Consider the following 144,179-nt stretch of genomic DNA (forward strand, 5'->3'; position numbering starts at 1 on the left):
CATTTCCACCAGGGAACTCCATCCAACCATGAGCAAAGATGTATTTTTGGGGGGGGATTCAGATACACATTGAAGTGATCAGACCTTGTTCACCATCCTGCCAGACATACGGGAACTGTCTCTGAAGGGTCCATCTCTAAAGGTGGCAACATAGGACAACCTCCTAACTCCTTCCTTTCAAAGCAGAACATCAGAAGGATGGCAACTCTTTCAGGACAACAGATGCATCTATCAAGCATGCCTTTAACTGATCAAAGCAAAAAGCATTTGCTTTAGACCAATCTTACTTAGTAACATTGTTACTTAGTAACAATGATTTGTTCAGTACCAACCTAGGTTAGAGCTGCACCAAAAGCAATCTGGGCCCATATGGGTAATTCTGAAACTATCATTTCTAGTATCTTCTGGTCCAAAGAACTACAACAGTGTTTTTCTGGATCATCAACAAATTTCATGGAAATTGCAGTTATATCTGCTTTGCTTACCAGAGTGGAGGTCTTGGGAAACGAGCAGTATTTCATTAGCAAGAACTCAGCATCACCACGGTATCCAAGACATATTTCTCTACCTACTGAGATACCTTCTATTTACCAGCATGCATTCACACCTCTTCCTTCCAAAGCTGCCCACTGAAAGTGCTCTTTCAGTTGAACATGCACTCTATGCACACTTTCAATGTAAGCTTTGGGGTGGATATCTAAGAGTCACACATCTGAAATGTATGGCTTTGAATACTTTGAGAGTTTTTTACGTGTTTCAAAATACAAAATATTCAGCTAGAAATTGTTTGCAGCAAAACAAGAGTCAAGGTTGTAGTAAATGACCATGTCCTTCTTGAAAAAAACAAAAGGAAAAAAGACAAACAAAAGGCAGAAAAAAACCAAACCCCCCCCCCAAAAAAAAAAAAAAAAAAAAAAAAAAAAAAAAAAAAACACTAAAACAAATTTGAAGACTACCAGCAATGTGGAAAATTAAATGATTCCATTTGGATAACCTGGAGTAACTTTAAGCTCAGGGGAAACAGAAATAATCTTTTTAGAGGAAAAGGCTTGGTAAGGCAGAGAGAGAAAAAAAATGGACAAATCAAGTCAACGAGACTTCCAACACACTTGGAAGTCAACAGTCCTGCTGTCTTGGCAGTGCTCCAACCTCCTACTTCCTTCCTCACTTAGGACTAAAATTAATCACTCACTTTTTCCCTTCCTCTGTTGCTCCCTGCTTACAGTTTGTTGCCCAGGTCTAGCAGGGTCCAAAAGCTAGGTAGAGCCATACCTCAGCCAAAGATTGCTGAGCTGTGAGGGCTCCTTTCCCCTTCTCTAGTCTGATGGTTGGACCACAGGAGCTGGATAGAAAATCATCTAGTGTAGTTCTCTTAACCAGTAGAGACAGCAACATTTTACAGCTGTGACATGCAAAATTTAATCATTTAATCAAAGTGCCTCAATGGTCCTAAGCGAAATGCAAAGGACCTCTTACCCATTCAGCCTGTTCCTTTTCTTCACTTACACATCTGTATACACAGGGGTCTTCATTCACTTTGCATTTTCCTGCAACTCTGGGCTGCTGCTCCTTTTCTTTTTTTTTTTTTTTTTTTTTTTTTTCTTTAACCAGTCACCAGGACAGGTGAGGACAGGGTTGTTCAGTGTGCAACAGGCACTGGCCATGAAAGAGGGCTGAGTGGCTCTGACAAGACACAACTACTCCCAGCCATCATCTCTCCTAAGGCTCCCACTGCTTTTTTCCTACCATGACAGGAGACCTGCTTGAGTGACAAACAGCCTGCCGCTGAAAAACTAAGGGTGAGAATGAGATGCCACTGTTATAACATTTCATGCAGCTTCATTCCTGGCCAGTAGCAGACAGGGTGAGTACCTGTGCACAAACACCAGCTTAGCAGGCTGCACCTACCGTTGTCTGTACGTGTTTGGGAAACCCAACCGTCTCCGATACCGTATACCACTGATGTGCAGCTAATAGTGACAAAAAGCATCCCTACTGCACACAGTAAGGCCTAAAAGAACTTTTGGTTTCAGCAAAAAAAAAAAATCAGCTTTTGGTGTACAAAAGAAATACTAATCTCTTATATCCATAAATCTTTATAGCTCAAGGAAAGTTAATACCTGCCTAGCAAAAAGATTATATAGTGTTCAGTACGGAGTCAGGAGAGCCCATAGCTTTTTTTTAGTCAGCTCTTTGATGCTTGTGACCTAGGCAAGTCTTAGGGGACTGGCTTGAGGTAGGAAAATAAGAGAAACATTTTTTTAAGCTGGTTTGAAATCTTTAAGCATTTTTTTATGGCAGGAAAACCGGTACCAGGAACGCAGAGGTCACAGCAAACTGCTTGTCAGCACTGGAGGATGCCTCCACTCAAGCCTTGGGTTGAACCAGGGTTCGTGGTATGGAGGATAACAGAGGCGTGCAGGACAAGCATGAAAATATTTTGCCATTAGCATCTAAATACTGGCTTAAAATTGAAGCTGCATGGTCCTCTATTAACTCTTACATGAATCTTTAAAACAAATCTGGAATATGCCAAGGTCCATAACCACCTCTCCATTAGCTGAAATCTAATTTCACTTACAAGCTTTGTTGATGATACTGAGCTGTTCTGGGTGTACTCCAGAGGGAATTGAAGAAAGCTGCAAAATCAGACAACACATTGCCAGATTAAGTATCTGCAATTGAACTGTTTTCAAATGCTGCTAGATTCTGAATCGAGCACATCAATTCAGAAGAGACACCAATGCATTATAATAGACAATTTAGTGGCACTCTCTGGACAATCTGTCAGTAGCTAAAACAAACAAAGAAAAAAAGCAAAAAGGAAACAAAATGTTACCGAATAAGATAGGACAGCGCTCTAGCTCATCATGCAAATTGTTTACTTTCTTGAAAGAAATACAGCTAAGGCAAATTTGAAGGCACTGCAGGAGAACTGACTCCCACAAGATTTTGTGGTGGTTTAGACCGTCTTTTTAAAAGGTCCACCCCAGCAGCCACTATATGTGCCTGTATCAAAGAAAGGCTTCATTGGGGAGGAGTAACTGCCAGATTTTTAAAGCAACCCAATTACATGAGCGACTGCAACTTATGACGTGTCCCCATTCAGCAAATCTCTTAAACACAGGCATTTCTGGGCCTGCAGGGAGCTGCAAAGGACTGATACTGCCTTGAAATATCCTGCTGCTAAGGCCCCCAAACCTTGGCAAGGATGCTGACAAGACAAGGTGTGTGTGGCGTACTCAAAGAGGAGCCTGTTTCATCAGATCTCACCCACAGAAGCAATAGCCTTGGAGAAGGTTCGACCATCTGCTTGGTAAATCAGCCTTCGCTTGCAGCCTTTAGGTCAAGGGAGGTAGAGAGGAAGGCTTAAAGGGAGCGATTTAGGATGAATCTTATTTAACATCTTCATGAATGACCTAGAAAAGATGATTAGTGTGCTCGTGACATTTACAGATGATTATTAATTAGGAAATGAGGTAAAAAGCTAATGCCTAGGTGAAAGATGGTAAGAAAATTAAGCGACAGTATGGCGAGGCATGTGTGTATAGTCAATGCACATGTATGTATGCATGTGTGTCTGCTTCCAAACATAGCAAGAGGAATGTCTGAACTACAGTTTTTATTGACCCTAGGATTACTCAGTTGAAAGGATGAATGAAAATGCTTTTCCATCACACACCCATATAGCATCTTTTACTACTATGGGCAATCCAGTCAGACTATTTATTTATTTGTTTCTGGAGAGGCAATTGCAAAATAATTTTTCCAACAAATTTGTTTCTTCCTATCCTCTGATGGTGCCCTCAGGTATCTGTGGATCGTGAAAGCCTTTCAAGTAAACTTCAAAAGCAAAGATATGAGTAAGTATATTAAAAACAGTTTAGCTTAGGGAACACATGGGCTACTTGTACCTGAGAAAAAACTTCATTTTGAGAAGAGCACTGGAAATGACATTATAGCAAGAGGACAGAGCAATAGAGGGCAATTACTCAGTACGAACACCACTTGCAATAGTAAAAGCCCTGGTAAACTGGAAGCATCTCAGAAACTTAACTGAGGGCAGATTTTTGCCCCCTGAAATATTAAAGCTTAGCCAAGTTGTAGGGCGTTTTTTCCCTCTTTCAGCTGCACCTATCTCCAGCCAAGAGGCTCCCTAGGGGAAGCCAATGACTCGCACACTCGTAAATTCAGAACAGATTCGACAAGTTACTTCATATTTAAACCAGTCTTTATAAATCCAGCCATATGCTCCAGACATTAGGACCCAGCTGCCACAAGCCACCCTTCATTCTGCATGGGGCAGATGAATTGCACGCAGCCACACAGGGACCGCGCTGGAGGCTCCCAGCACTAGGGTGCTATGTGGGTGCTGACCTCCCGCGTCTCCCCGTCCCTCTGCTCTCCCGCCACCCTTGCCATGCCACGTCCCCTGTGTGTGATGGAAAACATGGGAGAAGATGCCACCCAGCAATTAGTTGGAGAGACCAAGGGAAGCGATGCTGGGTTTGGGGCACCCTGGGGTGCCCTGTCTGCAAAGCCAGGGCCACAGGACACGCTGGCTGGCCTGTAGCACAGCCCTTCTCACTTCATAACTCCCTCAGGTTATAAACGCAAAGAAGGATGTGCAATTCCCCTAGCATTGCTGCTGGGGGGGGGGTGAATACCTTGGTCTAATGAAGGCCATTTATCTTCTACTGTACTTTTATTAAGGGAGCACTTGCAGCTTCACAAGCAAGGCTGCCAAGCTGGTTGTAAAAAGCAGGATTTGTGCAACTTTATTGCCCTATTTTCAATGCATCACAACTCCAGGCTAGTGGACAGGCACATCGACGTGGCGCTCTCAGCTTATCGGGTGTCAAAGAGCTTCGAGCGCCTCCGAGAAGCCAGCAAAAAAGCATTAACTGCCCTCTGTTAGCCAAGAAACCTCCGGCAGCATCCATCCCCACCAGCAGCAGCAGACAGCGCGGCAGACGCCGGCCCTAGCTCCAGCCCTGGCAGCAGGCATAGAAAGCCCTCGCATGCGGGCACGTTGGCAAGGTCGCTTTTCAACACGTCTCAAGCAGGACCGCGTGTGCCGTTCGCCACGCAGGCTCTGGCTCTGCAGCCTGGTCGGGCTCCCGCGGCGGCAGCTGGGGCACGTCCGCTGCCAGCCGTGCCTCTTGGCTGCCCTACGGAGCGCGTAGCAACCCGGCGTATCCCCCAGGAGCAGCAGAGAGGGACGTGGAAGGCGGCTTCTTCTCGATTTCTCTGTAGTTAAGAGCAGGCTCACATAAAGCCTGGGACCTGGGTACCTTCCCAGGGACAGATCTATGCCAGCAGCCCACGGACGCAAAGCACACAGGCCTGCGCTGAGGCAAACGCGACGAGCCAGCGCAACAGCGGGCGCGAGGAAAACTGGCATCAAGTCCTGCCTGCCTTAGTGACCCGAGATGCTGCTGTCAGCAGCGAGGAGACCAGCTCCGGTGTACCAGGGCTTCCCGCTGCCGCCCAAGAAAGCGCACGGTCTGCGCTTGCTTAGGGAAACACGCGTGCTTCCCCGCAGCCACGGAGAGCAGCGGGCTTCCCCCGACAAAAAATAGTATTTTTAAACTCTGCTAGGCCAATCCGAAATGCCACGGGTGAAATACACTTTTGGGGTTTGTAACACACCCTGCACCCTGGAGATCGCGGCGCACGCCTCCCTCTCCCTGTCCTGGGAAAGCAAGGTGTTTTACCGGATCGAGCCCCAAGGAAAGCATCAAAATCCAAGGGGGCAGGTGAGGCAGGGTGCAAGAAACCTGTGAAACAGTGCACCGGTTAGCTCTGGCATTGCCGTCTCGAGCCCTTTGCTCGCCTCCTCAGGCCCGAGAGCTACAGCACTCGGTGCTTTACAAGTCCAGAGACAAGGAGCATCTGCCCATGGGGAAACTGAGAGGGAGATAAAGGAGTCTCTGGTGAGCTTAGCTAGCTACATGCCAAGCTTTTTTTTAATATAAAAGCATAGCCTGCAATAAGTAACTACACAGCCCTAAAGGCACACAGAAATTAGGCAGCAAACAGCAATAAGGAAGTTATATAGCTTGCCAGACGGCCAAAAAGCTTAGAAGAACCTGACTTTAGTCACAATTTGGGATTGAAAATAACCTAGTAACTCTCGCTTGCAGTGGAAGTGTTCTGGTGGGATCTGGAGGAGGTGGGAGCCAGCCCAGCCTCCTCGCATGCTCTCCCAGCACCCACACGTTTCATTTCGTCTCACTAGAGGCAGCATTAGTGTGCTTGGCTCCGGTGTCCAGCTGCAGTAAGGTGCCGTAAACAGACCTAAGAGGGCCAGTGTCAGCTGGGGACTGGGAACGTAACCACTGGGGTACCTTCCTCAGTTCCTCCTCTGCTACACCAAGTAAGTCGGTGACTAGGCTGGGTCTGTATAGTCCATGCTGCATGGTATCACTGGTGGGATCACTAGATGGCCCTGTTAGATTGCCTCTTTCTTCTGAGTCAGTTTTTAATCCTCAAAGTAATACTGCATCAACAGGTTTTTTTTGTTTTGTTTTTTTTTCAAATGTAATGTGGTCTTATTTTGAGAGAAATTATGGCATGAAGCTGGGAGATTGCTCTCAGGTTTATTCCTTGAGTTTGGAAAGAAAATCTGTGAAACGACAATGCTGGGGTCTTGCAGGATGAGCTTCCTTTGAGATGGGGTTTCTTTGTGCACTGTTTGAGGTGACCTTTGCTGTGAGGATAGTAAATGTGCATAAATAAAACAAGATGGGCTTTGAACAGCCTGTACTCCAGCCTGCTTTAGTGGAAAGCCTATCCAGAAGTTTGCTATGATTTGACCCACTGCCAGATAGGAAAGTAGAACTTTTTTTCAAGTGGAAAGGCTGGGACATTTGCATGGACCCTTACATTTACTTCAACCTGCAGGAGGAGGACTGCATGCCAGCGCTGGAGTTCTGATATGTGGCATCTTTCCTCTTTTCATCAGAAAGGTTATTTGTGCTTCTGTCATGTGATATTGTAGCAACATTCAGCTTTTCATCATAACCCCTTCCAATTAAAACAAAAACAACAACAACAACAAAAAGCAGGAGTGTTTGTAGAGAGAAGCTTACAGCCTCTGGCACAGACGCAGTGCAACATCACTCGGGAGGGGAAGTTTGCACCTAGAGCAACCCACAGAATCACACTAGCAGCACCCAGAAGCAAGGCCAAGGCGCTGGCTGTTTCCTTCTGCTGGTAGCTGGTTGAATATTTGTTACTGTAAGCTTACGGACAAGCGCTCCTCTGTTACTCAGGAGTGATGGGTGCTGCATAACGAAGGAAAACCCAAAGACTGTTTGGGTTCTTCGGCAGTGAAATGACCTCCTTGCAGTCCCATTAAATGATAACTACTCTAAATAAAAACTATGTGTGCTCCAGGATGCAGCAATACCGGTACAAGCCAAGATGACAAGAAAAACAAAAGAGCAAAGAAACAGCTGCAGCCCACATCTCTCCACATTTTTCACAGAAATACTAAACAGAGCAAGTCTTGGCCCCCAGCTATGCCCCATAAGGCTGGGAGGAAGAGACAGTATGTTTGTACAGTTGTCACAATACTCCTAGAAAAATTAGTTGACTAATACAGGTTAAATGCTCCAGATTTGCCAAAAGGAGAAAATGTCCCAAACATCAAAGGTCTGATATGGGATCTGCTCTTTTACAACAGAGGACTGAGTGAAGAGTACGTGTCCTTCACCTGTACCCAAGCCAGCAAACCCACTAGTAACATCTACTCATGCTAATGGAGGGAGATCAGTCCTGGGGCCTGAAGAACTGCTGACATTTGCTCTATAGTGCAACAACATCAGGCCCGGGAGGAGGGTGAAAGCCCAGCTTCTCAAAGTAGATAATTTCAGCTCTGACTGTCCTAAGAAAAACTTAAAGCTGCTCCTTAAGACCCCAGCAAAAGCTTCCACTTTCCAAACCATATGACTGCTGCAGTGCTGAGATTTCACTGGATACTTTCTGAGAGGCTATTTTGAAGGCTCAGACAGGATCCTACTTTAAAGCTAACCAGTAAAGGAGATTCTGCAGCCCTAGATCCACAAAGCAGCAAGGGCTGCAAACAAGCATGTGCAAAGCCCCAGGTCAGAGCAGGCAACTTCTAAGATCTCTTTCTTCCCTCAAGACCCGGCTTCAAGCCAAAGGAGAGCCAAAGATGACCCCATGCATCACATTTCTGATTAAAACTACCCATGCGCAGGGCTTTTCAGGTGTTACTTTCTCATCCTCACCTGCTTTCCCCTGGAATAAATAAGCTTCAGCTGGGATACCACTGAGCAGTAGGGAAATATGACCCATTTCAACCCCACTTTTTAAAGCAAAGTGTACATCCCTTGTTCAGTACCACGGAACGATACCTGCAGCAGAAATAGCCATTGAAGAACACTTAATGCAAGCGATTCTCCCAACGGGTCTGCATCCCTTCTTCCAGCAGTGGCATCTCTCATCCCAGGAATAAATTATCCACGTATTTTTAAGCATTGAAGCAAACACAAGAAGTTTTTACATCTATCCCTTCTCAGTACAGTAGCTGTTTTTGATTCTAGCCAGTTTTGATGAGCCTTTCTCGCCCTCCCTGCTTGCAGAAATGGATTTGGATCCTGACTTCAAGTTTTCATCTCAGTTGTTTCCTAGGTTTGTGGGGGAGGAGAGGGGAAAGGGAAAAAAAAAAAAAAAACGATGAGTTGGTGAATGAATGTCAAGAAGCTGCCTTAGATAAAGCAGCCAAAGCTTAGAGTGGATAATACTTGGGAATGTAAAACATTTACCCAGCTACTTGCAAGCCCAGGGCTCCACTAGCCTGGGTAGCAGCATGTTGCAGAGAACGACAGAGGCAAAAGCTTTGCATCACTTCTGTTATTAACTGAACTCATTCTCAGTAACCCAATGGACACACACGCTCTGGAAAAGCGAGGAGGGAAAAAAGCCCTTTACGCTTCTGTTCCATCAGAGTAGGGGCTGCCCCACCACGCTGCACAGAAGGCAGGATACTTGTTCCAGGGCTTCAGGGCAGCCGTGGCTGGATGTTAAACCCCCCTGCGCTGCTCATCACCAGGAGGCTGCTCCTGCAGTAATCCACAGTCGCCTACTTTCCGCCTGCCGGTACATCCTGCCTTGGCCGGAGCTCACTGGTGGCCATAGCAACGTCCCCAGCGCTGCTGGAAGCGCTGGCTCTTCCTCCCCCTCTCCATCCTCACCAGCCTCTGCTCCAAGAAACAATCCTTCTGAGTGGCAAATCCCAGCGCTTCACACCTGCTGCCCTTTTAATCCCCCAAACCATTTCAGACCACGTCCATTTCAGATATTTACCAGGCGCAAACAGGCCCAGCACAAGCCCCTCTCCCCCCGACCCCGGCCCCTTGCTGCGCTGATTGCCGCCCGCCCGTTAGCTGCGCAGGGGAGTACTGCCGAGGCAGGCTGGCCTCTTCTTACAGGCGGCTTCACCTGCTGACGGCATTTCTGCTCTCAGGTAGCCCCTTCCCCAGTGCGACACTGCCCCATGTACCGTTTGGAAGTCAATCCAGGTAACGGCGCGTGGGGCTGAAATCGCTGCTCCAAATTAGCTTTGCTCCTTGCATTTCTCTGTGCAAACTGCTGCTTGCAGCAGTGTTCCAACAGTCTCTACTTCCAATGCACTTACCACTGTTTAAAAAATAAAGCTATTGCCTCTAAAGGATCTAGAAGCATATATCTAGCTTGAAAAGATTTTGTTTAGTTTCCAAGCCCTTCAGTGCTTTCCAATCTAAGGCAGTTATGTGGGGAGATAAAAATATTACTTGTACCATACGGTGTATTTCCAGACAAATCTAATCATCATTAGCCTTTTTGATTACTAAGTAAGCAACTTGCTTAAGCATTGATCACAAATCTGTGGTATTGCGTGGATTTACTTGAGCTGTGCACATTAGTACCAGCTGCTGCAAGATGCAAATACAAGAAATTCTCTTTACTGTTGCCTGCCAAAAGATTGTGCATGTGCTACTTCCGCATCCTGGGTCTAGCTATTGCACTCCTCCCTTGGGCACTAACAAATAAGCATTTCAAGAGGCAGAAAACGAATTTCTATCCCCAGGGGAAACATTTGATGAAAAAATTTGCATTGTTAATATTTTTCACAGAAAATGAGATTCAAGGGGGGAAGAAAAATTAATAGCAAATTGGTTTCATCTCAAAAGTGCCACTGAGGGTTGGGGAGGAGCTGTAGCATGACATCTGGGCCCCTGCTCCTTTCTGCATGCTGCGTATTCAGGCGGAGGCCAGGGCTGCCTCCCGGCACACAGGGCAGGAGGGGCGCAGCTGCTTGCCGCGGGCAATGCGGTCCGGCACGCGGGCCTGGCTGCTGGAACCACGTAAACCCCAAAACGGAGTCTAGGAAGCGTTGTGACATCCGGGGCAACTCACAATTACTATTTTTACTAGATACCATTTTTTTCTTAACAATATGTTCTTTACTCCTGTTGACAGGAAAGGCTTTCCATGAGAAGTATGGAAGCCCAATTTTTCCAGGAAAAACGTCAATGGAAATCATCGAGGCCAGCTTCCCTAACACTACCTTTACTTTGAAAACACAAACTGCCTTCCCCAGCAGAGCAAAATAATCTGCTTGTTTTACCAGTAAGCAGTCAATGGCAGTCAGGCCAGGTGCATCTCCGAGTTGCACAGCATGCCAACACAGTGCAGGGATCTGCTGCTTCATCATCAGAAAAGGGAAAAGATGCATCAGTGTGATAAAGGCACTGTATGCACTACCAAATCACCCCAGCACAAATCCATCTTCATGGTTGCTGGGTTTGTTAGCAGTAGCAAATTGATCTGCAGGAGAATCATGTGAAAAGGGAGGGCCGGAGTGAGAGGAGGAGAGGGAGTGCGCAGGGATTCACGCACAAAAGCCAAGCAGACTTCCACCTCCAAAAGATTTCACAGGAGCTCCCGGAGCAGTAGCACGCAGCTGAGGCAACCAGGCTCTCCAGTCTGCTAATTATTTTAATCAGTTTTCAAGGAAGGAGATAAAATATCCCAACAATATATTTTACTTCAGCTAAATCAGTGCTTCAGGCTGAAAATAACACTACTCATAATTCATGATATCCTTTTTTTCAGAGGCTTTTCAGCTTTTATACTAACAGGCTGCAAGAGGATGTCAAAGGCATCTACTCTATGCTTCTCCAAAGGACCCACTTTTTTTTTTTTTTTAATTTTTACTTTTTAAAAATATTTTTAATATGGTCAGAGCTGGGGGTATTCAGGGAGGATGGTCGGTTCCTCTTTCCCTTTCCTCAAATTGCCTACTTACCATCAACTCGACCATGCTTTCTCCATCTTGCTGGCGCATGCAGATGCTCCTCCTAATCCTTTCCTTTGAGCTCTCTCTGTGCTCTGGAGCCTCTACCCTGCAGCTGGCTAGAGGGTAGAAGGAGAGCTAGCACCATCTTTCCTAGAATAAGACTGAACATAAAAAAAAACATACAAAAAAACCCTCCATCTGAAGAGGAAAGTTTTTAGTAAAATTCCTATTTTTTTTAATATAATTTAAAAATACTTCCGAGAAAATTCTTTCTATTAAAACCATCTACCAGTTGAAAATGAATAGAAGTAATTGATCAGATTTTAATCAGGCTTGTTAGATGACATGTAATAAATATTAGTAAACAAGTTTATAGCTGTTGAGTGGGGGCCAACAAAGAAAAATGAATTATGTTGTCTAGTGTATGGAGGAATTACATCCTTGTCCTGGGAGATGCAAGGATAAACTTATTAGAACTTCACAAATATGAGAAAGCAGCAGAGAACATACTAGAGGTCTACTACACGTCATCAAAAAAAATGATTAAGTAGACAGAGGTTTTTTCGGTGTTTGTGGGTTTTTAAGGAATTATCTGGAGACTTTGGGAACCTTTCTGTTTCCCAATAGAGAGCTACACAACAGGCTCAAGAGCTTCTTAAAATATGATGACAGTTTTTTAAAAAAAAAAAGTTGAAATGAAGAGTGAGTTTAGGAGAATAGGTGACTTTTTAAAACGGTATTAAAAGTAGGCAAACTACAGCAGTGTGGAGGGTGCACAGGAGGAGAGCAGCTCAGCTGCGTCATGAGCTTTACAACAGCCAGAAACTTGAGAAGGAAGAATATAAAGTAGAAAATAGGTCAAGTTACTCAGAAGTCTAGCAGAAAAGCATGAACAAATAAGAGTAAAATCAAAGACCAAGACACAAAACAGGTACACCCAGAGAACAGCAGTATTACCAGGAAGCTGTGCGAAATAATACATTAACAAGATACTAATGACCACTTCTCAGTGGGAAGGGAGCAGATGACACTGAAGATCAGAGCAATTAATGCCTCTCGTCTTCCCTAAGAAGGGTCCAGCTGGAGCACGGAGGGACAGAACTGCAAGCCCAGAGGAAGAGTGCAAGAACTGAGATGTTTCCAGAGAATTGCATCCAGGGTGCTCATTGACCTGCCTGGGAAAATCTTAGGACCACCAGAAGTTTTGTTGAGCACTGAGGGAAGACTTTGGATAACTGGGAAGAGATGAGCATGACACTCAAAACAAAAAAAGAAAAAGCAAACGTTTTCAATTTCAACTCCTAGAAAATACTGGAAGAAGTTATCTAATTATACGTGAACATGCAGAAAGCAACCAAGATATAAGCAACCACATCAATCTAGTTTTCAGTCTGTTGCCATCCTGGGATGTAAAGGCCAAGAGCTTTTTTAATTATTATTATTTTTATTATTTTTTTTCTCACATATCAAAGGAATCTCTTCACTGCTTCCTACTGCATCCTACTGCATCAATCAGGAGAACCCTCTCTCCAGGGAGGTTGACACAGGGTCACGAAGTCCTTTATTTGCCTCCCTATTGCTCTGGTGAATTGGCTGTGCCAGAACCAAAGCAGGGCTCAGGTGAATGGCTCTGTCCTTTTACCTTCCAAATATTTTTTTTTCTTTTTCCCCACTGCTGGGCTTTGCAAAGCTGTCTGTGGCCTTTCCCAAATGCAGCTGGATTTAGAAAGGAAGTGTTTGCTTTGTGAAATGGACCAACTTCAAGGTTCTTACAGAACACAAGAGTTTAATAATATGCCATGAAATTAGATCTCTTTAATGTTGATCTTTACTTTATGCTTACTGTTTTCTGTCTTTGGTTATCCAGACTGCACAAGCTGGCTCCCCACTGCGATGCTAGCCCTACAAAACATTTAAGCTGTCTGGTAAGAGTAAGATTTATATGGAACCCTGGGGTTCACAAAAGCTGGATGAATGTAAATACGCATTGCTGTGCGCGTATGAAAGCATACTGCAGTGGCATCCAGAGTTGTCTTAAAAATAATCATCTACATTAGTCACAGGGTTGAGCAAGGAAGACTTTTATAAAGGCAGAGTTGTCAGCCTCAGTCCACACACAGTGGAGCGTGAGGTGGTGCAGTCAGAGATCTAGTCTATTCAATCAGTTTGATAAATACTATACATCACTCAGCGTGAAAAATTAACATATGTGAATTATCTTCTAATTTTATTAGATGGGAGCTCACAGCACAACAGTGACATGTCAGCAAAGCTTGCGTTGAAACTCCCAGTGAAAGCTGAAGTCAGATGCTTTGGCGTACAATTTAACAAGAGAATTCAGTGCCTGCTTTTAGGACCACAAGTCTTCAGGGGACACTTACAATTAGTCTGTATACACACACACACACACATGTATACATACACATTTGTGCATATATATACATACATTATATATGTATACACACACATGTACGTGCATATATACAAGCTGTTTGACAAAAATCACATCCCTCCTCCAAGTTTTGCCAGTTTTTCCCCTCATATAGGCTCCAGTTTCTTTAGCTAAAACCATAGCCACCACACACAACACTGCAGCAAGGTGGCACTTCTATCAAGATATTACAACTACAGAAAAAGCTTCAGGAAAAGATACACCCAGCCAGCCCCAAACTTTGATGCTCTTCTTAAAGGAAAACAACTAGCACAGCCAAGTTAGGTATAATTTCATAGGATACATCCAAAACGTCCCAGAAACCAACACAGGACCACACTGGCAGGAGCAGTCCATCTACAGAGCACCAATGTTCCCAAAGGTCATTTGGCCAATATTGTGCTCAGTAGCCCCTTTGCATCTTCTTCAAATCCAGCATGGAGAGGAGTCTCCAGGAACACCTGTGACAGGTGACCAAGTGGCCGCTGCACCAGGGGATCAGTGGGTGTGGAGGAGGAGAGGAGCCACCATGCTTCTAATGCACTGAGGATTCCCCACCCACAAGCCCCAGGCCTTTAGCAGGCTGCAGCTGTTTGAGGGGGCGCATAAGGGCCTAAGGAAGCTCGACTGAGAGCCAGGAGGCCGTAAGACTCCAGAGATACCCATGATGAGAAATCTAGGGGGTGGCTACATCCTGGAGAAAGGAGGAAAGTGCTCAGTTTGCAGTTTGGGTAGGCAAGGTATGAGTGCAGGTCTTGGTTACAACAAACGACAGGCACATAGCAGAGGAAGATAAGAACACCTGAAAGTTTTGGATTACAGCTCCAAATCTCCTCATCTAAATAAAACAAACCTCACCTCTGACAACCATCAGCCACAAAAATTAAACAAAATCAACTTCAGTTTTCTAGTTGTTCCACCTGCCATAAATAATACCATTATAAAACTAAAACTTTTTCAACAAAACCCTCTAAATTATCCCCTTTTCTTTTAGCAGCCACCTACAATGCATGCAACATAGCTGGTGGCTGCATTGCAGGCACCATCTGTTCAAGCACAACAGCAGCTCACCCACTTCTACCCGCTTGGTATGACCAGCATGCAATACCACACGCTGTGCGTGTAGGGGAGGCACATGTGTCATGAGCGATGGAGGAGAACAAACAAGGGTAAAGAAGGGACAAACATAGCTAGAGGGGGAGCAGTGTGCAGCTGAGAGGAACCTTTTGCTTTGGAAGAAGATTGAGTTGGCAGCACAAGAAGGGGAGGGAGAAAAGTCATCCTAGGGGAACCAAATGTTTCAATCTCCAGAAAACTGCTCAGTCCTGACGTAGGCACCCAAAGCCATTTCTTCCTTGCCACTAGCTATAGTCAGTCACACAACTGTTTTTAAATAGGAAACTCTTCCAGTACAGCACCCCACAGAACACATTTCTGCAAGTAGGACATCTTATGGAACAAAAGTTTGAAGTATTGTGGGAGCCGACACTATCCCTGATACATGCAGAGGATCAGATTTTAGTTTCTAAATTCAGTTCCCTAGTCTGAAAGTTTTGCTCTGTGGCTGTATGCAAAACACATGTTGTCTCCTTATCTAACCATATCCATTTAGAGAAGAGAAACAGACAGCCACATCTCATGCTACTGTAAATCTAACTTTGCTTGGCCAGAAGATATTCACAGTATTTCATCCATGGGGGATTATATAAAAATCAGATCTTTACCTTTTTGCAGAATTTCAGCTATTGCTATCTATCTCTTTTTTGGCATAAACAGGCAATACAAGGATCTTGCTAGCTTTTTCATTTTTTTCCCATCAGAAAAACTAAGTAAATCTTCCTTTAAAGATTTTTTAAAGGACCACAGTTACATCAAGGTCCCATTTCTGTGATGCAGTAAGATCAGAGTGTAAGTAACATTTTTGCCCAGGGTTGCAAGTCTCTTTCCAGAAATTGCTCTGCACTATGTGAGCTTCCTCTCAAGCACATTGCCAGGGCTTTCCTTTCAGTCGCACTTTCTTATTTCTTTCCCGCTTTTATTGGATATCTCAGGCTCCAAACAATACTGCCCCCTCCATTTGCATTTGGATGCTTTGGAAACTCTCAGTTCACAGGGCTCAACTCCTGCTGCTAACTCGCCCTGCTGAAATGATTTGAGCAGCGGTTTCTGTTGTTAAATTTTTAACGAAAGTCCATTTGTGTGTGTTCCAAGCAGCAGGAGGATGTCGTCATACCTCCAGCTCCCATGCAGTCTGTAGGCATGCATGGTTCAAAAGAAACTGTCTAGGAACTGCCCCGTTTGCAGTAGAGCAGAAGTCTCTGTGCAAGTGGATTTGCTTGACAAGAACATGGCAATCTAAAAATCGAGACTGTCTCCCCCAAGCCACACGTTCAGGAAGTTGAGGTGTAACTGCTAGCGTGAGAGCTGCATCATTTTACACCATTGCTTGGCTGACCTGGCATGTAATAAATATTTTTGTCACTCCTCTGAACGAGGCTGAAAGATCGTTAGGACTGGGATTGTATTTGCTGGTTATTTGCACAGTGTCAAGCTCCCTAGATGATAAACTTGAACACTCGTTGGTTTAAGGAAGTGATACAAGACATGTAAGCCAGTATGTTTAAGTGTATGCTGCGCAATTATGGCTATGTAAACTATCTTCCCTACTCTCTACCATCTAAATTCCCTCAAACACTAAAATATTCACTTTTATAATTTACAATCATTTATAGAAGTCCTCAATCTGTGTAACTGTTGCAAAGATTAAAAAATTAAACTATTTACACAGATGACACTAAAGCAAGCAATATTTACAGTGTTAATTGAACAAGTAAATCTGTATGTTACAGGAATCTGCAAAAGCAAATACTAGATCTATAAATCACAGAGCCAGGCTATACAGAGAATTTTTCAATCTCTTAGCTCAAGTTCCTGCTTTAATACAAAGATTATAAAAGAGAGCACTCACTACAGTTGCAAGGACTCACTGCGGTATCCATCAAGGTAAACAGCAGAGAGCAAACAGGAAAACAACAGCATGATCTATGTCATGCTACGAAACGACCAGGCTCTTTCGGAGCAAGGAGGCTACCTCTTCTCCTTGAAGAGGTCTCAGGCTGGCTGTGGCACCTCCCTGCCACCATGACTGCAGCTGCCTGTTTTTCTTGGGGTAAGAATCACAGGTAGGAAGAAACTCTTTACACGTTGTCATCCACCTGTTTTCTGCAGGAGGTCCAAGCACTGCCTGGTGCTGTAGACCTTCTGTGTAACATACAGGCCCTGCGGCCCGCCCAGTTCTAAATTTCCTTGAGCTGGAAGCTATGCTTCTTCCCCAGTTCTTTTTTTTATCTTCAAAAGTAGCTGCATTACTTCATTACATTGGCTCACTGAATGAGAGTGAACCCTTTACAGAGAGGGACTATAGTCCCAGCTGAAGACATGCTCATTCTTTGGCATCTCATTTGATGTGGACTGCACTATGGAAGTAGCAGAGGTACAATATTGCAGTAAATTTACTGTGAGTAGATCTCAAGCATCAGTGAGGAGATGGCCAGAAATAAAGCTATTTATTATGTTCCCTAACTGGTAACAAACTCCTGGATACTTGAATCCTACATTAGGGCAGAAGTGACATATTTTGTATTCAAAATGTAAATAACCTCAGCAATAAGTTTTCTCAGAACCTCTTCAGCAAAGAGAATAGATTGTCTTGTAATAGTATTTCTCAATTTGAAAAAAAAAATCTCAGCAGTGCGGATGAAAGTAATACTATCCTAAACACAGAATGACACTTCCAGCCAACCTGGGTACAGTAGTTAGCATCTTCAACAACAAAAGCTACTTCAGCTTTCAGTACAGAACAGGAAGGTGAGGAGTCACTAAATTCTCTTAGGTTAATTACTATGTATAAGCAAGTTGAAAGCAAATAGCTTCTGAAACCAGCAAGCTCACGCTAACTTTTGGAACCTGTAAAAATGAACGTGCAGCTAGAGAGGAAACATGCTTCCAAACATGTCTCAGATCTATCCAGATCAGAACTAAGGACTCACATACTCAGAAAAGAACAAAAAACTACATTGTAATGTGCAAGGAGTAACAACTCAACATGCTTGAGGCACAGGAAGTTATGCAGAGAAAACCTTTTGTATTACTGCAAAAGTGCTGTTATTCTTGTTTTGGACAATTTTGGATCTTCTATGGGTGCTAAACTCAATGAAATAAAGAGCAAGAAATCTTTTTTAAAATATGCTATTACAGTGGTCTGAGCTTCCAATACCTGTGTTGGGCTTGCAAGCTAGACTGCACATGAGCTTGGAGTTTGGCCTTTCAGCATGCTCCAGGTAATACTGCAGATGGTCTTTGGCATCTGAACTGCTCTGAGCCTAAAGATAAGCAGCTGTTATTCCAGCCTCCAAAGGCTTTATAGCATGCCTTTTCATTATTCTCATATGTGCCTTTTGTATAAGGAATTTTAAACTTTAGATCTTGTGATTCAGGTAGAAAGGATAAGATTTCCTAACTGATTAGGTCGTATCCATCCTAATATTACATATTAGTATTCTAGTATATGGAAATCAATCAAGTTACTGTATGCTAAAGCTGATCAAAAAGGAACTTAATCCCACATCAGGATGAAAATGGATACTCTATGATTTTTACAAAATCTATCAAAATATTTGACTACTATCAACAATATAAACTGAGCCTCTGCTTGAAAACTTTGGCATCACTGAGATACGACACCAAAAAAAATACATATGGAAATTACAAATATATTGGTAAATCCTAGTCTGACATATATGTATTCTCAATTGTTATAAACTCAAGTAAGATCATCAGAATTCACCTTCTCTCTTCAGGAACTTACTGCCTACTGGGAGTCTTTCCCTAAAATGAATTACATGAAGACACCTCCTCCTTACATACACCATGAAGTAAGTATTGTCTCCTGGCTTCATGGAGGAGTGCTCCTTTCCTCTGTGGGATTGCTAGTACTGTAAGGATGTTAAAGGATTACCCTATGTGTACAAATGAAATACCTTGGGGCTTTACACTATGCCTGAAGCCACCCTTAATGCCAGGAGGCATGTTAAACCCTTCTCCCCCATTATCAATCAACTGCCAAATATTGACAAAATAAACATGGATTTGGAGCCAGATCTATAAATAGGAAAAGTATGCATACATCTACCTCTGCTTTAGACCTCCTCCAGAAGGCTCTTCTGCATCCCATTCTGTGAACAAGGTGTGAAGACACTGGCACATCATTCTGTAAGCAGTGTCATGTGGCTTTTCCATATAATCATCTACAGAAATCTTTGTCGCTTCCTATAGACCTGTAAGAGTTGAATCTGCATGTATATCTCATGTCCAGCTGCCCTGAGACACTATTTGACCTTGCATTTTCTTCCACTAAGATTTCAAGGACTTCACAACTTCATCAGAATATCCAATAACCATTCCTCCTGGAGAATTATTGGCTATAGCCTTTAGCTTAAGACGACTAATATTCTTTGGGTATCAGAAGGCAGAACAACTTCTTGTCAACAGTAGAGAAAGCTTAATAACTATCAGTTCTTAACTGAATCTTTAGCATATATTAAGGTAGATGCTCTATCCATCTAACAGTGATTTAATCTTTAGTGTGTTGCTTTTTCTATTTTGAAACTTTTACCTTATATTTTCCATGCACACACAAATGGAAGTAACTCAGAAGTAGCATCTCCAGCTTATAGTGAAAATATGACAAGCAGTAGCCTGGGGCACCAGAGAGTTTAGAAAATACAACTACTAAGACAACCTTGAGGAATGCTGCAAGGAAGCCTTCTATTAGACCCAGGAAGTGTAGCCCACACATTTTATATCCAACAGTAATAAATAACTATCAATCAACCTACATTCACACTAATGCATAGGCATATGGCCTAGTACATCACAAATGCAAAGGCTTACTGGTCTAATCAATCAAGACAATGCTCCTTCATAAAAATTGAAGTAAAATATTACTAAGAATTTTAGGCTTACTTGGTTGCTCTACTTCTCCAGGAAGCTATTCATGTTACATACTGTATCCATACAGAGCAGACATTTTCAATACATTCTTGCTTGCTTATCATGTATTAGAACAAATATAAGCTGCAGCCGTGTGTGATATTTTGTTAAATAAGTCATTAAAAAGATCAGTAATTTATGTTTTTATACCACTCTTGACAAACTCTTCTTGAATAAAGTGATAAGAAAACCATATAGACAAGAATGCTTTATTTCACCATTAGCCTTTAGCCAATAAACATAAAATGGTGGCTATAACTTTGTTCAAAACATTTTCAAAACCCAAGAAAACTATACTGAGAACATTAACTAATACTTTATTTTTATAAAGATAAAAAAGATACATTCATTTAAAGTGTGTCTATATTTTTAAATAATAAATTGAGCTTTTTAGTATCCACATCAGTTACATTCCAAATGATTTAAAAGAAAAACACAGTTCAGGATACAGAATAAACTCTTGCCTTACCCTCTAAATACATCAAAGAAGTTTTTATTCCTTTAATGAACTGGCACCTAAGAGCTCAAAAGAAGAAACTACACAGTGGCACAGAAACACCTATTGACAAAAAAAAAAAAAAAAAGAGAGAGAGAAAAAGAAAAACACACACACACACACATATAATGTCTCTTTATCTTCCCAGCTTTTGCAGAAAAAAAGTCACTGAAATGCTCCCTGAACATATATGAGAATATAAAGTTAGTGACTGATGCAGCAAAATCTTTCACGAATCCTGCCAAAAAAAACTTTGGTTTTCTCAAGTTTTATGTAATTTATTCCAGTATTATCAAGCACTTTTCCACATCCATTGCAGTGAAGGTCAGTTTTGAACGGTACATCATTTATTATGAATGCCTGATAAATTCTCAGGTGTTAAGACTCTCCCTATCATTTATCCTGTATTTCTCTATTAAGGTTACCCGATTAAGTAAATCGAAAATATCAATGCTTATATTTCCAGAGAAAATACTTATTTGCAAAATTAGATTTGAAGTATATTTGCATTTGAACACACATCCTAACTCCCTACCTAGTCTCTTTACAGCCAGTAAATTATTTTCTATAAAAAAGTTACAAAAACAGTAGTTCTAACAGACTATCATTCTGAACTAGAAGGGTACTGATTAAGCATAATTCAAGTGCTGCCATGCTATGTTGCCAGTTAATTGAGGCAAATCAAGCTTACCAAAATTAACACTGTTCATCTGAGTTTTTTTTTTTTTTTCCCCTGGAATGAACATAGGGCTTTATTGTGCTTGTGATTCTTGTTTTAAATTATCAAACCTGAGCAGTCTAATTTAAGGGCAACACCACAAAGCAATTCAATATAGGCTACTGATTTTCAAAGTAGGCTTTCAGTCTTCTAAGAAAGGAGGAAGAAAACTTTCTCCTGCCATTCTGCACCAATGATTTCTGAACCAGTGTTGCCACTGACTTCTGCAAGAAATTGAAGAATTAATCAGGCAGTTAAGCCTATGTTGAGTTGTCTATGTTTCAGCAGCCACACTGGTTATCATATGCGAACTAGTTTGTATATGTCTACATAAGATGCAGGCACAGCAAAGAAGATATTCCCTTCAGGTGCTTGTGGTTTTTTTTGTTTGTTTGTTTTAACGAGAGAAACTATTTTTTTCCTTGCAAAAAGCACAAGTATAATTTGCATAGATTTTTAGTAAATAGCCCTGGCTTAAAATTTTTGATTTTTTTTTAAAGCATGAATTCTGCTCTTGTATAAGGCTTGATGATGCTAGCTCCAAAGAAAACTTCATATTTAAAAAATAGTCATTCTGCAAAAGTTGACCAAAATACAATGCTAGACTACTGTGGCTTTAATTGGTAACTGATGTTAGGTAACAACTTTAATTACTCCAGCAAAGCAACTGTTTCCTCTCAGGATGTGCAACAACTTCACTAATTCTCCAGCCACATGAAATTCTATATACATTACAGAAGAACAAAATGAAAACAACCTAAATCATTTTTAGAAGGAAAATATTTCAGTTTTGTTTAATGTTGTTTGAGAACACAAAACAAAAAATGAGAAACAAGTTGTTATTCTCTTTCTGGGTCAGTTTGACAGAAATGAAATCCCATTAACAGTAGCACTTTTTACTAAAGAAATTGCTCCAAAATAAATGATGCATTTAGAAGAGTGTTCTGCAAAGGGGGAAAAAAAGTCTTACTCCATTTCCTGGTCCTACCACACCTATTAAAATATTTTCCTCCATAAAATATTTCTTTTAAATTAGATCTTATCTGCCCTGACAGGTCACCTTGATGCTTTTCCAAAATAGCTTAAGAACTTTTATCACTGTTAACAGCATTAATATCCACATACAAACTCAGTTCAGGCTGGTCTGAAGAACACACTGCATCTTCATTAGGTGTAAGTAACATTATGTTTAAAGCAACAGCAATGTTGCTTAGTTGTCTACAATAAAGCTAGTTTTACAATTGTGGGAAACCTGAAAATGTTTTATAAGGTAAGACAACAACAACAACAACTCAAGAAATGAAATCATGAAAACCAAGGAAACAGAAGTTGAAAAACTAACAGTAAACTGAAGTGTTTCGCCAATATCTATTAAAATCAATGCTTTAATATTTTGAATAAGAACTTTATGAAAGATTCAAAAACTTCTGTTAAACTCAGAAATAATGCACACACCAATACTCTTCTCCGAGTAGTCTGCAATAAAATTAGGCTAACTCAAAGACACATTCTACTCCTCATTCCCAAATTTATCTCCTAAGACGACTTTGGTGTCTTTACTACAGCCTAAAAAAATCAATTGTCCACACAATTTGTTTTTTTTCCATTATATTCTTGGTCCTCAACAATTGCTGCTCAAGTGGTCAAATTATATCAGTACTCTCACATGGTTAGCCTGAGCTGATAATGAAGTCTATGAATGTTAGGCACTACTAGCTCCTTTTCATTAAAATAAACCTGTTTTTAGAAAACAACAAATTTCAGTGACTGTGGATACTGTTATTTGAAGTTGGCTACTGCAGAGCTACTGCACGATTAGAAAAGTTAAAGTACAGTAAAACTAAATCATAGTGGATTAAATTGCTACATTTAAACTGTTAATATAATGCTATTGTTAAAACAGTCATCTGAGGTGGCTTAACACTATCACTGTCAGTACTTAAATGCAAGAGAATATATGTCATCAAAACATTATGTTTTATTACAATGAATCAATCATTCACTTGGCTTTCAACTGCCTTTGAACACAGTATTTTATGGCAGAACCTTTCCTTCAGTATAGTTTCAATTAATAAATGCTTTTAAACAAGTAGACTAATTGTAGGTTACCAATTGAATTATAAACATTTCCTAGCGCACATTCATTCCAGAAGGGCTTTATGTGAATGAGTGAAATAAGTTTGCACTTAAATGCTGCATTTAAGGTATCTGAAAGAACCATGATTAAATTTTAATGGATCAAATATGAACCATGCATGCCCATTTTCAACATTTTTAATCTGCAGACCATTTATGCATTTACAGTTTGACATCTAAGAACACTATTTACAAGGAAGAACCCTCACTGCAGATCAGTATATTGTGCTTGTATTAAAGTAAACACACATCTGACTGGGTATTTCAGAGCTATAGGTTCTTTTGAAATATTTTTACCAGATACTGCATAGTAGAAAAAGGAGAGGAAAAGAATGAACTGCTAAGAAAATGTGTATATTAAAAGATATTGCAGAACCTTTAGATAAATTTTGATTACAGAAAATTTAGTAGTTTTGTATCAACACCTGAAGAAAAGGTTGAGAAGAATATCCTGAATTACAGAATAATTTTCCTGATTTTCCTTTTTTCATCCCCCAAACTATTGTTGTATTTTAATACTTCAGATTTTACATATCCAGTTACATGAAAGGCATTCATGCGTTATGGCACCACTTATTTTCAGTAAGATCTGTAAGATCTGTTCTTCCTACCCCTACCTCAAAAAAGCCTTCCCCTGTGATATTACTGAAGATGCGTTGAAAGACATTTTAGTTACTTTTGTAGCAAACAAAGCCACTTAGCTAAAATTTGTTCAATTCTGAAGAGTAAGTGCTAGTGAATTTCACAGTGGTAAAAAACCTCAAAGGCTTATTGCTCCCTCTTTATCCTCCCTCATGCTAGGCATTTTAAATACTTATTGTCATGATCACAGAAGCACAGGCAAAAATGAGGTTAAAACATTCACAGAGGTTATACAGAACCCTGACTTCATAGCACTTTTTCTTATCAATATCCTGGTAGTGAAATATTTTGTGTATTAGGAGTTTTAACTCCTACAAAAATCAAGCAGCTCTGTGCCTTTTTAATTTCCCAAATCTTGTGGAAACAGAAACTGGCATTAAGATGTTTTCACAATTATGCTTTCATTGAAAGATCAAATCTAAGGCATACATCAATCAGTGCAAAGATAACACACACAACAGAAAAGACAAAATCCTCTTCTCCCCCCTATAAGGACCCTACCAGTTACATGTGCAAAACCCAGCAAGACTGAAATAAGGACGGACATAATATAGAGGATACTTGTCTATTTAAATTCTAATATTAAAGAGCACTATTTTTATAACTTTAAATGGAGTATCAACGGCTAGTAATTGCAAACAAGTCATTAAAATCCAAATGAAAATTTAAAAATAGCAATACTGAAACCATCTATTCTAAGGTTATGAGATCAAGAGCAGCATTTATTGTCAGAATATTATCATCATTTAAACACACATATACTAACAGGTTTCACTTGTTATGTACAGTAACCTATGTTATGTACATTGAGATGAGTTATATACTGATATTTTACAACACTTTTGTAAATATATACTCAAGACATGAGTGTATACATATACACACATAAATAGTAGTAAGAATATATCAGTTACCTTCAACAGAAATAAACCAAAAGTTTAATCAAGTAGTTTTATGAAAGAAAAACATGGAAAATAAGATGCTCTAAGTTTTTTCTTACTATTCCGATGTTTTTTTTCTCCTTACCTTTTACAGTTCTTGACAAACTATTAATTTACAAATCCTGCCAACTACAAGCTATGATTTTGAGACCTAGGTGCAGCACAACTTCAAAAAAATGCTTTAATAGAAAAGGACACTCATTGTAACAGAGAGCTTTTGTTAAGCAACCAGTCAGCAGGCACAGATTTTTCAGTACCCACTATTTCTCATGTGGAAAAAGCCTCTAGGTTTTCTCAATATTCTCTCAAATAACAGTAGACAGCATGCACTTGTACAACATATTCCATATTTTTTCAAAAAAAGCTTTCCAAACAAAATATGCATGCCCGGTATCATTTTACATTTGGAATAACAGAGGCACAGGGAGATTGTGTGATGTGATGCAATTCAGAAAGTTAAAAAGAGCTGTAATTCAGAAAGTTAGAGAGTCAGAATTATAGTCGCTTGCCTTGCAGTCCATGCCCAATTAAGCATGAGGATAAAGATCCAATATATGACAAAGACTTCAGGTAAATAAAATCTGGAATGCAATATATTTGAATGAACACATAACTACTCACCTTTCAATCTACAGAAGCTTTCTAGGCTGCCGATTAACACTTGTGTTTCAATTAGCAAAACTCTTTTGATAAATAAATAGTAACCAGATACTTTCTTTTTTCCTCCTATAACTAATAAAGTAACCTTGAAGAAAGGACCAAGTCTGCAGAAGAAAAGGATCTGCAATTTAGCGTATCCTACATTCACTTTTCAGCTCTCCTCAAAAAAACAAAAACACAACCTTCTGGTAACATTAGAGATGCATACTGTACAGCTGTGGCAGTTTCAGTAATGAAACTCAGATATAAATGACTATATCCATAATATAAACAATAATTCAAAAAATATATCTGAAGGTGTGTGTGTATATAGATATATATATATATATCTAACAAGAAAATTATCTATTTTTCTTTTATACATATATAAACATCTGGATAATATGCCCTATAATTTTTTTTCCTTATTTAGGATAAATCTTTAAATAACAGTTTTAAACAATCTGTTAGAATATATTTTTAAAACACAAAAATGAAGATTTATCCTAGGGTAATCAAAACACACACAGAATAAATTAACATCACACAAACATGGTTATATTGTTCAGAAAGTCCAATTCTCCCATTTGAAATGAAATGGAGACCAGTGTACCTTAGGGTGAACTATTTACCAATGTACAAATTCATCCTCTCTTTCCCTGAATTTATGTGAATTCAGCTTTATTTCCATAAAGGAAAGAAACGCAGCAAATCCACAGAATTTTTGCAAAAGGGAGTTGTGTTTCACTGGGTAACCAGAACTCAGCTTCTGCTAAAAGGCAGCAAGTTAACATTTTATCACCATCTCAATACTAGTAACACCTGTGCCCTCGTAAGCTTCACACCCTGAATTAGCAGCAACATATTTAATGGATTCAGTAGTAATTTCTTCTTCCAGTACTGGATTAGGCTACTTTGCATATACAATAAGTCAGTCTTGCACTTGTGTGCATTAATCATTTACATTCAAAAAACTCATAAATACACATGGAAACAAAGGCAAAAGAGAATTCAATCTCACTTTCAGTTAAAATGCTTTCTGTTCATAAATAGAAACAGCAGTGAATACAAGTATAAAGGGGAAAGGCAGCAGAAATAGAAGAATAGGAGTACAGTAGCTAATGTAATAAACAGAAGATGTAGACTGTACCATCTGCATAAATGCTTAAATGCAGCATTATTTTGTACATCACATACAGTAGATGTGATTTCTAAGAAGCATATTATAACAGCTGGCATACTCACTAATAGATTTAAGGGACCTGACTATTTAATTTCTCCATCTATCAATGTACAGTAGTTACGCATTAGCCTTTGAAGCTCTTCAGCCTTTTAGAAGCTAAGGTTACATTTCCATGAATATTTAATGTCCAAATATGAAAATTACCATTAACTTCCATGACCTTCCATACAATACAAAGATATTAAGTACTTTCTTAAACTGGATAATTTCAATACTACTGGTTTTCTTTTTGAATTTTAAAAAGAAACATCAGGACCTTTGTAACTTCTAAAGTTAAGGTTGTTTTAAGGCAGCAAAAGATAAGATATGCATCAAGGTTTCCATGATTGATTGTTTATGTTATCTACGTGAATAAAGCATATTATACACAATTGCTCTCATATTTATCTACAGGATTTCTTTATACTGTACATGATTAGCAATCTTGAGAAATTTAAAGTGCCACAGTTCAGATGTGCTTGTCTGTTGTCTCATGGGCTTCTAGTCCATTCTAGTTGCTTTGAGATACAAGCTCCTGCTTTATTAAAAAAAAAGTCTTTTTAGGGGAAAAGAAATCATCCTTCACTGTTGTGCTAACTGGAATTGGAATCCAGTGGTCGAACTAATCCTTCTTTGTAAACACGAAGAATTGCTTCACAAACAAATTTGTATTGACTCTATATAAGAAAAAACAAAAATGTTGATTAGTTAAAGTATCGATTATAGAGCCGTACTTCACACCACTAACTTACAACAATGATTAAGGCATGTCTCCTGCTCTCAGAAAGTACTTTCGACTGTTCAAGACCAAAAATGAACACCTTTCTCAAAATCTAAAAGCTACATATTTGGAGAAGTGCAGCAACACATTTTTGGGAAAGAAAGAAGCAGGGAAAGAAAAAAGCACACCCCCCCCCCAAAAAAAAAAAAAAAAAAAAAAAAAAAAAAAAAAAAAAAAGCCCCATGGATTTGTGGGTGTGAAGCTTGCCTGAATGATCTCTAATCTAATCCTCATTGACTAAAGGAAAATCTTCCTTTCTCCAGATTCTTTCATCTCCAGGGTCTTACAACTTTTAAAAATCCTTTTTTTTTACATCTTTGAAATATTCTCTCAGTTGTCCTTTGATGTCAACTTTCACTAACTGACCAGGTGTATCTGGAAACAACATTATCCCAGTATCTCCCAAAGGACAGGGCTAAAAAATGATGCTTGTACTGTGAAGGACCTTACATTGCATATAAATACTTGTAGTTAGAATGCTATTCTTGTCCATAATCTGCATTTTATGTTCTCTTCAGTATAGAAAAACTTAGGGAAAATGTGGGGATGGAAATTTATTTTCAGCATCTCAATTTCCTGCCTTTTCTTTCCGTCTTTCACTCAATTACTCCCATCTCCAATATTATTCTGTTCTTTTGTCTATATTTCTTATTTCTTATTTCTTGACTTTTCTCTTCATTGTTATTGGCATGCATATTTCTATTGCCTGAACAAGCCAACTGTGATGTTTAGCTCTCTGCTTATTGCTTTTGTTAACTTCTTTGTGTGATCAGATTACTGAGCAAATCAAAATGAACGCTTAGCATTGCTTCCTCTGACTCAGCCTCTGACTACTTGTTTTCTTTGCTGCTGTTGCCTCTGTTCTTACTGCTCACTCCATTGATAACTGGTTTTATTACATATGTCCTACTGCACTCCCTTCCATATTATTTAGTAATTTCTCTTTAATGGAGCATAGTTATTTTATTTATTTATTTTAACTCCAAATGAAGGGCTATACAGCTAGGCAAAGGTTACTGTAGCTTCATTTTTGGTCACAGCTTTTGTTTTGCTGTTCCTGATGGCCCCAGTTTGACCAAATTACAAGTTTTTGAAAATTACAACTTCCACGTGATTAATAGTAGACACTAAAGAGACCTGTTAAGAGCTCTGATGAGCATATTCTTACTGAGCACAGACTGACTAATCTTAGCTCACAACATGCATCTGGCTCTGTGTATCATCTCCTCAGACAAGGAGCACCTGCACAAGCCCCACAGAGCAGCTGAATGTGCTTCAAGCCAGGCTGCCTCAGTTGAACAATCCCTAATGGCTCTTCCCAGCTGCGCTAGGCTGAACACAGAATAGGAGCAGTGGGGCTAGCTGAAATGGTGGCATGGGAACGCAAAAGGGCACTCAGGATAGATTTGTTTAAGTACAGCTCTTTAGTATTCTGCTTTCACACATTCAGTGCTTGCTCCCTGCGCCTCACTTACAGCACAATATGCCAGCTCTACTCACAGGCTTTGCTTTTTCTCACAGCACTATCTGCAGATTTCAAAAATAACCAGTGAATTTACTTTCACAGTACTACTGCTACATACTGTCCTTCTGCAAATTGCACTGCTAGTGACCTGCAGTGTGTAGTAGTGACCAAGTGCACTGCATACACCTAATGATACAGCAAGCAAGGTAAAGAAGAATCTGATTTTACCTGTCCAGTTTTCCACACTCACAGTCCAATTTGCAGTGTGTTTATTGCTATACTCTGTATTCTTCTGTTATGTCAAACAAACTATGTTTAAGGAACATTTCCACTGATTTCTGTTGTACATAGAGGTACTCAGCCTTCTGGCAAGCTGAACTTCACTTCAGGCTCTCAAAAACACAATCACCTCCAGTGAACCTGCTCACTTCATTTTAAAAGCTGAAGGGGACAGATGAGGACAATTCCAGATGGAAACATTCAGCTTCCTTAATCTTGAGGCCAGTCTTTCTCATCTCATGGCACCCTCACAAGCTCAACAACTTCCATTTCTGTAAGAAATGGGCTCAGGACTATCCAGACAACTCCCTCCTTAACCGTACAGTCTTGATTCACTTCCAGACAGCGCCCTCAGTATACTGCAATAAGTGACAAGAGTCCCAGCAATGTGCATGAACAATCCTACTCATAGGACAGTCCAGTTACACAAGTAACCATAATTTTTGACTGTTTCATGCTCTTTGATAATATTCTTTCAATGCAAGTTTTTTTTTTTCCTGATCAACCACACTACTAACTCCTGCAGTCATTAACTTCTTCCTTCCTTTGCTCAAGTGCAAACAGAGGCATTTTCTTTTGAAGATCAGAGACAAGAATGACAGATGCAACTGTAGATTTTGTGGGTCTAAACCCTTTTACTTCCATATGTCCTTGCATATTTAGCTCTCTGAAATAACTCACACAGTGTTCTGTGTTACCCAACTTCTCCCCAAGAAAGTGGAAGTTTTCACCCCTCATCCTAGTGGCAAAATGCTCATTTCCAAAGCTGATACAAAACTGCCCCTTACAATCTCAAAAATTGTCTTTGAACCATCTCAGTCTTACATCCCCTTCTACTTTATTTCAGTTACTGAGTTTTGCCAGCTTCTTCTGAATTTCACTCTTGCCCTTCATTCTTCCAAACTGGAGCAGTGGTACAATTAATATATTTCTATTAAATTTCTTCTCCTAACTCTTGAAAAGCCACTTCCTCTCTTCAAATCACAGCACAAAAACTTTATATGTGATTTAAGACTACCTACAAGTCTCTCTAGAAACAACAAAAATCAAAGTGTTATCTTAACTTCTTGCATATTATTTAGACTAAAGAACAGATGGTTTGGATTAGTCTGATTTTGTATATAGAAATTACTTACAAAGTATAGAAATCTTTTAATGGCCAGGTAGGAAACATTTACAAGTTAAATATACACCTTAGAAGCAAAGAGCCTTTTCTGCCAGATTACATTAAACTGTGTTACAGCGATTGTAAGAAGCATGAAGTATAACGGTAACTGAAGACCTAAACTACACCATTTTAGAAATCTATGTATCTGTTGCCACAATTGGACAAATGCAGTACACATACAGAACTCCTCTCCTTCACTTACTGATGTTTGGACCATCATAGCTCGCTGGTCTCGCATTTTTCGTACAATATCCAGTGGATAAACAGGTTGGTTTCTTTCAATTAAGCACAGGGCTGTTTCCATAGTGACCAGAACACCAGTGCGACCAATTCCAGCACTGTGAAATGGAACATGAAAGTAATCTAAGTTTCTGCAAGGTACCAGATTTGTATCGCAATCTTAATATTATGAAGCTAAATAGCCTTAGAAACAAGAGGGAGAACTTTAAAAGATTAAAACAGAGAACTAAGTCTACTCCTAAAGCAACTTCAGTAATATTTCCTGCCAATGATCACAAAGAAAAAATTATGTAAATAAAACTAAAAGAACCACTTAAATTAAATGTTTTAAGTTACAACTGCCTGCAAGTCTAAATATACTGCTTTTATAATTTTGATTAAAAAAAGGTAAGAGCTAATTGACTTTTTGACAGCTACCTGAACAGCAGACCAACTTTGCAATACCACACACAATGAGATTACAGAGGTATCAGAATATGAAAATGCAGAGAAACGTCTTTACTATATTACCAACGATCACTTCTGTAATAATTATCTAACACAGCAATTTCACCAAAAGGTAGCAAAAGAAAGGAAGAAAAAAAGAAATTTGTCCTTTAGATATAACACTAGAGCTTGTATCTCCACCAATGAACACTAGTGTTCTGGGCTTAAAATTTTCATCTGGTTCAAGGAATCCTGCCGCCTTGTAGAGACACCTTTCAAAGCAAAATCTTATTCTAAGGCTGAACACAATCTACACCAAACTTTTAAACCACAAGTACCTGCAATGAACAAGGACTGGCTCGTTCTTTACTCTCTTTGGCCTCATACAGGTCACAAACTCTAAGAAGTCCATAGAGTCATCAGGAACACCATGGTCAGGCCAAGCAACATACTGGAGATGGGTGACTGCATGCTGTTGTTCTGTCTAAAATACAACAAGGTTGTGAAAAAGTGTTCAGTGTTATGACTCACTAGAAATGAGCCATTTTCACAGTAAGCCTATTTTGCAAACATGATACATAGTGAGATGCATATGACAAAGAAAATTTCAATTTAGAGAAAACTATAAACATGTAATTCTTAGAAAACGTACCAAAGGCGCACACACACACATATATATTATTTAGTGAGGCATCAAATTTTAACTTTTATCTAAGCAGACTTTCATTTTTTAAAATTTATTGAGTTCTGACCTTGGTATCAATGATTCACCTGAAGTAAAACGATACAGAACCTGTGCATAACAGTATTACACAATTTTTGAACAGGCTGGAAGAAGCAGCTGTTGTAAAATACAGAAGAAATACTCATAACAAAGATAAAATAACAGGGCCTTGGGGCTACATATTCTCCTCCTTGAAGGAAGTGTCACCCCTCAACAGCATGGTCTTGTTTTTATATTTCATCAGAAATGGGAAAATATACATTCACACACATATGTACACACACACACCCATTTACAGCACTTAGGAACACTATGCTGGCATACTGGTTCAACTCTGAAAGCAGCAAGATGCTTGCTCATTTCCTGCAGTATCTTAAGCCTTCCCATAAAACAAATCTGACTGTCTTTTCATCTCATGCTGCCATCCCATTAAGTCTCTCAAGGAAGCACAGCTGCAGATGTGTTCTAAATGTGCACTTACAGATATAGTTACAAAATAACACAAAGTTGCTTTCACAGCATTTGCTAACTATGGTTTCTGAGAGAGAATACATAGGTATGTATGATTTCTGTACACTTATAAAAGGACTTTTGTCTTTATTAATAGAATTTAATTAGACGAAAGATTCTGCTGCATAGAGAACTCTCCATGCAATTATACCTCAGAAAGCAATTTCACAGAAGTTCTTTCAGTTAGCTCTATATTGAGTGATTTCATAATCAAAGTTAAACATCCTTGAATTCAAATTAGTCTCAACTTCTATGTTATACATATAATCATAGATCAGTGCAGGGAAGAAAAAAAAACAACACTCTTGAGCTCTGCTGCATCACTGCGTGAAGACGTGTCACTCTTCCGTCCGAGATGAGTCACAGAATCGGTAAGGTTGGAAAGGACCTCCGGAGATCATCTAGTCCAACCCCCCCCTGCTCAAGCAGGGTCACCTAGAGCATGTTAGTCAGGGCTGCATCCAGGCGGGCCTTGAATATCTCCAGAGATGACGGAGAGCAGCCTGGCAACAACATCCGCCAGCTCCCTCAGTACCCATGGGTGCATCCCATCTGGGCCCATGGATTTGTGGATGTCAAGCTTGCCCAGAAGGTCTCTAATACTATCCTCCTCAACCAAAGGAAAGTCTTCCCTTCTCCGGACTTTTTCCCTCACATCCAGGCTGCAGGATTTATGAGGACTGCCCTCAGCGGTGAAGACTGAAGCAAAGGCATTCAGTAATTCTGCCTTCTCTGTATCCCTTGTCACCAGGGTCCTCACCTCATTCAGCAGCGGGCTCACGTTTTTCCTAGTCTTCCTCTTGCTGCTGATGGATTTGAAGATTTCCTGTTGTCCTTAACATCCCTTGCAAGACTCAATTCCAATTGGGCCTTAGCCTTCCTCAACGCACCTCTACATACTCTGACTGCATTCCTATAATTCTCCCAAGTAGCCTGTCCCCTCTTCCACATTCTGTGGACTTTCTTCTTCTGTCTGAATTTGGCCAAGAGCTCCTTGCTCACCCATGCAGGTCTCCTGCCCCTTTTGCTGCACTTCTTACTCATAGGGATGCACCGCTTCTTGGAGGAAGTGATGCTTGAATACTAGCCAGCTCTCCCGGAACCCCTTTCCTTCTAGGGTCTTAACCTGTGAGATTCCTCCAAGCAGGCCTCTGAAGAGCCCAAAGTCCGCTCTCCTGAAGTCCAGGGTTGCAATCCTGCTTACTGCCTTGCTTCCTCCATGCAGGATCCTGAACTCCACCTCGTGGACCACTCCATCTCGTGGTCACTGCAGTCAAGACTGCTCTCAACCTTCATATCTCTAACCACTCCCTCTCTGTTGTTTAGGACAAGATCCAGCAGGACACCTCCTTCCTCGTAGGCTCCTCCACCACCTGTGACAAGTAGTTATCACCTGTGCACTGCAGGAGCCTCCTCCCATTGTTCCTTGATTCCTTCCACATGCCTGGCAACAGTTATTAGCTGGGCTTTACTGATGCCCATTGCTAGACTTCACATTTAACACCCTATTGAAATAACACATTCCTCTCCTTTATCTTCACATTAGCTTATTAATCAATCACAATGTAAAAGCCAGCTTTCTCCCTACTGGTCCACACAAGAATGCTTTCACATTGCTATTGACTTTCAGAGTTTTGTTTTTGTTTTGGTTTTTAAACAGACAACTACTGAAATATTTGATCTGATTTAGGTGTTTCCAATTTATTTCCTTCCTCTTCTGTTCGACAAAGAGGTCTCACCCACAGTGACCAGACTAAGATACAGAAGACAATCTCTACTGCCTATGCACTGAGGAAAGGATCCTAGGAAATGAGTTTATTCCAGTCAAAGTAATTGTGGAAATTCATATTTGCCTTCAGAGACATGAAAATGCATAACACAGCTCATACTTTGCTTCCTAAAAACAGACCCTGAGCATGTCTCATAAGACCTCTTTAGAGCAAGAGCATACTATAAGATTATGCTGTTAGGCTTCCAAACTGCTTCTTTTGGTGTGATCATCTTCAATTTTCTGTTATACGTGCGATTCATTCCCAGAGACAAATCTACTTTGTTAGAATATTCTAAGTGTTCCTCAAGCTTCGGTATAGTTTTTCCAGTTATTTCTGTTTTAATATAATCAGTTTTGATTCCTCTGACTGAGCTTCTCTGAGATGATTCATATTCTTAATACTTGATCACCACATCATTAATTTTACAAATTGCCTTAAGTATTTTAAAATACCTCTTTCTCCTAGTAAGCGAAATCTCTCTTGCAGACACTAAATATATTGGTATATGTTAGAATTAATTCTTTGTAATTCTAATACTTCTGTATTTTATGCAGAAGAAACAAAAACATTACTATGACAGTCTAGACATTTATTATCAGTAACAGGTTTCTTCCTTTTTTTTATTTTTATTTTTTAAAGTCTAACTCATTTATACTCAATGATAGATAGTTCTTGCATTTGGAAATACACCGTACATTATCACACACGGAAATAATTTGCATTACAAGACCAGTACGGTTACTATAACCTAGCACTCATAACTTAAAAGGGCACCTAGGATTATGGTTACTGGGCTCATAGTTAGCCGAAATGTACATGTTCTACTAAAATGGTCGTTGAATATAGCCACTTATTTCTTAAAATGCTATTTCTGCCAGATCTTCTTTCTTTGTACACATCTAGCAATGCAAAATGAAGTGGCTTCTCAGAATTATCCGTTCAAAATGGCTCTCCCAATTATTACTACCCAGAAGTTGGCTCAACTCCTTACCACAAGGTATATATTTCCCATCGATGTTTTCAACAACAGTCATTACTGTAGCATTCTAATGACTGATAAATGTAGAATTTATAATAAAATCTGGCTTCACTATTCCCATTTTAAGTATAAAAAGACAGAAAGCAGACATCAAAAATTGTTCATTGTCCAGTTATGTTCGCCTAATTTGACATTTTACATTTTGATGCTCCAGAAATATTTAACATTTTTTGCACTTCACATAGGCTGGTTTCAATTGTAAGTGCATGTTTCATATTTCCAAATGGTGGATCCAAAAAAGTTTGAATAACTTACAGCTTTTAGTGACAGTTCTGTGCTGTGTCATTTGCCCCAATTTATCATTAGCCATCTGATCAATATTTAGCTACTTCAGGGCATTGACCCACATTTACTTTGCAGGCAGCTGTGGAGGTGCAAGACATCATATCTGTCCCAAGCTATTTGTCACTGTCCTTCCAGTAATGTTTACTGTTGCTACAAAGATGTCAGCTAGAGAAAAATACATACTTGTACCTATCATTCCTGTGCAAATTCAAGATGACTTCATTATGGGTTAAGCTAACATCCTAGATTTTGCTCAAAAACAGCCAAGGTGAGCTAGCCAAATTTATGTGGAATTCTTTGGAAAGAGAAAATAGAGTCTTGTTCAATGCGTAGAAGCAAGAGTTCCAGTGAAACAATTTAAGGTAACATGAGCAAAAATCAACATTTCTCTCAAATTGTTGTACAAAACATATCTTGGAAGAAAAAAAAAAAACAGCATGGAAAGCCTCAGCCCAGACAGTTAAGCTCTGTCAAAAATCAAAAACCGATTTTCAGCTGTTTATAACAAAGTGTGGGCAGTGTAGTCATTTACATTGCTGCCTTTGACTGATCTAATATCAGTGTAGCAGAGTCCTCAGAACGTGTGTATATTGCTCATACTTAAAAAGAAAAATGGTCATCTTAATCTTGCAATTTTACATCTCTTTAGCAAACAGCTATAATCTTTATTTATGCTTATGCTTAATTTTTAATTGGTTTGAATTGCTGCATCTATTTATTTCTTTTTTTCTTCAAACCACCTTCCCCATAATTGTGATGTCCTGAAAAGTGAGGGCTTTTAAATTAAAAAGAACTTTCTCTCCCAACCTGCCTCCATTTGCATTGTTAGTCTGCATCATCACGCTAAACAGTCCATATTATGACACAAGGAATTGTTGTAATTAATCATGCTCACTTGGATTATTTATAAGGTGTTAGTGCTCTCTTCTGGTGTTCATTTTGTATTATAGCAATGGTACGACTTGTTTTTACAAGATGAAATTAAATCATCTTGAATTCTTTTATTTTTGGTTGAATGACTAATTTTAGTTAATAAAACAAGTCAGATGGAAAAATGACAGAACATTTGGGAAACAACTAATATAAGATGTGGCAGAATGAGAAAAAGCCTGCAGTATTTTCTTCTGATAATTCTTCAGACTCAGAAGAGCTCTGTGACTTCAGGCTGTGTGAATAACGCTTTAGCAAGTACGACTCCCCAGCTATTGTATGTTCCATGACTGAGTCCTAGTCACACACCACTCAAATCAACTAACACGCTTGCTTAAAAACAGGGGAAAACAGCAAAAAAAATTGTTCAAAATATACTTGGATGAAACTGGGCATCAATGATATGCTGCAAGGCAATAATTTTGAAGAAAATGGAATTAAAGTTTTCTTTAGGCTTCCCATTCTATTTTGTCAATGATTAAAAAAAGTATTTATCTTTATTCTTTCTTTTTTAAAAAAAAGAAAAATGTACAATATGATGACTCCAGCACTTGAACTACGCAATTTCTTTCCTTTGGTCTGTCTGTTCTGGTCCTTGAAATGTTCTGAAGCTTTTGTTATTTTATTTTATTTATTATTTCTTTTAAATGTAATGCTTTTCTTTCATTTTTGCTATAGAATAGATTTCACTCTTGGTTTTGAAAAGGCTAGGTAGAAAGTTAATCTATATTTCATTTCATGAGACTTTCACTGATTTGCAACCATTTGTTGATCTTCAATTATGGGTAAAGAAGCAATATGATAAATTGGGTCAGAAAAACCCTAGAAGTTCGTTGTTCTTCAAGTCTTCTGAATATACATGAAAAAAAGGCTTCATTTCTCAAAATTCTCTTATGAGCTGGTTTTCTCTAAAGGCAGATATGAAATCTGTGCACTTTAATGCACAGGAAAATTTTCCAAAAATATGCTTTCCCAAAAGAAATAGTCTCTTGTGAAACTTCAGAACTTTATCACTTTTGCTATTAAAGGCTGCTTGCCTTTATAAAGACCAATGCAATTATGCTCATATTAGTTCAGGGAATAATAAAATCCTAGTTTGATTTCAGATGACTTTTCCTGGCATCTAAGAATATAACAACATTTGCAGGAGGTAGTACATAGAAAGCTTTGCAAAGTCTACTCCTAATCACAGGAACTGACTCCCTCCCCCATCCCTCTCCCCCCACTCCCCCCCCCCCCCCCAAAAAAAAGGAACTTTAAAAAAAAAAAGCAACTCAAATGATAAGTAAAACTAGGAGATACTTCAATATCACAGTGAGTTCTTTCACCATGTTTAACAAACTACGCAGGTTCTTATTTCAGCATGAAACACCAGATGCACTGTGTTTTCAATTTTTAGGGCCATATTTTTTACTTTATGGAGCAGCTAGATGCTTAATATTCTCCTGAGTATTGACACTCTACTTAAGTGTATAATCTTGTTTTCACTGAAAAGACAAACAAGCAAGCAAGCTGAATCCCCCACGGAATAGCACAACTCAGGACTAGCTTTACCATACATTAAAAATCATGCCATTTTGTCAATGAAGACAAAATCTATGCAAGCATATGCCCTCCCACTAGAAAAAGCATTCTCAACAGTTTACTAGTATGAGAATTCACAGAGTTTGAGATCCTCATTTGTGATTTTGACATCTACAAACATGTAAAGAAAGGCACACCAAGTTCTTGCACAATCTTCATCTCAAAAGGAATTAACTTGTGTGAAAAAGACCAACTGCCTTGTTCTCACTAGAATTTTTCTTTATCACATGCCAATAAATAGACACCTGAAATAAAACACACATACTCTAAGTACAGTCACTGGTAAACTTACTCAAAAATTATTTAACTATTTGATACATACTAACCCAGAAATACTATTCCAAAACAAAAGCATACATTTATGAGAACCAGTAACTGAGGAGGATCTAAATTAAAAGTTAGAAAAAGTAAATTGAGTGTCAGGGAACAAAAGTTTTTCTCTGTATTCTTTGGAGTACTGTTTTAATATATACTACTTTTGTTCTGACATTCAAATGTATCATTTGCAAGCTAATTGTCAGAAAGGCAGAACTGAAATCATTACTGTTCCTTGACCTGAGGGCCATAACTAGCAATGGAGACAATGTAAACCATCATAGTTGAAAGACGTTTGAATATAACAAGCACCAGCATCTCTCATGGTTATGACTACAAAAGAAATCTAAATCATATTAAGACAAACATTGGATGCACCATCAAGTGACAGATTCAGTTACAAATTCATGAGACTAAAGGATTTTCATCCTGGTGTAAGAACAACAACTAAAAATGTCACGTTTCAAAACTTTCTTTTTAATTACTAGTAGTAATTCTAGCATCTCTAAAATCTGCTCAATTACACAGTAATGAATTGCACAAAGTTATAAAGAGGAGTGGGCCCCTGACTAGTACTGGAACTCTAAATTATCATTTTGTCAGCACACAGTGATTTCTTACACAGAGATCTTATGATAGCACAAAGCCTTCATCTTTTCAGAAGACATTCTGCAACCACAGATTTTTGTAAAAGAAATGGAGAAAAATCATTTAAGAAATGTAGGACAACTTGGGAACAGAAGCCAAACCTCACCCCCTAAACTCCATTTTTGATAGCCTGGATGTGATTCAAACAAATTTCACAATACAAGCTCATATTTTAAGAAACGTTCTGCATAATTCACTTCACTTTATAATTTTTACTAGCATAAAATATTAACAACTAAAGAATGCAAGTATCTTACATAAATTGAGGACATTCAAACTGAGATATATAAAGGTTTCTCTTCAAAAATCTCACTAAAGATGATGACAATGACCTGGTGAGATTCTGCATCTTCTCTCAAAACTATAATATTACAATTCACTTTCCTGCTAGCTAAATCTAAATATTTGCGAAGAGTCAGTGATCACAAAACAGTATATGATAAAGCAATAAACTTCTTATTACAATGTCTGCATAGCATAATGGATACTTACTGTGTTCTAGAACTGTACAACAACAGACAGTGATATATGAGGGGTTTATTCCTAGAATTTTAAAGAGCTAACAAACTTACAGTTCACTTAAAGTATGCTTTTGAGAAAACACTGAAAAAACAATTACACTATTGGCATTTTTTTGTTGATTGGCATTTTTAAAAATAAAAAAGTATATACACGTGCATATACACACACACACAAAGTCTGTATCTAGCCATTTATACACACACACATACATATATTCATATTCATTCAGCTTGCTGAAGATATAGAGATAAAGAGGCATTTACCTTAACATTTGTAATCACCATTTCTCTAACAACATATGCAATTGTACAATCTTCAGACTGGCATCTGACACGAAAGTTGCCATATTCCATTACATCTGGGGGATCAGGCCAATACTGATGACATTTGGTCTGTAGAAACAAAGCAGAATTAAGCACAGCTCAAGAACTGAAACAGACTCTTCCATATCCTAACTTTCCCCTCTTATGTTATGCTTCAGACAATTCAAAGAACAGTACAAGAACTACGATGGTTTGTTGATGAGGCCTTTGCATTCAGATTGGAAATTCACATGACACCACAGACCAAATTCTGCACAAACTTGTGTTTTAGCCATTTAAAATAAAAAATTCAAGTAAATTGGATACAAGTGAAAGCTGTATGTCTGGTACTACTTCACAGCCATTTCAGAACAAAACTATTTGAAATATAATGTAGGATGAGAAAGAGGTGGATTTGTAGTATCTTAAGAAGAGTGTGTGTGGGGTGGGGAATTTATTACTCTCTTCAGATACTTAATAGCAGGTCATAGTGAAGATAGAGCCAGGCTTTTCTTGGAGGTGCACACTGAAATGACAAGTGGTGACTGACAAAAGGTGCAAAGTAGGCAATTATGATTAGATACGGGAAAAACAGTTTCATTAAGGATTGGTCAAACACTAAAACAAGCTGTCTTAACACATTATGGAATCTCTATTCATGGAAATAATCAAAACTCTACTGACATCATTCTGTGCAACTTGAATAAACTTCAAAAGCTGGCCCTGCTTTGAGGAGAGGATTTGACTCATTACCTCCAGAAATCCCTTCTAACCTTAAATTATTCTTAGATTTTTATGAAACAGTGACTTCTCTTTTTTTTAACATGTGTAACACCACCACTATTGACTTATAACCTCAAAGGGCAACATTTGCTGTTTAACCTCTGGGGGAAAAAAAAGAAAAATCAAATCTATGTTTTTGTTGGTTCAAAAATATTTTGCCAAATTCTTTTGCAAAACAACTCTTAAGTTGGTGAAATCTGTTTCAAAAAATACAAGTTGGGCTTCAGATATCTAAGTGCTACTTTGAAATCTCATGTGAACAATGATATCACCCCAAAACAAGACACGCTATTATGTATATGCATATTTGAATATAATAAAAGTTAGCTATTCTTTGACAGCGAATGACAGAACTATAGTGTGCAGGCTTGGTGACATTAATGCCATTAATTTTAGTGGGTGCTTATGTGCACGCAATTAAGTACAAGGAAGTCTTACAATTAACTAATGCATCCCTTCAACCATTACATACAATTCCAGAAGTGTTAAGAAGCCCTGTTAAATGGGACAAGTGTATCAACGGGTGTGGACAGAGAAGGGAACACTCCTTTCTGTGAAAATTTGTGATACACTAGTGATCTGCAATTGTTGTTTCTGTGTTCTGGCAAGGAATGCTTTTACCATCCATTTCAATCAGTTGAAAAGCCCTGATCATGATTGCTCAGGAAAAAATACTTAATACATATTCCGAAAGGGCATTTTTAAAGAAGTTGCCAATTTTTCATTTGGATGAGATGTGTCAGGACAGCTATTTCAAATGAGAACAACCCTTTCCTCTGAAAGGAAAGGGAGAGAGAAATAATAGAAGGAGAAGTTTTCATTCAACTACAAGAACATCCCTTTATTGGCTTTGACAAACATGATCTTGACCCACCAGTATCATTACAGAAGCACCACTACCAAGATAGCTTTTCCTAATCTACCACTTCAGTCATACACTCCTCCTTAGGCATATCCCTACTTGTTTCCCCTTATGTAATATACTGCACAATCAGAATTTTCTTCTATTTTCTCTCATTCAGAATCAGAACCCTAACAGAGACCCCTTACACTAAGACTACAACCAATCATGCTGACAAACTCACCTTGTGCTCTTTCTGGAGTTAGCAGCCAAGACTTAATTTCTCATTCCCTGACTCAAATTTCCAGCAGCTAAGAAAATCCAGGTTGTCTCTACAGGTTGTCTATATATGCAGGCAGACCAATCTAGCTCTTCTCTCACTTTTTAGAGGATTTATACTTTAAAATCAACAATCTTTCTGGCATCTACTTCTCTTTACTGCTCTACTGAAATGGCTTGATTTGAAAAGCACGGCAGTCAAGTGAACACATTTCTAATTCGCATTCAGCCACAAATACCGAACTCAGTATCAGAGCTACTATGCATTGCACAACACTGCATTGGAAAGCTCAACCTGAGACTGGTATACAGTTTTATGAAGTAGTCAAAAGATATCAGTTGCTAAGAGGTAAATGCTGCCAGACACTATATAAACAGAGCAATATAGGTGAGTCCAGGTTTTCTCTCAGCAGATACAAAGTCTCACAACAAGCCACTTCACAACAACTGACAACAGCACATGAAAAGCACTGCCCTATCAGGCACTGTGGCACAACTCAGCTCAGTGGTGCTCAACCACCAGCAGCACACAGGGCCTGCTACTGGCCTGTAAAGAACTGAGGCAGAAAAAATAAAATACATATGTCAGTGTAGAAAAGACTTGAAAAATCTGGGGAAGGTCAAGTGGCAGACCATCAAGCTAACTAATGCATTGGAGAACTTGAAAAAAGCAGAAGAAAGGTTGAAGGAATTGGGCTTGTCAGTAACTAGTTGAGCTATTAGTGTTTTAAGTACTCTATTTCTAAAGAGAAGTGGGAGACTTCAGTAGAGCCAAAGTGCTGTACATTGGCAAGAACAAACAAGCAGAGGTGAGAACCCGTCTTTACCCCTATTCCAACCCTGCAGTCCCACAGTTGAAGGAAAGAGTATGTTTCCTTTTGTCTTTCCTTTTTTGGCTGAGCTTCTAAAAACAGTATAGATAGGCACACATCCAGTCAGTATATAATGCAATTTCTTTTGTAGAAGCAAGTATGCCAATGTTTATTACTGATTTTCAAAGGTTTCATAGAGTACTTAAAGCTTAGAGTAGTGCTGATGACAGAAGACTTGCTTCCCATCTAATCAAAACATGAAACATTGCAGAATACACTGGATTTGAGTAGGAACTGCTCCAGTGAGATACTAGTTCAATGATATCCTTGTCTACTGAAGCCAGCACAAGTTTACACATCAGAGGAACTAAAATTTCATTCTAATAGTATTTTCATCATCATGTTAAATACAAATTAGTTTCCAAGTACACATCCACAGTACTTATTAAAAAAAAAAAAAAAGGAAAAAAAAAATCTAGCTGAGCTATAGGAAAATGCAAGGGAATCATATGAACCAATCCTGAAACAACTCCTCAGGCAACGTACTTGAAACTAACCGAGCTTTCTTTTAGGGGTGTACATGCGCACTCCCACACACAATGATAGAATAGTTGAGATACAACTGTCCTGTCTACTGCTTGCATATTTTAATAATTTTTATTAGCTAATAAAAAAAAAAAACACAAAACAAAAGCCCCAAAACAAACAACCCTGCAGCCCCAAATTGGTTTTCCCAATCTGTTCATATTTCATCTTTCATTAATTTGGAATCTTTATCCACGTAATGACACTGCTTGTACAAGTAACTTTTTTGAACTAACACAGTAGTTGAAGCTGGAAATTTTAAAATGTTAACATTTTTTCATTCTTCCTACTTTAGGGCTCAGTTTCCAAATTTTGACCATTATGCCTGAAAATTTTACTACAGTTGTCTATCTGAAATAATTTCTCCTTTAAATTTAAGGCAAAATAGTGCAGCCATCTCTAAAAAGAACATTATCAGAAAAAAGTTTCTTCTGCTGTGATGCAGATCTTGTAACATCATTCAAAAGAGATATTCTAGACTATTTTAGCCTCCAGAGTTTGGGAGAAAGCTTGACATTTGGCAGTGGGGTTACTCTATCAAGAATGTAAATCTTTTGCTATCCCTTAAAATTCACTACAAACTGGCCAGAAAATAGAAAGTAATGAAAGCTGGGAGTGCAAGGAAGTGCGTTGCATAAGCGCAAAAAGCATGACAATTAGAGGTTAGCAGCAACTTATCTTGAAGGTTCCCACTCACTGGGCACATTATAGAGAAGTATTTACCCATATACCCTCAACACAAGAAAAAGAAAGCAGGAAGCTATTTCCACTGCAATACAGAGGAAAGATGAGGGGATGCCAGAGGATGTTCTGTAATCTCTAATGCTGTGAATAACTATGCAACCTAACCACAGGTAGAACCTGTTATTTTGTTTTTTCCATGCATCTTACATATATTTTATTAAGAAGTTACCTTTTCTTTTTTTTTTTCCACTTGAAGTAATGCTGATTACGTCTCAAATATTATGCCGCCTAGGGCTTCAAATATTCACTCTCAAATATCCTGCTTTCCAAAACTATCATTTTTTGACTGAGATGCAAGACAAATTTGGTAGTGTAGGATAGATCACATAGGAAGTACAGATAAAGACTACACTGATAACATATGGAAGTCATTAATTTCTTCTCATCTTAAAAATTGTTGATTTTAGAATCCAAAATTTTTAAAGCAATCACTTTACATATGCCAATAATTTAACAACTTCCTTTTAATACTATAAGATGTATTAAATCTAAACACAAAAGAATACATCAGACATTGCTTTAATTTTCCCTGTATTATACTGAAATCAATGGAATGCGAGAATTCATGTGAACAGTATTAACAGAGATATCAAAGTAATTTTAGGGAAGAGAACCTACAACAAATAAAATTAAGTAGACTAAACTCTGACCACCACAGTGGCACAGTAGCATGTAGTGCTTGGTTGACCAGCAATGCTGGAGTCAACATAGTGATTTCCATTTATCAAACAGCTGGTTTGTTTTTAAAGCAGCATAGCAAAACCAATCAAACAGGAAGTATCTGTTCCCATAAGTAATTCAGAAAGCCTGGCTTTCAGAGAAATGATTCAACACAAGAAGCTAGCCTTTTTGGTGGTTATTTAATCATAACAGTGGAAAAGAAGCTTAAAGATACAGTATAGTTCTTCAGTATACACAGTATCTGAATATACTCACCCGCCCTCGTTCAGTGAGAGTTGTTAACATAATGATCAGCGATAGCTTGTGATCCCAGACTACCTGCCAGAAATGCGCACATGTGTGTGGAAGAGGTCCTTGAGTAGCAATGTATCTGTTCATAACACCAACAGTGGGAATTTCCATCTGTAAAGAGAAGAGCAAAGTCCTATGTAAAGTTTGCTCTCACTAACAAAGTGCTATTATTTATTCAGCATTTCTTTCATACATAGGAAGCTGAGAAAATATTAAGCAAGCAAGCTGAGTAATAAGATTATCAGGTCATAATTTGATAATCCCTGAAAAATTATTAATTTAAAACATCAAAAAGTGTAAGCTGCAACTTTGTACTTGTGCACGTATGTCTTTTTTTACTTTACAGTTCCGTAAAAAAGTAGTATTTCCAGCTCAAGTGGAAATCATCTTTAAAATAACAAACAATACAAAAACTTTAAGATTTCCCAGAAAAAGGATATCTATTTAACTGCAAAGATAATGATTCAAGTCCAATGTTAGGCCACTGATATCACGTAGAGGATAAAAATCTTTTTCCAGTTTCCCCAATTTAGCATTTCCAGTTGAAAATAAACCAAAAAAAAAAAAAACCACATCTCTTTTGAATACTACTGCCAACAGCTGGGTATCCTGTAACCTGCACATCTTTGCTCAGTTGTAATTCTAGTTGTATCTGGATGTGGCATCAATTGCTGCTTTTGTTCCCTTAAAAACAAGCAGCCTGTATTTGAATTGAAATAATTTGAATTGATTTGAATTGCAATGAAGTGTCCCTCTAAGAAAGCCAGGTATTGATATATGGAAGGTGGCAGTGATGACTCCACTGAAATGATCCACCTCCCACACTGTACCACTTAGCTTAGTACAGTCCAGTTCACACTTGTCCATCCCATGTTGGCATTTCCCTCTTTGTTTTAAGGCTAAGTGTGCTTGATGTTTATTCCTTTTACATATACATTATATATTAAATGCAGAAACATGCAGTTCATTTCTAAAAAAGCCCTCCTACATTGCACTGACTCAAGATATTTATCTAAAAAAAAAAAAAAACAAAAAAAAAAACAAAAAAAACCACTTCATTACCACATTAAATTACAGAAACAGATGACAATATGACTGTTAGCATGGTGACTTCATGCTATTCAGATTTCTTGCTTTAGTACTTTGGTCAAGAGACTCCCTCTATCTGATCTTATTCTAGAAACTCCCAATTTAGCATTTAATTTTACAGTGAAGTATCTACAAAGCTAGCCTAAGCACTCCTTAAGAGAACAAGAAGGTACATAGGAAGAAACATTATAGATACTACAATTCCTCATCTTGAGCTAGGAAGGGTTGATTAACAGCGACTTGAAAATCTTAAACTGAAAAGCAATCTAAATTCTTTAATATTTAAATAAGGAATAGCTGCAAAGCATAGCAAAGGTACACTAGCAGTTGCGTATTACCTGGTACTAGACATAGTAAGTTAATAATTCATTCTATGGTTTAGGTGTGTAACATACGAACCTGATGCACAAACATATATTCATCTCCCTATTCCCTCTCTTCTCCCCTGCCTTGCAGCCTACACATGATTATGGCAATCTGATTCTCTGGTTTCTCATCTGGACCCATCATAGCATGGCTTGTAAACCATAAGTAATTCTAGAGGGAAAGGCTTCACTTTGAATTATATGAGAAAAATCTAAACATTTGCAAAATAAAGAGAAAAACATTCTACAGACGGAGCTATTGATCTGAATTTGATCAAAATGACAATTTCATCTACATTTAGGAAAAGACTGGTCCTAAATATTCAAAACCAACAAGCAAATTTTAAGACATTTTAAATATAAAATAAAAGACTATGGGAAAAACCACACATCAAAAAACGTATCTAGAATGAAAACCATTCAAAGCTGAAGTATTTTTATTCTACAAGGCTGTGCTTCAACATGAAAACTTTCAGTAACTAAGAAAAAGATACAAAAGAGATTTAACCACTTCATGAAATGAATTCATGATTACTGGCTACCACAAGGAAAAACTGAAAGTAATCTTCCTTAACAATAACATAAAGATTTAAGCTTAGTTTTAAAAGTGTTTTTCAGTGTTTTCATTTTCTCAGGTTGGAATGTTACTCATTTTCTCAGGTCTGCATAAGCAGATAAATATTAAATCCCAAATTATGTGATGCAGTATATGAAAATATAAACAATTTTTATTGGTTAAAGACCCTGTGCATATCCTAATGGATTTCAGGTGCTTTAATCTGCTGTCTGTCAGGATGGATGACTTATTTCATGTGAAGGACATGATCTTTTACACTGCTTATGAATCTCCCAAAAAATCAAGAGCAAGTCCCTTATCTCTTAAAAAGGCCAAGTTTAATCTGCTATTGTAATAGAGAAATTATGCATATGGAGGTCTCTGACTTACATTCACATAATTTGCATTAATGTAATCTTCATCTCCCTGCAATATTATCCTTGTGGCATCATCTGCACACAAAAAACAAAGACGGAATCAAATTAATAGCTGAGGTGCATGCTTTATTATGCCTTTAAGTATAAAAACACAGATATTGAACACGCATATGAACAGCGGAGTACACAGCAAAATAGATAACCTTTTATTTTATAAAATGAACAGTTATATAACCCTTCTATGTAATGGAATCTTTAATCAGAAAGTTCAAAAGTTCAGTATAACAGTTCTATAAACTATCATTTATAGGCCAAAACAAAAAAGGCAGACAGTGTTTATTTAATACTTACAAGGTAGAACATCTTTGTATCGATTTTTGTCCATATTCTGAGGTACCTTTGCACATGTAACAGTCAACCCTGGCTTTTTTCTATACAGTTGCTGTAATATAGAATGAAAAAAGGTGGGAAAAAAAAAAAAAGGAATACAGTAATACAGTTATGCTATACAAAAGTGAAACAGATTCACATGAAGACGCACAGACTGAAAAAAATTGCAAATTATTTTCTTTAATCATTTCCCTCTGCAAATTTAACCAGAGAATTTTTATTTTAAACATGAGAAGAATTTCTATTATTGCTAGCTAGACCATCATCATCATCTCTAAATGAATTTTGTTGGGGGAGGGAGGAAGGCAAGGAAACTTGTGAGTTATTGCTATAAAGCAACTGTTTCCCTCCAAGCCTTACTTTTTCTTACAACACATACCATAGAATTATGGGCCAGAAGGAAAACTGAAGTGGAAGAAGCAAGCAACAAAAGACACCAAAAGGGAAAAAAAAGTAACACAGTAATGTTTGAGAGGCAATTGTAACAAAAAAAATTCAAATAAACTTTGACTCTCTGGACTAAAACCATCACACTCAACTTTGCAAGTATTTCAAAAAAACAAAGTTTCAATAAATCGTAGTCTCTTAGTAGATAACTGTCTTCCTTTTGGGCCAAACTCGACCTTACCAACTTTATCTGGAGTAAATGTGGACATGAAAGTGTATAACCAAAAATAAGTTCTAATGGCTAAATGCACGAAGAGCATTGTATAAGACAACAGAAGGTATTGGAAAAAAATTAAAGAAATGCAATGATATAATAGATTTTTTTTTTACTGGATTACATTGAGATGGAAGGCACTTACAATTCTATTATTAACTAGGTCATGCCAGAGTTAATTATTTCACTGAACACTTAAAAGAATTTATTATATCTTTTAAAGAGTTTATTACATCCTACAGTGCAGTGAGGATTTAGAACATGGTTCCACACCCAAAATAGAGCAAAAACAACAAAAAGTTAAAAAAAATATTCTATTTAGGTTAAGGGAGAAAGAATGACACACAAGAAGGTTATTCCATTTTTCCACTGTAAGGTTTATAGAACCCTAACACTCAGCATCACAGCTCACTACACATTTTTCAGCCTGAACAGCATAAACAAGGGAAGAAGTCATCTGGGGAAGACCTTAATAATTTTGTTAACCAAACACCACCTAGCAGTTAGATCTCAAATTTAAACTCACAGAGCCAAGTTGAGATTTCTAGGTTTTGTGGAAGAAATGAAAGAACAATTTAATATTAAGATCACAATGCTGGGCTTTCATTATTGTTGTGTGGTTAAAATTAATTTGCCATAGACTTCTTAAATTCTGCTTGGATGGAAATAAAACAGAGGAGGAAGATATTCTGGAAAAACTTGATATGAAGTACACTGCCTAATTAGTTATTATTTTACTATATGAATGGAGAGTTTGGGAGTTACCAACAGTGATGAGGCTATACTCAACGCTCTCTGCTACTGAGGAACACTAAAATACCAATTAATGCAAAGAAAGAAGGCCACTAAGCTGTCACTTAATTTATCAGATGTATCCATCAAAATATGAATTTTAAAATGAGTTAGCAGCTAAGATACTAAAAAAGGCTAAGCCTTATTCCTAAGGTTAAATTTATTAGTGATTTTGTAAACAACTCCTCATCTCAAAACTGACAGTAAAGATGTTTATATAGGGTTTTTACATTAAGTGATATTACAGTTTCAAAAGGGTTAGAGAATTACTATAGATTAATCCAGTAATAACAATTGAATTCATCTACAATAGTAACCACATAGAAGATTCCCTTAAAAAGTTCCCAGAATTTAGAGAAGTATTACTTCATATTTTTGGAGTTACTGTTTCAGTACTTAAAATATTGTTATCACAGATTGCACAGATGGTTTTTGGAAAGCTGATATGAACCATGAAGTTCAAAAGTTCAAAATGCTTTAAAAAAAAAAAAAAAAAAAAAAAAAAAAAAAAAAAGAATCTTAACTCTCAGAAGTCTTCTTGGAATCAGAACAGATGTCAAAATAAGTGATTATACAATAAATCAAACATTCTTCAGCCACTGCCTTTAAATCTTATGGTATTTTTAACAAAAGAAAAATACCAAAACTGAAAAAAATGCATTGCTTTTCTACAAGTTTTCAGGTTCAGGAAAAGATTACTCCATATCTTACGATACAGTGCTAATAAGCTCTAACAGAATCACAGAATGATTGAGGTTGGAAGGGACCTCTGGAGATCATCTAGTCCAACCCCACTGCTCAAGCAGGGTCACCTAGAGCATGTTGCACAGGCACATGTCGCATCCAGGCCAGGTCTGAGTATTTCCAGAGAAGGAGACTCTACAACCTCTCTGGGCAACCTGGTCCAGTGCTCTGTCATTCTCACAGGAAAGAAATTCTTCTTTATATTCAGGCAGTGTTCAGTTTTTCCTGTGTTTCAAGTTTGTGCCTGTTGCCTTTTGTCCTGTTGTTTGGCACCACTGAAAAGAGTCTGGCCCCATCCTCTTGACACCCTCCTTTGCACTCTTTCCTCATAGGGCAGGTGCTCCAGTCCTCTGATCATCCTCGTAGCTCTATACTGGACTCTCTCCAGTAGCTCCATGTCTCTCTTGTACTGGGCAGCCCAGAACTGGACACAGCACTTGAGATGAGGCCTCCTCAGGGCTGAGTAGAGGGGCAGGATCACCTCCCTCCACCTGTTGGCAACACTCTTCCTAAGGCACTCCAGCAGACCATTGGCCTTCCTGGCCACAAGGGCACATTGCTGGCTCATGGTCAACTTCTTGTCCATCAGGATTCCCACACCCTGTAGAGCTGCTTTCCAGCAGGTCAGCCCCCAGCTTGTACTGGGGCATAGGATTACTTCTCCCTAGGTGCAAGGCTCTGCACTTGCCCTTGTTGAACCTCATGAGGTTCCTCTCCAGCCAGTCCAGGTCTCTCTGAAAGGCAGCACAGCCCTCAGGTGTGTCAGCCACTCCTCCCACCTTGGTATCATCAGCAAACTTGCTGAGGAGGCACTCTGTCCCTTCGTCCAGGTCATTGGTGAAGTTGAACAGGATGGGACCCAGTATTGACACCCCCGGGGAACTCCACTAGATACAGACTGATCACAACCTTCTGATTTCTGCCTTTCAGAGAGTTCTTAGTCCACTGTCCACTCATCTAACCTGTACTTCCTGAGCTTGCCTAAGAAGATGTTACGGGAGACAATGTCAAAAGCTTGCTGAAGTCAAGGTAGACAATATGCACTGTTCCCCCTCATCTACCCAGCCAGTCATTCCATCATAGAAGGATATCAGTTTGGTTAAGTGTGTTTCCCCTTGGTGAATCCAGGCTGACTACTCCTGATCATATTCTTTTCCTCCACATGCTTAGAGATGATGTCCAGAACAAGCTGTTCCATCACCTTTCCAGGGATGGAGGTGAGGCTGACTGGCCTGTAGTTGCCTGGATCCTCCTCCTTGCTCTTTTTGAAGACTGGAGTGACATTGGCTTTCTTCTAGTCCTAAAATTGGGGTCTCTAAAGTTACTATAAACATTTGAACTCTCAACAGCAAAAGGAACGCAAACACACTTACATTATACTACCTCTCCACTAGACAGGCAATCCAAAATTATCTTTTCCAATTTCTTATGCTAACAGTGAAATTAGTTAATAAACTAAGTAAACATTTTATTAGTCAGTTCTATGGCACTCCTGGGTACTTTGGGTACTTGAGCTAGAAATCTGTAAATTAAAACAAATTCTTCTAAATAGATTAAGTTTTGTGCAAGACCGGAAACTTACTCTCCCCTACCTAAAGGGCACCTACTTGATGGACAAGTCATACATTTGCTTCTCTGAGATAAGACTCAATACAACCAATAAAAATTCCAACATATTTAAGTCCTTACGTTACTTGTTGGTTACAGCTATTGGTCTGTATTAATGGCATTTGAGAATTGAATATTACCTACCTACCTCAAACTGAATAAGGACTGTCCCACTTTCCAGCCCTTTCTTTAGCTGTTCCATAGACTCCTCCAGCGTATCACCATATTCGGAACAGTTAGGAAGAAGAGATTCTGGGAGATTCTGGGAATCAGCTTCATCTTCTGATCTGGACTCCACAAACTGTTTCACTACTGGAACACATATAGAAAATTAAGATTCTCTACATACAGCATTAGTGTGCTTGCAATACATTTTCACTAAAATTTACCAGATTGTAAGGACAAAGTTTACAAAGAGGAGGCCTGGAGTAGACTACAAAAAGCAAGTATCAGCAAGGGATTCAACAGTATTTTTGTATGGACTAAGCTACTGTAGAAGGCCCTTGCAGCCTTTACAAAAAAAGGAGCTCCAAGGAATCTATGAAGGCAAAAGCTGACATTCAAGCATGAGGAGTTTCTTGCTGCAGTCTTACTGAACAAACTGCCCAACAGGCTAATGGCTCACAATGTCCACCCACAGTGAAAAACAAGTAATTTTTGCCTGAGAAGTTTTAGAACATAATGTTCTGAACTTACAAACTGAGTAGAACCACTGGCTCTCTGTGAAAGCCATCATATCACAGAAGATGTCCATCTACAGGTGTTCTCTGCAGCAATCAAAATAGCTTACACCTGCCAGACTACAAAAAATAGGGAGCTATTCACACTCATGCTTACTCAAGTGACTGACATGGGACCATAGGTTGCTTTTAGTAAAGAGCAGACACTTCTATCTGCAAGTAGGCACAGGAATAGTAAAGTTAATGAAAAACCAAATACTGCAAAGTGCCAGTAAAGAGGCCTGGCATCTTGGAGCAGGACTGTGTTTGGAGAAAACAAGATCGAGAGCCCATATGTCTTCCTAGAAGCCTAAAAAATCTAAAACAAAGTAAATCTTGCAGAGGAGTGTACCATTTGGATCATTTTCTTTCTTCCTGATCTCTAGTGATGCATAATCACTGCAGATTTCTAACTCAGTATAATCAGAAAATCCATGCAAAACCCTTCCATAAGCACGTGTGTCAGTTAAGGTCTATTACAGCTCTTAGAAAGAAAATTATAAACCAGAAGTTTCACAGCTTCCAAAAGCTCCTGAGAATCTGCTTACATTTAAGTACAGAGCAAGTATGAGAGAGCAGGATGGGTCCCTGAAGACAGGCTGTTGGGCTGTGAGTTCCAGCTCCCTTAAGGCATCCATAGCCAGTATATCAGTAACTCAGAAGTTAAAATGATGTCCTTTGAATGATATGTGAGGCCTGAACAAAACTCCATTTAAAATGCAAAGCCTGAAGATCCTACATACATCAAAGACTGTTTCTTGTTTGCTGACAGCAGCTTGGTGAATAGCTAGCACAGGTCATCAAGCTCATAAGATCTATTATAAGAATGAAAAAAAAACCAATTTGATCTATTTGATCTGTTTCACCTTTTACTGTGCTGTGGAATAAACCATTGGTATTTACAAACATACAACTAAGGATTAATTAAATCTTCCTTCATAAGTGTAAATAAAGTTTAAACTAAGCAGAAATTCTAACTTGATAAATTCTTTGTTGTAATAGTAAGAGGCTACTGTTAAAACAATCTATGTTAGGAATTCAAATGCAGGGAGATCTACTTTTTAGCACAGACCAAGTCCCAGTGCACTGAGAATACATTCATATAAAACAGAAGAGGGGATAAAACGAAGCATGAGTGTAACATTCTCAAATACATTAAAAGTAAATAAAATTAATCCAGTTACCTTTCCGCCTGACTAAAAGTGCAAGCTCTCTTGTGTGAGATTCTCTGCTGGCTTTTATAAACATTACCACCTGGTCATGTGTGTGCTCTGAGATATCTCTGCCGTTAATTAACACTATCTGATCACCTTCATTCAGTTTTGGAATGCAGTTATCAGCCTGTTTGAAGACCAAAGAAACGTTAATGTCATTCTATCCAGTCATGTAAGGAGGAGCAAATTATACTATTAAACTCATCATGTAAGCAAAGTCTTCAGAGTTAGCCTGACAGTTTCATCCTCTATATCACAAGTTTTATCAAAGAATTCAGATCTAAAGCTGTCTTAATGGTTTCAAAGCATCCAAATGAAGATGAGAAAATTCAGACAGCATCTTGATAGCTATAAAAAGATTTGTTTGTAATCAACTAGTCATCATCAGATTGCTTTTAAAGACTTACATTTCAGACTGAGTATGAAAAGCCAATAGTTAAACCTATTTGCAAATGAACTTCTTGAGAAAGGGCTATGGGTACATAAAACACAAATTTATTTAGAAAACAAGCTTCAATTTTTATGAAGTATTGAAAAGTAACAGAAAAGTTACAAAATCGTATTTGGAAATTGAATATAATCTTCATAACATGACATTCTCCAAACTCACTTTGAGGAGTTGCCCTCATTTCAAATTGAAACACATATTGTTGGTATCTTCTTGTGCTGGATTAGATGAGCTGCTAACCTCAAGGATATGCTTGGCTTTTTTTTTTCTGTCATGCTTTTTAGTATACTTTGCTCAAGACCAATGCAAAGTAATTCAAGTCATTGACTGTCAGACTATCAGCAAGCAAGATTCTACAACCTTTGAAGAGTGCCACATAGCATGATGATTTTATTTTCACTGCTATTCTGATTTTTATTTTGTCTAGGAAACACTCAGCTATGCAGGAGTGATATACTTAGACAAACACTCCATTTTACTTGCTTTATATGAATAAGATATGATGCATTACAGCCTACTATACTAAATTCACTATTGCTTCCCAACTTTAACAGTAGCACAGATTTTCTGAACTTTATTTATCCAATGTGGTCTATCAAAAAACAAAATGTGAACAAGGAGTTATTGATTAACCCTCTCCTCCTGATCCTAGTTATGCCTTACTGAAAGCATGGATACCTTCTGAGGTAAGTTTATCAGTGAGGTACTATATCACCAAGTAACAAAAGGGAGATGACAGAAAGGAGAGGTGATGATAGAACCAACAGGAGAAAAAAATACAGAAAAAAATTAGAAGAGAAGGTATGAAGAGGAAGAAAAGTCAGGAACTATTGTGTTTGGCATAAAAGTAAAAGAGGAAAGAAAATATGTAATGTGCATGAGTCAAAAAAAGAAAAGAAAAAAAAAGGCAAAAAGCAAAAAGAACATATGCAAGAAGAAAAAATCCAAACAGAAAAGCTGCTTAAAAAGCCCAAGAAACAGTTTCCCCCACCTTATTCTAAAGACAGACAAAAAGAAAATAATGAAAAATGGGGAAGATAAAAGCGATGAACAAAAACAAAGAAATACAAATAGAGGAAGAAAGGAATTTAAAATAGCCATGACATTCATGAACATAGATTTAGCTGAGTATTTGCAGCTCCTCAGAAGAGGACATATCATAGTTGGTATTTTTTCTGAAGGTAACATTGAAGAATGCAACTGTGAACAGCTGATTTATTACTCTGACCTGTTATTGTTAGTCATATTTTAAAATATAAATATAGACTATAGAAAAGATAGACCGCATCAGTCATACAGATCTTATCAGACCAGTCTGAGAGCATTAAGAAATCAACAAGAATACAGAAGGAAAGGTTTCAGGATCACCTATATTTGTGTTAAATTTAAATTTCTTGGCTGGTTGCTGGCTGTTATTCTTTATTAGAGGGAGAGATGAGCATCTATCCTCAAAGAAGCTGTGTTAACGTGACATGTTAATGTCTTAAACATCTCTTGCTTGAATGATCCAACTGTATAAAATACATCTTGAAAGGGAATTAATTCCTTCCATTTAAGTATAATTTGTAGATTTTTCAGATATCAAGCTTTTCCATACAATTATGCCAAAGGCTTCCTATTCTACTGACACACCCTTATGTTTCATTTTATGCTAATCACTTCTTTCTTGGCTCCAAGAAGTATGCATACTATTTTTCGATCAGAAACTCTACTAATCACAGCCACAATGACTATTTTATCACCTTAGGATATTAATATTACTTGTGGGGGGGAAAAATCAGTATTAGATTTCCATTAAAAAATATAATGTATCTAATAAATGTTTTTGCTTCTTAGATTTTTAGATCTTCTTAGATCTTTCCAGTATTCTAGAATGTTGCTGTTTTGGAAGGAGACTTTAAAAAGACATTATGACATGGAAAGGAAAATACAGCCTTATTTTCATGTATAGATTTGTTGTCCTCCTCTCACCCAAAGAAAGGCATCTTTTTGAGAAAAGAAAAAATTACTTACAAACCTAAGAAGTAATATTAGCATATACTGAATAGTGTCCCTGATGGCAATTTGCAAGGTAATGAATAAACAGAGAGCAAGTTAAAATAAGAGCAAACAAAATGAAGGAATAGTAACACTGAGGTTCTTTGTAGCTAAAATACCTCAAACTGCATTCCACATTCCACTAAACTTGGACTTTCAAGTGTCAGCTACATTTCACTAAACAGTCAAGACCAGATGAATTTTAGTTTACAGAAAACAATATAACCAGTGTTGATACTGCTACACTCTAAAAATTAAAGTATTTATCTTTTTCCCCCTGCTGCACCATGAAGTGATTTCTACAGCACTGCTGTTGAGTTAAATGTATTAGGTAACAATCCCCAACGTATTTTCTGACCTTTGATAACTTGCTCAGTAGCTTAGCAGGCTAGAGAGCTATTTGGTTACTGGGGTCTATGCCTATGCCTACTAACTGCAGATGCTTAAATGAGGTGTGTAAGTTAGAAATTTAGAAATTTAGCAACTCCCACTCCCTTTCCAACAAACAAACACAGATCAATGCTTCTCATAAGACAATATGAATCTGCTGCAAGGAAACTGTTGTTTCTGCAAGCCTTTCTTCAGCTGATTGTGGAATCAATCTGCTTCTTTTACATAATCTTCTTCTACATCACCTCAAATCACCTTTAAGAAATTAGCTAGGCTGAACTTGAGACATTTTAATTTTCACTTAGGGAATTTAAGTTATAATGATAATTTCCCATTACGCTTCCATCCAAATAAATACGTCAAGCCACAAATCATAAATGGGACAGAAAATTTCTCACGCACTATCTGTTTACTGCAATTCACTCATGACATTTAGGTATCATTCCTGTGACCATTTACCAAATGAGCACACCAGATTTTTAGAATAAAGTCAGGAATATTTCTATCAAGCTCGCACTACGAGTATTTTATGAGAGTTGAGAAACATACTTTGAAAGAAGATGAGTAAAAAAAAAAAAAATTCAGGTTAATGTTCCACCCAGCCCAGAAATCTATCTCCAGTGATAGCCATAAGCAAAATAAGTATAGTGCAAACAGGACAGGAGAGTACTCCTGCAAGGAATACCTATAACTGATTTTAGATTCAAGGGTTTCCTTAACCTGCTGTGGTTTGCCTACTCAGTAACCTTCAACAGATTTTTCTCCCAAGTATTTGTCAAATCCTCTCCTGACCCCATGTAGAGCTTTCTTACCCACAGCATCCTTTCTAAGGAGTTTAACAGGTCTATTTGATGCATGAAGCACTACTACTTTTTATTTATTTGCAATCTCATTTTCACTGACTTAATCTGATAGCCCCTTGTTCTTGTACTGAACCCCCCCCCCAACCTTTTTCACAATAGTCCTAATCAGGCAGATCTCTACTACTTCTCCCTTAAACAGTTTCTTTTTTCTAGGCTGCAGATGCCCAGACTACTCATTTATGTTATGAACACTGTTCTAAACCTTCAGTTGTGCCTGCTCCCCTTCTTCAAATTTTTTCCAATTCATGATGTGTTTTTTTGGGAGGAAAAAGGGAAGCTTAACTAGACCATACTTTCTACTGGTATCTTGCTTGGCTAACAATGCTTGATATTTTCCTTTGTGATTTAAGAAACTAATGACGAAATTGATTTCTGAAGAGAGCAGCTCAGCTGCTATCTTGCACTGGTTGAGGGTTACTAAGTTCCTATCTATAAAGGCTAACAGAGTAGAAGGAAGTAGCAAAGGAAGAGAAAAATCATATGGATTTACTTACAGGTGATCCTGGAGTTATTCGTGAAACCACTAATGGCATTTTTTGATCTACACCACCCTAGAAGAATGTCAAGTAAATAATGACTGAAAATATTGTAAGTGTAGACAGCATTTAAAAACAAAAATACATGATTGCTTGTGTTACATGAGGCCCATGCTTTGTCATTACAGACAGGGTCAGTAAGACTGAATTTTCATCAGTAAGTGTCAGGCTATTTCCTTTTGAATCTACCAATTATTGATTTCCAGTAAGTGAGAGCCAGTGTGGATGCTCAATGTCTGCTTGTCCATACATTTTAACCAGCAGACAATAAACAAACGTAATGCAGCATTTATTACAACCCTACCCACCAAGCCTAATTAGGCATTTAACCTCACAAGGCAAATAACATTCTTAGATATTGTGCTCAACCTGCAAGGAATCAGGTAGGATATACTGCCTTAATCCCTCTATCTACCACTAATTAAAGTTCTGTCACTGCCCGACCAATAAATGACCAAGGTGAGAAGACTAAACTACCAAATTCAGCTCTTGATTTTATTGATATTATGGATACTTCAGGCTACTCTGGCTACTTAAATGGAATTTCAGAGAAAGCTTGCCAAAAATGTATAGGGGATGACCTATCAACAGTTATTTCCATTTTCTTCATAAATTGATTTTCACTTTTCTAGTGTGTTTTTTTAACCGATATATTCAATAGGATAGCACAACCTATTTAACTTGTTTTATAACACTGAGGCCCAATTTTCCATAAGTTGATGCCTTAAATTAGGCTTCCAAGTTTATATTTAAGCAGCTAAATAGGCAGTCTACTTTGGAAATGCATCGTGCCCTAAGTACACACAACTAAAAAACACAGAACTAGTAGAGATTTAACGTTGGTAAATGTGGCTTTATCATTTAAGGATCAGCCTGCCACTTTTAAAAATTTTTGGTTCATAAGAAACCTCTGCAGGATATACCACCTTCCCCAAAACATCACATTAAAAATGAAAATAATATGCCAAGGCAGGAGATCATAAAAGACTGCTGTTTTACCTTTAGATTAAATCCAAACTTCCCATCTTCATCTGGTGTGATACGCACCAAAAGTAAGTCTCCCTCAATTAGTTCATTCTGTAATTATATATACATATATATATATATATACACACACATACACACTTCCCTAATGTTTAAAATAAAATAGCAGCAAATTAAAATATAGTGTATCCAAATTTACATATGTTCTGGATGAACACTATGAGTAAACGTGTTTAAAAAAAGGAAGAACCTAAGGTTACAGAGTATACTCGCTATTGTAACCTTTTTTCCTTATTATTCTAAAAGCAGCAATATATATCATGGTCAACGCATTCAACAATTTCTCTGTCCTAACCCTGTTATCCTCAGCTTCCTCAGTTGATACCTCCAGCTGAAATTTTCAGCATTTTGTCTTTGCTAAAGATGACTTAAAAAGAAACTACATTTGAAGAACTTTTACTGTGAGGACTATGAAGCAACTACTTTCCAGTTCTTCCTCTATAAAGGAGAAGATTATTACTTTCTGCAGGAGATCACAGGCCAGAGTAGGTAAAATCTGGCAACAGCTACTGGGAATGCAGGTTAGTAAGCTGCAGGCCTCCGTACAGCAGTACTGTGGCTGGAAAAAATGGGGAGAAATAACAGGGTACTATAAACTAGCAGAGAACAGCTGCTCTCTAGTCACCTCAGCATTTTAAGTACTATTTTTTTTTAAGCAGTCCTAAAGAGGAAATGTTGGGGGTAGAGCAGAATTGTGCTTGCTATTGAGACATATAGCAGTTTGAGTTATCTGATCTTACCACAGACACATATAGATAGGACTTAATCATGTAAGAATTTTTCATTCCATTAGGAACTTCACTGGCAGATGCTTCTGAAAACCTGGACTCTATGTGAACCAGTGCAGTTTGCAAACTTGCCCATCATATTGGGTACACAGCATCGGTTAAATCCAAGTAATAAGAAAAGATACATTCTTATTAATGTGTAAAACATTTTAATTCTGCAATATAGCCACAATTTATGTGGGTACATAATCTACAGTTCAAAGCTACTTTTAATACTAGTTTTGAATTTGAAAGAATGCAGTTAAACATACCTTATCACAGTAGTATTGACTGGAATCTTCTGTTAAGCTCGTTTTTGTAATGTTGTCATAAGTTTCTAGGAACTGCTTATCCACTCCTTCCAACGGGTAAAGGCCCGGAAGGTTACCAACTCCATTGGGAGATGAAGACAAGGCTTTAGGTGAGGTATGGGTTAAAGAATTCTGAGCTGGACTATTTCCCAATACATTCCTTCATAAAAAAAAAAAAAAAAAAAAAAATTTAAGATTAACGTTAAAAAGGTTAACTGGACAAAATAAAACTAGATAAGTAGAAACATTATTAGAAAAACAACTGGATGTTAGAAGTGAAAGATACCGCTGCAATGGTACAAGAAATCACAGTAACGTGACGGAAACCAGAGGAAGCCCAGGGAATGGTACTTCACTTGCCAACCCTATGCACGAAAAAAACATATGCAGTGATTCCACTCTAATTCTTGCAAAGTCCCAGCATGTTCTTCATTCTTCTTACGGGTGCTGTCTCAACACTAACCCTCTGAAAGGAGGTAACATGCAGAAAAAACATAGTAAATTGTCCAACAAATAAGAAATGAAATAAAGGGTTTAATGGCAGTTAATATATTCTGTATTGTGTATATGATGTATATTCTGTATATGATGTAATCATACAATCTTAAAATCCGTGAAATAAAGAAAAAAACAAGTAAATGAATCCCTCAAATCTTAGAATTGGCTAGCTGCCTAGTAGCAATGTTTGCTATATGCACATTTCTGAAGAGGAAGGAAGGCAGATCTCTAACACAACTAAACTCCTCTTCAATTGGATCAAACTCAGAGATACCATACATACTAACTGCTTCATCTTCATACATACTACGTAATACCTTATGAATATGCTCTGACTTTGGGAAAGCTCAGATACAGTCTCATACCAATGACAAAGCTGTGTGTACGGTCCTGACCACCCGTATTACACCAATGCAGACAGACCTTTCACTTGCATCTCAGATCATTACGCTCAGTGGCAGTACACTTGGCAAGAATACTCTGCACTGCTAATGACGACTCAGCATTGCAACGAGGTGTATTTGTTTCTTAGAAGTACGCATGCTCTCAGTTGTGTATTACAGTACGTACACAGTTCATATTCAATAAAATTCTTCACCATTCCTAAAAGCGACATTAAATTCTCATAGGGTCAAGGTAGCAGAAATACACACAAATAAGTACTGGCATTAAAATCTTTAAGTTCAAATATTTGTCCCTTATAATAGTCAAATGTATAAAGACATATGTGAGCCTTTCTGAATGATTCTCAGCGGCCGCTGCTAGCTGCCAACGAAGATCATAACTTAGGCTTAACAAATAGGACAACCAATGCAGCAAACTAATAATGCACATACTCACTTCTCGGTTTGTAGAAATCTGAGCATGACTACAAAACATTCTGAAGGGTCACAGTGCACCGCACACAGTGCAAAGTTATTTTTGCAATAATACTTCTGATGTTCAGTTTACTACACATACTTGACGATGTGAATTAAGTGTTCTGTGCAACATTTGTAGAATTTTCAGTTATTACAGAAAATAATTCAGTTATTACAGAAAATTTTCAGTGTTCAGGAGATATTGTTCACTTGGTTCTCTCAATTTGAAATTACTTTGAAGTAGAGAACTATAACAACACTTCAAATACAGAGTTATCCCTTCAGAATTGTTTTTGATCTAGTAGTTTCCAAGACTTTTTATGATCCCTTGTTAAGTAAGTAGCAATACTGCATATGTAAATATATCATGCTAATATATTTTTCCAGGATATAATTTTTAAACATTTTCACTTACAACATTGGATTACAGTACACAATGATTCTCTAGTGTGGAAAAAAAAATACAAGCGTGACAAATCGTTTCAGTAAATGCTCTGTGGCACTAAAGTGTTACCAGATAAAGGTATCAATGGATTTTAGCATCATTAAACTTCTACAGAATGTTCTAGTGAACAGTTTAAAAAGCAACTTTTCTGCTAAGAGTGGTTAGGGGCATGTTAAGACTTGGACTTGCCACATCATGATCCCAAGTCTTAATTTTTCAAAAAGCTTTACAAACTTCATTGGTTTATACATTTGCCTTCTAATCATACCAGACCACTATTTTAAAAATTCAGTTCAAGTTATGTATTTTATTACATATCTTAAAGCTAAAGACCTCATAGTAGAAAGTTTAAATAAAACTCACTTTGGTGATTCCTGTTCAGATGACCTGTTGAAAAGCAGTAAATGAACATAAGTTAAATCTTTAAGAAAATTACAAATAAACTCTAATTAAAAAATGCCTGCGTAAAACATAAAATATGTGCTTATAGTAAATCAAAGAATACTTAATCCTATGCTAAAAGTCTGAGTCATAGTTATGGACTTTGTGAAATACCCAACAAAAATCACAGAGCAAATCTAACAGTTCGCTTCCACTTTTGGCAGAAGGCCAACTACAGACAATACACATCTGCCACTTCAACTTAAATATGCAAGAGTTTGCAGTGGCACAGTTATTTAACAAGATATTCTACATCACTTGAAAAAGAGTTTTAGGTGTGGATGATAATGACTGCAGATGTCACTGACTGTATTTTACAAAAACCAAAACATGGCAGTGTCTTTATGTACAGCTAATGGGAAATTAGCATAGGCTGCTTCAGAAGCGCAGTGTCCTGTAGTTAATCTCACAACACAAGGGCAGAACAGATGCTGACACAGAGAATTCAAGGACAAAGCATAACCAAAAGGGAAGTGGTAACATAGATGAGGACAATCTAGCACAGAAGAAGGGCAGTTAATTAAGGTTCTTGGCAAAGCAGCATGGCTGATAATAATAGATTCCCAAAGCATTATCAAAACAACGTTCACACCCAGTATCTAACAGTAAGACACTCTTCTTTGCTCATTATGTAGCAGTGAAGGAATCTACATAAGTATTAAGAAAATTGTGCCCAAGAAAACTATTGCTTAAATGCAAAAGAACAAAAACAAAACAAAACAATGAATGCAAGAATTAGGATGCTACCAGGCTGTCCATCTAATCCAGTATCCTGTTTTCAAAAGAAACAAACAGCTGATGCTTAGGACAGTTGCCAAGAAATAGGACAAACAGAGTGATACTTTGTGAGAAGACTCTCATAGCCTCCAAAAATCAGCAGGTCTGGGACTTATGGAATTGAAGTTGTAGCTTATTCAACTGTATTCCATTGAAAAACTGAAATACACTATAGCAGCTGGAAACAGAAGCAACCAATGTTGGCAAAGATGCTATGGATGTCATAGATGGCTCACTCAGAAATATGCAAAAACTGGTCCACTAGTAAAATGTAAAATGTGACATTTATTACTAGAAAGTAACTTCAATTTCTTTAAAGCCATTTTTAGTGCATATCATCATCTCCTTGTATCCTATAATTTCATGTAGCTACAGCCCCGATTAAAGGCTGAGACTAGAAGCTGCTTCCCCCGGCCAATCGCTGAAAGGTACTGAGAAAAGAGAACAGTCAAATAGCTATCCTAAAAGGAGCTACACCATTTTTGAACAACAGTGCAGACATCACACCACCAAACAAGTGGAGTGAAAACAAATGTTTTTTTCTAATGTTCAAACCTTAAATCCTAGTCAAAAATTATACTGAAGAATGATTAATGACTTTATTAACTTTGACTTATGCATTCTGTATATGCAACTTACATGTCCAGTAGATCAATCTCAATAAACACAATAACTATAAAATATCTCCTACTTTCTATCTCAGAAAAAGAAATGCAGGCAGAATTTATTTTAACATCATGCAGACAGAAGACACAAAAATTTTAAATCGTTTTAAAAAATCATGGGAACTGGTCCGTTCCTATGCAGTCCAAGAGTAACAGCCCCAAAACTACGTTACCAGATGCCTCCTTCTTAAAGGAATAAAAAAAAATAAACCCCAAAACAAAAAAGACAAAACAACCTAGTGTCTAGGTAGCACGCTGTGTAACTTAGTGTCATGTAATGCTTGTTTACTTGATGAAAGCATATATAGCAAAACAATATTTGCCTCAAGTTTGTATTTTTCTCCAGTGAGTTCAGTAATCTAGCTTTGTGCATGGATTTAGTAATCTAGCTTCATACATTATCAGGTGCCTTTTTCTTTCTTTTTTTTTGGTAATGTGTTCTGTCAGAAGTGTCACGCTCCTTTTCTTATAAAACCTAAAACCTTAAGCACTGTTTTTACTCAATGGATAATACTTAACTACTGTCCGTTATTGTTTGTTTTAAACATGTAATCCAGTAATAAAGACTAGCTGTAAGGTCATGCATGAAATGAGTTCTTGTTACAGTCTTTGTATTTATATATTCTTTTTTTTGTCGTCCATATGGCAAATTCATTCCAAAAATGAACAGTTACGTATGGAAAAAATACATAAAATGTTTCAGCATACAGCAGTGTTTTTTAAAGTATTCATATACCTTAATTATGAAATCAATTCAAACAGTGAATTACACTATATCACATCAAGTAAAACAGGAGGTAAACAACAAACAGATACTTTGCTTGCAAAACAAAGTAAAGTTTAAGGGAGATGGGATAGCTTTATAAATTTATAAGGGGCAAAAGTCCTCCAAGTCCCACTCTGGTAAGTAGTGACCAAAAATACTGAATGATATATATAAGCCTATCCTGGAAAAATACAAACATGTAGTAGTTTGTTTTGGATATAGAGTTCCTGAACTGTCAAATTAGGAGGCAACTCCCTATACAGTTCACTTTTTTAATTACTGTCCTGTAAAACAGCTTCAATACTGCATACTATGTTTCACCAATACTTCAGTTAAAAAAAAAAAAAAGTTAGCATTGTTCTAGTTCAGTTCCCTTATATGTGTTCAGTTCCCTTGATTTGTGAGAGGCAGAGCTAGTGAAGCTTGATTTCCTAAGAATTTATGGAAGCTAAGATTTTTTTTTTTTTTTTTTTTTTTGGGGGGGGGGGAAGGTGGGGGTCATTTGTGTTATTATTAAAACTAAACTTCTTCCTTCTTTGCTGCAGTCACGTCCCCTTGCGACTCCATTGACATTCCCTCCCACTCTCCTACAAGTCTCTCCATTTCCCCTAGTTGGAAAACCCTGCAGCATTTTCACTCCCTAGGTACCAGCATGCCAAAGCTCCTTTAGCAATCTATACCCATATGCTGCCTGACCAGCCAACACCACAAATGCAAGAGACACCACCTGAGCTCATATTGTAATTTCTCAGGCAGGGGGAAGATTGAAACTTTTGGCTGCTTAGTCACTGATTTTATTAAACTTTGCAAAAACTTTTCACCTTTGAAAACACCACTCCATTAGATTTGACTGCAAATGACTGGATTTTCTTAAGTGGGAATGGAGGGGCAGGGCAAGGACATAACCCTTATTTCCTTAGGAAGTCAGGCTAAAAATAAGAACAACTAAAATTTATTTTTAGTTTAAGCTAATTGATTTCCTAGTGAGGGAAAGAATAATCACATTGTACATCCTTTCTATGTTTTGTCACAGCAGAGCTATAACTATTGACAAGTTTTATGTAGAATTCAAGTTGCTCCAAGTTAATCATTTTGAAAGCTTCCACAAAATTTTACACACTATCAAACTGAGATACAACTAAATACAAACACTCTTATTTTACTATAATATCCCCCTCCAGTGTAGAGCAAGAGATCATTTGAGACATAAAAAAACAGTTCAGAGTTCTGTTCATATACTGTGTATAAATGTAAAACAAATTCTCAATTATCTCAATAATACTTCTGGAGATCCAAGTGTGGGATATACATTGTTAGTAGTATTTGCCGAGAGTATGTATTGAATTATTGCAGTTCCATTTATTCACATTAGCTCTGAAAGAGTTACTGATTCATTCTGTAACCTTCTAAATTGTAAAAAGATAACCAAAAACTTAACCTGGAAAATGACCAAATTCAACCCTTGAAGTAACGAGCAACAATGGTCACTTAGTAGCATAGCATGCTATAGCTGCAGCAACTTTGATCTTCACAACTCAAATAGTACTTTTAGTATTTAGTTACTCACTGACATGAACAAGTACTACAAACACAAAAACGATCATCTTTCATTGCACTTTATAAGGTATAGACCTTATTCAAAATTTTTACTAACATATTCACCTTCCTTATTTCACAGCATGCCACAAGCATCGTATTTTAAATCGGTAGAAGAGAACACTTACCAGACTGACCAACCAATCTTTTCATCAAGAAACAGAGGCCTTCCTTGCAAGGAGAGCAAACTTGCCATTGGTTCAGCTAATATGCAAGCACTTTAAAACTGCAGGTAGTTTCTCTTGCTTTCTCCACACTATATTGAAAACAATGCCATTTCAATCTTCCACTCACTAGGGATTGCTCTGTCACTGCTAATCTTTACAATAAAACAGCTTGCCGTACTACCTGATTCTCCTGGTCTGCCAGGTCTTAAGACCTCTCCTTCCCAGTCTGGAATACCCTACAAGAATTCTGCTGTTCTAAGAACCGATGAGGATAAACTAAAGCAGAGTAAAATCCCAAGAGAAAAGGGGTAACAAACAATAGAACAGTAGCAACCCCCACTCTCCCTTCACAAACAACTGAAGGAAACATCTGTACAACCGGGGCTTGCCGGTGTGGTGTTCTTGAAGTTCTTAAAGCTTTTTTTCAGTCATCACACCTGCAAGGTTGTTGAGAGCGTGCCAGTGTTTCCATTATATCTTTTCTGAGATCTCATCATTTAAATTAGCATTTAGAAATTAAGCTAGCTAGCACCTAACTAGCAAATAGCAATTCAGTAAAATATATATCTACAAGAACATAATTCTGCTGCCTTTTAGAGAAATTTATATACAGAATGTCTTCTGTCCAACATTTCTATAGAGAACAATTGCATAAAGAAAGCCACGTACACTCTTTGACTGCATACTTAGAGCTGCACTAGAGAAGAACTTGCAGGTTTTTTGATATACAATAAGCTTTCAGTTATTTTTCTACAAATTCCAAATGTGTACACTAGTAAGCTGTTGCCATTACCCATAAAAGGGCTCTCAATTACTCTGGGCTTCCTCTACTGACTATACCCCAGTTTACCATAGAGACTACTTTTTCCATGAAAGTTTCATGCATTCTAAGATCCTGCAACCGTTCAATTTGCTGTAAAATTTGCTTTATCATAGACTTGCCTTTCATATTGAAGTCATTAAAAAAAAAAAGAAGAAGAATTATAGTTCTAGCCCAAGAACACTGTAAAATTTCCTTGGAAAAGCTCATGGAGCACAAATCAGAACAATACCCTTCCCTTGCTGCAGACCATCTGAAAAAGTCCTTCAAGACATGACTATCATTACTGAAAGCAGCTAAATGCTAACATTCTCAATAATACCACCAGTGGTATTACTGTCAAGCATGTCAATACTGGACATTTTATAAAAAAAAGTCAATCCATTAAATTTCTTCTGCCTTTAACAAATGCCAGAAGTCCCTGTTTAGTTAGGAACCAATATGGCATTTCCTATAACGTAACCTCTACAAGGAAATCAGGTTTACTGTGTGTAGTGGCAAACAAACAAAAACTAAGCAATTTGGTGTTTATTAAAAGGTGCTTATATTAAGTAAGGCATGAAAAATTATTGCCAGAGACACAGCAGTGAAAAAATTCTTAACACACTGAGCTCACTGTTTCAGATTTGAGGGCAAAATGCATGCAGGAGACAAAGATAATTGGGAAACAAAGCTGTGCAAAGGCCAGCTCAAACTGATAATTCACAGAATGAAGTGAATGAAGCATTAAGTAAGAATACATGTGGAATTTAGCTATGTTTATCAAAAAACTGTTCCATATAAAATGGAGTAAAGGGAAGAGGCTGAGGAAGGAAGGCGGAAAAAGATTACCGTATATTCCAGTGAGGGTAAATGCTCAAGCACTAACAACAGATGAAAAAGATGACATGCAATTACAAGAAATTGTAATTTGTGAATCTTGTAAAACAAGAAATGTAAATTAACATTATTTCATCTGTCAGTTATACTCCAAAGTTAGACATTAGATCACTCCTTTTGGATGGAAAAGGATCTTTTTTAACTGGTGAGGAAAAACATTTCCATAAGGATATACATATATATGTATATGTATATATGTATTATATATATAAAAGGTATACATGTAAGCAAATCATACATGAAAACAGTATATTTTATGAAGAGCACAGTAAGTCTCATAAAAGTCTATTAGTAATATTCTTTAAAAAAAAGGAAGAAATGGGTTGAGCAAGAACACAAAAAAGAAAAACAACACTTCAATAATAATTTGAAGTCATGATTTCTGAAGTTGTAGTATTCCTACCTTTTTTCACATGGTTGATCTTCATTTCACAATGGCTTGGACAGAATTCAATTGCATTTTATACTGTCTAGTTAAAGACAAGTTTTTTTTTTTAATTAAACAGGTGTAGAAATGGAATCAAAGGAGGACAAAAAAAATGGAAATTTTCATGAAGGGAGTAACAGATTTATAGTATAACATCTCAAATCAAGGCCGAGCAAAAGCTTTTTATTTCTACATTTATTCCAATATGAACTAAAAAATTAAAAAGACTATAGACAAGTCTCAGAAGTTTAAGCACATTGCAGCTGATAAGGGTGGTGAAAATGGCAAGTGATAAAAAGATAAGGTTAAGAGACATGAAACAAAACTGTTCTGAGATGTATTGTCTAGTACTGAAAGGTCATTTTCCTCCAGAAAGACTGAAGTACACGAATGATGACAAGGAGCTCACATGAAAGGCACAGAATTTTGTAAAACCTTTCTGTCAGCCTCTACCAGGACCTAACCAATCTCACTGTGATTTTTTTCCCCATCTTGTATCTTATTAGCAAGTCCCCTTCTGCAACCTGGGCCATGTACCTTGAAGAATGGTCTGCCTCCAGCTTCTCTATAACCCTCTGTTGGCAGTAGAAGGCAAAAAAATTCTATTCCCCCACCTTCAATCTCTCCTCCTACATCATATGCTCACATCTATGAATAACCAACTATATTTATCTCTGATTAACCAAGAGCATGTGTTTAAACAAAAATACTAGATCCATAAGGCCCTCATCTGTCAGTTTTGCTTACTGAGTGATCCTGTACCTCTTCTCCTTGATTTGTGGTTTACAATGATCTTTTTGAAACACAGATTAAACACAAAACTTTAGTTATAAAGTTTTCTGTTACACTAGAGTCTATTCTAAAAAAAAAAAAAAAACAAAACAAACAAAAAAAAACAAAAAAACACACACACACCTATGTTCCTATAGAGTCTGCTATTCCAAATCAAATAGACGTCACTTTATTTCGTTACACGTAAGCAGGAGAAATCAAATACAGTTTAACTAACACAGACCTCCATGTAGTTTTATACAGTTACTTTTCAAGCCAAGAATTTAGTTTTCATTTTTTCTTTAAAAGAGTAGCTAATACATGCCCTTGTCTAAAACCATATATTCTTATTAACAAGAACCCTCTCCACTCAGAAAAGTGTGTTCAAAAAAGCATGAAAGAAAAAAAGCATTAAAAGAACAAGTAACACCTAGTCTAATGCTCCAAGTGATTCTGTTATGCTACATAAATATTTAACACATTTATATTATGTAACATGTTATACAACATAACACAACATATATATGTTATAAACACATTAAAAGCATAAACCCATAGAACCTGAATTTACAAGCCCCAAAATAAACTCTACTCCTCCTACAATGGAAAGATTGGTCTCAGAGAAGTTAACGTGAATAAAAATACCTTGGACCATGGAAAAACTCACTTGTTTCTGTAACACCCTTTACTTGCTTGTTTCTGAAAGAAGCACCAGCTTACTTGAATGATGATACAACATTCAGTTAAGGGGCAAGCGTAGGTGTTCATAACAATGCATGGTCTTCCAAGAAACCTGGATTAAACACTTAAATCTACAAGCATGAAATGAGTCAAGGACACTCTTCATGTTTCATAGTTGCTGGCTAAAATGACATGCAGCCTCCTGTGGCTGGATTCTCTGTAGTTAACAGCATGAAACAGAACAATGTTCTATCTCATTTCATTGCAAGTGGCAACATCTATATGTCATAGTACACATACACCTATATGTCATGCACCAGGGATTTTAAGGAAATACCAGTATAGTGAGAAAGGGAGGAAAGGAACATGGAGGGAGAATAAAGTTCTAAGCTCCTTAAATACTCCTGTTTACTTGCCTTTACTTACTTCTTGGCAAGCCTTAGACCTCATCATTTTAAGGTTAAGAAGTGTTTAATTTCTGTATTATCAAAACATTAAATCTACAAATCTGGTGTTATTTAGTCTATTAATCTAACTATTATTAATCTAAATCCACAGATTTTTAATGTAAAATAAAAACCTGTAGATAACCAAATATGCATATTCGGTTATTTTGGCTTTTACTTACTTACTTTAAGGTAGTGTGTAAGTTACTGCTTTCAAAAGTTGTTCTGTTTTTCTAGTGGCATGGCAGCCAAGGGTCCTACAATGTCCTAACAGTGGTCCTAACCACTGGTTACTGGACCCTAAAATGGTATCTCCTAAAGTCAAAGCTGAGAAACAGATCTGGCATTGCGGATGGGCAGTGCAGTTTTTCAGGACAAAAATTACCAACATCAGATACAAGGTCAAGTATGCACAATTACAGTTTACACAATTCCAAAATGTAATACTAATACTCCAGTTAAAGTCAACTTAAAATTGAAGGTTACTGCTTACATCTGAGATTTTGGAATTTCCTAAACTGGTCTTTAAGCAACATTATATCATTTAATATGACATTCTACTGAATTTTTACTGTAGCCTTTTGACCTCATATGACATGGTAGTGAATATAGCGTGTTAATGTCATGGAGAGAATTCAACAGCAATGATCCACTCTTCTACATTCCAGATGTGGAAACTATAGCAGGACCGTTAGGAAGGAAGACTGCAATAGCTGTAGTCTTCAACCACCAAACCACGTTAAAAAAAGGAAAAATGATAACAAGAATAATTCCCTGCACATCTTCATCTGCCTGTCTTTAAAATCACTGCTAGTTATTTGTAATCTGTTACATTAAAAGGAAAATGCTTCTGACAAAAGCAAGCTTCTCTATTTTATGATACAAACTATCAGGACAGTAGATGGTCAGGATGGGTTGATGCCAAGTAGCCTGCTGGTAAGATATAAACATCACTGAGCTGCTTCCCTAACTCCCCCCAGTTAAAACAGCTTTTCAGAGGAGGTAACTTCAGAAAAATTTTATCAGCATAAAATAATTTATTCTTTATATTAAAGGAAAGGCCACAAGCCTTCATATTCATAACTCCTCCATAATGTACTCAATGTTTAAGAACTTCTGAAGATATGTAACCTGATAGAATAAATGTAGTACGTAGCAGCAATGCTTCAGTGAAGCTGAAGACCAGGGAAAGCCAATTTTAATGAAAACATTCACCAAACAAGTATACTTACTAATTAATATGTTTTACACGGACATTATTTTCAAATTCATTTTAAAAAGACAAAATAATAGTAGTAGCAGGTATGTACATATGTAGGTATGGGGCAAGTAAGTTAAAAAAAAATCTAAAGAACTTTCAGGACTGGTTTGGACACAGTGAATTCAACATATCGTCAGAAGACGGACTATATTACCTGTTCGGAACTAGTGAGACACAGCAATAGTAAGAGGTGTGGCAAGACATGCAAAGCAGTCTATTAGACTTCAGATGGTCCAGTGTGAACTCCATGAGTTTGATCATGTTAATTTTTCAACAGCTGTAATAGCTAGATGAGATGGATAACAGCATGGCATCGAAGAGAAAAGTGACAGTAAAGCTTGCTTCACAAAGGCTGGAAAACCCTGGACTAAAGTCTTCTTTAAGTGCTCTCCAGCACTGTCTTTGGTGACCATTTTTGTAAGCTGTGACTTGAGATGACCTGGCTTAGACAGGCAAACCTATTCATTCCCTGTGAATAAAGCTCTGTATTTAATATTTGTTAATTTGGGATTAGAGCAATTTCTTGGTTATAATCCACATGTAATAAATGGCCCCAATCATTTCTATAAGGTCTAATTTGAGAAAAAACTCTATCCTTTGATCTCATCTGGGCTACAAATTGTATTTGAACATGGAGTTCCTTAGATAATTTGGGCAGCAGAAGCAGCCTAGCCACAGCAACAAAGAACTCACAAGCTTACCCTGGTTTTCTGTAGTGTAGATATACCCACAATTTACTCTAATTTTTAAGTTTCCTTCTTCCTTTTTTCTCCATTTTTTCAAAAAAATCACAGCCTGTATGATATACCTCCTAAAGTTCAGTTAGAAGGTAGAATGTTCACACAAAGTACATAATTTAAAACCACCATCGTGTTCTTCAGATAACGAGTACAATTATCAAATAACAAAATATTCTTGGCCCCTGTCTCCAGTACCAATACATAAAGTATTTAAAAGGAAATACAGCTCTAAGTGATGATGTATTGATACAGTGCTATGTATTTAGAGAAACAAAGAAAGATAAACTTAATTGATACAGTTTAAGCACTTCCAAACTAAAATATAACAACCGTTCTCATTAACTTCTTCTATAAAATGTGTACTGTTTTCTAGAAACAAAAGACAAACTGATTTCCTTAAATGATTAAACACAGTAGGGAAGAAAATCAGATATTAAGATAATAATTCTGCCTGGTATTATCAGGAGAAAATATTTATAGGGAAATAAGCACAGGTGCATGTGTTCTGCTATCAATATTAGCTTTAAAATTCCAATATCCACCAAAATTCAAAATATGCCTTAAGTACATGAGTTTTGTCATATGAATTTTATCTGTACATCTTAAAAACAAACAAACCCCCCCACCACAGTACTACCATAGTATATCACAGTTTTGACTTGTTCATTTGGTGAAAAGAACTTAAGACACTACCCTGGGCCTGAAGTGAAACAGGTGAAAACAATACCATCCCCTTTCTCCCCACCCATCAAATGTTCATGGCAACCTGAAAAAATAGAGCAGAGCTATAGTCTGTGCTAACCACACCTTGCACAGTTCTGATCTGAAAATAGATTAAACTAAAAGGGATATAAATATACTATTGCATGAATATACTTAAAATTTTGATATGAGACATAATTCAGGCATTAAATGTGAGCATCTTGCAATTGTTCACTAGCAACCCTCCACCACTGTTTCAGAATTCTTTTTCATATCAAAGATATCCATTAATGACAATCAGCATTAACTAGGGCCTTTGTGGTAATCTCAAATAACAAGTTAAATGGTAAAAAAAAAAAAAAAAAAAAAAAACACCCATCTACACCACCTAAAACAAACTATATTAGCAGAACTCTCAGCCTTCCTTTAAGGAAAAAGAAAAAAAGATTTGCAATTTCAGTATTTACCCATGCTTCAATTATGTCAATTCACATCTATTAGCGACCAGCAGAACAAAAATGCTAACACAGCTTTAAAAGGCTTACCAGTACACTGTGAAATGTTTTATATTTAATATCTAAATATTCTTGATTTAAGCCAAGAGTCTAGGATAAATGCTCGTCAGTTTTTAATTTTGAAGACATACAAGTTACTTTTCTTCCCTAACAGAACAGATTCAGTTGAGAGATTCAGTTTTCTTCTTTCAATAAAGCATTCAGTGAAAGAAAGATTTTTGTCTACAGATACATACTGGATTTTACTCTACAACGTTCAGTAGAGGGAGTAGAGCCAAGTAATGACAGATAATGGAATATGATAAATTGGAATATGTACTAATATAAACTCTTGAAAACTTCAGTGTAGAGAAGTAACATTCTTTTGATCTGAATGGTTACTATATCAGCTTAATCGCTAAAGTAGTATTTATGACCACTTTATTTCACAAAAATCTAACAGCTAAAGGATCATTCATTCTACTCCTCCCCAAACACACGCCTTTAATTTAAATAAATTAAATAAATACTGCAAACAGTTTTTCAGTTATCTGCATAGTATTAGATACTTAAACATATCAAGAAATCAGGAAAATGCTGGAGATGAGACTTGTGTAAAACTAGGTTTATGTAAGGTAATAACAGTAATCATCTCCACAGTGATACAACTCAGATACAGTACAACCACTTAGTGGTCAGAAAAAAACTAAAGTGTGCTGTTTTCAAATTGAGAACATCCTATTTTTACTGTCTGAGAAATAACATAAAACAAGCTTTCCCACTCCCTCTCATTTGGCACAGAAAAGGTGAAACAGGAAGGAAGAAACTGCAGGAGAAGAAAAGAAGGAAAATAAAAGAAAAAACAGCAATATATTAACTGGAATAGAAGAACAAAGGCAGGACACAGTCTACACAGTACACTGAGTGGCAACTTTGTTTTCTTTCTACATCTTCCGCTCTCATAGTCTCCCGGCAATTCCTATTCACAAGATACTTCTGAGTATGTATAATTCGGCCATAAATCTTAAAACACAGGAAAGACAAGACTTCCTATCTATAACTATTCATAACATATTGAAACATCACATTTACATATTATTTTAGCCATTACTGATACTGCTAGTCCTAATGTTCACCTGACATCCAGGCAGAAGCCTAGAAAAACATAAAATTTCAGAGAACAGAGTGACAAATTCCAAGTATGCATGATCTTTTTGCTGCAAGATAGTAACGATACTTCCATCTTGAAAAAGCAATGAAACACATTCAAATTCAGTTTAAAGCTACAGCTAGTAATAGGGCACACATCTGCATGCATGTGTATATTCACTGTTACTGAGGTAGGTGATTCACATCACCTTCCATTAATACATTGTTTCTCAAAGCACACTTCGCCCTACAATTACTAGGGATCACCAGAAGCCATTTTCCCTTCATAACATCACAAAGAATACGTGGTATTCTCTGCAGCTGAAAATTTTGAAGTAGCTCCATTCCGTTTTTGAGACTGATCAGTTAATGACTCTGTTGGACAAGGACTTAATGCATCTATTATTTCTGAACTGGGTATATAAGTGAACTCTAAGGATTTCAGTAAGGCCTGCCAAGAAGAACAGGAGAAGCTTGTGATAGAAAAGGGTTGCATAAGCTAGTGGGAGACAGGATTTTACAGATGTGAAGAAATAAGTGTTAAAACTTCTCATTCTACTAAGGCTTTTTCGAAGTGAGGGGTTAGCTGTTTTTTAATGTCAGTTTGTATCACAGCAGCTGTAGCTTAGCTATTCATCAAAATTAAGCTTATGCCAAACATAAAACTATTTAAGCTCTTGATTATCACCTACTTTGCTTTTATACTACAGCTGTTCTTATTTAAATCAAAACGAGCAATGACTTGTTTTGCAGAAGCCCTTACCTCCTCTGCGGACTACGGTTCTGTGAAAATTCCGAATCACTATCCTTTGATGTTGGAGAGCCCTTGTACGTATAAAAAACATCCTCTGTTTCAGTAATATAGGTAATTTCATTTGTAAGGTTATCTACAGATGAATGTCGCGGTTTACGAATCTCATGACGCAGTCTAGGACTCCGCCTTAGGAAAAAAAAAAAAAAAAAAAACATCAGTTGGTAGGTCAGAACCCCCAAATCCTCATGAGATGCCAATAGAGCTCACTCTGAACAACAAATACATCACTTTAAATAAGCAAATTTTAAACATTTTGTATGGTGTATATATATGAACATACATACAAGTTCACTACATTAAACCTCTAAAACAATATGCACACCTCTTAAAGTTAGAATCATAGGATAATTCAGGTTGGAAGCGACCTATAGAGATCATCTAGTCCAAATTCTTGTGCTCACAGCAGGCTCACAGATGAGGTCAGATTGGGCTGCTCATGGTTTTACCTAGTCAGGTCTTGAAAACCTCCAAAGATGCAGGCTTGCACAACCTCTCTTGAACAACCAGGGCAACTTGGTATGACTGCCCTTAAAGTGAGGAAGATTTTCCTTATGTGTAGTCTAAGCTGCTCTTGTTTCAGAAAATGCCTGCTGACTACTGTCTTCTATCACACACCACTATGAAGAGTCTGGCTTCCTCCTCTCAAAACCTTCCTTGTAAACACTGCTCTGGAGCCCTGTCTTCAAGCTGGACAAGCCCAGTTCCTTCAGCCCTCCTTACAGGGCAAGTGCTCCAGCACTTGGTGGTAGTTGGTGGCTCTCTGCTGAACTTACTCAGGTTTTGTCAATGCCTTTCTCGTACTGGGAGAAGTGGGAAGGCATAATGTAATGCTGTATTCTAGATGAAGTCTAACAAGTGCTGGGGGTAATAAACACCCAGTAAAGGGATATAAACCTTGATGCTTGATCAGGCTACGCTCCTGATAATGCAGACAGGTTGTCGCTGATTGTCTTTGCTGCCAGGACACACTGATAGTTCATGTTCATCTTGCTGCATAACCAATATTCCCAAGTGTTTTTTTTCTGCAGAATTGCTCCCCACTTAGTACCGCTGCAAGGCATTCTTCTTTCTCAGGACTTTGAACGTCTTTCAATTTTATAAGGTTCCCGTTGGCCCATTTACCTAGACTATCAAGGTCCCTTTGGACAGCAGTCCTGTCCTCAAGCTTATTGCCTGCTCCCCACCTACAGTCTGGTGCCATCTGCAAACTGTATGAGTAAGCATTCTATTGCCTCCTCCAGGTCATTGATAAAGATGTTAAACAGCACAGGTCCCAAGACAGACCCTAGCAGTACTCCACTTGTTACTGGCTCCCAGGCAAAGTACAACCCATTAAACCATCTGAGCCAAATCATCCAATCACATTTTTTACCCACTTGTATGTTGGTCCATCCAGACTGTAACCCAGTATGATACAAGAATAGCATGGCAGACAGTGTCAAAGCTTGCTAAAGTTGAGATAACAACTCACTGTTGTTCTATCATATATATTATCAAAATATTAATAATCTTTAAAGACATATGTATATATTACATAATTAGTCTGCTAAGGAACATAATTAGAGAAGATAGTAGTCTGGAAGGTAAGGAAAAGGCTGAAACTCCATTTACCAATTAGGGGTAACAGGAGGTGATCGAGAAGGAAGGCTTTTGGTCTCTAGATGCTCAACAGATAAGGATCTCCTCATAGATGGGTTCCAAACCATCCCACCTATAACTTTTCTGCAGTACTGGCTGTTTACAGATCTGAAGAGAAATAGAAATAAAAATAAAAACCTGATGTGAATTTTTCTGCATAGAAAACTTAAAATGAAATCAAATATGCTTGAAGTCAATTTCATACTTCATACTTAACCTTTCATAGCCTAAACAACTGAAAAGGCTTCATAGAATCCACGAGAAGAAAAACATGATACATTCTCTTCATATCACCAGTATGTTCGTAATTTAGAAATTCATACCCAAATTGCAAGTTCTTTATTCCCTTATTTTGCAATCAAACTCATTTGCAAATCAAGCACAGTCCAATTATTAGCTATAATAAGCCACAATTTTAAATACCGATACTGCTTTTATTAAAGGTAGTAATTTTATCACCTTAAGTCTAACACATAACAGGCCAATTCTCTAACGTTTATTTACATATGATGTCCTCTAAACCAGTGGGAATTATGTAGAGCTAAGGCTAGCAATCTAGGCAATGCTTTCAGGAGTTTAACTCAAACATCTCTTCAGATATTACATAACGGAACATATACATACCAAGACATATTCCAATTCAAGTTGTAGCTATTAAATAATAACACTTAAAACAATACTGACATATTAACACAACCAAGTTCCTCGTTCTCAGCACTGTGTGAAAGTGTTTTTTTAATTTTCTGTGGGAGATTTCTTTTTTTAAAAAAATAGATTTTTAAACAGTAGTTAGTCACACAGCTATTAATTTTTCTTCCTTTCCAGAAGAAAGCCTCATATGCTCTTAATATACTTTGTGTCAAGGAGTCAAGCAGGATCAGAAGAAAATTCTCTCTTCAGTAACCTTTGCAATGGTGATGTGCATTTAAGAGCAAGTTGTGAAGACAGATATTCCTACAATACTACAAAGTTGCTAGAACAATAAGGGAATCTGACAATTATACAGAGGTAATGAGTGTGATTTGGATTAGTTCCAAACATAGGCAATGTTAAGTTTGCTATTGAGAAATACAAATTTGCTGCATTTGAAACGAACAAAAAGCTATCTTAATGTTACATGATTGGAAAGCAAGGATTTCCTGAATTCCAATAGCTGAATTCTTAGACTAATCTTCTTCAGAACCCATGGCTATTACCCATTTTGCACAATTTGATTTGCTCACATTATTACTGAAACTAAGGCCATGTGCACTCTAATAGCTCTGGCCTGAATCTCAGACTGACAAGAGTTCTAGTGGCTAGTAGAAAATAGCAAAACAGTTAATGCTGAATTAGAATAAATTGACTGATTACAATCTTTTATATTTGATAAAAAATTAATTACTTGGAAATTGACAAAATTATACAGGTGAGTTTACTGATGGAAGCCTTTTAAGATGAAGTGTACTTAAGTGTGCTTATTTCTTGCATAAGGAGAAAGCAGCCTATTTAAGAGATACAGTAAAGAATTTAATCAAGATATGTTACATCATTATGAAACCAACCAGGTCAGGACGGCATTCAGTTGCCAAGAAGCTATGAGAGAAAAGCTGAAATTATTTTCCACTATCTCTCCAGCTTGAGACATAAATGGGGATTCAATTTCATTGTTAAATTTGCAACTGTTTTCTCTTAAAAACTTCCTAATAATGAGTCTATGACTAGTGCTTACATCAGTGCATGAAACACTTAAGATAACAAATAGGCTTGTCACCTATGAGGACAAAAAAAAAATGATTGTATTCATATTAGCACAGTGACTTGCTCAGGCTTTGCTCCAACAGCTGAAGACCTGCTTATTAACAAACCTAAGCCAGTAAATTCAGTTCCTGGTTAGCATTAGGTTAACTCTAGGGCTGCCTAGAGTCTATCTATGTCTCCTCCATAGATAGGGCTGTGGGTCTCAGTTACTAGAGAATCTATCATCATCCAAAAGGTGATCTGTGACCTTCACAACAAATACCAATCAGAAGCCACTAATGACCTTCATCTCATTTGCAGAAGTTACATAAAAGCACGAATTCACAGCATAGACTAGTGCCTGAGAAAGTTTCACTGTGAGGATGTAGTTAAGAGATCTTTATAGCTTGACACGACTAGGCTTGGTAGGAAAGACGGTTTAAAGAACTCCCTTGTGCTTCTCCCTCCTTACTTACACATTTGTATTCTCTCAGAACCATTTGCTGCCCTTCACTTCCGGCAATAAAACTGTTCATTAGTCCCTGCTATAACAGTAATTACAAAGGTGACCTGGGTAAAAATAACCCTTTCTGAGAGTTATTTTTAAGCCAATTGTGTTTAAGAAAATAGAAGGGAAAAAACAGGAAATTCAGCATGTTCTGTCAACACTAAACTGTGTGCCTGATAAACGTGATTCAAATACACACAAAATATTCTAAACCTTTCCTGTCAAAATTCATAATGAGGTAACAATTCACTAACAACTAAACTGAACACGAGTATTTTAACCATCTATTTGCTGCCTCAGCAATCAAAATCGATTTTCCATTTCCAGAAGGAAGCTGCATGTGGGTAGTGTGTTACTTACAGGAATAAACCATCAGAGAGATTTGACATGCAAAGGGAAATTACATTCCCCAAGTCTGTTTCTTGTCACAGGAAGCAGGCAACACAAGAGTGGCATCAAAACCAGAACCTCAGCTAGAAAAGCAACAGAAGACTTACTAACAGAATTATACAAAATGAAATAAATTTTTGAAGTTGATCCAAGTCTACATAGATAGTTTTATACAAATTTTTTCACATGGCATTCTACGGAGCAAGCCTAGAGATAAGCTGCTCATCCTCAAGTGTATGGTCATGGGATTTCTTATCAGGGAAACACAATTTGTTAGTTAGAGAAACCACCTTTGCCTTACTAAGTCTTGAGCTGTAAATAATGAGTGGCTGAGATACAGTATGTGGGGAAAAAACTACATTCTCTTGCCCCTTGAAAAAACTTCCTTGCACATTTCCCTTCGGTCACTACAGACGACAAGATGTTAGCCTAAAAGGACTTCTGGTCTGTCCCATACTTATGCCTGTATATAACTGCCAGTATATAAAGAAGCTATTAACAGAGGTGGAAACGCTACACGGTTATCTTGAAAAAGATATTAAGCTCTATATTACATACCAGTGAGGAGCAAGGATGTCCCTTTGGCAAAAAAAATAGTTACAAAACTCTCATATCCTCTGCTCTCACTGTAAAGATGATCAAAGATAAATAACCATATTAGAAACAGACTCAAACTACATTTACAGATGTTACTGGCCTAATATGGTATTGAAGTAAGAGTTGCATCACACAGTGCTTTGCTAATTACAGCCTATTACACAGCAAACAGATTTCAGAACAAAGTCATGAAAGTCAAAAGCATAACTCAGAAGTTGCTAGTACGCCTCTGTTGTGCAAGAGATCATGAAAATCCTGAGTTTATTACAGAGCTGAAATTTCTCAATTTTACATAGATGTGGATGTTCTTCATGCCTGTACTAAGCCTCAAATATGCTTTGCACTGTACCGCTTTTTGTTTACAGGAAAGAAAAAGCAACCCACAGCTCTTACTTTATATTCTGAAGTCTTGTTTACAGGCTTAATCACAGAATGGTTGACATTGGAAGGGACTTCTGGAGATCATCTAGTCCAACCTTCCTGCTCAAGCAGGGTCACCTAGAGCATGTTAGACAGGGTTGCATCCAGGTGGGCTTTGAGTATCTCCAGAGAAGGAGACTCCACAACTTCTCTGGGCAACCTGTTCCAGGGCTTTGTCACTCTAACAGGAAAGAAATTCCTCCTCATATTCAGGTGGAACTGAATGGTTCAGTTTTCAGTGGTGCCAAGCAACAGAACAAGAGGCAGCAGGCACAAAGAGTCTGGCCCCTTGACACCCTCCCTTCAGGTATTTGTAGACATTGTTAAGATCCCCCCTCAGTCTTCTCCTCTCCAGGCTAAACAAGCCCAGCCCTCACAGCTGTTCCTCACAGGGCAGATGCTACAGTCCTCTGATCATCTTTGTAGCCTTGTGACAGACTCTCTCCAGCAGATCCATGTTGTGGAGGTTGTAGAGTCTCCTTCTCTGGAGACATTCAAACCTGGCCTGGATGCAACCCTGTCTAATATGCTGTAGGTGACCCTGCTTGAGCAGGGGGGTTGGACTAGATGATCTCCAGAGGTCTCTTCCAACCTTATCGATTTTTTGATTCTATGATATCAAGTGACTAAACTGACTGATGAAATTTAATGAGGTTATCACCCAATTGGTGCATACTGGAAAGGACAATTCTAACTTCATATAGCAAAATGACAGGATCTGAATTATCACCTTCAGTGATCTAGATCTTAAGTATCATTATAAAACTACCAGCTCCATGACTAGCAAAAGTCAATGAGAGAATTAAAAATTAGGAAGCAACACCAAAGTGGTATCTTGAACACTAGGAAAAACTCATCCAGGCACCACCACGCTCCAATCATGTGATTGGGAAGTAGAGGTGAACTGGAAAGAGTCTGACAAGGATGATCAAAAGTATGAAAAATGTTTCTGTATACGAAGCAATTAAATAGACTAAAAAGTTTTCATCTCTAAGAAAAATGACAAGGGTAGGTTTAGACAGTGCTAAGGGTCACAAACGAATTAAGAAGCATACATTCGTCTACCATCACACAGAAGCACCAAGAAAGCTTTAAATGAAGCTAATTAGCTAAGAGAATGGAAATTAATTGAAGATCTTCCATAACGTATAAAGTTGCAAAACTTCTTGTCACAAGGTACTGTAAGTGTTCAAAGTTCAGTGGTATCATGACTATTCAGCAATATTCATGAAAAAAAAATCTAAAGCCATCACCTCTGGCTCAGGAAGTCCTTAAGTCATAAGCAACTGGAGAATGGAAAGTATTCTATGGAAACAAGTTTCACTTGCATGCCTTGTTCTAATACGCATTTAATCCTGACCTGCAGATAGGATGTTGGGATAGAGGGACCTTTGGTCTGACACAAAATAGTTCACGTTCTTAGAGCCAGCAAGTCATCACCTTTTGCACCTTCTCAAATAGAATCAGAGGTAGCTCAATTATCTTATTCATTGATTTTCAGAACTTCTTGACCAGCTTGGGTAAAACTGCATCCTAAAATCATTTCATTATTTTAAAAACCTCAAAACAGCACTAGGATCCTGCATTGTTTCTCCCTCATCAGCTGCAAATTTCTTATAAGGAATTTGAAACCAAACTATTTGCATTTCCCATATGGAAGAAACAAGATATATTCTTGAATCCACAGATACTACAGTTAAAGTGATATTCAAAAGAAAAGTGATTGTCTTTTTTTGACAGCTATCAGAGCAAACAGAGAGGGAATCTGATACTTTCTATTATGCTTTGAATAGTGAGATAAACTTTATTACTTAGAGCTAATAGATATTCAGAAGTTGAAAGTAGTGAAAAAATAACTGTTGGAAGCCATCCCACTGTGCTAGAAATTTTAACAGCAATTACAGTCCACTAACTCAAAAACAGGTCGCTCTTTAGGTATGCATTGGGCATCCCTCAAAGCTGGAATTGGTAATTCCATAAACCTCATATATCACTGATGTTAACTATAATAGTGTTAAGATGCATAGGTTATTATAAGCGACATAATTTTACTCACCTCTGTAAAATTGCATGTCCTAGCTCACTTAACTTGCAAGCTTGGAAAATTCTAGTATGAACTATTTCACCTACATTGCGAAAAGCAGTATTCTATTCTGCATACGAAAGATAGTTTTGTTGGACAACACAATTTGCAGTCCTTATAGTGACTGCAACATAGATAATGAATATTAGTAGCACCTAAAAATCTGTAGTGTTCCAAAACCTGCATGAAAACAATTTTTTTCATCTACATCTCATTAACAGATTGTTGTCATCATTCACTCCAGAAATTCCTAATACTTTAAGTAAATTACACAAGGGGTAAGCAGTCCAAGACACAATCTGTTCTGCAAATTCTTATTGCTCATTAGCTACGTCACTTTTACTTTCTAGTGTTTCTCAAACTGAAACAGTGAGTTGAAACAGTATCACTAGAACATACTAGTATTCATATAATTTCTTAGGTAATTGTAAAAAATGTTTAATTGTACTGATACCATGCTGCAGAAGCAGAAAGTTTTATTTTACTAAGTAGTTCAGCAGTCTATATGAAGTCTGTGATACAGATGATCAGAACTGAACTCCACGAATGTACTGCAACTTTAGGCACCAGTAATATGGATTTCCCCACCCCATCCTTATTAAAATGCAAAATACGCTTTCTCATAATACTTACTTGGCTGGGTTTCTAGACCCTAAGGTCCAATAGTGTGACACTATCTTTTTTTCATGAGGTAGTGATTTCTTTGCCTGAAAAAACGTGTGATGCTCTACACAAGACTTCCATAGATTTTTGCATGCTCTGTAATTTAACATGTTGAAGGCAACAATATGCTCTCTGGATTCATTCTGTAATGGTAAGAAATACTGTTTCAATATATACAAGCAGATCAAGTACAACAAACAAACTGACAGAATTACTATATAAACAATAAAATTACTTCTAGCCATAAATGGTCGAATTGCATTTAGAAAAAAAACATACAGTAGCTTTTAAAGAAATACTGGAGGCTGTCAAAATATTTCTTTCACTGTTGTATGACTATATGAAATTGTAAATTCCAAAATGTATATTTTAAATGTTTGAGTAATACTGAAAAAATAAATTTATTGCTTTCAATTCTGCTTTAATGAAAATACTTAATTCTAGCATTCAAAAGGTTTCAAATAAACATACATAACATTAAAGAACTAAACATGGTTTCAGTTTCCAGTCAGTTCTTAATCCCCTATGACAAAGAAAAATCTTTTAAGCATTTTATTAACGATGCTACACATAAAGGACCCTCTTCTCCTCCAAACCACTGATTTTAAATACTCCATGTATGGCTTTTATTTAATCATGTTGTTTCAAAACATTCCAAGAGCTATAGCAAAAAATCTGCTTGATAGTCTTTTAGAAGATAAAGATGTTAACAGTGATCCATTTTAGTGAAAAGGTGGTCAACTGTGAAAGACTGGACCTGCTGCTGCTGTTTTTTAAATCTAATCCTAATTTTATGTCTTGGTACAAATTCAACTTGCAACCTCAGCATTAAAGTGCAAACAAAACATAGGTGTAATATAGTGTGCCATCCACATTTATTCCCTGGTCAAGTGCATTCCTTGATGGGCTATTTTCAAGTCCCAGTGCTCAAAAGGGTTTTGCAGTAGATACAGCTTCAGCAAGCCAACCCAGAATCTTATTAAAGCAAACAAAGCAGAAAAAAAAATGTAATGCAAGGAGGAGAAAAGTACATGTGACAAAGGAAGATAATGCGAGACTCAAGTTAACTGCTATCACAGCTCAACATTTCAGTGAAAAAGAAGTTTGTGATGTCACATACTTTTTACATTTTGTCTGAATTAGGACTGAATTTTGATGTCTTAACATATAATTACTCAGGCAATCATGCCAGTAAAGCTCCATCTTTTCAGCTTGTTCTTTGGAGAAAGTCATGATCTGGGTTGTTCTGCCTTTCTAAAGGACCCAGCAAGACCTAATAAAACCATTTATTATACAGTCCAACAATAGAGGTGCCACTCTGATCCCACAGTGATTTCTAGTTGTACTGTCCTTTCATTTGTTCATAGCAATACCCCCTTTGGAAATAACTACAGATCATTTTGGTTGGAAAAAAAAAAATGTTTCCTTGTATTTTTTTCTTTCTATGCAACATTCTGCAGATGCCATGTATCAGAGATCAATGCCACATTCTGCAAATCATTTTATAACAAGTTCAATGGCTTTAGCAGTAGATTTCCTATTTTTGAAAACCAAAAAAAAATTATAAAAAATAAAAGGATTTTCCCCTTGATTTTATACAGACATTGCAAAATGTTTAACTAATTACAACCTTGATTATATGACTCCCTTGTATCTTTTTAAAGCATTTAACAAAAGTCTTTTTTGTTTTTTTAAGAAGTAGAATTCATTACTCGAGTCTGTCATACTGGAACCAAATCTGTCTTTGGAAGTTAACCCTAGTTACTTTTAATTAGAGAGCTTGTATAAAATAAAGTGCACAGGCATTGTGAAATTTTAACCTTTATTTTTTCTTTTTGCAATATATATATATAACTGCTTAAAGATTTTATAGTAAGTGGCATTTCTTAGGTACTCCAAGAGCTGAATACTACTCAGTATTTTACACTTGTCCAGAAGACAAATCAAAGGAAACAAGTATCTTTGTCGTGTTGAAATACTGGTCTTTTAACTCTATCTCTAGTCATAAGAATTAGTTTATTTGGACATATTAATCATACTGAAAATCCATCACATAAATATAAGGAATTAAGCTTACCTAATATTTCCTTTAAATTCTTTTTTAAATTTAGGTTTGAATATAGTAATGAATTTTGCTTTCAAAGTCATAAATGCATTCTTCACAACTTGCCACAAAACTTTCTTAAAAGCTAAGTGTGTTAAAAGTTTAAATACGGACTTATGCTAGGATAAATATTTTCAGCAGTTTCACAAAAGTTTAATCAATTTTTTTTTAATTAACATAAGATTTTGTTTGCAAAATCTTTTTGCTCGCTGACAGGCCACCTTGCAAGTCAGACCATTAAATCTACGCACAGTTTTAAAGTTGAAAAGAATTCCAGTGAGATCCAAGGATACAATGTCTATCATCCTGTTCAGATGAAGTTCCAAAAGCACTGAATTTTAATTAAGAAATGAGAAGTAGAGATTTGGGTACTGAGGTAAAGGAAACAAATCTAACAAGTGGCTAAAGTGAATATCTTGCTGTTTTAGTCCATAGTCAGCATTAGAGAAAAACTTAGACCAGAGACATTTAGGGAGAATTTCAAAGTGCTTACAGCACAGCAAATATTGTATCTTATTATGCAGAAACAGGTGTTCATAAGCATTGCATAAGCAAAACCAATATCAAGTTCAATTTTTGGAAGCTTTAAAACTTTGCTTGTAAGTCAGCATAGCTCCTATTCCTATCTTAAATCTCATATCTTTCATTCAGCCTAGATACCAGGGCCTTTCAGAACATTAGATATTCACTGATTTATCTGTCTCCCAGCCCTTGTGTACCTCTTCAGCAGAGGGGTAAACACTACATTCTATTAAATGCACCAGTTAGCAGACTGGGGGCAGGGGCTGGGTAACAGAGGAGGCAAACAGCAGAGATGACGGATGGCCAGGTAAGTTAATTCTACAGAACAATGGCACAAAGAAGAATGATGAAGAATAAGAAAAATCAGTAGAATAAATCAACAGAACAACAGCATGCCCCAAAGGACAGCACATTTATGGCTTATGATAACTTTCCGTAGATCTTGAAAAGCAATCTACATATCATGACAAGGCCTTAAAGTATTATAGTAATGTTGTTGTCTTTAATAAAGCCTACTAAACCCTGTCTGCTCTGCTTTCCCCATGTTCTTCTATCTTCCTCCCATTCAAGTTTCATTTATGTATTTTCTTGTGCACTCCCAAGTAAAAGTCTGATAAACCCAAAGACTGACATAACCTCAGCCATGTGCCCTCACATCTCATTCAAGTGGCCCACAGTTCTGAGGAAAGCCCTGAGTAGTTCAGCTATCCCCTCATTGCCATTGCATTGCAACAGCAGGTTGCTCAAAGCAACACCATGAAAACACTGCAAGTATGCAGATTTGCTTCCCTAGGTTTCAAGCAAAAACTGACAAGGAGGAATATACCTAGAGATTTAATAGCACATCCAGTCTGCTTTTTCCTATCTACTGAGAAACAGTAAAAAGGTCATCCTGCCAGCCTTATTTCTCCTACAGTTCTGTAGTTCAAGCATGATGCAACATGCAGTATCATGATCATAGTACATTATGAAACAAAACAACATGACAACTTAAGAGGATGTTAGTTAAAAAAGGGCTTTGAACCGCCCTCATTTAACACAAATTTAATTGAGCAAACTAAGAATCCTGCCCTTTTCAAAGATGTGTCACCTCTGCATAAAGAGAAATTCAATTTTTAACAATAAAATCTTTAAGCATGAATACAAATATTTCAAGAGATCTCAAATACAGAGGTAGTTATATACTAATACTTCATTCCTTCATATTACAAAAAACTAAGTATACTCATTTATTTTATTATCCATTGTTACTAATCATTCTCTCTGATGGAATTCTATTTGTGTTTATTCTTACAGGTGCTTGGGAAGTTGCCATTCATTAGTATGCCAATACTTTTATATATGAACAAAAATATTCAGAATTTAATAAATCTACTTATCACTGATTTTTTTAATCCTTGACTGCAAGAAAAGACAATAGTGTGCAACCAGTTACACATACAAGCTAGTAAAATTAACTGTTTGTCAGTCATTCATTTCTTCTTACAGTGAAATACATTGAACAGAATAAGTTTACATATAAAGAATATTTTCAGAAATAGAAAAGTACAGTTTGCAAAAACCTTCAGACCCATCTCTGTCAGATTTTGATACTGTCTCTCAAAAGAGAAAATAGCTTAGTGTACCTTGTGTGCAAACACTAACAGTATCTTCATCTATTATTTTGTTTTCATGGGAGCCCTAAAAACAAAGAATGTGTATATACCCCACAAAGCCCTGCCTCAAGCTTTCAAAATACTCACCCAACTGAAAAGATAAGGGAAAAATACCCTCTCTTTTTTGGGTAACAACAACCAAGACCATCCCTGCCAATCTGTTGCTCAGCAGGGCTCTAATCTGTGGGTCAAGAGGTTCTCTTGTGACACAGCTCCTACTAATTTAAGAACCCATTTATTACAATGATCACTCAGATTCCATAAAGTTTTATTACAATAAAGTTAAGATTCATCTTTCACTATATATTTGAATTCCGTCTTCCACTGAATTAAGATGTACTTAGGCCATATTTACTAGCCACTGATTTCCATGTTGTTTTTCATGTCATGATTATTCCCTTTCCTCCCTCAAAAGATGGTTCATCTACTCATTTTCTAGCAGCAAACACATTAATTGTAACCAAGATTTTTCTCTATAAATAGCCTAGCATTATTACTGTTTTGCAAAAAGCACACAACTATAAGGAGGACTCTAAGCAGTAAATACAATTTTAAATCAGTTGTCTCAACCATCTTCAGGTTGTTTTGCCAACGTCAAAAGTGGTCCATGTTACACGCTGCAGGAGATGCACTGACTACCTTTCCAGCCTCCTCTCTTTCAGTTGCAGAGCTCTCCTCTCCTCTAGTGATCTTCCTTTCTCTCAAAATTGAGCCCCACAAGCAGGTGCAACCTAACAAAATCCACCTAGACAGACCCAGCAGCTATTTAGTGGATTCACTGCACTGAAGCATTCTACAGGGCAGCTGAAATGAAAATACTGCATCAAAGAAAAGGGTAGTAGATGCTAATAGGCAAAAGGAAAAATGTCAACTTATTAAACACTGGAGAAGAGATGAAGACATGCCTATTCTCCAAATCTGTAAAGGAAAAAAAACCTGAGTGGGAAAGGACACAGTCCAATAGACTTAGGGTGAAAGGATTCCATAACATAAAGGGGGGCAAAAAAGAGGAAGAACAATGAGTATGAAGTGACCACAACAGCAAAGGCTAAACAACACAGCAGAGCACCTATAGGGCCCGCCTTTTGTCATCTTAATCATAGAACCAGTAAGGTTGGAAGGGACCTCTGGAGATCATCTAGTCCACCCTCCCTGCTCAAACAGGGTAACCTACTGCATGTTAGACAGGGTTGCATCCAGGCAGGCCTTGAAGATCTCCAGAGAAGGAGACTCCACAACCTCCCTGGGCAACCTGTTCCAGTGCTCCGTCACTCTCACAGGAAAGAAATTCCCCCTCACATTCAGGTGGAACTTCCTGTGCTTCAATTTCTGCCCATTGCCTCTTGTCCTGTCACATGGGACAACGGAAAAGAATTTGTCCCCATCCCCTTAACACCCCCCCCTTCAGGTACTTGTACACATTGATAAGATCCCCCCTCAGTCTTCTCTTCTCCAGGCTAAACAGGCCTAGCTCTTGCAGCTGTTCCTCAGAGGGCAGATGCTCCAGCCCTCTGATCATCCTCGTAGCCCTACGCTGGACTCTCTCCAGCAGCTCCATGTCTCTCTTGTATTGGGGAGACCAAAACTGGACACAGCCCTCGAGGTGAGGCCTCCCCAGGGCTGAGTAGAGGGGCAGGATCACCTCCCTCCACCTGCTGGCAACACTCTTCCTAATGCACCCCAGGAGACCATTGGCCTTCTTGGCCACAAGGACACATTGCTGGGACATAGTCAACTTGTCATCCACCAGCACTCCCAGATCCTTCTCTGCAGAGCTACTCTCCAGAAGGTCAGCACCCAGCTTGTCCTGGGGCCTGGGGTTATTCCTCCCTAGGTGTAGGACCCTCCACTTGCCTTTGTTGAACCTCATGAGGTTCCTCTCCGCCCAGCTCTCCAGCCTGGCCAGGTCTCTCTGAATGGCAGCACAGCCCTCAGGTGTGTCAGCCACTCCTCCCAGCTTGGTATCATCGGCAAACTTGCTGAGGAGGCACTCTGTCCCTTCGTCCAGGTCACTGATGAATAAACTGAACAAGATGGGACCCAGTACTGATACCTGGGGTATGCCACTAGCCATAGGCCTCCAACCAGACTCCATGCCACTGGTGACGACCCTCTGAGCTCTGCCTTTCAGCCAGTTCTCAACCCACCTCACTGTCCACTCATCTAGCCCACACATCCTGAGCTTATCTAGGAGAATGTTCTTGCTGAAGTCAAGATACACAACATCCACTGCTCTCCCCTCATCCACCCAGCCAGTCATTCCATCATAGAAGGATATCAGATTGGTTAAGCAGGACTTCCCCTTGGTGAATCCATGCTGCCTACTCCTGATCACCTTCTTTTCCTCCATATGTCTGGAGATGACATCCAGAATGAGCTGTTCTATCACCTTTCAGGGATGGAGGTGAGGCTGACGGGCCTATAGTGGCCTGGGTCCTCCTCCTTGCCCTTTTTGAAGGCTGGCGTGACATTGGCTTTCTTCCAGTCCTCAGGCACCTCTCCAGGTCCCCATGACTTTTCAAAGGTGATGGAGAGCGGACTGACAACAACATCCGCCAGCTCCCTCAGTACCCGCGGGTGCATCCCATCTGGGCCCATGGATTTGTGGATGTCTAGCCTTATCTCCAGGCTGCAGGATTTATGAGGGCTGCCCTTAGCAGCAAAGACTGAAGCAAAGAAGGCATTCAGTAATTCTGCCTTCTCCGTATTCCCTGTCACCAGAGCCCCCGCCCCATTCAGTAGGGGGGCCACATTTTCCTAGTCTTCCTCTTGCTGCTGATGGATTTGAACAAGCCCTTCCTGTGGTCCTTAACATCTCTTGCAAGACTCAATTCCAAATGGGCCTTAGCCTTCCTCGTCGCACCTCTACATACTCTGACTGCATTCCTATAATTCTCCCAGGCAGCCTGTCCCCTCTTCCACATTCTGTGGACTTTCTTCTTCTGTCTGAATTTGGCCAAGAGCTCCTTGCTCACCCATGCAGGTCTCCTGCCCCTTTTGCTGCACTTCTCACTCATAGGGATGCACCGCTTCTTGGAGGAAGTGTTCCTTGAATACTAGCCAGCTCTCCTGGAACCCCTTTCCTTCTAGGGCCTTAACCCGTGAGAGGTTAAGGTCCACCAAGTAGGTCTCTGAAGAGCCCAAACTCCGCCCTTCTGAAGTCCAGGGTTGCAGTCCTGCTTGTTGCCTTGCTTCTTTCCTGCAGGATCCTGAACTCCACCATCTCGTGGTCACTGCAGCCAAGGCTGCCCCCAATCTTCACATCTCTAACCACTCCCTCTCTGTTGCTAAGGACAAGATCCAGCAGGACAGCCTTCCTCGTAGGCTCCTCCACCCTTTGTGACAAGAAGTTATCATCAATGCATTGCAGGAGCCTCCTGGACTGCTTGTGCCTAGCTATGTTGTCCCTCCAGCAGATGTAGTCTGTAGGACTTCCAGTCCAGTCGTCTGTAGGATGCCTCATCAACTTTCTCGGAACTCCTGGTGAGGTGGCCTGTAGTAGACACCCACAACAGTGTCCCCCATGCTAACCTGCCCTTTGATCTTCACCCATAAGCTCTCAACTGCCGCCTCCTCCTCCACCCCTAGGCAGAGCTCGATGCATTCCAGTTGTTCTCTAACATAAAGAGCAACTCCACCACCTCGCCTCCCTGGCCTGTCTTTCCTAAAAAGCACGTAGCCATCCATGACAGCATTCCAGTCACGTGAGCTCTCCCACCATGTCTCTGACTGCAATGAGATCATGGCTCTGCAACCACACCCAAATCTCCAGCTCCTGCTGTTTGTTCCCCATACTGCATGTGTCAGTGTACAGGCATTTCAGAGAGGTAGCCAGACCTGCAGGTTTCCCGGGAAGGGTGTATGGGGGTCGCCCATAGCCATGTCCCAAATGCACATCTCCAGCTGTATGCACCCATTGGAGCCCCCCCAACCCAACTTGTGTTTTGTTGTCCACACTGTCTCTATGACACCTCCCCTCCCCCTTCCTACCTAATTTAAAGCCCTCTTTACTAGGCTGGCCAATCTGTAAGGACAGCATTTCTCCTAGGGTTGCTTTTATCATAGACCAAAAATTCAAACATGACCATTGAGGAAAGCAAAGTAAAATGACTACTTACATGTTTTTGCCGTTGTTGTATAAAAAACTTTTTCCTTTTAAAGGAAATTTTTAATATGTTCACCCTAAAATAAAAAGAGACAATGAAATACTGAACAATTGGACAGAAGTAGAAAACAATGAAAAATAATCCTGAGTACAGTGAGCCTGAAAGACTGTAGTGTTGAATATTCCATCAAGTAACACAGCCATCTCTTTCGTGTTGAGTGACAAATAGATGTTAAGGAACGTACAAAGAAAAAATTTTAGACAAGAAGGAAAGGTCCTCTGAAAACTACACTTTATTTCCTCATTTACACTTTAAAGTTCACATAGCAATTCTCAGCCACCAAATCCGTATTTGCAGAAAAAAATTGAGGATATTCCTTTACGAGCTATACTAACATGAAATATTTGAAGTCTGTATAACTGAAGGATCATATCACCAAATAAATAAAAGACTAATGACATCACAAAAGTTGGTCATACTGTAACTAAAATTTCCCATAACATAATAGCCATCAGAATGCGAAAAATATAAAGTACTCGTAACTAAATAAACATTTTAAGTAATATATTTGTAGAAGGACAAAACTTCTGAGAATTAGCATTAATACATTTTTTGCTTCAATTAACATTGCTACATAATTTACATGCTATTTTTATACAAAATTGAGTACCTCTTCTATGTATACATGATATAAAAATCACTTTCTAACTTAAGGATTACAAGTGGAATTGCTGCTCAATCATTTTTCAGTTATTTGCTTATCAGTTTTTTTAAAATTAAAACATACTTGAACCACAATTTCCTACAGAGATACCCACGCACCTCCCCACAGCAAAAAGATTTGTCTACTCCTAATTTTAATCAATACATAAAATACTTGAATACTTCAAACACTTCAATAATTAAGAGCTTACAGATTTTAGAAAAAAAATCTGTGATCAGCTAAGGCATGCACATGATTGCAGAACGTTCTTTAGGCAAGCTGCGTAAAGTCTGATCAAGTCGTATTTCTGAAAAACATCACGTGCACACAATGAAAGTTTTTTGAGGGTTGCTGCTGTAAGTCACAGAACATTCACTTCCACTGAGAATGTCCCAGAACCTTAGACTTCACCAGGGACAAACTACATGGTAGATCTTCTTGGTTCTTACCACTGGTTTTGCACTGCTGTCAGCAAGTGGGACACTTGCATATCGTTCATCCCTACATCCTACAAGAAAGATGTACTTCTATTTTAGAGCAATGCCCTCATTCATACAGGAGAATAAATTTGCATGTTATAAAACAAGAAGAATAAAAAAAATAATTTCCCCCTCCTGCACAAAAGGGCTAGAAAAACTGAATGCAGATTGCTTTCTAAGTGTTCAAAATGTTTCTCCCTGTTGTCAAATAAGGAACCACAGAAGAAGCGGGAATTTCATTCACAATGTTCTTCTGCCATTAGGCTAAGAGTTGTGCAAGTTTTTTTAAAGTCTGAATTACATCCACCTTTCCTGATCAGGCCACCCTCCCAGTATTTGCACCATTTGACTTGCTGCTGCAAATGGCAGATCTCTCTACTGCTCATCTAAGGTTCTGGGTTTCAAACTTCCTGATAAGTTGCATAAGCTTTCAGTTGCATTTACTGAAATATAACTCATTTATGTCTATCCTTTCTTAATCCCAGTGCTACTGGACTAATACTGTTCTCAAGTTTTGCACAACTGTTTCTTTCCTATCACATTCTTTTTTGACTTCAATTACACTTTAACAAGTGTAAAAGTGGAGGCACTGCCAGCCTATGCAGCAGTTGCCACTGTCCCTACCCTTACAGCAGAGGCAAAAAGGAAACTAAATCAACTTGGTAGACTAAGCAAAAAAAACCCCACTCAACAGCAAAAAAACCCAACAACAACAGAAGAAAAAGTCCCCAAACTCCTCTGTTTCCTAACATGATTCACTGCATGGCCACATAATCACTTTATGTCAAATTAGAGTTAGTATCTTTATTTTGTCTCTCTCCTCTAAAGTGCAGCATCCCTCTCTGTTCCAGTAATTCTTCTTGAAGTACTAAATAGCTAGACCTATTGAATGCAGTGACAAAGAACACTTGCTAATCTAACAGTTTTATTTAACATTAAAAAAAAAAAATCATTTGCAATGTTATGCCTACCAGTTAAGGGAATGATTGCACATAACACAATCCACAAGAAGAATCCAAGAGATTAAGGATTTAGATTGAATAAGTGATTGAAGATGCCCCATGCCAAATAATCAGAATGGAATGTAGTTATTACTATTCTAATTAGTGGTTCACCTGTCCCTCTCACTCACCAATAATCTGAACAGTGACCATGCAAAATTTTACTGTTTACTTTTAAAACACTCAACTGTTGTAGCACATTAATAAAGGTAGATCTTCTGGCTTCTGTTTTCCTACCATTCACAAGGATCTGAATGGATTAACCATGTAGTAGGCATCACAATTATTTACTTCTGATCTAACTGGCAGTTCTGTCCCGGCACTTACTGCTATCAGCTGTTATTTTTGACTTGAAGCAAAAATGTTTCCTTAGCTGCAAGTCTACACTTTGCCCTAGGAAGACTGAGCATGAAAGATTCTGCCAAGCTTACCATTTAATGCTTGGTCAGGTTGCTTTTTGATTTCAGCTAGTAACGTAGAATATATCCCTCTAGAAGTTTCTCCAAAGTTTCCAAAGCAAAGAAACTGCATACATTGAATAGCATTTAAAACACAATCTTATTTCCCGTTGACATAAAAATGTTCTGCCATTTAGGTAATGTTTTACTTGCAAAATGAGTCTGAAAATTATCACAGGACAGTCAAGAACTCCAAGAAAAATTCTCCAGAGCATATAAAATTTTAGGGTAAATCCAAAAGAAAGTTACTTTTCAAATCTGTCTTTACTTGCCTTGCCTCTGACTCATCCATCTGCTTGCTGCTTACATAGACCGCTTTGATTGTAAAATCCTCCTTTTGCCTAAGCAGTACAGTCTTACTGCTGCTGTTCCTGAAGTTTTTGTCCCCTTTGGCTGCTAACATATGGCATAGATCTTGTACTGTTGTCCTCCATTAATGCTGCAGAATATTTCACACTTAGACTTTTGGAAAGAGTGCTCTGTTGGTGTTTGCTGCCATCTTGAGCTCTATTCATGCTGAAGCTTGCTCAGTTTATACAAAAAACCTACTTACCATAAAAGGGGCTACATAAAAAGACAGAGGGTTGTTTTGTTTTGTTTTGGGTGGGGTTGCCTTCTCCAGCATGTGTTGCTCTGTAAGAAGTCCCCTGATCTGCACAACTTCAATCCAACATGCATTAAAACTAATTTGTAATTTCAAGCTTATTTTACCGATTTTCCCTACAAGCAATATCAAATAAATTAGGTATTACAAATTATTTTGATTATCCTAATTTTATTTACCTCAGACATGCTGTGCAAACTGCTTCTTATTCTTAGAGATAATTTTCTAAATTACTATCCTGCATCCTAATCTTTCCGGTATCATAAAACAATGTAAAGGTCTCTCCTCTCTAGAGGCTCCAAAATCCACATGTTAATATTATATAACCTTGTTTGATGAAATTTAGGAATTTGTATGAATGTTATCCTAAGTCTAAGTGAACCTGAACCTAAAAATAACTCTTTTTACATTTGGTTTCCAAGAAGCAATTATCATCTTGCTGAATGACAGGACATAATGATCAGATCACAAACTGTTGAGCTTTACTTACTAGTAATATTTATTGAGAAGAGAGATGTCTGAGCATAACAGCAGCAAATCTGTAGTGCTACTAGGGTCCTCCTAATCACATACTCATGCCCACATGTGAATTAACTTGATTAAGACTTTACACAGTGCAAGTAGTTCAAAAGTCTTGCAGAAGTAAAAGTGTAAGCAACAATCTTCATTTTTACTTCAATGCAAGGGGACACCATGACACGCCATAAAGAACAAATCTATGCATAGCAGTTGTCTTTGCAATAAATGCTAAAGCAAGTAGAAAGCAGATTTAAAAGAGTATATACATTTCTTAACTAATAAAGGAATTTACCAGGGATAAAAGCTTGTGCAGATGAGTTTTCTGTACACAGCAATACCTCCTGATGCAATCCCTATCATGAGATCTAGATTATGAAGATCCTGAAAAAGAAAAATATTGTAAGAATACAGGTGCAGTTTGTATCATTCTCATTTATAGATTTAATTTTCAAGTTTTCTACACTCACAACGTGGGCAAGGTTCAAATGCAACACTTGAGCCGCAAAATTCAGTCATTTATTCTGATTTTTCTTCTCATGTATCTCTCTCCTTTAGTCCCATCTAATATATAATATTAAGTCTCACTCATCAAAAAAGTTGCAATGTTCATCTTACTACCCTAGGTATTTTTAGGTCCATATCAGACTAAGTTAAATAAATATACGACTGGACTTGAAACTTCTATGGAAAGAAGTTGAAGTACTTCCCAAGAGGAGTCAATTAAAATAAAGAGTCATGGATATTAGACACAAGTCTCCTGACTCTAAACTGTTTAGAAAGACGAAGGAAGATAAGGACTCCTTATGATTTCCAGAGAGACCTGCTAGCTAAAACAAAAACACTATGTTAGCTTAACATGCTTAACAGGAAAAACATAGCCATATATTTACAACAGCTTTACCCCTATTGAAAGATATTCAAGAGGTAACTCATGCTGCTTTTCTATAAGTATTTGAACAAGAAAACGGGTGTGGGGTAGTTGACTGGCTAAATCTAAACAGAAGCTGTCAAAGTTACAGTTCTTGGCTATGATTCTACTTACTACAATTCACATGTGTACTAATATTTTACTACATAAGTTTCTAAACTGAGCTGAACACATGCATAGATCTACACGTAGGTGTGTGGAACCCACTGGTTAAAACATCAAGTTTGACTCAGTGGACACAGAATATTTTATAGAGGATGACCAGAGGCAATGAATTCTCTTAAAGCATTCAGTAGCTTAGCTGATCCTCTAGATGGCAGTGTGTGCTCAGCTAATACAGCATTTCCTTTTATGTCGAATTTCAATTTCTTGGTACCAGTAAGTTATAAAAGAATACAACAGGTAGTATGTGCTCTAACAATCCTGTGGAAAGTCTACATCATATGCTAAATGATGTACCCACAACCACTGTATTTGAATCAAAGGACATTTGTCTCCTTCATTCTTTTCTCTTTCATTACAAAAATGCCTCTGTAATTTCAGCAACATACTTTATGAAAATGAATGTGATCACAGTAGCTTTACAGAGGAGTGCTTTAGAAATCTTTAAAGGTCAGATGCAACACTTACAGATTAGTGGTAGCATACAAAAAGCAGAAGAAAACAACATGCTGAGGAATGAAAACAAATGCTTCCATCACTTGTATCATTACATAAACACAGGATTTATTCATTAAAATTTTCAGTTTCATGATTATTAACAAAAATCTCAAAAATATTAGTAAAATTAGCAGTAATCTTTATCAAGGAAATTAATCATCTGTATTACAGTACACTAAGTGTCTATGTCACAAGGTGGCCAATAATGGTAGCAGCTCAGACATGCTTAAGACTATCCATAATAGTTTGCTATTATACAAAAGTAGAAATGATAATTCTCATACAAATAAGTGTGTTTAGGGCTTTATTTCTCAGAGTATAATCAAATAATTACATGCTAGTAAACAATGAAATACTAGAACATGTCTTTTATAAATGAACACTCAGCATTTTAAATACATCCTTAGCAGTCATCTTCCGTGCTGTCTAACAGTAGTTAGATTTAGCCCGGAGTCATAGTCCAAGTCGGGGCAGGGCAACCTTTATATTCTTAAGGCTGTGCTAGAAATCCACAGCAAGTAAACTCTTAAAACATCTGCCAACTACATCAGAGCACTAAACAGAGTATTCATTTTCTTCCATGCTATGACATTCATAAACTTTGCTAAAATTCTTAAATAAAATGATTTGCAGTATCAAGACAATACATCTTAAAAATACATTTTTGTTTTGTTCAGGAAATCTGGTTTATTTGGCTGAAATTCTAGGACTTTTCTATATTACTCAAAGTTTGGAAGAAATCACCCAAACTCTTCAGTTAAAAATAAACACATGGTACAGCTAATGTTGAAATGCTAACATTTTCATTGCAAATAGAAAGTTCATCTAAAAAACTCAGTCATATAATAAAATGTTCCAAGTGAAAAAACGCAATGTAAACATACTCTACCACTGTGCAATTCCACTCCGTAGAATTCAAGTGTTCGTGCTATATTTATATAGCAGGACTCTGCTTCAGATTGCTTGAGGCCACTAAAAAAGAAAAAAAAATGCACTACAGTAAAAAAAAATAAAAATATGAAGTTATATTTACTACGAATGCAGAAAAAGAGAATCCAACAGCCTGGTGTCTGACAAACAAGCCTTCTTAGCAACTAATGCCACAAAGTACTTCACAGACGAAGCATGTTAGCATTCCTGAACTCCTCTCTGAAAAACTAAGCAAATTAAAAATAATGCTATTATCTCAGCCACTCTGAGTCAGTACTTTTTAAGAAGAAAAAAATGGGGGTGGGGGGAAAAAAAAAATCCTTCTTAGCTGTTTTGTTTAGGGGATGAGGAAAAAATTCCTCAGTAAAAGCCTCTTTTATAATGAGGAGTTGTATTTGTAAGTATTCTACACTGTGTAGTGTCTCAGAAAGAATTAGGTGTTTAGAAGAAAGATCAGAAGTGACACAGAATGTACTCACATATAAGGGAGAGAAAGAATATTTTAAAAGTTATACAGTTATAAAGTAGCTATAAACTCAGCAAGCAAAAGCTATCTGAATTTATTTGCAATTAATAATCAGAAAGTCCTGAAGCATTTTAATTTTTGATATCCAAGAACTTGTTACACATCTGGAACTCAAGCACCATATGAAGTTTCAAATGTATCATTTCTTCAAGTTGATGGCTAAATCCAGCAAACAGTAGGAAATCATTACAAATTTGGATAGTATCCATGTCCTAAGACCTCAAGCTGCTTACTTAAGTGAAAAATGATTGTAAAAACCTTGTTAAAACAAGCTACATTACAGAAAAATCCTTTTGTAAATTCAGGGATGAACACAGAAGGAAAAGCACAATTACAAAATTTCTGAAGTCTACCCAGTTCAGTATGATACCACAGGCTTACTCAACAGCTACTGTCCACTGAGTCATGTCTGAAATGAATATATTCAAGTATTGTTATTCAAAACTTTAATTACCATCACTTATTTGAATTAAAACAGTGCACTTAAGCTTCTTAATCATTAAAGCTTCAATTCATGATAGAAGTCTGATTAAAGCATCAATTTCATTGAAAGGACCCAGAGAAGTCTAACAGACCTCCATCACATCTTTGTCTATATCTACGGCAATTTTTAGTCTGTTCTCTGTAGGCCATAACCAATCTTCTAACTCTGGCAGTAACAGTGTTGAAACCATGACCTCAACACATCCACTTCAAGACCCTCAGAATCTTCCCTTAGTGATCTAAGACTAACACTTGCCTAAGAATTTATTCATGCCCGTCTGCAAGACCTCTCTAATACCTTCTGAGCCTACAAGTAATTGCAAGTTAAATTGGAAGGAGTAGAGGCCTCAGGTGCTGCATTCCTGAACATGAACAGCTAGGAAAGAACTGTCCTGATTAGTACCTACATAGAGAGAATGGTTGTAGTGTGAGCACAGGGGTTCTCTTCTGTTTTCACTCCACAACTGGCTGGCTACACAGCATGCATGCCAGGACTGTGCTGGTGAGCACACATGAATTTCAGAACTATTTAGTACATCTCTCTCCCACCAACAGTCAGGAAACAGGAGGGAGAGTTGAAAGCAATGAAAGATAGCAAAGAAGTTAAGGAACATCAAACAGAGGTGGAAAACAAAGGTATTTCACGGTGGCAAGCAAGAAATCAAATTAAGTAGGTGAGAGCAGAAGTAGCTCTGTTGTAGCAAAGATAAGGGCAGAGAAAAATCCATCGAGATACAGATTTCATTCGCTCAAATGCTCACAGACAATTCCTTAGGTTAACATATTTGCCAGTAGCATATGAGTATGTGGTCAACCCCAGTAACTCCAAATCTGCAGTTCTACAAGAGAATGAGCAGGGTCAAAAAGAACAATTAGCAGTAGCGTGACTGGGATTGTCAGTTCCCAACAATGTTCAGAAATAAGCTCCAAAGCCCTCAAACAAAAAACTCTCAAATACTTGATACAAACAGTGTTCTAGATGTTTGACACTATCAATGTGTAGCACTAACTAATCTACTAATTATTTTAATTAGAAGTTTCTTTAAAAGCTTTAACATATTAACATCACACTCAGAACAAAACTAGTTTTGAACCCATATTCTAAAACCAAATATTTTATTCATTAAAAATTTCACGAAAAACTGTCTGTTGTGCTAGAACTACCACGAACATGAATCCTCCCCTTCCTCTCCTTAAAACACCACACATTCATACACATTCATGAGAAGAGAAAAAAAATAAGAATTAAGGTTACCTGTGCTGTTCATGTAGTGATTCTACTTTGGTAAGAAAATCTTCATTCTGCTCTGGTATAAAGTTGTAATTTGACAGATATCCTGAATGATGCACTAAAGAGTTATAGTCTCCAAGCTGAGCTGTTAGGAAAAAAGCAGCATAGACACATTTTCATACTTAATTATTGTCCATATAAAATACTTAAAATACAGACAAGAGGAAAACGAGAATTAGGAATTACTGCCCACTGGACAAGCAGTGTTGAACACGGTGAATTTTATGACATCAGTGAATAAAAATTTTTCAAAGTATGCTTACTATAACTACTTTCAAGTATTAAATGACTCAGTACTGTGCATACTCATGTAGCCACACTTTTGCATCACAAGATGTTGTAAAACTAGGCAGGCAGCACACAGTGTCAGCACAGACATTCAGTACTACAACATGAGGAAACCAAATTTCTTCAGTAAGAGAGGGCAAACAAAAATCAATTTGATATACATTCACTTGACTATAACAGATTAGAAGACTTCAGCAAGATGATTCATTTCAAACACATCTACTCTTTACACTTTCAGGTAAAAACTGTTCAAACTAATTATTGTGGCTCTGTCCTAACAGTTCAATTGTTATTCCTGCCTCAGCTGAATGCGAGTTGCTTAACATAGCATGAGAAGCAACTCTCAATTTACACATATTGACACAGCTGGTACCAGAAGGTAAAGATATATTTATAGTCAAATAAACTAAGAATCAATGTTCCCCCAAATTTTATCCTTTCAGCATGGTAGTGAATAGTACTTAAAAAAAAAAAAAAAAAAAGTAGTTGCTATGTAAAAGCTAATTCTTATTCACAGATGGTGAAATATCTGAAAAAGATGAAAGCAGTATATGACCACAAACATATAACCTCAGCCCAAGTAAAGTTTTCTTTAAAAGCTAGGTCAACATGAGTTTATATCCTGGGGGGGGGGGGGGGGGAACAACAACAACACCACCACCACCACCACCACAAAACACACACAAACCTTTCACTTGTTATAAAAATAGAAAATTTGGACACAGGATGGCAGAAGGATGGGTAGGTACTTCAAATCAAGTACTTACCTGTCTGCCACAAATTTATCTACTTTCAAGTAAGTACATTAAAACCTGTATTTCATGAAAGCATAACAGTTTTCATAAAATAAGGCGGTTGAACGCCAAATGATAGGATGCTTAAGTAATCTACTGGAACCTGAGCTGTTCTGGTTCCTTTTCCCTCCAACTTTGGAGCTTTTAAAGCGTTAAAGCTGTCCAGCAGTTATCTGTTTAACTTGTAAATTAATGCAAATGAAAGTATCTGTACAGATCGCAAACACTGCAGCATAGAAAACCTCAACTATATCATGAAGTTAAAGACCATACTCCTAAGGACAATACTATTATCATTATTTTGCAGAACAGTTTCATACCATTATCCTCCAGGAAATACAAAATATATAACAGTGATTTAAATGATTCATGCTCAGAAAGAGTTGTGCATTTCAGAAATAATTTACAGGTACAGTAACTAAAGAGTATCTGTAATGCAGTGGAGAATTAACATTTGCAACTTACATAATGAAAGCATGACTTACATGGTCTAAGAAACCGAACCACTGAGATACAAAACGTTTCCTAAGGAAATGTCAGAAGCTCAGATATAGTTGCATACTTAACTGCCAGCATCAAGTATTCAAATAGAAAAGGAAGTGGATAGACAGACATTAAGTAATTTATTTTGAACACAGATGTGCCTGCAATACTTAGACCTTTCTTTTTCTTTTTACAGGCAGCCTACATTTTCAATTAGTTAGCAAAATGGCTGGTAAAAGACTAAGTATTTATTTGAATACTGTTGTCAAATTGTATTTCTTTGAAGGGGAAAAAAAGAAAAGTATCAAGCCAGAAGATTTAGAAGTACAACAAGGATTAGAAAAAAATTTTAGGAATATCTATATGTTAACAATTTCTCTTTATTAGTCATTAACACTTTTCATCTTTTCTGTGAAAGATGATCTACATTTTTAACATTTTGGCAAAGGAGTTTTTCTGCAGCCAGTTTGAATCACATTCTTGTCAGTGGGAAGAGACTGGATTGCCAAGAATATGACAATGTAATTGTCCACTTCTAAATTTACTTGTATTAGGTAAAAAATTTTTTACTGTAATTTTACCTTCTCTAAAGAGGGCAACTGTTGTTCCTTGATTCATTATGACGTAGGATCTTCTGGCTCATCTTCCAAACATGGAGCTTTTCTGGTCTTTTTTCCTCTTCTTCCTAGCTATCTGAGGTCATGTCAACAAGGGGAGCAGTTTAGAGTACTACTTGCTTCTCCAACTCTCCAGCCAACTGTCAGAGTTGAAGAGAAACTATAAATGCTGATTAGTAGACATCTTGAAGAGTAATAATCTTGTGCAGGATTTTAATTATCCAAATACAAGAAAAAGTCAGGGCATATCAAGTCCTCAGTAGGTAGAAAAACCCGTTTATCTCCTTACTGAATTTCTCCAGGAGAGAGCAGAGGAGAGGAAATAAAGATATCTTTCCCTCTCCGATCACATGGATCGGCATGTACTGACTCAATGTGGATAAAGTTACAGTAAAAAAGCGTATTTTTATCTTCCCCATTCTAGCCATCTATTGGTCTTGAATTCATTATAACTGGGAAAGAACACTGAGTAAAATAAAAGCAAAATGAACCAAAGGGGAGTGGGTAAATCAGTTATTTCCAATGTAAGAATCTGATATTCAAAAGCTATAAATTTAATATGAAGAGCTTTAAACCATTCATTCAGAAGGCCATATTCAAAGAGCACATTTACTTTCCAGCTCTCAGTAAAGGCACAGTGCAATAACCAAGTAGCCACATCATTTTTTTTGGAAGAAGTTCCATGTTGATCTGTCCAAATATGAATTATATATGCTTCCAGCACAGTAAGAATTTAGGAACATTTGAAAAACAGTTTGCGATGATTTAAGTTAACATAGGATATAAACTGTCTATGCCCTATTGCAACATACACAAGTCATGTTTTCTTCAGATTATGCAAAAAGAATTTGACTGTTCTATTAGAAGCAGGAGAGGATTCATTTCTTGTCAGCAAAAGCACTTTTTGCAGGAAGATATTAAAAAAGGATTAATTCAAAAGAAATAAAATAAACATTTTGACAAGATTCAGATAAAGAAGGGAAGACCAGGGTCAAATATTTGTGTAGCACTGAGATTTCAATAGGAATTCTATGGGTACACACAAATCTTTCCCAAAAAAAGAACTCAGGTATCAAACATATCACTGCATAAAACCAAATAAAAACCTTTAAAAGAGAAGCTTAACAGAGGGAAGATCTGACAGTTATGGAAGTGGAGAAAGTCACTGATGCCAACAGCAGTTATAGGAATTACCAAGGCTTCATTTAGTGCTTCCTTTCAAGACCATAAGTCAGCTGGCTTATACAACAGGATAAGGGAGTGTGGATCTCATTTCTATCTTCCACTATCCAGAGGTTGCAAAAAAGAGCTAGACTCTGTTTGGAGTCGTAAAGCAAAAGGACGATAGATGACAGAAGTTTCAGCAGTGGAAACTCAAAACAACTGGAAAGGCTCTAAACACCCCAATCTGATTTTGGAGAAGTTGCTTCCAAGAAAAATTCTTCTATGGTTCTACCTACATGAGGTTATTTTTAGTATCAAAGCTTCTTATCACATGACCACACTAAAAAAAAAAAAATCAACTATTTCCAGCTTCAGAAATTAATATTTTGTACTAAATTCTACTAACACCAAAATATCACCACTTTGATCTGACCTTATTCTTTTTTCCTACAGAGACATCAGCTACCTCCACAACACATTACAGGGAATAAGCCTTCAACTTTGCTTAACTTTAGAGGTTACCATTTCCTACTCCACATCTCTCTGGGATTCTTGGAGAGGCAGAAGACAAATTGGTCTCCAATTCCAGATAATTTGCTTGCATATAATAACAGAAAAGTTTACGTACGAAGTAGTAACACCAGAACTAGTTTCTGCATACAGGTATTCCACATAACTACACATGTTAGAAGGGAAACGCAGAAGTCATTCATTGACTAAACATGATGTGGAATTGGCTACAGATAACACGAACAATTTGGTCCAAAAGAACAGCTGCACAAAAGTAGTCTCTGAAAGATCAGCTTTCTAAAGATCCAAGAGGCATATCAGAAAAAGACCAAATAATTTCACACTCAATTCATAACTTTTTGCAGCATTAAATATTGTAGGTGACATGAATAAAGCACAAGGTGAAATGAATTACTTGGTTTCACAAGAGCATAATTAAATAAGTAGATCAAGATATCATCAGAAAGGAAAATTACCAAGCAAAGGAGTAAGTCTAGTGTACAAATTTTATGGGAATAGCAGCCGGTCATGATGGTGAAGGAGTGGAGTAAGAGGAAACTTAATGGCAACTCAATGGCAAAGGTTAAATCAGTTAACTTATATTAAGGAATAAAAATTCTCAGGGGTAAAATTGCAATCTGAATACCTGTATGAACATCCTAATACTTATATTAGTGCCACATGAGAAGCCTCCATATTAGTATGGCAATAGCGACTGATATGCTGAGATGAAGGAGTAAAATGCAATAATGAAGGCCGAGGAGAAGATGCATCCTCATCTGTATGATGTGAGCAGTCTAGATTACGCAATCACTTCTTGATGCATAAGAGATGAGGCAATACATGCATAAACTAAAACACAGGACCTAGACCAAAACAGTATTAACAAAGAACTACTGAGTAACAGTGACTACAAAATAGTCACATACAACAATGCTTCAGGAATCACGAAAAAAAATCCACTGGAGAGTTTAGTTTCAAAGAAGGACAAACATCAAAATGCAGGCACTTATTAAAAAGACATTAAACAGGAGCATTCAAAAGAGTAAAGTCCTCTTGGGTGCAGATATTAAAGATACCATGTTGAAAACACAGCTATTAGAAAAAGACTCCAGAAGGACCAAAGAACTCACAGCAGGCTACTAAGAGAAAGAAAACACATTTCTAAAAGTTGTGTCTGTATGCAGATTAGGACAAGAGTGTGAACTCTCTGAGCCACTCAGGGAAGTCATGCTTGCTTACTATCAGACTAGTAGAATTAGTGAATTATGTGAATAAATAGAAAGGGAAGAAAACATGCTAGTTTTGTAAAAGGAAAGAATGCTTCACGCTCAAGCCCTTTAAAACATTTGATCTAAACACAACCGTAAACTGCTGCTGAGTATACTTGTGGTAGTTCATCACTTTGTGATAAGACAGAATGAGAAATTAGACATTAAAAAAGCCAGGTAACATTCATAAAGTCTTTGGCATTCCCAAAGTTCAAGCAAACTCTTTTACCCCTAGTTCCTGAGTAGCCTCCACACTAAGCTAAACTTCCCTTGACTCCTCACCCTCACCAGCCTTCCTTTTCTCACAAGAAGTGAAAAATAGAATGGGTTCAAACTCAAGAAACCAACAGTTTCCTGAACAAATTCCTGATCAAAAGCAGCAGTGTGCTAGAGAAACCTCCTTGTTCTCCAAGTATAGCTGAATAAGGAAAAGCACCAAAGGAGACAAGGGAAAGAGTGCCGAGAAAAAAAAAAGTCTTAATGAATCACTAAGCAACAGATGCTCAGGGAAAAGAAAGCTTAGAAGCTCTCACAAAGCAAGAAGTTCTCAAAGTTATGATAAGTACTCATAACTTCCGCTTTGTTGCTTTGCTTCAGATTCAGGCCTCGACCTAGCAAAGCACTTACTCATATGAGAATGTATTCCCACCAAATCCATGGGACTTCTCACATATGTATAGTTAGGTGCATTTTCATACTATCCTGGAATTTGGAACTTATTACAGAAAGTTACAGAAAACAAGTAGTGGTAAATCAGCTACATGATATTTTAAAATAAATAAAAAGCAACAGACACACTGCATAGGTCCGTTACTTAGTTTTATAGATTGTGTACAATATTCACATTTTATAAGGGTAAAAAACAAGGGGCAAAATTTATCATTACAGTTTATTTTAATAAGTGTTTCATGCCTTGGTTTCACTTATTTTTTTAATTATTTGAAATATAAAATTTAGTCACTTTTTTAAAAAAAGAATTTCAAAATTTCAGTGATCATAGAATACATCATTTCTCTCAAAGACATTTAGCGATGTTAAACTAATAACTTATTCTTAAAGCAGCTGAACTGTATTCATAATCAAGTTTAGTGACACACTAGATAATTGGACACAGTATTCACATGCACTGTTCCCCTGTAACTAAGTACCATTTGACAACACAAAGTATGTCGTATTCAAAGGCAGAGAAAATTTTCAAAACTTTTTTAGAATTTTAGTATTAGACTCAAGCATCCATGCAAGGGGCAATACAGAGAACAGCATTCTATTTGTATAAAAGCCATCACCAACAAGTTTCAATTTGCCAAACTCCAAAAACCTAAGTAACGGTCCGAAGGTTAACTACATAACTGCCACACATTAAAATAAATAAATAAATAAATACACACTTAAACAAGAACAGAAATATTAAACAAAATCCTTGCACTATGAAAGAGCTCTTCTTCAGCCCTTCCCACCATGTCCAACTGTTCTATCTCTTGTACAAGTAACCTATAAAGTTGTCAGACAACTATGGTTTCCCCTTCTTCATATAAGGGAAGTTACAGGAAGCCTGAAAACCACTAAGAAATGGCAGCAATAGCAAGTACAACTGATCCACGACAACTTCAAACAACTGCTTTTTAACAAGCAGACACTTTATACCTAGGAATCTAAACTCTCCTTAAAAAGTATAATTGGAAGTTAAAATACCACAAGAAAACTATTTAGAACAATTCATGTTAACAAGAATCTAAGCAAACATGAATCTAGAGAGATCTATACACTTATCCTGGCTTTTTATGCCATCATCTTCTGGTAAATGGCAACAGCCCAACAGAAAGACAAAAAACACACCTTTTTTAAAAAGAGTGCGTCTCTCTGAATGTTTCATTCTTTGTTGGTGTAGACAGTAATAGAATAAACATAGGTACCATACAAACAGTGACAGAAAGGCCATCAGCTAGCAAAACGATTTTTTTTTAACCTGATAACAACAACTTTTAGAAAAAAAATGTGGCAAACAGCTGCGTGAGAAATTCCAGAATCCACTGGGAAAGAGAAAGCTAAAAAACACAACAGCACCTTCCACAATCTTTACCAACTTTCCACATACCAAGCTCTATCATGCATTCTCTTTCAGTACAAATAACTGCACTAGTAGTATCCAAAGAACTAAAAAGGAAACTCAAAACAAGAAGTTCCATTTAATAAAAGTGAGTGCAAAATACAACAAACATAAAAGTGAATGTTTCATAGTTACTTAGGGTTTTCAGTATCAACAATTTACCACTCTCAGTGCTTTCTCCTTTGAAAAGCATGTTTTCAATTTTTTAGTTTGGTCTTTATTCAAGCAAAAATGCCCTCTTATAATCATTTCTGTGGACATTGCTAGCTTTTCCATAAAAAAATGGGATAAATACACAACCAGCTATTCTTGCAGGACTTCTTCCTCCCCAAATCATTTTTATGAATAAACTCAGCAGACCCCTCAAATTCTGAGGGTTTTGTTTTGTTTTAAAATTGTTTTCTCTTTTGGAGGGCGGTTGACTAAGAATGATCTCCCTTCAGCTGTTTTTCACCATCCTTACAGAAGGCATTTAAGGTATACAGTCAGGCTTCATCTTGTTTTTCCTACAGAAGATTTTTTTCCCTTAAAGCTTCTTTCTGCTAGTAGCAAACAGAAAGTAGCAGACTATTAGTCTAGACTTAGTAGTAGACTAAGTATTTTAAGTATACTCATCTTAATGTATTGCACAATGCCACACAGTTTTTATGTAACTAACGAAAGCAGCATTTACTGAAACAGCATTATCTGAATACATTACAGTTTCTTAATCATGGATGTTACTTTCCCCTCAACTATTTTCTAGATGATCTTGCCTTTATCTGGAATGGTTTCCTTCCAAGTTACCGTAAGATACACTACATTTCATTATTTTGTTTCGAATGACAATGAAAACATATCTTTTGGTCAGCAATACAGCTACAGACATGCATAAATAAGGATACTATTACTCTTGTATCAATCAACACTTTTGCTGCAAGATAGAATTAAAAAGTACACTTTTTATATTTAGACTGTCCTGAGGTGTTTTTTAAAAAAAAAAAAAAAGAAAAAAAAAGAAAAAACAAAGCATCATCTATAGCCTTTTGAACATTCCACACAAATAGACAAAGAAACTTTTCCTTATTTTTCAGTGCAGAACAGTGGAGAAAGTGGTTGGTCAAACACATTTGTTAACAAGAAAAATTGATTACTACTTACATTGTACTGCATACGATGCCAGGACAACAGCAGAATTAAGAGGGCATGACAACCTGGAAAGGGGAAAAATACTTTTTATTTAGACATAGACATAGCACAAACGCAAGTGTTAGCAATCTTCCTGCAAATAGTAAAGTTCATGAAGACCTAGGTTTATCTTCAAAATATCTCATTCTTACAAAGTTTGGTTGTCATCACATAGTAGGATAACAAAAGCTAGATGTGGTGTAACAGCTCCTTAACTGAATGGAAATAACTAGTCCAAAAGGGACATGCTCATATCCTTACTGGATACCTATTCCAGAAAGCAAAAAGGGAAGGGATTTTTCTGGGGCTCTGGACATGATTTTAATAGCTGCTGCCGGTTATACTTAAAACTAGACACAAACACTAAAGTCAGCCAAAATGCCATGGCCAAAGACAGTCCAGAAGTGACTCCACCAAAGAAAACCAACACCTACTACAAAATTCTAAATGCAATTTATATTTGGCAGCAAATATAAATCTGGACCACCTTTTTCACCTTTTTTAATACACAAACACACAGGAATCACAGGCAAAGGAGCCACCGAGTAGACATCATCTACTACAACTCACTCACAACAGATGCCTAAACACTTCTTAACAACTGAGCTAAGTGAGAATTTCCTAACAACTTGGTTTTCTTTTAAAGTATTATTTCAAGAGATAAATTTTTATAGTAACAATAGACCCTCAGAAAACACACTTTTTTTCTTAAGAGAATTAAGGAGAAAGTGAAGAGTCTTATATTACCTTCCTTCCAAAATATCAGTCTTCAGTTGCAGGAAGAATAAGTGCCTAGGAAATACATTTTAGGAAAAAATAAAAAGACGATTTTAACATTTAAAAGGTATGGTTTAAATGGTTACATGTAGTAATTTCATTTTATTATAAGGACAGATTTCCTCACAAACTATACAAGGAGGTGAATAAAGCTTACTGGCATATACAAATATGTAATCATATTCCAATTCTCTTTCACAACAGTTTTAAAGACCTTTTACAGTCTGTACTGCAAATCCAGTACCATAGTATCAAAGTCAAATGATAAAAAAAAAAAAAAAAAAAAAAAAAAAAATCAGGTCCATGTGCTACAGAATGTACCTACAAAGTAACTCAGTTCCATAACTGATGCTGCAGAACAGAAACTATTACAGGATTGGGTTCCCTTTCTCCCAGGAACATTACTCTTGAGTTCTTGAATGTATATTTTCTTACTATGAAAACTGATCATCCGTCTTGGGACTATTCTTAACGATTCATTTCTCAAGCAGCAGATGCTGACAAAAGCTCTTGCAACAATTCTCCTGGAGCAGTTTTGTTTTGCTCACATTAGAGCATTTGACAACTTTACTTGAGAGTGATACTGGATGAAATGGGATGTTAAGAATCATGAAGAGCTAATCTTCGAATAATTTCGGTTTAAACTGCACAACTACTTAGAAATGCATAATTAGCGAAGGGAAAAACAAGTCAACATCTGAGTTTTTTACAATAAAATTATTTAACATGTTCTACAATTTATATCCTCAAATCACTGAAATTATTAACTATTAACATTTAAACAATCAAGAATGTTAAAAGAAATACCAGATTCATGGGGGCCTGAATTATTTCTAAATCACATACATTGAACAGAAATATTCTATGACAAGTTAACTGAAAATTGAAGATTGCATCATAATTCCAAATCATAATTCTAATGTTACAAGCAATGGGCAACACAGAAAATGAGGACTTTTCTGCTCTTCCTGAAATGAATAGTACCCCTACACACACACACCTTCAGAATTAAATCTACTACACATGTTCAAAATACTGATTTACTGTTGATGCAGCACTCTGTATAGAATGAAGACACACAGATACCTTAAATCATTGAACTTCCCTGTTTTTAAATCATGGCATCTGGATAACTAAAGGAGTTCAGGAAAGAAAAATGCAATAGACAGGTGCTTCAACTGCTGAAGGGTTCAAAGGAAATAATCGAAGGTTTAAATAAACAAACATCTCTGTATTAGCTTATATTCCATTTGTGTTTTTAAAATGTGGACTGCGTATAGCAGAAATCATTCGTTCCAGACAAACAGCTAATTCCAAACACCTTTAAAACAAAATTATAGAAAGCTATGTTCAGAATAAAACATAGTTCCCTAAACCAGGGGGTGAGAGGGGCAGACACCACACATTTAGTTTATGGAGATAAAGATCAAATATAGAAGTTACCTGGTTTGCTCTTGTTGGAGTGTGTTGGGATCAGGTATAAAAAACCTTACGCGAAAACAAAGGTTGCAGGGAAAACCTCCTACAATGTTTTAGAAGAGTAAATCAATTTTCTCTTTAAATTGAAAGAATCAGATGTTTTTTCATGTGTATACTTATAGGAGAATTACATGAATGAACAACCACATAGAAATCTGCTTTCCTCTAGAATATAGAAAGAAACCATGAGAAGTCTTTCCGATCCCCCACACCAACTATGAGAGAGAATATTCTTAAATATTGTGGTATTATCATTTGAAGTACTTTGTATATGCTATTTTATATAAAGGCACTATAATTATCATCTCTGCTCCCTGTAGCAATTAGAAGGCGAAAAAGAAACAATCAGGAAAATGCTTAATCCTATCTTATACATAAAACAAAAATTAACAGAAGTTCACCATATTAACTTCATGTATTTTTATTTATATGCAATTCATACACAGTCTATACAGCATATGGCAGATATAAGAGAGCCTTCAAGTGTAATTAAAAAGGTTTACAGCAGAAATTTTGACTGTGCAACTCAGCCATACCAAGCTATCTTCCCTAAGCTGCTACCTGGGCAGCAGTATCTTTAGCAGCTGGCTGGCCTGTCCTTAAGCTCTTATTATTAGTATGTATTCTCTGTTACCTGGAGCTGTTTGAACAACAACAACAACAACAAAAACACTCCTCTCGATCAAAATTCCTCTTCCTTACCTTCTACAGAAGAATACAAGAATGGGTTTATTGGCACCACAAATTGGCTTCTGAACAGTGGGCAATATAGGCTCTGAAAGCAGTACCATGTTTAGACGCTACTACAGCATCAATGTTAGTGACCTAACAGGTCTTATTAGCACTCAGGTAACAGTAAGAAAATGCAGAAAGCTCTGACGAAAAAAAAAAAAAAAGAAAACTTAAAGTGATAAGACTTGCTGTGAAACAAAAGCTACCATTTGGACACTAACATCTAACAGCTGTATTTATTCTAATCACAAGAGCATAAAACCTGAACTACACAGTTACAACCAAGGTATTGAAAACAAGTCTTACCTTTTAACTGTTTTCTAATAGGTTTGTTTGGTTCAAGCCATCGCTGTGAAATGAAAAACTATTAGATGGATTACAAACATTTATTCACAAGTACTATTTTTATATACACATATTTATTATTTACTATACTTACAGGAGAATCTACCGACGTTTCACTTTGCTGTAAACCAAAATATTCCTTCTCTGTCACACCCAACTGGTTATAGGCCATATCCAACAAGATCTGACCAGTGTCTTGCTTCTGAAAGCAAGAAAACTTTAGAAGTGAAACTCTGCAGCACACACAAGATTGTAAAATACAATTAATTGAAATTTGTCATAAAATTTAATTAATGAATTAAAAACCAGCACTATTTCAGAGTTCCTCAGCAATCTGGGAACCTTATTTTGATAAAAGATTTTTTTAAAAAAAGAAAGAGTATCCCTTTCCAAAAAATGTGCAAGTCTCATAATATGAATTGACATGAACTTAAGTCTAGGAGATGGGTGTAGCAATTTACTTTAAAGCAGCCTTCTCCCATGCTCAGTTTTTCTGCTACTCACTGGAGCTGTACCCTGCAGCTGTGGCTTACAGCCACATGAAGCTGCTGTGGCTCCTGCTGTCACTACCAAATCATCTATGAGCCTTTCCTCAGCAGCTCTCACAGGCAAAGCCTTTACATATCAGCATGGAGGGGAAGAAAACTATATTCTAGCCATCAGATACTGTATTCCAGCTTAAATTTTCACCTACACATCAGTTTCCATATATTCAGCTACCATCAAGCTATCCCATTTTTTGCCTTGATCTAGCACTCTGCTAGCTTATTTTGAAGTACTGAATACTACCTAACTTTCTACAGCTGGAGTAGAACTTCTGGCAGTTCATTTAGAATTTGAATGGTCAGTATTTCTAGACCACACTCCAGCTCAAAGATAACAGCCACACAATCACTAGATTCCTAGGAAAAGCTGTGCCTAGTTTTCTGGAACAGTCACATAAGAAAACAGTAAAGGCAACATTTAGCCATCACATATGAAACTACTCTTTCATTTCTGACAATCTCACATTTTCTTTAAATTTCTGTAAGAAATAGTGAGCTCTAACAATAAACGTAAGTAAACCCAAGTCTCTAAGGCTATGCTGCACTTTCTTTTGCCCAGATGCACATTCCTACCCTCCTCCTTCCTAATGGGACTACCAGTGCTCAGGATACTCAGATTACCGTGCTGATCAGTCCCAAAACTTTTCTGAAGTAGCACGTTTAAACTCAGCTTAAAAATTGCGAAGTCTCAGCCACAATTGGTATAAATCCATATGAACAAGCATTCCTCGCTGCACACAGCCAGGATGATGCGCATCTCCAAAGCGGTTCCATCCAGTGTAGTTAGTGAGGTAGCATCTTCCATAAAAGTTGTGAGATTTGCTATCAGAGACTATCAATGTATATGCACAAAAGGGCCCAATCCAAGTTGCAGATGCTACCTTAGCTCTCTGAAATAACAGGCATTTCCTGACTTATGAGCATTCTATTTATCTTCACTATACTTACCATTTCACTAAGTTGTTTGGGTTTCCTTTTTTAACAAGAAGGATAGAGTCTTCTATCAAGTAACACTTGCACAACTCAGAAGCATGATTTTACAACTCTGATGCATAATTCTGACACTTGAGCTACATGAGGAATTCACAGCAACACTGTGACCAAAAGCAGTCATTACAGTGAATGAGACATACATTTTACTACAAGAAAGTAGGCGAGTTCAGGAGTCTTGGGTATCATTACAAATAGCATAGAAGACTGTAGTGAGTAGATTCCCCTGATAATTACCTTTGTAAATTGGAACCTTTCTTCTTCCCTTCAGACTCCTCTCTTCTCAACAGCACTATTTCCCCAATCCCACCTCATTTCTAACTTTTCTGGTTCTTCATCTCAATCCCAACACCTTCACCTTATTTCCCCCTCTCCACTGCATATGAATTCCTAGCCTTCTTACTGCTTCCTCAGTAAAAATAATTAAGTTCCCCCATTCCAATTTCCTTGCTCAGCAGTTGCAGGCCTATCTCTTTGAAATGTTCCCTTATGTCTCCAAACCCTAAGTCTAGCTGCTCAGCAAGTACTAGCTTCTTCTACCTACATGCATACAATTTCATTCTCCTCCTCCTCTCTCTGTATTTCCTGTCACAAACAATTCCCAGTACTACTTTTCTGTGGTTCCATTTCTCGCTCTCTAGTATCAAAAGCAGAAAGTTTCCTCTTCCACAGTGCCTAGAGATAAATACCCACTCCAGAAACCTAAACCAAGTACAGTGGTTATTTTCAACTATTAAAATATTTTTCAATTGTTAAAATTCCTTAAGCTGAAGGAGTCCATCCCCTCTCCCCCCTCCACTCCCAAAACAGTATTTACTCAGGCTGAGAAGCTTAAATGAAGACAGGGACCGCATTTCCTTGCCGAAAGCATTGTCAAACATTACCTATCAACACAAACTATGGCAGTTTCAGGTTAAACATACAGTTGCATCCCTTCCTCATCAACAGATACATTTAAAAACATAATAAAATGCGACTTTTAAGAAACAGCTGAATTACTTTTCAGCCTATACACCTATAATTAAAGTTACCATTACAGTTCACACTGCTTCATCTTCCATCTATTTGCACATAAACAAATTTTCAGACCTAGGTGTAAAGCAGGGCAATATAAGCATGTCATACCATTGCTTTTGTGTTTTGGCATAAATTCCAATAGACAGTCAAAAGCCACAAAGTACTCTGAAATACTACAGGATATCACGTGTTTTATAACACAAAGTATTTTTACTCTGTCCTAGGGAGCCAGAGAGTTGAACAACAAGATGGACACAGTTCAGTTAAACTGGGCCCACAGAGTTTTGATCCACTGCATTTTCTTTTTATCAAAAAATTTGTTTAAAAATGATCATTCCAGATTTAACTTTGGAAAATCTTCCTCTAGTAATTCTTTCCTTCAACATCTGTTCTGAAGTCTCTGCAAAAGGGTCAGACAAACAAGCCTGTAATAGGTTAGATCACTTTCTCACTGTCTCATAGGCATCATCAAGGTTCATGGTGTCTTCACTGTTTTCCAGTCATACAGTATATTAATCTGGCCAAATATAAAACTAAATATTTGTTGCCAGCCTGAAACTTCATACACCAATTCTTTCAACATACAGGGACATAGAGTAGCACCAACATCTAAATTAACAAACAACATGCAGCAGAAAAGGTCTTAGTGGTGAAGATTCTAAAATTTCATATTATTACATTTTAACATGAGCAGTTTGGAATTACGACTTACATCCACAATCACAATGAACATTTAAGACAGACATATCACTGCTCATTATTTTAAACATAATACCAATACTATACTTCCTAAATGGTCATTCCTGGTAAACAGTTCAAAGTAGAGCAAGAGTGGAAAATTTCTGCATTTTTATACCAAGTTTGTAAATAAGTTTGCATTATTGATCAGTAAACATTTATTATTTAAAAGCACCTAGACATGGTATCTGAGCACATTCTGTAAGTATCAGAATAACAAATAACATTTCCCAGATCCGGAAAGCTTAATACATAGCCTTAGAATGGGACAGAGATAGCTTCAAAGACAGAATCGAACTAACTGAATTATTAAACTTCAGATTCAAACTGTAATATGAATATCTTTAAATAACAACTTAGGAACAAAAAAAAAAAAAAAAACTATCATTACTGTGCCAAAGTCAAAATCCACATGAAAAATGCCATTGTTTTGTTGAAACTGAATCACTACTTTCGGTTGGTCAAGTTGCTGACATTTTGCAGTAGAAGTGCTTAACAGCAACATAAATCAGCAGACATTTTCAGATTTCTCAAGAATTAGAAAGCAAGTCCCCCAGGTTATTTCCTTAAACAAAAATCACCCTCCTCCTCCATCTGTCCGATTTTAGAGTGTTTTGTCTTCATTTAGATTGCTACAGATAAAACTACTAAGAAAAAAAGGCCTCTAATAGAATGATAGACATATATAGTCGTCATCCTGAAAATTTAAGGCCACACAGATTGCTCACAAGGTTTGACTAAATTCAACTGTGGGCTCTAAAAAGGTTTAGTTGCTAGGGAATGAAGAGAAATGAACTTACATCATTCCTATCCATATTCTCTCTCTTCTCTAAAACGTTCAGCATTTGGTGACATCCTGAATTTTGTATCACCATTTTAAAGATGTCACTTATTACTAGTTCAAAATTACAAAATACATAAAGCCTTACATTCAGTGTCAATACATGTTGTAGATTTAGACTACTCAGAATATCTTTACATTAAATTTACTTCAAATTCATTTGTCTTGAGCATCTGTGCAATGCCAACAAGATGTTATAAATGATATCTTAGAAATCTCTATTTCCTTAAAGCTACTTTCCCTTGAGTTTTGCTTATCCTTAATAAGGTTTCTGATGTTTATTTTTCTCTATAATCGCTCTATGTCTTTGAAAGAAAGAAATCCTCCTGCAGTTAAGAATTCAATGTTCAGATATCACCTACATGACAAAACAACTCTCAGTATTTTTCATATATGGGAATATCTGAATATGGGAAGAGTTTGATTTCATTTATGCTGCAGCACAGAACATGACCAGGTTTTAAGTATTCTGCCTCTCTCCATTCACTTTCCCCTTCTTTGTGGTGGAAAAAGTGTAAAATTGCTTACGTAAAGCATACTTATGTAAAGCATACTTATACATTCAGGCATTTTAGCCTAACATCAGTTCAAAGTGCAGTCCAATTCATATTATACATGGAAACTTAAATCTTCATAAACCACAACCAGGTACCATTAACCTGCAAACACAGAACCCTGAAAAATTCCCATTCTTTATTTTCCACTATTACAATGAAGTGCTTTTAAATTGAAAATGCTACACAGAGCCTTCAAATGTGATCTGTTCAGTTCCAGTTCTCCAAATTCAGACTGAAAAGTTTTGTATTCCTATGTACATAATAAAACATAACCGTAAAACACCTACATGTAAGACAATATTTTCTTATTTGTGTCTTTGCCTAGTTATTTCAGAAAAACATCTCCATTTCAATAATTCAACAATTCACTATTAAGCAAACAGAGGCAGTGAACAGACGCAGCAGTTTGCACAACAGTTTGCACAGGAGGAGCACAGTTAGGTACAACAGTATCTCTTCTTCCAGCACCAGCAGCACCCACTCTTGCTAACATGGTTGTAACTTGCCTTAAAGCATGTCTGCCAGTAGCTGTGGGAACTGCTACATCAGCTGTGTCAGAAGCGTCAGCTCAGATGGAGCCTCTTGCAGCAGACGTTGCCCTACAGGTCTCAGGTTGCAGGGAGTGCTTGGAGCCTCTCCAGAAGGCCTGGACTGATGGTCCGCCCTCCTGCAAGAGGTGTGCTGTTGTTGAGGATTTGTGTCATCAAGTCAGGGAGTTGCGGGATGAAGTCAGTAGACTATGAAACATGCGAGAAAGCGAGCAGGAGATAGGGCATTCTCAGAGACTGTACTGCTCCCGGAGTCCCAATCCCCTGCAGCAGGAGAGTTGCTAGAGGACTCTGTGAAGAGTGAAATAGTACAGCACAGCACTGTCGAAGAAGGCTGGAAGCTAGTTACTTCTCGAACAAAGAGAAGAAAGGCCCCTATTCCTCCTGTAGACTTGGAGTTACAGTTGAAGAACAGGTTTAGCACACTCCAGGATGAGGAGAACCCAGACCTGACCTCAAGGGAAGCAACTGGGCTGTCTGAGCCTGTGCCTTGCATGACCACTCGGAAGAGGCGATGAGTGGTTGTAGTGGGTGATTCCATGCTGAGGGGGACATAGGTGCCTATCTGCCGACCTGACCTCTCCTCTGGAGAGGTTTGCTGCCTGCCGGGGGTGAGGATATGAGATGTGTCTAAAAGGCTACCAAGGCTTATCCGCTCATCAGACTACTACCCTCTGCTGTTCTTTCACATGGGTGCTAACGAGACAGAGAACAAACTAGAGACAATCAGGGAAGACTTCAAGGCCTTGGGCACAGTGATCAAGGGTCTGGGAGCCCAGGTGATCTTCTCATCGGTCATGCCGATTAGGGGAGGCATGCGAGGAGGTAGAGGAAGATTTTCCAAACCAACAACTGGCTACGCCTTTGGTGTTGGCAACAGGGTTTTGGATTCTATGACCATGGAACATGGTTTGAAGATCAACTGGTGGGGAGAGATGGTATTCAACTCACCAAGCGGGGCACATTTGCCTTTGCAAACAGGCTAGTCAGCCTAGCAAAAACGGCTTTAAACTAGGCGGGGGGGGGGGGTCATACATACAAGGTAGACAACAAAACACAAGTTGGGTTGGGGGGGCTCCAATGGGTGCATACAGCTGGAGATGTGCATTTGGGACATGGCTATGGGCGACCCCCATACACCCTTCCCGGGAAACCTGCAGGTCTGACTACCTCTCTGAAATGCCTGTACACTGACACACGCAGTATGGGGAACAAACAGCAGGAGCTGGAGATTTGGGTGTGGTTGCAGAGCCATGATCTCATTGCAGTCAGAGAGACATGGTGGGAGAGCTCACGTGACTGGAAAGCTGTCATGGATGGTTATGTGCTTTTTAGGAAAGACAGGCCAGGGAGGCGAGGTGGTGGAGTTGCTCTTTATGTTAGAGAACAACTGGAATGCATCGAGCTCTGCCTAGGGGTGGAGGAGGAGGAGGCAGTTGAGAGCTTATGGGTGAAGATCAAAGGGCAGGTTAGCATGGGGGACACTGTTGTGGGTGTCTACTACAGGCCACCTCACCAGGAGTTCCGAGAAAGTTGATGAGGCATCCTACAGACGACTGGAAGTAGCTCACGATCACAGGCCCTGGTTCTCATGGGGGACTGCATTCACCCTGACTACATCTGCTGGAGGGACAACATAGCTAGGCACAAGCAGTCCAGGAGGCTCCTGCAATGCATTGATGATAACTTCTTGTCACAAAGGGTGGAGGAGCCTACGAGGAAGGCTGTCCTGCTGGATCTTGTCCTTAGCAACAGAGAGGGAGTGGTTAGAGATGTGAAGATTGGGGGCAGCCTTGGCTGCAGTGACCACGAGATGGTGGAGTTCAGGATCCTGCAGGAAAGAAGCAAGGCAACAAGCAGGACTGCAACCCTGGACTTCAGAAGGGCGGAGTTTGGGCTCTTCAGAGACCTACTTGGTGGACCTTAACCTCTCACGGGTTAAGGCCCTAGAAGGAAAGGGGTTCCAGGAGAGCTGGCTAGTATTCAAGGAACACTTCCTCCAAGAAGCGGTGCATCCCTATGAGTGAGAAGTGCAGCAAAAGGGGCAGGAGACCTGCATGGGTGAGCAAGGAGCTCTTGGCCAAATTCAGACAGAAGAAGAAAGTCCACAGAATGTGGAAGAGGGGACAGGCTGCCTGGGAGAATTATAGGAATGCAGTCAGAGTATGTAGAGGTGCGACGAGGAAGGCTAAGGCCCATTTGGAATTGAGTCTTGCAAGAGATGTTAAGGACCACAGGAAGGGCTTGTTCAAATCCATCAGCAGCAAGAGGAAGACTAGGAAAATGTGGCCCCCCTACTGAATGGGGCGGGGGCTCTGGTGACAGGGAATACGGAGAAGGCAGAATTACTGAATGCCTTCTTTGCTTCAGTCTTTGCTGCTAAGGGCAGCCCTCATAAATCCTGCAGCCTGGAGATAAGGCTAGACATCCACAAATCCATGGGCCCAGATGGGATGCACCCGCGGGTACTGAGGGAGCTGGCGGATGTTGTTGTCAGTCCGCTCTCCATCACCTTTGAAAAGTCATGGGGACCTGGAGAGGTGCCTGAGGACTGGAAGAAAGCCAATGTCACGCCAGCCTTCAAAAAGGGCAAGAAGGAGGACCCAGGCCACTATAGGCCCGTCAGCCTCACCTCCATCCCTGAAAGGTGATAGAACAGCTCCTTCCGGATGTCATCAACCAACCTCCTCTACATTTAAGTATGAAAGATGGATCAGCAGACCAAACCCTTTTAAGTCATGGTGTCTTCATTATTTGCAGCACCTTTGCATTTGATAAAGTATGTGTTGGCATCGCCACAGCAATTTGCAAGGCCTGCTCTTTTAGCATTCTCAGGCCTTTGATGAGAGAAAAGAAGGCGTACATCCCAATTTCAAGTTCCCCTTTAAATATGAATTGCTTACTCATAGCTCATAGTGATCATCGGATCAGATCTGTCTGGTTCCCACATCCCCCAGGCGACCCTTCTCCAGCCACAATCTGCATGGTACGACTTTGTCACCTCAGTCAGTTGACAATAGAGAAAATTTAAATACCACTTAAACTTACTTTGTAACCAATAATTCTCAGTTTGTAATGACAAAGCTACATCTTCAGTATCTTATCAGAAATCCATGCCTCAGGGTCCCACATACCTTCTTCAGCTTTCAAGAGGTTTTATGTTTAAAAAAAAAGGGTAAGGAAAAAAAAAAGGGGGGGGGTTCAGAACTTACATTGACTTTGAAGCTTTGTACTGAGCCATCCAAAAAGTGAACATTACAGATTATCTCTGATCGAGTTTTCTCTTTTGGTAATTCTGACACTCGTATGTTATTTATCCTCCCACCTAAGGCTCGTAAGCGGGAGTTCATAACTATTGCTGAATAACCTGTAAAACAAAAAAATCACGTTTAATAGAAGTTGTTACAATTCAATTCAAGATTCATCAAATACTTTTCAGAGAAACCCACACCAACATGAAGGCCTCATTACAGCCAAATATGTAGGGTAATAAAAAACACTTTTATAAAAGAATAAACTGTAAAATTAACAAGTTGCAAACCAGAGAATACATGCCTATAGAAGGGCTTTCATGACCTAAATGATCAAAATGTTTCCACAGATCAATAGAAAGTATCCAAGAGTTAAAAGTAACACGTATTTAGAAACTGTTATTATAAAATCAGAAAAGTGTTTAGTTTTAGATTAAAACTGCAGGTTTTGGGAGGTTTTTTGTTTTGTTTTTTTTTTTTCCTTTTTACACTAGCTCTTAACAGTTATATTTGTTTTATAACTTTAGGTCACATGCCTTATGCCAAAACTGGAATAGTAACAAGGAAATTCACCATAAGAAATTTATATCTTTTGGATGTGACCTTTTTGCATTGAGTTTACAAATGAAAACTCAGAAATCCTTGATTTTTTCATAAGTTTAAGACAATTTCATGTAATATCAAATTAATAATAGAGGAGTTCATAGTTTGTGTATACAGCCCACAAACAGACTCAACAGAGGCTGTCCACGACAGAACCAGCTGATCATGGAAACTCTGCCAAGACCAGGATAAATGGCTGAGCATTTGGACACCATATACATGAGCAGAATTCAAATGGCCTAATCAAGTCCCCAAAAGCTGCCTGCCACTGCGAGTCCAAAGAACAGAAGACCCTCCTCCTCTCCAATTCACAGCTACATTCTCTTCAACATTACTCTGCACAAGACCTAAAAACTCCTGAAGGAGCCATTTCATAGTTGTCACACTGTGGGCACCAGAATAAGTTATTTTGTGCATCCTAGCTTAATGCATCGCTCATTATGTCTCTAACCAAACAACTTTGTGAAACCCTATTCTACGAGAAAAGGGAAAGTGAATAGAAGATTATCATATGGGTTATTAGCACATTATCAACTGTTTTTTCTTCCATAGACATGCATAAATAAAATATTAAAAGCCATATTTTAAATAAAAATATGTTGAGATTGCTGTAATGGCTTAGCTTATCAATCGCAACATATTACAAAATGGTACTTGGAAAAACATATAAAGCAATCTGCAATTGCAACTGCTTTTGGATAGTCAAAGGGTCATTGAAATTACAGGCAAGACCAGATGCATGCTCTGAACACTAGTAATTAGCCTCCAGCCCTGAGCAACCACAACCAGCCCCAGTTTCCCCTTTGTAGCCTTGGGTAGAAGGCTCATTTGCAAAGAGGACAAACTAAATGGACCAATTTGAACTTTATCAATCACTGATTACCTTTGCAATTATTATCCTTCTCCTAAAATAAGGATCTCAAAGACAGAAAGTTAATAGCTGTTTTAATTTAAATCATAAAATAAAATAAGCCCAGTTACTTTCACACAAAAATATAACATAGACACAGAATCCTATCTCACAATCAAATCATGCAATAAGCTTACAGGAGCAACAAATGCAACTACAGAAAGAAGTTAATGTTTTCCAAGTACATTAAACACATTTTTAACCAGACTGGCTACGCATGCCTTTCGCAACCATTAAGCATCAGTCAGGTAGAACAAAAATGTATTTTCCTTCATCTTTTGCATTGAAGATTGACTTTTAAAAGCCCTTCTCCATGTCAGCATTTTGTATCTTTACAACTCACTTAGGAATTGTCAGTAAACAAACTGTTACAACCATAAGCATGTGTGCTACCAAGGAATTGAAACAACAGCTTTCCCTCTTACATACTAAAGTATTTGCTATATATAAAAGTCACACATACATAACCATAAATTTTTAAGTCACTCATTGCCACCACTTTATTAGGTAAATGGGGACATTCCTATTCCTGTAACACTGCGTACTCATGCTTTTTTGGGAGCTCTAAGGATTCTTTGAGGAATTTTATATTCATACGATTGAAAGTTTCTAGTTCCATGTTGGTCCCTTGAGAACTGTAAATATTAGAGAATCCACAGGAATTACATTTATCAAAGGATCTACTGCTCACTCACTTTCATTACCTGAACTACAATACCTGACGATGAGGGGAAAAACAGTAATACTGAGGACATTATTACTTCCCATATGTTCTTTCAGTAATGTAGTAATATTCCATGGCTACTTATTTAAAAGATAAAGAATTACGTGGGAATACAAAGTAGTATATCAAAGGTGTCTTTGCATCAGTACATAGTTCTAATGCAACCAACACAAGTGCTCTTTAGCATGCATCAGCTTTCCTTACTTGTTGGTTAAAATGATCTCCCAGTTTATGAGAAAAAAGTCCTGGAGAACCTCATTTTTTTGTAGTAATCTGTATTTTGATTCTTCTTCTCAGGTAGTTAAGTACCATTCAAACCTTAAAGTCATATCTCTCATCGATGCATCTTAATAAGCGTAAAATTATCTGCAGTCAGTTTTACTGAATAGAAGACAGAAGTTTACCTCAACTCTTAGGGAAAAAGTTTCCTTCTCCACCTTCCATAGAGACAAATGCTTCCTCTTTACTATAGTCCCCAAAAGATACTAGAAGTCTCACTATCAATATATTCAACTCTAATGTTTTAGAGCAGAGTCCTGTTAAATTATTACAATACAATATTGGCAAGTTTCCATGCAAACTACAGGGCACTGCTAAAGTAACAACCAAAAGGTAAGTTTTTGCTCCTTATTTATGGTTATTAACCTCTATCAGGAAAAGTTGGCAGAGAACAGCCACATACTGATCCTAAGTTCTATAGACAATAATTTGGAAGCTAGAAGTAGACTTTGTATGTCTTGAAAAAACAATATAACAATAAATACTGAGCAGATAAAATATCAAATCACAGAAGCCTTAGATGATGAAGCATTACAGCCCATGTTGTAAAAATACTTCCAAACTGAAGAATGGAAGATATGTTGCTGTAACATTTTCTTATTTAAAACTGAAAAAGAGGTTTATATCTACATTGAACGTTTATGTACGTATACATGAATGCACACCATACCCAAAGCAGTAGCTGCAAGTTTTCCCACTGTCACTCTTAAGACAGACAGCACTATCATTGTAACAGAAGCCTTTCATCCTAGAACTAAATTTAAAATTAACATAAAAATCAGCTTGCTTATTTTTGCTTCTGGCTACCATCAGTGATCTATTCCAACACAGCAAAATCATTTAGCTGTCATAAATAATGAATAGCTGTAGCAAAGTATTCTGAGATGAAACACTGTTCTCAAAAAATGCAGGAGCAAGGTTTCAGCAGTTCCAGTTAGCTCCTGCCTTAAGTTTTCCAATAAAACAGTGACATTCTTCACAGAAAAATGAGTATATTAAGAAATAAAGCTTTAGGCATATGGTTCTGAAGGTATACCTTCAAGAATAGGTACAAGAATACCTACATTAACATACTTCCTTGAACATATTACTAGTCAAATATTTACAAAAGGTAGTGCAAAAGAGATTAAAGGAGAAAAAAAAACCATTTCCTAGTCTCTCTCTAGCTGACATTATGCTGGAGCTCATCTAGAAATAAGCCCTTAGGCTAGACCACATATACGATGACATCTTTATTTGCTTATTTAGAACACGCTTGAAAACATTTAGTTTCAATGTAGGGAGTTACAAGGGAAAAAAAAAGCCTCGGTTTAAAAACAAAAACCAACCCACAAGTAAATTTTGAGTACTCTTTCCCACGATAACCTCCACAAAATTACAGCTTAAATTTTTAATTTACTTTTAAAGGCCAATAAATAAGCAAGTAGACAAACTGGATTCTTCCTGCATCTAGAAATCAGAAACTTACTGCTCAGTAGTCATTGTCCCTAGGAAAAACGTCAAATATATTCAGTTGCATAAATTTAAAAAAAATCCCCACAGCACTATAACAGGTTAGCCGCTTAATTAGCATGTAACATTGAGACTTATAATACACTTTGCACGTCTTCTCTGCACTTCATCTCAACTTTGCATTCTACATACCTCAGGATACTGAGATAGGCATAGCAATCCAGTTATTTTGAGCTCTGGATTCAGCAAAATCAGAGGAATGGCAAAGACTGACTGGAGTAGGGAGCGCAGAGAAGAAAATAAGCTCAAATTCTAATTCTGGCATTGAACTTGATTGGCATGTCTTTAAGATCACACTAAAACAAAACCACAACAAAGGGGAAGCAAGCATCGCAAATAGCTGCGCATGCCGAGTGCAACACACTAAGCCATTTGGTCTTACTGCAGGCTCTGCTGCCAGGTACTACCACGTCTTGACTGGGGACCACAATTCAGTCCCACTGCCTAGATAGATAGCAGAGAATGACTTGATGATAGACTCAGGGCCTTCAAAATACTGCATACATATACCAAAAGAGGCTTTACTCTGTTCAGACTGTTAATTACATTAATATCAAGTAAGCTATAGAAAGAACTGCATTTACAGTGATGAAGAACAGCACCAAAAAAAATAAATTATTCTTAGAAGAGTGTACAAGGCAAGTATTTCTTCTGCATATATGCAGAGACAAAGTTTGAGACACAAATACCCTACCTAAATTCTTTGAAGTTCTTCTTCCTCTTCCCCCTCCCCTTTTTTCAAAAGTTTTCACTACCTGCAATACACAGACTTTTGCTTGGAAAGTCTTAAAGTATGTGAATTAGCATCAGGTATAGAGTCTTTGCTATTAAAACCAAAGAGGACTCAAAGACTGGCTAGCAATAAAGCATGACAGGTTGCTATTACAGAGTGGTAAAGATTATTTAGTCAAAAGGCATAACTCAAGCAAACATGTTTTAACACGGTACATCACAAAGTACTATCCGGAAACAATGCAAGCTACAGCAGAGGACAGAGCAAGTGCCTAGAAGAGGGAAGAAGGATCTGTAGGAAGCAATAGGTAACTTCTATTGACATGAAGCTTAAAGAGCTCAATGCATTACCTAGTCAAAGAGAAGACTGCAAGGTGGTTTAAGAACTTCCAATAAGTTTTTTAACGTGTGTGTGGGGGGAGGAGAGAATTATCACAGCCTCTCAGCAACAATGCTTAACAGCAAGAATGGATATCTGAAAACTTAATCTTGAAATCAGATAACCTAACAGTAATTAAATATTGGAAGAGCTTATGGTGGAAAAAAAAATACTGACCATCACTCCAACTTCTGAGGAAAATGCTTTTGTTCCATTTTACAAAGAATCAAACTGGACTGTATAACAATTGTTCAAGCTTGATGTCTGTGAATCTGGTCATACCAACTTCTCTGATGCTATTTTATGTACATAGAATTAAATTCAGCAATTAAGTTATTGCAGGATCCAACATTTCCCCCTACACAGTGTGAAGGGCTACTGTTAGACCTCAGATACAGCATTAGCGATAGTACAGAGATATCATCTACTGTATGCAGAATGAGTCAGGAACAAAAACAAATGGGAGGAAAAAGTAGTTGAAGTAATAGCAGAGAACTCCTGACAATTCAAATATCACAAAATAAAAATGAGAATGAGGCAGAACCTTTTAACGCTCCTTTCAAATTTTCTAGTTTTTATTGCTCATATAAGAGATCTATGCAGTATCTGCCTTCTTTATTAAAAAAAGACACCTTAAAACAATATGTTCACTGCAATAATGGCTTGTTGCTCCATTTCCTGCATTGCATGAATTGGAGAATTCAGGAACTCTATGGTTTCCTCTATAGCCTACTTCAACTTTAAACACACCTGCAGCATGAAAAACAACTTGTTCATAGGAAAATGCAAGATTTATCATTAGATAATGCCTTTTTGGACTACAAACAGCACTGCATGAACTGAAATTAGAATCTGCAGAGTAAAAGTCAAAGTTTACCTTCCTCAACAGGGCATCATTTAACATTAACAACAACAAAGATTGGGAGGACAGGAAAAGCTGAGTCAAAGGAAAATTGAGCGTTCTAGTGCCCAATTATTAATTTTTCTCTCAAATTATTCTAGGTAGACTAAAATATATCAATATATATTTTTGTATAGCTAACTGCGATGGTATAAAAATCAAACATGAAGCTATACTTACACCTACACTGCTCAGGTAACTAACTGACCATTACTTTATATGCAAAGTAATTTATATCCTCAAATTTTGGAACAACTAAGCACTCCCCACTGAGTTTTACAAAAAGCTACTAAAATATTCTAAAACCTCAAGTACCAGGTTCACAGCAGTAATGAAATTTATATACAAAAAGATCTCATTCTGTTAGCAAGCAATGAACTACTTCATGTATGCATGACAAATGAGAATGAACATATAAGTTCTACCACATCAATTAAACAGAAATTTTATCAATAATATTATCACAGTTTTAGTTATCAACTCTATTACACATTCAGTGAAAAGGAGCAGAAAAACAATTATCTGAAAACTTTCTCTAATCATTTCAATGTAGATCAGATGCACCAAAAACATACTTAAGAAGCGGAAATTTTACTGTTCTGTGCTACATCCACACTTAGTTTCTAGACTGCTTGACTGACACCAGTCTGTGCTACTTCTACTAAATCCAAAAACACAATCAGGGCAAATCCTTTAAATAAAACAAGGATTATCCATGATAGGCGTTATGTTGTCCATTAGATTGTCAGGTCAGTGCTAATCTTTACCTTTTCTAGTGTAAAAAGCATAGTTTCACTTTTTCATAAGCCACAGTAATAAGACTTTGCTGAGAATGATAGAAAAGCATCAGTTCCACATAGATCATGCTTCCCAACATAACATAAGCCGTTTGCTAATGGAGGACAATTTAGAAGTATCATCTATAAGTTTAAGAACAATTATCTGTATCAAAATATTGTATTTCATTTAATAACAGTTCTGCAACATGATTGTCTATAAATTAAAAAATCACAGCTTGCAAGTAATACCTCTTACTGAGTTGACTCACAGGTGTATTTAAAAAAAATGCTTTCAAAAATAATTGCATGTCCAAATCATTTTTTTCTTCCATATTAACCAGTCCATTAAGACCTGTCTACAATGCTTCCTTCTGACTTAACACATCATGATTTTCTTGTCAAAGCTGAACCAGAAGACAGACATAAAGCAGTTACCAAACATTTTTCAACAGTTCGGATGTACACTACACTCCATCATCTTTATTTAGAGCAAAAGAAATTTAAGTTATTCTCTGAAAAAGCAGGAAAAAAACAGAACAAGTCTGCAGACAGAACAATAGAGTAGTAGATTAAAGACTAAACATTGTAAATCTAAGTGTCTATATTTTGTTTCTGATCATGTCATCTTGTGACCTCACCACTTTTTTCTCTCCAAACTGAACATGGATCATTACTATGTTATTGCCAAAGCGCTACTTTTTTAAATAAAAAGCAAGCAGCATGTTATAGGTAACTGGACTAAGAATTAACGTCGTAAGAACCGTTACCGTTCTATTAAGTTCTGCAGGAAGACTCAGCAAAAGTTTCTAGGAAAGAACAGAACACAGTTGAAATCTGCTGTCTAATATAGGTTTTTAAGGCAGTCCTGACTGTCTTGAAACTACACCATCCACTGGAAAAGCAGAACTCCTTCAAAAACCTTAGGTATAGTAGTAAGACTACTAATATCAAAGCTAACTCTGCTTTAAAAGAAAAAAAAATGGAAATATCATCTGTATTTAAGTGATACATTGTCACATCTCCTCACAATCTGAATGTATATATCACTGACATTTCAATCTTGAATCTGCACAGCTTAGTAACAGACCAAATACCACTTTACAATTCTGTACAAAATCAACCTGTCAATTGCAAACAGGATAAACAACAAATTGAAAATAAAGCACAAAAATGACCAAACTTAAAAAAAAAAAAAAAAAAAAAAAACAGCATAATATGCATGTGAAGCCTGCACTGATGAAGTTCCCACTCACCCTAATTTTGTTCCCACTAAAAGACTTCTTCATCCACATGTAAAATCATAAAATCATGAAGAGCATGGAACTGCTGGGTTCATCAGCTGCCTGATGCTTATTGGAAATACTCAGACATAAAATAAAGCCAATAGTAATAATGCCTGCACAAGTTTCATAAAGAACTGCCACATACCACCATCATATTTTTAATAGTTGTCTTTATTATATACATCCAACACCAGAATGTCTCCCATCATCAAAAAAAGACATAAAATTGCATATATCCTCTTTATTGTTGTCCAAGATTTCTAATTTTAATCTCACTAGATAAAACACTGTCATTTTCATGAGCCTTAGAATCAGGCAAGCAGCAGTCATCAAAACTGATGACTGAAGGTTTCTGCTGCTAATCGTACTAAATTGAGGGAAATTCAAGCAATTTAACACAGTTTTAATCATATATCAGATTTTGATCAGAACTCCTGATCTTTTACCAGACAAATCTAAATTAAAGTTCTGTAACATTATCTTGGATTTTCCACTGATGGTCACTACTCTGAATCTGCTTCTTAACACAACATAGGACTATGTTCCCTTCAAATTTTGGGAGAAGTTTCATCATTGGCAGCAACAAAATCCAGTCCCTATATTTGCAAAACATTTCTCTTAGACAAACATGCAAATTTCAGGAAAAAAAAAAAATCTGTCCATAAAACTGTGTCAAATAAACAAAAAGTGCTCCTTAGAATTACATCCAAGCTTTTAGTTTAGACCTCAAAGCGTCATACTTCATGGAATTATTTCCTATACATTCCTGCCTCAAGCATTTATAAACCATATTCTGCCATCAGCTTTTAAAATATACCTCAAGCATGTTGGACAACTTCCTATGTTATAAAGCTTGCAGCCACAAAATGTCCCCAAAGGAATCTAGGAAAAAGCACCAGAAATTGTGCAGTTAACCACAGAAAACTACTGAAAAAGATAAGATTACAGGATAACCTAACCACAGCAATTCTTCTGTTAAAGAAGAACAGAGAAAGTAGCTAAGTAAGGTCAATTACAAACAGAAAAATAGTCTATTATATAGAGGGTTAATAAAAATTAATAGCCTAAGTTAGAGGTGTAAAGATGGAAAAAAAAAAATCCTTTCAGACACTACAATTAGACTCGGTTTATGTCACAATAGTGTCTCATAATTCATAGCCAAAAGCTAAAAAACATGATGAAATTAAAGCACATCCTACTACTTGGACCATACCTTGTGGGTTTACATATTCAGATTAGCAAAACTGAGGATGTATATGTTTGAATTTTATTTGCCTTGTGAAGGGGCAGTGGGAGAATAACTTCTCAAGAAAGTTTACAGGATGCTGTTTTGCAAGTCTTCAAGAAGAAGAAACAAACAGAACATGAAAAACCAGCCATAAGAACATCTGCACTTTGTAAACAAGTCTCATGAAAGAACAGTTTTCTGATTCCCCATCTGTATCATCATCTCATCTCCCTCCTTGTTTTATGATTAGCTGACAAATTTATATTCTAAGCCTAAATAAAGCACACCTCTGTTTGTTGCAGAGACTTCAATACACCTAGAATCACATCAATTTGTTATTTTCTTACAAGATCAAATGGTCTGCAGTAGTGCTAACTGCATATAGCTCTCATGCAAATCCTTCTGGCATGAATGCAATAGGAAAAACAAAACAAAAAGAACAGCATCACCACCCAAAATGGCTAGCTATTTTTCTAATCCCTGTACATGTTAAGGTGTCTGCATTTTAAAAGAAAGTAATTCCTATACACAGTGAGGAAAAAAATTTTGTAAATGTGTGACAAGACATGTCCTATCTTGCAAACAATCCATGTTTTCTGTTTTTCATCAGTATGTAAACACTGCATTCTTCAGACTAAAGAAATCCAAACACTGGTATCTTTACATCCCTGTTTGGCAATTTTTTTTCATCATCCTATAAAATTCACAAGCACCTAGCAAGCACAGCATAATGTACCTCAATGAAAGTACACTGCAACACTTTAAAACAGGCACTCTGTTTCTTCCCTCCACAGGAACAGCAGCAATCTTTTGGTCAGTTTCTTCCTTTCAACAAAGGAGTTTGTTTAGCCTCCGATCAAAATTCGATCACTTGGTCAGCATACGACACCATTCAGCAGCCTAGCTAGCCAGTGAGTGCTGGCTGGCTCGACAATTCAACAGCAGCACACAGACACATTGGGAACACCTCCTTTGATACGGACTTTGCTGCCCTTCATCATCATGGGATAGGCAAGAATAGTCAGCCAAATTTCTGTCATACAGACCTGTGTCAAAGTTTCTGCCGTGAAGCTACCAACAGATACAGCTATTTTGCTTAGCTGTGCAAACTTTGATTTCATGGCAATAGTAAAGAGGCAAGTCTGCATACTGCAGTTACTATAAATCACCTGCGGACAAGCATGTGCTGTTCTGAAAGCTGATGTCCAACTCCAAATCAACAGGAAGGCACCAGGTAATCAGGACTGAGGTTGGCAATGGTGAAACAGGGTAGAAGTCAGAAGGGAGATGGCCTGCAATCAGAGAGAGCAGGATGGAGCCAGGTGACTCATGACTGTGAAGTTAGGGAAGTAAACTAGGGCAGGGTAGAAAATGACTTTGGAAAAGTGACTTACGAAAGAGCTACTCATTCCCTTGACTGAGATACAATCCCACCTTCTGAGTATCCCAACAACAAATATTGCCTTCACAAACAATTCAAGCCCACTTACAGGGTTTTTTTTTTGTTTATTTGCTTTTAATGCAACTGCTCAACTAATGAGCATTTGAGCATTTATAATAAAACCTCCTTCTGTTACCTGAAGTAAGACATCTCAGGAACGTTATATTTACAAGCTTGTTATATTACCTTGCACAGCAAGACTTGTTTAATTCACAGAATTAAACAATTTCCTTGTTTTAGAACACAACTTTATTATCTACTTAGCTGTTGATATTTGAGAGTTTGAGAATGGTTTAAGACTCAAATCAGTTAATATGTGAAATAGTGCCAAGAATTTTTAACATATATTCACACTCATATACGCACGCATGTGCACAAAATCAAGTTTTCCCAAGCAGATCCTACATTCCCCAATCCTTCCTATTTCAGCTTTTGTATTTCTGACTAGTAGGTAAAATATTTATCTACTTCCCTCAAAGCAATCTTAGCATGCTCTGGCAACTGATTACAGAGGAATGCAGGCACAGTGCCAGCCATGCTACTTTATACTGAAACAGGAGCAAAACAGTGAAGCTGTTTAGAGTGGTGAGATGCAACAAATCTCTCCAGGTTCCCCCACCACTAGGCACCTCACATGGCAGCAGTAATCAGCAATGATTCCCAGAAGGCAAATTCCTCAAAACAATATGGAAGGGCTAGAAGAGAAGAGGGCGTGCACTGTCACAGCTTATCAAATCAGAACTATAATCACAATACATATGGACTGAGAAAGAGGACAAAAGTCCAGAAGTAGTAATGCTTGCTTTCTTGTGTCTTTCACAACCCTGTAATAAACTAGAAATGTATTCTAAAGAAAAGGTATCGAAACAAAAAAATGCTTAAAAACATAGAACTGTGTTCTGGTTCTGCTTAGGATTAGTCAATCAACCAAAAACAAGTGATATGCCAAATCAATGACAAAACAGCCAGTTTACCTGAAAATATTGGATTGTCACAAGAGCTTTAAAGAAGAAATTAAGTTGAAATCAATATTTCAAACAATACTATCAAACTTATTTTACTTTGGTAATAGATTTAGATTAGCTACTTAGCTTTTAAAAGCTATTAGCTGAACCTTTATATAGATTCCTAACATTTAAGCTAATGCTGAGATCAGTAACAAAGATAACGATCTTTATTCCAGATTGCCTACCCTACATTACACCTCTAAAAATTACTCAGTTTATTTAATCTTAATTGCTTTTCTAGCGCAAAAATGTGTCTTGTCACGACCATTTAAGTGGTCTGCTTTCTGACAAGAACTTTATGAACATGACATCAATATTTACACATGAATGCACTCAACCTGCTGCTGATCTTTGGAACCAAACTCTGGCCTCTGCCACATACACTTTTCCACAACTAATAAAACCTAGAATTTCCACCTAAGCAAGTTAGTTTCTCAAAAATATGAAGGGAAAGGAACACCTTTTCATGTAACAGGGTAATAATCTATTAACTGTCAAATCCAGCCATTCATTAAAATTGATATGCAAGATACGTAACCTTCAGCAGGGTTAAATTCAGGAAGTAGATACAGCCCTTTTTGAAGGAATATGACAGGAACAGGAATCTTTTAAAAATAAATGTCATATACAAAACTAGTCAGAATAAGTGGTAGCAGAGTTCTGTTGGGGATTGAACACGGTTATAGGCTGGCAATCTATCCAGAGTCTGTAGGTCAAAAGTACTGAAGAGACAAGAAGTACAGCAGCATGTTTGAAAGGGAAGCTAGGAGAACTTCATAGTGCAGCACTGGCTGGCAAGCAGTTTGAAACCATGAGGAAAAAACAAAAAGAGAATGTCTCCTTGTCTTGTTCTTACTGCATTCATGAAAAAGGGGACTTTCTTTCCTATCAATCTTAGAAAGTATTAGATCAGAAAACGTTCAAATGAAAAACTAAATTAGAACTGAACCAATGATTAACGTAGGACCTGAAGAGCATTAGGGTTCCAAACAGAATAAGCAAGTCAGTCATGAAACAAACTATGAGTGAAAGCATAATGCAATAGGTTGGAACAAAGCAAACACTAACATGAGTATGAAACCAATGCAGAGAGTGGACGGGGGAGAAATCAGAGTATATAAGATAGCAGAGGGAGGTTATCTGGTATCATTAAAATGAGGGAAGTTTTTCCCTAATGAACAAGAAGTTCAGAGGCAGAAAGAAAGGATTAAGGATGGATGATGTACTTATTTATACAGATCTATACCAGCATCACTTTAAAAAGTATTTTACTAAATATAGACCATTAATTGCTGTGAAATGTAAGAGTTTTCTTGATGTCCTTTGAAGTTTAGGCATCTTTTGCCAGTTTCCCTTCATAAATATTTGATAGTATGATTTTGTGCTGAGCTTGAAGATTTTCCCTGACAAGATTGCTTTTTAGCCTTAATCTCAAATATTATCTGCACAGCTTGGTAAGGAGCTGGATACACCTTGTTAAATTATTTCACATTCTCTTATTGCTGAATTGGTCATCTTTTTTCTACAACATTACTCATATGTAGTGTGTATAGAGCTCACTAAGAGCGACCAGACACATGCATTACCTTCTGTGCATGACGTCTGCATTCACTTTTAACCCTTGCAGACCAGCTCTCCAACTCCACCCTATTACCATCCTCAAAAGGAAGGAAATGAAAACCTCTGAATAAAGATGGCAGTTCCACCCAGTAACATTATTAGAACTATCAAAGACCACATTAATTCTTAATATTAAAAAATATTTTAAAAATAATTTATTTCAATAGAAGCACTCTTCATTCCCTCACTCTTAAGTTTCCAATCACACTTTTGCATCCAAACTAACCAAATTATCCTCCTCTAACTATAAAAAAGCCTTTATGCTAAACGAACACCAGTGAAGTACTCAGGAAAAAAAATAGACTATATTGCAAAAGAGGTAAAAAATTAAATTAGCAATGTGCACTGTGGTGTACTAAGTTTGTAAAAAAGATTTTTGTAGATACATGTACTAGGTGAATTGACTATGCATTCTTACTTGAGTAAGTTTGAATCAGAGAAGTCACACTGTAATTTGTTCCACAGGGATAAGAGTGTTATTTTAATAGTAATAATCAAGTGTTCTGAGGGCAAAGAGAGCCCAAGATCGAAGCAGCTTAAGTAAAAATCAATTCTCTATGAGGCTGTAGCTCATTTTCCTAAATTTATGAGTCCAGCCACTAGTCAAAAGGTTATATCAGTTCTCTACATCAAATCCACTGATATCAAGTCTCATCAATTCAGTGTCAAAATACAGTTTCTGTTGCAAGTGCAGTAAAGAAGGGATTAAAAACATTTACAAGCAAAAGATCTCTCTTTTGGAATAACATTGATAGACAAATTAAAGGAAATTAAAACAAGAAAAGATTAAAGTTAACTTTTGTCATATTACAGTCAACTGAGACAGCTAAAGAACAAAAGCAGAGAAATGTCTATTTCTATTAGTAAAGCATGCATTCTGAATTTCTGAAAAAAGTCAGTATCAGCTGGCCACTTTACTCTGATAATTGCTTCCAGAAATTCAAACCTCATTGCACCATTTGCTTCCAATGTAATCAATTTTCTTACATTGCAAGCCAAACTACATAATAGGCTTTAAAACTGAATCTAGAAATGACCTCTGGCTGTGCTAGGCCACAACAGCTTCCTTCTGAAGTGAGCAGTTCAAATAACTCAGACTACTGGCCCACTCTTTTGCACCGCTGAGCAGATCTATGCCATCAAACAGAAAACATGGGTGCATCTTACTACATCCTTCTGCTCCATTGAAGCTGAATGTGGAGAGTCAAAAAAAAAAAAAAAAAAAAAAAAACTTGTTAATCAAATAGTAATAAATAAATATTGGGAAACGCGGAGGATATTCACAATTAGTGACAAAAGGCAGTGTTTCCAAAACACCGAGAGGTGTACTAATTTAGAAATATTGTTCTTATTGCTGAGAACAAACCTGATATGAATCCTGTGCATTCCCTGCTTGTTAGAAAATGGACTAATTGGCAATAACAAACATTTAAAGCAGGGGCTTCCTTTATTTTAGGGGTAGCCTGTTTTGGGAGTGGGGCATGGAGAGAGATCCCTTTCTCCTTCTCCATTCCCCGCCAAGGAAAGCTGTCACCTCAGTTACTATATGTGTAATTGTGCAGACAGGAGTTAATTATAAATCTAGCTATCAATACAGAAGGGTGACAGCAATGTCAGTGCTGGAAGCAGTGCTATATGTTTGAATATAGTCTGTGATGTCTACTAGTAGTCTAGAAAGTCAGGAAAAAGTAGGAAAAAAGTCTGTATTAAACATCTTTTCTCATAGGCAAACAATATGGAACCATCTCATTCCCAACTCTAGTGACAGGTTCTACAGTGGTGAGCTGCTGGTGGTAGGGAGGAATTTTTATATTATACACATACACACGCATACACACACACACAGTTGATCTAGCTGCAAAGAAAGAAGATTACGTGAAATGATTAAAAGAAACTCTAACCTATAGCAGCAATACAGCATGTAAAGAACAGAAGGCTTTTACTTTAGAGGAGCACTCATCTGATTAACAATTTTTCCCTACTAAATGACTCTTCATAAGCTAGAAGAACTGCCTTGGTTCCTTTTCCCATCCACTAAAAAGACAGAACAGTAAGATTCATAGTTAATGGAGGAGGAGTCAGTGTAAAATAAGCATATAAATTATTAGGCTTTGGCTGCAAAGCTGAGCATATGAAGTGGTACCCAGAAAGCTGCTAACCAAACTCAACACAAATCATAATGCAGCCAACTTGTCCCTATGCTTAAATTTATAAGCAAGTATACTAGTACGCAAGATTTTGAATGTTACTGTTTTTAAGCAAATTTTCCCATAAAGAGGCTTACAGGACTGTTATTTCCATTAAGAACTATTGAATTCCCAGTCTCTAAAGATCAAATTTACAGTTTGAGGTTTTCTGATGCATTATACATATTTCACCGATTACACAGACATCACCACACTAACACAGTCCTTAGCATTGTTTTCTGAGACACTACACTGCAGAAATTGCTGTAGAAAATCTGACCACTAAAGGTTGTCATTTTGAAAAGGCCTGATTAATAGTAGTAATAGAGTCATAAAACAAATCAGGCTTTGATCACTTCCAACTGTCTTAAAAGTATGTATCTGTCATTCATAAGTTTGTCTTAACACACTGTTCGTTTTGTAACATAAGGATATATATTCAGGCATAAAATCCTCTTCAGGCAGGCATTCATCATTTGATTTACATGTATCCAAAGAAGGGGGGGAAGGAGTATTTGGTAAAGCTAGTTAACTGCTTTCTGACTATCCCTGAAAAAAGATTTTTAAATACTGTTTTATCAGGTTGTTATACATCAAGCACAATCCTATAGGAGGCAATCTGACCAAGAGCTCTTTCTTCACTTTGGACTCTCACATAAATAAGAATAACTATTAATACTAGCATTATAGCTGTTTCTCTGATAACAGGTCAACTCCACAGTAACAGTACCGCTGAGTGGTGTAAAGACTTGCACTGGTGGACTAACTTATTTCCCACATTTATTTTCAGAAGAAAGTCTATCAAAATCTGCTATTTTAATGAAATTAGTGTTATTTTTATAGGATTAAACTATCACCAATATCACAGGAAAACATGACTATACATGAGCTAAATCACAGAATCATTAAAAAGTCTAGGTTGGAAGGGACCTCTGGAAACCACCTGGTTCAACCTTTGTTGAAAGCATGGTTCTAAATTAGGTTAGCCAGGGTCCCATTAAGCCAGATCTTGAGTATTTCCACTGAGGAAGACTGCAACAGCTCTCTGCACCACCTATTCCAGTATTTAATCGTGTTTAAGAACTCTTTTTCTTATATCCAGACACCTATGAAAAAAATTCAAAATACACTAAGAGGAGTAAACAAGTAGTTCAGCATACTGAGATTCAACATGCTATCTTAATGTATCACACTGTCACAAAACTCAAGTATGAAGTGAAAACTGAAGTTTTTGTATTGCAGAAAAATATATATTTTGTATTACAACAACTAGCTACAGAAAATTGTCATGTCTTATCAGCAATGCAGCAAGTATGATTATTAGAAGCTTATGTTCTGCAGAACATTATTTCAAGTAACTACAGCTTATTTATTTATACACACACACACACACACACACACCAACTACAATATACCTAACTGCTCAAATTATTTGGATATTACTGTATATTAAGGTAACGTATTACTGACCTCTTTCAGTGTCTACCTATGCAACTGGTTACTCTGTCCTACTGAATGCTAAAGGCATGCCAGGGTGATCACATACTACTAATCCCATCTCTCCCAGGGACCAGACTCACTTAGCTTTGTGCAATGCACAACTTGCAACAGATTAGTTATACAAGTTTCTTTATTCATGGCAGTCTAGTAAGTAGCAAGTTTAACTCTACACCACTCCCCCAAAAGCACACTGTGTAACTGTCCAACAACTGAGATCCAAATACTTTAGTCCATGACTTTCCCTTACATTTAAATCAGTTACACGTGTGTCCTTAATTGGTAAACTGCCATTTTGTGACTATCATGCATTTCGTAGTTGATTTTATATGTATATTAAGCAAATATACAAGCTCCAGAAATTAGCAGAATTAGAAATTCAGTGCATTCTGTGCATCTTTAAATGCCCTTTTGGACATTTCCTTGTCTGCAAATTCTCCCTTCGTACAGCACTTCTATAGACCTTCACTGGTCAAGCCATTCACTATGCTTAGGGGTCTAGTACCATGATCTCTTGTAAGTCAAGTATCTAGTTTCTCATTTACTCAGCTAGAACAATCAGAATTTGGATTCTCAGCCTTCATCTCAGCCTTCAGCTGCTTTAACCTACAGCTTTGTATAAAATCCACAGCTATAACCATGAACCAGGGCTGACTACATGCTTGAGACAATCCTCAATCTTACTCATGATTTATCAGGTATATCCTGGCAAGTTTTCTTACTATAGATCCTATTACAAGCAAGACAAATTTTTAACCTCTTCTAACAACAGGGATCAAGCTGACACCTTCAATTCTAAAAACAAAGAAATTTGAAAGAAGATTAATTTTCATAAAAATGGCTAGATTGAACACTGAATAGAACAAAGATAATTCCTGATAAGAAAATGGATAAAGGTGGTGAATACGATGAAAACAAACCGATATGTGAACAACACAACTAGCAAAGCTGGCTTTCCTACGGGGCAGTTTAGAATTGTGAAACAAACATTTCTCCAGACCCGAGCTGCACTTCTCCACTGTTCTCTGCCACCAAGTCTTTGACACTCCACTACACTTCAGTACCACCACCCCCTCTTTCTTCCTGCCCAGAGATTCATCAGTGTACATAAAGTGATAGGACACCAGTAGTTGTTGAGTCCAAGTCAGGTAGCTGCTCAGTGCTCACCTTGCAGGCAAAACAGATCAAGTCCGCCAAACCCCACTACTGCAGCCCTTTTTTATCAAACACTCAAACCTGAGAGTTGAAGTCTACGTGATTTTTTCCTATACAGTTTTTTCATTTAATTCATAGGAAACTTACCGTCCTTAAGACATCTAAATTTTTATAAAATTTGCTAACACAAACAGATTCAGGGAGCAAGCGATAAGGAACTACCAACCAATATGCTCTTAAAACAAGAAGATAGATTCAGAAGGTTAACATATTTGATCCCAAGTTGTTGAGAGTTACCTAACAGTGCATTAAAATTAAAAGCGCTAAAGAAATGGAAACTTTCACCTTGCTTCTTCAGGTATCGGATTGCGAACAGGGCTCTCAGGATGGAAAGGAAGGAGATTAACAAACCTAGACTTGTCACACTGTCCAACCTTATCTGCTGGTAAGAGGCATATACTCTGATCACTTTGAAGCAGTCATCTGATCAAGCCAGTAAAACAGGCTTTCTTCTCTCCTACCCCTCCCCCATACTGTAAAGTTGAACTCTTAACACAATTTGCTGTACATTACAAAGTAAAGCTAGTTTTTCTCAATGCCAGGAGGAAAAAAAAAAAAGCAATGAGCTTCAATGAAGGATGAGACATATACAACCAAGAAAGGCTATTACACAATTCCAGATATATCTGACAACTCAGAAACATTAATATACATACAATCGACCAAGTACAGTTAACAAGTTTTTCAGAGCCTCTTAACGTTTGGCCTAAAATCTACCTTTTCTACTGAAAAAGTCATAACAATCAGCATGCTATTTTTGTCATAGATACAGTTTTACTGCACTAGGGAACACAGGGAACGAAACTGAATTTGACATTTAAGTTAGTTTTCTGTTTACGAATGTTTGGAGGAAGAGGAATGAATACTAGGTGGGGGAAGGAAGAAGCGGGGAGGAACATAAGACAGAAAAGTTACTTTTGTCTTTCATAAACAAATGGGTAAACTAAGCAACATGTTGATTTCTCTTTTTCATCACAACTTAACACATATTTGTCTTTTGCTTCTGTCTTTAATATCCAAAAGAGAAGTATTTTAAAGAGTTATCTTACGCTTAGAAATATTTATTTCCTAATTTAAAAAAACATATGCAGTATATGCTAGCACACAACATGTCACCATATTTAAATAAACCAAATGCCATAACATACACAAGTTAAAATTATCAATTATAAACTGTTACTTGTTAACAAAAATCTCTCTTCAGAATATCAGATCATATGGCTAGCTTTAGACTATAACCAGAAAGACTTTAGAATCTGATAAGATTGCAGTTCCATTCATAATATCAGCAGATGCTACTGGTTACATATGTTAAAGATTTTTGATGGCTAAGAATACAAGTCATTGCTTTGTCAGATTTTTTTTTTTTTTAAAGGAAACATTATCTGTATGATTTATGAATTCAAAATCAAGAATTCACCACAAATCACAGCAAGTTATTCTAGTGATCAATTTCCTTCTTTTTTAGCTCTATTCTGGCTTCATACACCATTGAGTCACGTCACTTGATTGGCACAAAAACTTAAGATTACTCCCAAGTAAGATACATCTGTTTAGAAGCAGAGTATAGGCACTATTAAAAAAAAAAAAAAAAAAAAAACACCCTCTATCAAAGGACTTGTAGCCAATATACTCAACTCAATATAAATGGGCATGCAATAAAATACCTTTACCAATTTATTACAGGTTTTCAACAGAAATGAATTGGTAGGGAAAAAAAACAAGTGTACAACACCAAGTTACTATACAGTTGTGCTTATCTGTTCATATTGATATGGAGAAATAACTTTATTTTTACAAAAACAGAGTAAAGTGTTGTAGTTCCATTGCATCAATAGACAAGTTTCATAACTGAAAACAACAACAACAAAATCATCCCAGTGAGAGAGGCAAAAATCTGTTTCAATGGTCAGGAGGATAGTTTCTTAAATTCTTAAATATTCAAACACACACATCACTGAATTACTGCTTTTTCAGATATCATGCAAAACACCAGTGATGCTTACAGAAACATGCTTTCAATGTTTCTAAGATCCTTCTGAAAAAGCATTCCAGATAGACATGGCCTCTTTTCAAACACATCCTGAATAGCATAACATGCAAGCTTAGTGTAAGTAGAGCATATGCAACTCTCAAAATGAAGTTGACCTAAGAGTTTCCATCAAGCGCAACCTGTGACACTGTATATTTACTAGGCATCTGATAAAACTATAGTTAAACATGGCAATAGGTAGAAAACTCAACAGGGCTTCACCTAACAGATAATTTAACATAGAAAAAGTTTTATTAATTACATTAATTGATGAATGAATTGAGAGACTGGTAAGATCTGCAATAGAGTTCTGATTAAGGGTTCAGATCATAATTAAATGACTGTAGTGGCAGACAGTAGTCTAGAGACATCTATGTGAAAGGCAAAACTATCAGAGTTTTATGAACCTAATCTCCTTAAAGTCCAAGGCTCTTCTGAGAATTAACAAAATCACTTTCATTTTAGACCGTAAATAAATAACCAGAGACACAATAAAGGTTGGAACTATGGCATAAGCATGGAGTTAGTTCAGTGTCTATGACGAGATGTCCTTCTAAGCCTTCTAAGGAGTTTCAGGGGTACTTTATTAAATCTATGCTAATATACAGAGGAATGTAAGTATGTGCAAAAACTAAATTGTCCTGTCCTATAAAAAAAATAAAATAAAATAAAGCCAAGCATGATAAGTTGTCCTCACCAGGCTGCTGTAAAGACATCTTTCTTTCCTAAAGTAAACATGAACTAACATTCTAAAACACTAACATGAAGATAAGGCAAGCTGTACTTTAGAATGTACTAGCTGATCTTCAACTTGACCAAAGTACAACTCGCTTTATCTACAGGCTACAGATTTTGAATGCGTTACTTAGAGCATAAGCAACACATTCAAGAAGTTACCCTCTTCCAGACAAACCACTAACATTCATACAACCATTGCAATATATGTGCTTAACATTAAGTAGACATTCAGGTTTGCCTAAAACCAAAAGCTCTGCCTCTATCTCTACTGTTAAGTTCCATCCCCTCTATACAACAATATGAAAAAAAATTAAAAATACAAAAAAAAAGTATTTTATATCAATATAGATTTAGAAATAGAAGCAAACTGCACTTGCTCTGAATACTTGGGACAAAAATATTAAGCTTAAAAGAAAAAAAAAAGTGAAAGAATAGAGATCAAGTCTATGTTTGCACGATTGGGATAATGCCTGGGAGATGCCCAATAATGAGATCAATATTAACAATTGCAGATAGAACAACATAAGAACTGCTACAGTACAAAACCTATGAATATGCAAATCAGAGCTCAAATTCCTAGCTTTTTGACCACACACAATCCAATGAGCACAAGGGCGGGGGGGGACCCCCCAAAAAAAGTTATCTGTATTTAAACAATAATATATACTATCTGTGGAAGTTCATTTATACATCAAGCATTCAGGTGACTCAATTTTGGAGGAAAAAATTGATTCATAAAATGCATCATTCTACAAAGTATAACTAGATCACATAACTTCCTAGAGAAATAGCCATGGCTACTCACCACAGTTTGGTGTTACAAACTTCTTGTTTTACATAAAACCACACACACCAGATTAAAATTTGATTAGGGGCAAGGGGATAAGATGGGAAGAAATCAAAGAACAATATGTCAAATCATAACTACTTTGATATTTGAACTGCAAAAAACAAAACAAAAAAACCCCACACAGTTGCTTTAATCCTGAAACATTTCAGCTGCTAATAACTGCTCTTTTTTCAAAAGCTATTTTTGAAAAAACAAAAAAAAATACTTCTTTCGGGTTAATAATGCATATTTACAGAAATAAGAAAATAAAACAAAAAATGAAAAGGTGTTTTTGGCTTCTTGATATGAAAGGAGAAAAAAAAAAAAAAAAAAAAAAAACAAGCTAGCTTTATTTTACGCACAAGGCATGTTCTACTTGATACCTAAAACACTGTTGAGCCACTCAGCCTTGGTTACAGCTACTGGCCTCGGTCAGAAGCACTAAAATTAATGCTGCTACAAGACTTAAAACCACTGAAATTGAATTTGCCAACTACAAAACTTGAAGTGTTTTATGATGATATCACGCCAATTTAACCATTCCTTCTCTTTCAGAGGAGAAAAAAAAGAATGAAGCACACGTTGATATTTGTCCAACTCACTATTTCAGAAATGAAACATTTCAGCTTGTTTGAAGCTTTATGTGAATTTAAAAGAAGAATGTATAATTAATTTCATACTAAGTTAAAAATAAAAGAGCAAAGCTAAATTAAAACCACTTTTCACATACCCCGAGTTCTCTTGCAGAGAACTTCCAAATGCATTGATTTTGTTTTCACTTGGAATGATGAAGAAAACCCTTTCAAAACTCTTTTAAAACTTTACTACCAACTTCTGTAACATACATATACAGGTGTGAATTAAGAACTGGCTTCTGCTCCCGTTTTTCATGAATTTGTGAGCGCTGCCACTAAATAAACTTAGTATGAGTGCTCTAAAAAGCAAAGAGACATTCCATTTGACTAGTCTGTTACTACCTTAGTTCAGTAGAGTAATAATTAATTTCCAAACTTCACAGCTTATAGGTCACTAAAATGAATTACCAAGATGATGACAGCAAGTTGTTGATAAAAATTATATGAAGTAGAGGCTGTGTCAAAGAACTATTGCATTATTTCTTGAAATACATTTAACTGGTCGATATGGACAAGCATGCAACACACTACTACAGCTATGTTTCTACTGTGTGATCAAGGAACAGCATCTGTTCCACTTTTGGTAAAGCAACCCCTTGAAAGACTCCTGAATTCATTCTACTAGAAACCTGATCAAAATCATTTAACTAGAAAAGCTCTTCTAAATTCCAGAGTCTGGAAAACCACTTCCGCAGTGAGGCTTTTAGTCAGATCTCAAAGCTTGGGATTCTCTCTATATATAACATGTGTTGCTACAGGTGCCTGTATGAAACCTGCTACGGGAGGAAAAAAATGAAATTATACCCAATGGGGCAGATCAATGTATGCCTGTATCCAAGCTTTGCTATGTTATACAAGTTCCATTTTCACTGTAAAACCACATTAAAGAACAGTAGTCAGGTAATCTTCATACTGAAGTGACATCTGAGGTGCTATAGGAGGATCCCAGCCATAGAAATCAAATTACTCCAATCCTAGCAATCTTTACTTCAAAGAGATGCAGTAACAACAGCATGCTGGCTTCAGACTAAGGAGTCTGCAGCATTATTGACTGCTGAGACCTGCAACATTCCTCATCCAGTGACATGTTCTGTTCTTAAATGAATGATGAGGACCTTTTCACAAAAAACTGCATTCAATAATAGAGGAGGTCTCAGTATTGGACAAAGAAACGTACAGGGAGCAGATCTCAAGGCCACGCAAGAACAACAGAATGTCCCAGAACTGTGAAAGCACACCAGCCAAAACCTGAAGAGCTTTCAGAATGGTGAAGATATCTGCTTGTATGTTTTCCAACATTCTTCTAGAATATGCTTAAAAAAAACATTCACATCTTAATGAGGCATATTAGACAGAGAATTTGTATTCCAAAGGTATGCTTAGGGCCCAGATTTTGCTTAGATTGCATCCAGTGAGTTCTACATGGTCTGGACTTACAAGTTTAAGCATAGAGCTATAGTGACACACATAGTACCTGTAAGGTTTGTAATAATTTCTCTTGAATATTCCTGGCCCAGCAGGTGGGAATCCTTTGTTTC

The 144,179-nt window shown here is 37.3% G+C and overlaps 1 protein-coding gene across 1 annotated transcript; it reads right to left on the reverse strand.

The window, feature by feature from the left end:
• Nucleotides 1-26,835: 26,835 nt before the first annotated feature.
• On the reverse strand, nt 26,836-120,225 carry PTPN3 (protein tyrosine phosphatase non-receptor type 3). The gene is made up of 26 exons (XM_062567948.1): nt 120,073-120,225; nt 111,719-111,826; nt 111,586-111,643; nt 110,512-110,590; nt 109,039-109,083; nt 108,265-108,317; nt 99,855-99,975; nt 97,545-97,632; nt 95,365-95,453; nt 91,321-91,384; nt 82,892-83,064; nt 76,515-76,649; nt 74,853-75,029; nt 61,671-61,694; nt 59,466-59,664; nt 58,382-58,459; nt 57,341-57,397; nt 53,079-53,235; nt 51,324-51,487; nt 47,332-47,422; nt 46,994-47,055; nt 44,558-44,704; nt 39,539-39,667; nt 31,285-31,430; nt 30,483-30,618; nt 26,836-27,264 (listed from the first exon to the last, which is right to left on the reverse strand). The coding sequence occupies exons 1-26, from the start codon at nt 120,208-120,210 to the stop codon at nt 27,181-27,183; spliced, it is 2,802 nt and encodes a 933-aa protein (XP_062423932.1). The 5' UTR covers nt 120,211-120,225; the 3' UTR covers nt 26,836-27,180.
• Nucleotides 120,226-144,179: the final 23,954 nt, after the last annotated feature.

The sequence above is a fragment of the Rhea pennata genome, chromosome 2 (genome assembly GCF_028389875.1).
Source record: "Rhea pennata isolate bPtePen1 chromosome 2, bPtePen1.pri, whole genome shotgun sequence".
NCBI lineage: Eukaryota > Metazoa > Chordata > Aves > Rheiformes > Rheidae > Rhea > Rhea pennata.

Coding starts and splice junctions, on each gene's coding strand:
- PTPN3 (XM_062567948.1), bottom strand. CDS start 120,210: ATGAACTCCCGCTTACGAGCCTTAGGTGGGAGGATAAATAACATACGA. Junction 109,084..110,511: donor CTCCAACAAGAGCAAACCAG/GTAACTTCTATA, acceptor TGTATTTCCTAG/GCACTTATTCTTCCTGCAAC. Junction 27,265..30,482: donor CTATGATGGTCCAAACATCA/GTAAGTGAAGGA, acceptor TTTCTTATATAG/AGTCAATACAAATTTGTTTG.